The sequence below is a fragment of the Agelaius phoeniceus genome, chromosome Z, assembly GCF_051311805.1.
Source record: "Agelaius phoeniceus isolate bAgePho1 chromosome Z, bAgePho1.hap1, whole genome shotgun sequence".
In the NCBI taxonomy this organism is placed as follows: domain Eukaryota; kingdom Metazoa; phylum Chordata; class Aves; order Passeriformes; family Icteridae; genus Agelaius; species Agelaius phoeniceus.
Genome location: NC_135303.1, coordinates 72,008,453 through 72,152,631, shown reverse-complemented (window position 1 = coordinate 72,152,631; position 144,179 = coordinate 72,008,453). Strand labels below are relative to the sequence as shown.

Below are 144,179 nucleotides of genomic sequence, written 5' to 3'. Positions count from 1 at the left end.
AGAATCCAGCATGTGCCAGGGGAGTGGCCCTGCAGGGAAGATGGATAGCCCTTGCCACAGAACTTCCTTGCTACTAGGAATTTCAGGGCCTAGAGTCTCTTAACTTAGAGCCAAAATGTAGAAATTCAGGACTTCTAGTGTCAGCAGCTGTATGCCAGCTCAAATGTTTAGACTGCAGACATGTCCAACACTTCTCAAGTCTGTCATGTAGCCTATCCCACTTGTCAATGGAAGATCTCTTCAATCTTTCAAATTAAAATGCATTAAAATTACTTTTAAAACAAGAAAGAATAAAAGAGTCAGATCACCTGTACTAAACCTCACTTCCTGCATCCATAAAAAAGGCTTTTAGTGAAAAAACTTCCATCATTACTTCTTCTTGACTGATGGGCATTCTGCCCATATGTAGCACAGTTTCCATGCATGTTGTCATTCTTTCATCCTTTTTTGTGGATAGATTTCTAAACCTGAGAGGTCTATCATCTACTATACTTGTGATTCTAGATGTTTTTTGAAGTCTGAGTATTGAATATCCAATCATCACTGATCAAATCCTGATAACATGGAGATCTGATTCCTTCATGTATATTGTCTTAAAATCAGAATAAAGCAGAAAAAATGTATTTGCTGTTACAGAGGATACACAAAGTGTACTTAGAGGGAAACAGAATTAAAGTCTTGAAGAGCCAATAGAATAGAGATGTAAATCACTGCCTCTCAGTACAGCCAGGCAATGCACAAGTATGGCAGCTACTAAAGCCCTAAGGAAAGTGTTTTCCTTTCACACAAAAAATGCTTATGCCCAGTCAAGCTGAAGAATGAAATCTTGGGGAGGGGGAAGAAAAAAAGGAATTGAAAGTTTCAAGTAAAATAAATTTCAAGCCAGAGTGAGAAATTTTTTGTTTGATAATTTAGAATTTCCCACAAGAAACAGATTTCACTGAAAAAAATTCCACATCTGCTTCCATTTCCCTGTTTGGTCTTCATAGCAATTGACCTCCTAAGTGCTGAACCCCAGAGTTCTCTAACTGCATGCACAGTACTCTGCACCAGTTTAAGGTGATTTGCTCCTTTGTTCTGTTTGAAAAAACTCTGTAATTTAAAGCTATGCTTGGATTAATTAATTAAATTAAACTCTGTAATTAAAGCTATGCTCTGTAATTTAAAGGCTATGCTTGGATTTCTGCCTGCATAAATTGTTGTTATCTACAACTCTTCTTCCTCCTTGCTTTAGAAAATGAACATATTCCTTCATAGTTTGTGTTTTTACAATGTAAAGTGAACTAGACTACTCTAGTGTCTTTGCAACATATAATCACTTCTTTGTCCTCTGTTCCTCTCCCATTATAATCCAAACTTACCTTTCCTAAATACAACATCCAAGTTCAAATTAATTTGTACAAAAGATGTTTAATCATAGAATCATAAAAAGGTGTGGGCTGGAAGGGACAAAGACTACCTAGTTCCAGCCCTCCTGCCTGGGCAGGAACACCTATTATACCTGGATGCTTAAAGCTCCATCCAGCCTGCCCCAGGGATGGGGCATTTACAACTTCTCTTAACAACCTGTTCCAGTGCCTTGCCATTCTCACAATAAAGAATTTCTTCTCACCATTCTCACAATGAAGAATTTCTTTCTAGCATCTAATCTAAGCCTGCCTCCTTTCAGTTTAAAACCATTAACCCTTATCCTCTCACTACACTCCCTTTTAAAAAGTCCCTCTTCAGCTTTCTTGTAAGCCTCCTTTAGAAAGGGGGCTGAGAGGTGTCTCCAAAATCTTTTTTTTTTTTTTTCAATCTGAATAAGCCCAAATCCGTCAGTCTGTCTTCAGAAGAGAGGTGTCCATCCTTCTGATTATATTCATGCCCTTCTCTGGACCTGCTTCAAAGAGTCCTTTCCCTGTGTATGTTGAGGGTCCGTTGCATTAAGGTTAAGCAATTTGGCCAGGACATAAACCCCCTTGCATTCCACCTGGTCCTCAGAGATCAAAGAGGCTGGGTGTGACCAGGCTTAATCTCTGATTATAATCCATTGGCACTAGAAGTCTCATGTTCAATAAGAATTTGTGGTATCATAGATTCACGAATGGTGAGATTGACCAGTAAGAAACTTTGGATCCAGTCGCTTCAGTAAGAACTTTTCAATCACAGATTCACAAATACTGTGGTTTATTGAAGCAACAGACATACAGATTCAGCATTGTTGCTGCTGAATGCACTAGCTGCAATAGTGCTCTAATAGAGCTCTAATAATAATAATAATACTGTGCTAACCTGGGTAATAGTAAGAACCATCCTACTAAGAAGCTCAGGAAGAAGGTGTTTCTTCTTGGGAGGAGGGAGAGGAGGGTTGTCAGACAGCTGTTGGTAAGGTGATTTTGAGTTTTTCTCCTAACTTAGGTGAAATTCCTACCCATATATACAACCCAGTCTTATCCCCTCCTTCTCTGTTACATGCAGCATGATCTAAGGAGACAGTTTGAGTAATATGGTCATACACATGGAAGCATGTACTTCATTATACTTACTAGTATTTGCAGGACATGTGTCTTAATGCATAAATTCAGGGCAAGAGAAAGTGGCCTCAAGCTGCACCATGAAAAAGTTCAGGTTAGACATCAGGAAGAATTTCTTCACTAAACAGGTTGTCAAGCACTGGAACAAACTGGAAGTACTCAAGAAACAGCTGGACATGGCACTTAGTTGGCATGGTGATGATAGTCAAAGGCCTGGATGATCTTGGAGGTCTTTTCCAGCCTGAGTCATTCTATGACTTTATGATTCTAAAAGTTACGTTTTGGGTGATGGTGCCCTTCAAAGTTCCAATCACATGACTGTTGCATTCTGTGCAGTTCATCAGAGCCATTGCCCATCCCACCTGCACAGGACCTAGTCCTTCAGCCAACCCATGCTTTCTTGATGTGCATTATGCAGTCTCCACCCCCAAGGATAACATAGCAGGTACACAGTGTAGGCCATAGGCAGCAAGCCTTGGGCCCTGCTGGATCTTTCGCCATCATCCCATGAGCTGCAGTGCTCCAGGTGGGCTCTCACAAGTGACAAGTAGAGGGCTCTGACTGTAACAGCATTCCATTTCTGATGGAGGTACTTCTAATACACACCAGTAGTGTGTTTGCCTTTGTTTCTGACTGCATCACATTGCATGCCTATAGCGCCTTTTTACTCAACTTCATACTAAGCTGTTATTTCTCACAAGTAATTTTCAATGGATCTTTTTGTTATAGTCACTACAGGGTAAAATTCTTCATAATTCAAGTATAAAAAAATTATTTTTCTTTAAAAATGTGGAGTAGTTTTATCACAGTGTTTCTGATGGCATGAAGTGCTAAGAAATTTTAGTGTGGAGTGATTTCCGTGCTCTGAAAAGTACTCTGTGGCTTTTCCACATACAGAAAATCTTGAACAGTTGTGCCAAAAAAAAAGTCTATTGCAGATCACATAATTTCTATTACTAGCTTCATATCGTTCCTTTAGATCTTTTTACATCTGAGTCAGCACCAAAAATATGAAGGACATTCTGAAAAAATATCTAATTTAAACTAACAAGGAATTACAGGAATTTCAGGAGGATCTCTTGAAGCTTAACTTCCTAAATGCGAAAATCTTACAGTAAATTCACAAAATCTTTGCTTGCCCTTACCATTGATTCTTCATCTCATTCTGTTCTTTCTGGTGATTGACATGAGACTTGCTAAAAACTTCATGGGATTGCCTTGCTTAATGCAGAGAAAATTTGGGTGTATTTCTTCTTCCACATCAAGCAACACAACCTCTACAATTGCATCGTAAAACCACAGCACTGAGAGGTCACTTTGCCAAAGGAGAATGACTGAGGTATTTGTCTAGGTTTCAGAATTGCCCATAGTTAAACAATCTTTAATCAAAAAATACCATTCCAAGGAAAATGGTACTACCTAACATTAGGCATATAAGAATACAGAAAACATAGATATGTTTTGTGAACAGAAAATGAAATTTATGTATTGAGACTTTTTAAACTTTTTACATTCCTCTTTGAACTGAAAACTGTTCTTACTTTAAGTATGTATTTTATCTTCTGTTGCAGAAATGGTGTATATCTCTATACATTTACTTACCAAAATCCATCTGTACTTATCACCTTCTGTCTCTCCATCAGATATATAACAAAAGTAATGAATTTTATGCAGTAAAATGCAAAAGTTACAGAAACATGCTTATGTGCAAGTAATCTGGGCAGTTAAATTTTACTGGAAGACTGATGATGATTTTTTCACTTTTAAAACTAGAGAGCTAGAATGGATTTAGAATTTCTTCTCATGGAGCAGCATCAGGTGTTTGCACCGGTGAGGCCATACCTTGAGTATTGTGTCCAGCTCTGGGCCCTCACTACAAGGACATTGAGGTGGTGGAGATGTTGAAGAATCTGGAATACAAATCTTATGAGAAGGGCTTGAGGGAGAAGAAGGCACAGTAGTGACCTTATCACTGTCTACAACTGCTTGAAATTGTAGCTGGGAGGGTGAGTCTCTTCTCTTAAGCAACCAGGGACAGGGCAAGAGGACATCACCTCAAGCTGCACCAGGGGAGGTGCTGCTTGTCAAGCTGGACTTCAGTAATAATTTCTTCAAGGGAAGGGTGGTTAAGCATTGAAATGGACTGCCATCCAAACAGTGGAGTCACCATCCAAATGGTGGAGTCGCCACCCCTGGAGGTGATCAAGAAAGAGCCGACTGGATGTGGCACTTAATGCCATGGTCCAGTTAAGAGGGTGGTATTTTTAAAGGTGGGACTTGATAATCCCAGAGGTCTTTTACAGCATAAATGATTCTGTGGTTCTGTGATTGTGTTGCCAACCTTGAGTGATCAAAGAAGAGAAAGGAAAAAGGGGAGGAAAAAATCCTAATCGCAAAAATCTGAAGGTGTTTGTAAAAACAATGAGAATTAAATAAAAATGCATGTTGAGGGCTGTTTATTTACCTAAAGATGTTTGGATTTGCAGAGTTCCTCTTTCATGTTCTGTGCAATAGGCCAGTTTGTGGAGTGATATTATTTATGTACATATTTTTTTAGTGAAAGATGGGACTATGATGTAGTCATTAGCTCCTTAAGAGATATATTAAACTATGAGAAGTGTCAAAATGGTGTCTCATTATCATTGATGTGAGAACTTCTGACTTAGGGAGTAGATTTTGGAACATATATTGAGGAACTTCTGACATTTAGTGTAGATTTTTGAAAGTACAGCAGCAATTGCCTCTGAAACTTGTGGTGCCAGATTTAGAAAGACATGTACGCAAAAATACCCACTAAGTAGAACACTGAGACTGCTATGGAATGTGAAGTGGAACTAGAAATTATGTACCTAGTGGCTCAATATGATGCCATCCTTTTCCTCCTAATAGCAGTAAGGTTTTCATGCATATGGGCAACTGAATGGGTTTTAGAAAAATTACCTTAGCTGCTGACAGGAATAATTATTTATGGAGGTATAAAAGCATGGCATTGAAAAAGCAGAGTTTATAAAACAAGCAGAATAGTCCAACAAAATCCAAAGAGTCATACTATGATAGAGTCATAGTTTAGCTTTTGTCTTCTACATCTCCATGGTTTGGTTATTCCAAGATGTATTTCAAGTCATTCAGAAGCACACAAATAAATGAGAGCAACTGCCTTCCTGGGTAATTATTATTAATTCTGAAGTATAATTCATAAAATAATGGAAAATGGCAATTTTAAGCAAATTAGTTTCACACTCTTCTTCATAGAACTGGGCAACCTTAGATTTAAAAATCAGTTTTGTATCAAGAACTAACTAGAAATATAGCACAGTCTTCTCAGAGACAAGCTACTGATTAACACTGAGTCCAGGATATTTAAATTATACTGGGTACTGGCACTTTGCCAGTACAAAACTGTCAGTTGCAACACATATGTTTCATGTGTTGTATATAGCCATTGGACAGGTGGTTATATTAATCTCACCTGAAAAATACTTAGAAGTAAAGACAATTCATTGCATGTGTTTCCCTGAATTCTGCCTGAGGGACAGAACAAGGAGTGCTGCACTGGCAAGCCTTTTTCAGCCCTCACCCTCAAACTCATTGACACTAATCAAGGAAAGGCAGCAAGGAGACAGATGATGAAAGATCTTCCCAGGCTCCTTCAAACTGATTTGGTTTAGAAACCACTTCAAAGGATGTGGTCAGGAGCACAGCTCTTACATCTGTGGAGCTGCATCTGTGAGGTCTCTCCTCCTCATCTTCTCCACTCTGTCCTGGGCTGTCTGATGAATATTGAACTTGGCTGCATGGTTTTCTCTTTTAAAGAAAGAGTACAATTGCATTTTTTTTTCCCTAAGTACCATCACAAGAATATTCTACCTGGCATTAAATAAAACATTCAAAACACAGAGCCAGCCACTTACAACAAATAATTTAGAACTTGTAATACTAGAACTTCAAAGGGAATTCCCATCCATTACAACTAATGAATGAGAACCATACTCTTTTGATAACTCAGTGGGCCATATGTGGTTTTACTCTATAACCTTCCAATTGTATGTAGACTTCTTCATTTGGAATAAAAACCCAAGTATGAATCTTCAGGACATGTGAGACAGACTAAATCTCCTGTTGCAACTTCACTCTGCAGGGTCTGTTTTGCACACACTCTTTGGATTTTCGTAGTCTCTGAAAGACCTGAATGCTTAAGGGTTGCAACTATTTCAAATTCAGCTGGAGTCTGATATAGCTCTTCAGTTGAATGCTAAACATTTTTGTCGTCTGTGGGAAGGGTTGGTCTCAAAAAATCGACAGAGATGGAAAAGAATAAACTGAGATTCATTTATAGAGTTCTATTTTGGTAAAAGCTGACAAGGATTCTATATTTCACCTTGTTTAGACTAGTTAATTTACAGGCTATGGTGATCAAAAAGTAAGGCCTTGGATCACAGGATCATGCTCCACCTTCAGCTGCTGATAGTTTTGTCTGAGCAAGTACAGCATGGCATGGTGCACAGTAACAGCAGATATGTCTGAGAGAGCTGGTCACATTTCTGCATGCATAGACACTAACCAGAACTGTACACACTGAGTGTTTAATTGTCACTTTGCTGCCTAGTAACAGCTGATACTCCTCAGACCTTCCCCTCCTCTTTTTGGGAATTTCCCTAGAGTGCGCGGAGTCTAATGCAATGGCCAAATACAGCTCAACTGTGTCTAACTCTGGTGTGGGTTAGTGACAATAATATTCAGGATATAAATATCCTAATTCAGGCTTAACCTTGGGCCACCAGACTGCATGACAAGTATGCAGAAGACCAAATATGTGCTTGGAGGACTGTAACTTACAGCTGCCACAGTTGACAGGCATTCCCATTCGGAAAGCCCCTAGGGATTCACACATAACTATCGCACTGCCTTCTGAAATACTGCTGGCAAGGACTTACTCAATTTTATGACCCCTGGTCTTTCTCAGGACAGTTGCACATCTGTCTTGGGTTTGGTTTTTTTTTTTCCCCACCATTGCTTGCCCTTTTTACTGCATGGTACTTTAAACTGTTAGTATTAAAGTCCTTTAAAAGCCACCTATAATTTACAGCAAAACACAGGACCTTTTCACAGGATTAATGCCTTGAAAACTCTTAATGAGTCTCATTGATAATTAGCTGGAAAGCAATCCTGATATCATTGCCTGATTCCAGAAGAAAAAAGAAATCATGCTTTGCTTCTCAGTGAGGAAGCTAGGTGAGGGAAACTGGTGAGGGAATTCCTTGACTCCAAAAATACCTACTGTTCCATCTGACAAGGAGTATCAGAAGTATATAGATATTTATGAAGAAGCCTACAGAGTGTCATAACAGGACTTAGAAAATTGATCAATTCTTTTTCATCACTCATTTTAGGTACACTAATAGCTATCTCACTCTCAATAGAACTGCAGCTGAAAATTTGTAGCAAGAAGGAATACTCTGCAAACACTGGAGAGCAAGAACTGTTTTAGCTCTAGAAAAAGCAGCAGATGAAATGCACTGCATGAATATGGCCAACATATGCAAAGCAAACTTTACAAATCAAACTAAATATAAATAGTGCTTAAGGAATGGCACACACAGGGACTCTTCACAAGTACTTCTCTAATTCTGGAAATCCCATAAGGACTTCCACAAAAAATACACACTGAATGATTATTAGGAAAAACTCATCTGTCAATGGATTTATTTGAAAAGATCATGTTTCATTGTCTGTCTTACAAATCTACACATTACTTCATCCTGATAATACCACTATAAGGTTGTATGGTATTGGCCAAGGTTGAATAGCACTCACTTTATTTCAATGTACAAACTGAAGTCAATCAACATGCCTTGATATCACTCCTCCAAATTCTTGATAGAACTGAATAAAGAAGAGGTAAATCAAACCTAGCTACTTTAGCTCCAGCCAGTCTGTCTCCACTCAGAGCATCCATTCAGCTGGGAAGTACATCAAAATTTATAGCACAGACATTTACTGTGAAAGGCTTTAACACTATGAGGAATCCTATACTCGTGCCTTGAAAGCCAATGATATGACACAGAGCCTATATTTGCACTGTCCTAAGTAGTGCTCAATAGCTGACTACAGCAGCAAGCAAAAGTAATTTTTAGGCTGTGAACGTTATTTTGTCTGTGTACACTGATATGGATTTGTTTTCCTCAAAGCTGAAAACAACAAAACATCAGAAATGGTAACAGCTCTAGCCTTTTTTTCTCTCTCCAACTGCGAGTACAGAATCCCAGAATACTGATGTCGTTCTCCATCAAAAAGTTGGGCAACACATTCCTATTTTCAATATCATGAATGAGTGACACAGAGCAGAAAAATTCTTGCAGAGGGAATATAGAGAAAATCTATTTTCCTAGACAATGGAAGTTCATGAAAATAATTGAGATTGCAAACATTTATATTGCTGACAACTTCATTATTTAATTCTCAACATTATCAGTGATAATATGAAAGAGATGAGCATCTGAATTTCTCTCTTAAGGTGAAACAATCATCTTGTTTAGACAAACTCTCACAGCTTCTTAGAAAGACACTTTAGTGTATCAGAGAGAGCAGAAATAAACCTCTGTTTCCTCTTTCAACCATAAGTCTAATTACATTGCATTTTCCTTGTGAGAAATATATGTGGCTAAAGCCATGCGTAGGACATCTATATTCCACTGTGTTTTTCTTTATGTTTGGACAAGTGGAAATCAGGTGAATTAGTTCCACACTATTTTTTTCAGATTGGGGTCCATATGTAGAAGGTAATTGCACAGCTGTTGGAGTGCATACCTTTTGCAACATTTGTTTTGCTAACAATTTGTATGGCAGAGGCTGAATGTAAGTAAGAGGGGTATCTATCCAAGACTGTCGATCCTCAATGGACATGCAAGCAAGCAAACAACTTTACATTAATGCAGAAGAAATCTTCATGCATTCCTGAGTAATCAGTTGTCCTCATTGTTAAGCCACAACAACAGCACATAGCATGTTTGATATGTATTGTATGGCTTCACCACAAAGAAATACAATAGTTTTCTGCAATCCTAGTCAAAATATTATTATTATAAGGGTATTATTACTGATTATATGACATCTTTCAGTTAGGGAGTTCTAGTTGTATTTATGTTGACCTAGCATTTCAGTTGCTTTTCCTCACTATTTAAAGGTTTTCTATATAGAAACTCTTCTTGTTTTGTCGGGCTTTTTTTATAATTAATTGGGTGATAATATTTATCTCTTTACTCTTCCCATCCAGAACAGTCTAGCATTTCAAAATCTCCTTGCCTTTTTCTCTCTAAGTTTACTTCAGCAAATCTTGGAAAGAAAGTTATGCTTAGAACTTAACAGAGGTATCAGCTGTAATGGACAGAATGTTTCAGCTTGAGAGACTATCGTTTCAAAAGCAACTTCCCTTTCTGGCCTATATTTACTCTGATTAATTCACATTTTCCCTACCCTGGTGCCTTTGTCTTCTCTTGTGTTTGCTAATTGCTGGCCAATGGCTATGCATTCACTTTTCAGGGGGGCTTTTAATCTGACATGACCAACGCATATTAAGAAAAAACAAGTGAAAAGCTGAAACACAACACCATAAGGCAAGTTAGTGAAGTCAAGCATGGCCTGAGTTGCTAACACTGACAAGTTTATATTTTGATAAAACTCCTTTTCTTTGAGGAAGCAGGTGAGTGGGGGACTGTTTTTTTATTCTGTTATAAAGCTTCTAGAGATGAGAAAAGTAAGAATTTCTTCTCTATAAGGTATTACAAAATTGGAAGAAAATGATATTGGACATTGCCCCAGAATGTCTTCAGAAGTTTCAACATTTCTTTGGAAAGAGAAAATTCATATTGGATTTCATTGTGAAATGAGATTTCATTTCAGATATTTCAAATCAAACTCCCCAACAACAACAGAAGTAACCGCAGCTCTTAAGTGCTACTCTATGGGACTTGGCAAAGCTGAAAACACTCCTGGACTGCTGATTTCTAGGGCAACACACAGGATAGGAGCTCTCAGGGGTGCCAACCCATTGAATCTTAGGTCAAAAACCTGAGGATGCATTATAGGTATATGCCAAGCATACAGCTGAGCAAACTGGCAAACCCCTGATAGAAATTTGTCTGGCAGCCAATCTTGGCAGCTCTCCTTGCAGGAAGTGTTCTCAATCTGTCCCAAGATTCCCAGGTTAGTATTTTCTTGTGAGCGGATTTCATGCTATTTAGTTCACATTTTTTAACAGAAAAAGATGATCCATTTGGACATTTCTGAGCAGTTCCAGTAAAATTTGTTACTAGGGTTACCAGTAACAGCTGGTAATGGACAGAATGTATACATATAATCAAGCATCAGTAACAGCTGGCAATTGTCAGAATAGATATAATATATAATATATATATTATATTATATTATATATATTATATACATTATATACATTATATATGTAATCAGGCATTATTCCCATTATCTCAGATTCCCCTGGCTTTGTTTTTGGTGAACTCATTTTCATAAGACAACTTATTAAATCCTGTCACCCGTCACATCCTTTATCTCACGGTTCTTACTGAGCTTGAGTTCTGAGTCACATCCTTCACATTGCAGTCACTAGCTTGATCTTTTCCAGCCAAAGGTCTTTCTCCTCACTAACCTTCCAGACAAATTCTGCTGCTTCTCGAAAGTACTAACCTCCCTTCCTGTTGTGAAGTTTTTATATTTTCCAAGAAAGGAAGATTCACATGCAGTGAATTTTGTTTGCTAGAGCAGCTAGTTTTAAACACACATTTTTCAAGCAATTCTAAAATATATTAAGAGATGCATAATTAATTAAGATGTAACTGAAGCTACCTACTGTACACTGTGTTATGTAGAACCATGCTCTGAACAGACTAGCATTAATAAAAGGCTGAGGCCCCCTTGGGATTTTAATAAACTATTTTTGATTATCCACAGGCTGGCCTGTTTTTCAATCCACAGTGGCAAGTCCTGTTTTTCCACACAAATGCAGGTTTTCTAGAAATCCTCACCTTACATCAGCACCTTACCTCATTTTAATTAAATTTCCCAACACACCTCAACACATGTGAAATAGCAAACATGGATTGCTGTCATGTCTGCAGCTTTCTCATATTATGCATTTTCTGAGATGAAAATTTAACCTTATTCAAACTCCTTCCTACTCTGAAATATATTGAAGGCCTTCTGTGCATACCTATTATTTGTCACAGATGACCTCTGAAATGCAGTAAGATTTGCTCAAGCACATGCTTCATCAGAGGGTGGACCATATACATCACTTCTGTCTTCTGAAAATATTGAGATATTTTCAAGACTATGTGTTATTCTAGAGATTGTATTTTGAAGAAATGTGTGAGGAAATGTCTCTGTGAAGGAAGCTGGCTGGACATATGTATTCATAACATGTATACAAAGCTCAAACACCTGCAACTCAGATACTTAAGGTTTTTCAAAAATCCCTTAGTGAATCTGATTCCATGGGGCAAAGCTGAGCTACAATGAGTCCAACTTCCATATGCTGTTTGACAATACTGCTTCAAGAGAAACTCTTCTCACATGTCTTAAATCAACATAGAGAAGCAGCTCCACAGGAATCAGATCAGAAGAATAGTTTGGTGTCACCTTGAGTGCTGTCAAGCACAAAGGATGACCAAAATAGATACAGCTCTGTTCCAGTACATTATGGTTACCATATGTGACTTAGGAAGTATATCATAATATCTCATGACAATGTCTACCAAAGCACAAACAACAGGAACCTTTCCCACCAATATATTATTACAACTCATTCACTGATTTCTCAGCTGCAACTGTAACTGTCGCGTGTTCTTACTCTGTGAATAATCAAACTCTTGCCTGTTAAAATACAGATATTAATTAAAAGTCAATCTATAGCTAATTCGCTATTTGTGCTGGTTTTAATGCCATTATCTAATAATGGGATTTCAAATACGGGAGAGGGATGATGAGTTAACTACATGTGGCAAGGTCTATTGCCAGGTCATAGCCAGGGTGAAAGGTTCTGGGGCTACAGGCTGGAGAGACAAAGGTCAGCCAGCAAAGGGCATGGTCACACACAGCTCATTAGCCTCCTAGGAAGCAGCTTGCAGCAGCAGAGAAGGAGAAAAAGGGGAAGGGAGTTCCTAGTGAAATTCATAGGCTAAGGTTTGATCTTAAACTGTAACGAAGAGTTTCTACAGATTTTTTTATTGTTTCATGCTATTCCTAAATTAAAAATATGTTTAAACAGTTCTCTTATCTTGCTGTGGCTTTCTAAGAACTTAGTGGCAAAAATCACAGAGAACTATTTTTCCATATGGATAGGAAAATACACGGGATGTTACAGGTTTCAGATCATTACTCCAAAATTTCAGTCTTCCCAAACTGGATATTTACAGGTATGATTACAAAGAGAGGGGAGGTATTGTATGGTGATCATGTCTTCAAGACTTGTTTGTTACAGAGGAGACTCTGCAGGTCTTCAAAGAATCAGACTTAATTTTCACCAAAGACCAAAGATGTTAGTAGATTGCATCTAGATTTCTTTGGTAGACTGAGTTCTGGTGGTGGTTTCTTCAGAGGAGAATGGATTCAGACATTTCCTAAAAAGAGCAGATGAAGGAACTTGCAGAGATTGTAATTCCCTGAGAGAATCTGAATAATTAGCAGCAACTTGCTTTTAGTTGGTGTGTAGCACAGATCTGAAGCCAGTCACATCATGCTGTCATTGCAAGCAGGAGTCTGATAAATGCTGTAGCATGATGGTTATAAAGCATCCAGCATCTTGGGAGCCTGCTTGAGCCAACCCTGTACATGGCTGGAGTATAGGCATATCATGCTTGTTGTTCAACTATGCCAGCCACCAAGTAAAATACAAGGGAACACTTCAATAAATGCCAGAATTTGGCATCTACCTACCTACACAGCATGAAGTATGCTGTAAGAACTGGAAGAAAAGAGAAAAGGAGCTGTCTCCATAAAAGTCTATGTCTTGTCTTTGAATGGGATTAAAACAGGCAGACAGGAGTACTGAAAATTGTTCCCAGCCATGTTGGTATAGACACAGTTGTAGAAAATATCTGCAACCGTACCTGTAAAATAGATTATAATTTTATTAGGAGTATGATTTTATTGTAATTCTGCCTGAAACTAGTGTGAGAGCTTATGAAAGACAAAACACCTCATGTATATAGTCTGTACCCACTTCACGAATAGAGGCCTTCTTACTCACTCCCTGTGAAATTCCCTTTGAAACTCCCTGGTTTTCTGGCTTTGAGTTACCTGCTGCTGAGAAAAGACTTGAGCAAAAACTGCAGTGGTCATCTCAAGTCATTTACACATGCTTCTGTAGACACCTGAAACAAGATCAGAGCCTATTTACAAAACAAAGTGGGGGACATATATGAAAGATAAGAAGTAAGAACCAGAAGATTTTGTTATCTTGCTCACAGACAAAGGCTGTGAATCATCTGGGGCCTGGTTTAGAGCCTTCAGGCTATAGCCTGAGAAAATACAGTTTTCTATCTGCAAACTGTGAACCTGGACAGAAGAGTAGTACAGAAAGATTCACACAGTTTATGTGAAACCAAAAATGATTGACAAATTTTAGTCAGGCAAGAAAACCTGATCTCCATGCTTAACTTAAAGGCATTAAGGGCTTCTTATTTAAAGATCAGACTGCTCAGGAAAATAATTGTTCACCCTTTAATGACAAACTGAGATATATTCAATTCTACAGGAATCTTTCAAGGAACAAGAACAGCTGAAGAAAAAGAAATAACTCTGGTTAGTATGGAACAAGAGCAAAGGTAAGGGGAAGAAGGAGTCAGCATGAAGTAAAGAAAGCAGGATGGAGACGTGGTGATCTACAATGTTTGGAGGAAAAAATTACCTTGCCCTGTGGCACAGGAAAAAAGGAGCAGCATCTGCAGTGTCTGTCAGCCTTAACTGCCATATTTATGATATAATACCTGATCAGCAAACCATTTGATTGCAGCTGGATTGGGAAACCAGCTGCCGTTACTGCTGAGATAAGCAGCAGTATTCATGTGGTGGCATGTGGCTGAGAATTGGCGAGGTGTGCTCTGAGGCCAGTGGGTAACTGCTAGCTGTTGATAGGAAACCCACAAAATGAGAAGTGTTGCTGCAGACACCATCATAGCTGGCACACAGAGAGTTTCCTTCTTTGCTGAGCAGCAGTGCAGTGTGAACCCTGATCACAGTACAACAAAAAAACATCTTGGGGAATATTGCTTTAGGTTCTGAGTAGTATGCTGCCAAATAGAAAACAAAATTTTAGAGGGAATGATTCAATCTAGAATTGCCTTAGCTTTGGTGGATACACCTGAGGCTAGTTTCAGCTGCAGTTCTGGCTCTGTAGAGGTTTTCGTCTTATGCATCCAAGCCCCTGATGAAGGCACTTTTTGTAATTTGTATTCTTGAACTATGTGAAGACTGATTCCGGAGTTATTAAGTCCCATTTAAAACCGTTTGTTTAACTACACTGCATGCAGTTAACATTATCACCTCAACAGCAGTAGGGAAAACTCCAGGTCAGGTAGTTTTCAGAACTATCAACTGTCTTCCATGCTCAATTCAATGATGTGTTTAAGTCACACTTAAACACATCACTGAACTGAGCACGGAAGACAGTTGCTAGTTCAGCACAGAAGCACTGACAGTGCAATAGCAAATGGATTTTACACTCTGTTTTGCAAGTGCCGCTGGGTACACTGCCAGCTTGGAAACCCTTACCATACAAGAGGTATCTGCTCAGCTACATGGATCTGTCACTTGGAGAACAAGTAGCTGACATCCAGTACTAGGTTAACATTTGTCCACATAAGAGAATGTCAAGGGGTAATGATGGCCATGCTTATCACAAGTACTTATCACCAGTGCTTATCACAAGTGTCTGCTGATGATGGAGAAGTAGTAATACGTCTTCAGTTTGGTTTTGGTTGTTTTTTTTCAGGAGGTGGGCAGAAAGAGAAGGGAACAGGACAGTTCATCTATGATTTAGATGAAAGTTCACTATTAGGGCATGGTTTTTACTTCCTGAATTGCATCCTGAGTTGTTTACTGGAATCAACAATAGACAAGAGATTGGAGAATTTGGGCCATTCTTCAAATGAAGAAACTTTATTGTACTTGCAATTTTGCTGGCACAATTCCTCCATTTTGTCAGCTAAGTCTCTTACTGTGGACTGTATAAAAAAGAAAAGCTTTAGAAAAAAATGACTCTTCATGCACAACAGGAGGTGACTGAGGGGGAGAGAAATTTTTAGGAATGTTAATAATTTATATGTGACATGAAGTGAGGAAGAACATTTTGTATTCCATCCATTTCTGCCTGAACAAGCCTCAAGTTGTCATCCTGCTCCCTGATAAAATAAATGCTAAGCATTAGTAATGACCAATGAACTTCATTGCTCAGAGCATTTGTGAAATCCAGTTTTTGGATCCACTGAGAAGTGAAGCTGTATTTCTTTCCCAGAAAAAATTCCAAAGTTTTTCAGCAAAAGAAGACTCAAAGTCCTACTGTTACTACAATGAAAACAAAGCTAAGGAATTTAAGTAGTTGATTAATTGTATTAATAAGTAACCAAGAGATTATAACACTATGACTGGCTTATGTGATGCATCATTTATGCTGTTTCTGCAATTCTGCAGAAAAATATTACACAGCAGGCAAGGAGTGGTAAAAAGCTGACAGTACTGAGTTACTAAACATTTATTAACCTTTTCAACAGGAATAAAAATGAGTCAAATATTTGGAAGAAGGACTAGACATATCAGTGTTGGTATAGAAGTATGATAAGCAAATTGTACTTCGATGCTGTCCTTATTTTATCATTGAAGATCATGTTAAAATATTTTTTTCATAGCATGAAAAAAACCGCAAAGAATTTGGAAGTTTCAAGTATAATTTCTTATAGCTACCTTTCAAAAATTTCTTGTAGTTCTGTAAATTATAGTAGTGAAAATTGTGGATGACATGGGACAGAGAGAGAGAAAAACAGCAAGCGTTTCTCACAGCAGCTTCCGAGAAGTTTTAAAGAGCTAGAAAGAAGTGATAACATGTTGACTATAAACAACTTGCAAGTGGTGTTTTTCTACTTTATTTTTCTGTTCCTCTCAAAAACAATGCATAAGAAAGATGTTTCTGTTAGTTAGCCAATAGAATAGAATGTATCATACCACTCTATAAAAACCACACAGCTCTTTTGAATAAAGCCTTCTTTGCCTGTTCTATGATCCTGACTCTCGTCTGTTCCTGCCCTGACCCCGGCGCAAGAGTGACAAAAATACCTCTTTAATAAGAGATATTGAGAAAAGTAGATGAAAACAACATGAATAGAAAACTTTAAACTAGGTTCTCTCTTGGTGAATGTATCGCTGGGCTTGAAAACTTAAGACCTTCTTTTTTAGGCAATGAGCATCTTTGGTAGATGGTTCTATTGAAATATACAAAAGTGTTTCAAAGAACTTTTAATACTTTTTAATCTTTTTAATACTTTGAGTATTACAAAGATTAAAAATACTTCAGCTCAAGCCACTTTCAGTTACAGCTTAAAACACCCAAGAATGCTCACAGACTAAAGCCTGCACGAGGGTAAATGTGGTACTTACAAAGAAACTAGTTAAGGGCTCTATACCTGGACTTCACATCACTTAATTAGCATTGCCTCTGTCCAGGGACAGAGTAATTGATGTGGATTTGCCTTGTGTCAACAAAGCAATTCAGAGGTCATGCTGCAAGATGGATTCAATTATGTCATGCAATTTTAAAAAGGTGTTTCTTTTGATTTCAATCAGGAAAAAGTAGATGTGCAAATACTGAAGTCAGTACTAAGGGTGGAGGGGTAGTAACCTACCTAGTGTAGGCTCTCTGCCTTGGCTATATATGTAAAGTTTGCTGCAACTCCCAGTTTAGATAACTTAGACCCAGACACCCAGGCTGGAAGTACTTCGCACTTTAGAGGTGATGGGAACTTATATAAGTATCTGTAATCCATGTTTATTTTCAAGATGCATAGCCAGATTCATCCACTTAGCCGTGTAGGTCCTGCAGATTCAATCCCCAAGTTTTTCACTGGGACTAGATTTGATGTAGCTGTTCTTTAATTATTTATGGATATGCAGGAATATTAAGCTAATTTTGGACATTACCTCAAAACGGACTAAGCCAGGGACTCAAGCCATTCATTGTTACTCATTCATCTGGGGAAGTTAAATGCAATACAAAGTGTGCTAGATGGTGTCTTTTTGTATGCTCTCCAACAGCAATGGGTACATGCCAATGACTTTAGTGGACAGGGAATGCACCCCAAATCCCCATTTTCCAGTTCCAATTTCTTAATTTGAATTTGGGAGCTTTACCTAGAAATGAGAACTCACGTTCTTGTTGACAACTCTTTTTTCCATATAATGGAGATTAAACATTTTTAAACCACCATTCAGATTAATATACAAAGGGAGGGTAAATGTAGTTGAGAGTTGCCTTGCCTTTTACAAACAGGATTGCAGCTACAGGAAGCATCCATAACTACAGAGATATTTGCTGTAGAACACCTTAACTGTTCGAGGAGCAATTAATTTGTATAGGACAGCTCGCTGATACAAAAACCATTCCATTTGGGAGGCCAAGGTAACAACAAGACCAACAGGTTTAGTATTGCCAGAGGAACATGCTGCCTTCTGTACCGATTTGCTCTTCTGTTAGTGATATCAGTAAGAGCTCAATGATGGACATTTTAAAAGCCTAGAGAGATTGACTTTCAAAAGTTATTTCAGATAAAGTAGAAATGAATTTATTAAACTAAGTGAAATAATTTCTTGCAGAACTTGCTGTTCACTGATGCAAAGGCTTCCAAGTGGTCTGATCCAGAAAAAAAAGAGATATTTTAAATAGGAGGTCACATTTGTACCTTCTGGCTTTTAGGGTACTTAAGACAAAAATTATTCCTAGTACATTCATAGTGGCATAAGATGTGAAGCTTCCTCACTGACTTACGCTGTGTCAAAACAGGCTGATTCAACTAAAGCAAGATACTTTATTTGGACTTCACTGAGCTTCTGCAGTTTTCTACTGTAACAATTGGATTTAAACTAAGCCTTTAATATTTATATTAAATATTTTCTATTTTTTAAAGAAAAATCCAAATTATAATAAAGTATTGTGACAACACCAAAATTTACACAGTGATAGAAGCAATCATCTGGGGTTTACGACTTCATTCCACAAGAAATTTAATGTATTTTATCTTATTTCATTCTACAATCTGATTCCCACCTCTCTTGATGAGCTGTGCTTCTGGCCTCTGGCCATCATTTTTTCACTGAGGATGTTTCCAAACTCACTTCGAGTCAGCACTTTAAAAGCCATCTTCTAGTTGGTTGCTTAGTACATCTTGTTTTGTCATCTGTTTCTGTAGTGAATAGAACTCCGTGATCTTACAGTTACCCTGTTGCAGAAAGGAACAGGCAAAAGTCCATTTTGATTTGAAAATGTAAATCTCCATTAATTTAATTTTTTAGTGCCAGTAAATCATAGGCATTTTTCAAACAAACTTTTTAAATAAGAGCAGCTTATTTTATAAGTGATATTTATAGCATCTATCAAAACTATTGAAGTCACAATCTTCCATCTGACAAGCTCAACATTCAATGTGTTCTGAAAACTGAACATATTTTGTAGCAGCTTTCTTCTACAGACTGAAAATGGAAACTCCTGATGATGGAGCCAAATGAGAAAAAAAAAATCAAAACAGAGAAGTATCTGCTGAAGAAGCAGTAGTAAATCTGAGACAGAAGTACAGCCAGCAGTGGACTGAGATGTACAATGCTCTGCAGTGAGAGCTGAGATTTAGTGTCCTTCCATTGTATCTGAAAAACATCCTTACCTTTGAAGATGGGGTGTATTGAAGGTGTATTGAACAATCCAGGTTAGAGCCAACATCTACTCCTTAAAAAGATCTGGCTCTCTGTGGACAAATCCTGAGTGAACGTTCATGGGATTTACCTTCTTCTCTATGCCCTGAAACCTGCCTGGCCTACAACCTGCACAGTGAGGTACAAGTACAGTTCATCAGTCTCCCAGGTCCAGAGGTTTCATTCTGCCTTACCTATTGTCCTGCAACAGGACCACAAAGGTCTGATACAATAGAAACTATAAACATATTTAGAAAATAAAATCAAGTTGAGTATACTGATTATTTGACATTTCTGACTTAGAACAGGAAAAATGCAACCAAACAGATAACCTAGCCTTGGCACAAATTTGGTACCAGAAAAGAATCTTCTACAGGAGGAAGAGAGGCTCTCTCTTTGTCCAACATTGATACATTAAAGACATCTGTTTATCACTCTGTGATTACTGTATCTGCAATTTGGCCTTTTTTTTTTTTCCCAAAGCTGTAAAGTAGCTTATAAGACTGAAGTAGTTGTGGGATAGCAATAAGAAGATGAGATATATAGCACTCCTTAAATGACAGTTCTTTTTCCTTGGTTGAAAGATTTGCATAGATTTAATTGTACATGCTTGACTGGGATTAGATAAGTGTATTTCTTTTAGTTCTCTTTTAATGAAATACTCTTAAAACTGGACATAGGGCAGGGAAGTTGCATATGACTCCCTACCTGAAAGTTGTAATAGTCTTTGGAGAAGCTGAGGCATACTGTTGGAATTTTCTTTCTTATGTGGCTCTAGAAGCATCTGCCAGTGGGATTCTAAATGGTGTTTGCTAAAATGCTGAGCGATGCTTGCTGTGAAGAGAGAAAGTGTTTTACACATGTATCACATGTATACCAGCGGGTGGATGAACTATTTAAAGTCAACAAGAGATGAAGAGTGAGGGTATAGTTCTGTGCATGCATACAGTTAATGTTCACAAATACCCTTCTAAGTGTTTCAGATGAGAGCACTTTAATTTATTTATAAACCTCATGTACTCTGGAATTTTATTGGTCTGCATTCCACTCCCAGGAACAAGTTCCAAAGAGCTCCAGGAGTACAGAAAAACATGAAGGAGGCTGTTGTTTTGGATGACTATAGAGGCTATGAAGTCATGCCACCAAATGTGTGGTGCTACCCTCTGAAAGAGGATATGGTGACAAGTACTGGAGAGAACTGTTCACTTTACAGTTAGAGGCAAATGCAGAAAGACGTACATGAGAGAAAGAACCAAGCAGTTATTAAAACTAGGGTCTGAATAAGAGATACAAGTCACAAAATTTAGGTAGTAATAGTGGGTGCTAAAATCATTAAGTGGCATCTGTGACCACTGATATGGAGTGCGTGCAATCCCAGTTAACAAGCTAAACATTTTGGCTGTTGCCTCTCTCCTGCATATGCAGAAATCCACCTAACAATTCAAGGACAAAACATGTCATTTTTCTTGGACCTTCTAGACCTATTTGAAATATTAAAAAACAAAAACAAAGAAAAAACAAACAAACAAACAAACAAACAAAAAAAAAAAACCAAACCCCAAAAAGAACCAAACAAAAAAATTCCATCAAAATTAAAAAAAAACCCTCAAACCAACAATCTCCCTTCTGCCACATATCCATGCTTGAATTTTTCTGAGGCAATTGTAAAATTTCCATACCTGCATTTAATTCTCAGTGTACAGTCAAAAGAATACAATGGTAGAATTCCTTATCCAACAAAGAAAAAATAACTATTATTCTTTCTCCTTAGCTTTATATTCTTTATCATATTTGAAGAGCAGTGATGTTTAAATGAACAATCTATAGACCCATTCTTCTGGAGCTATTTATCTTAAAATATCATTCTTCCTTACCTAACCACAAGTGTTTTATTCAGAAACTCTCCTAAGCCATTTATAACCACCTGTTGTGATGGCCAACAGCTGGTCTGAAGGCCTCACAGTCAGAGGTAGCCCTAACTATTACTTGACCAGTCTATGCCATCAGGGAAAAGAAGTAAACATCCCTAGAAGGAAGGCACTGAGGAGCTGGGAGATTCAAATTCAAACAAAACCAGCCAATCCCAAGACCCAAGGCAGCTATTGGCCAGTGAGCTGAATGGTGGCCTCTTGGACTTCTTACTTCTCTTTATGTGGCTGCATTGCATGAAAATGACCTGTGGTTTTCAATAATCAAGAGAAATTTCAATCAGAACCAAGTGTGAACTTTATTATTCCTGCTATAAACAGATGATTCAGGCTGCTTCCATACAGCAAGGTTTACATGGTTTCATATATGGCAATAGAGCTGAATCTGAGGACAATTAACATACTTGAAAGAATGAATGTTTATCAGGAGGTATTTCTCAGCATTCTGTTTAGGATTCTTCCAATTCAGCAATACCTAGGGCCCTTTATTTTTATATCTACACTTTGTTTGGACTTCAAGCAGTTTAGGCCATTGTCCTGTATATAAAAAGCTGGCTTCTCAGTGGAAGATGGCTTTCAGGGTTGTTGGCAGCTTGCTGGTATATTACAGTTAGTGAAGCTGAAGTACATCATTTGAGATACAGAAACAATGGGTAACTTGCAGAACCTTCATAGTGATTTCTTTTCAGAGCCAGAGTGGATATTATAAGCAGCAGAATTCACCATCCCTTTAAGAGAGAATTGGGCGCTACCATTCCTTGCTGTTCAGGTAGCAGCCATCACACACCTACTCAGAACTCATTTACAGCCTGTTCAAGAAAGGCTCACACTCATGGCTGTACTCACAGCAATGTTTCTCTTTACCCTGACTTGGCAATTTAACCAGTTTATGTTGCTGATAGAAGCATTGGCATTACTCATGCTGGTTTGGACTGAAAATGTGTGAACACTTCCACTGGACTTGCTGTCCTTGGAATGTGTGCTGTGTTTAATAACCTCTTGATGGCATGCTTAAGTCTCAACAGTCACATATATCTCTATATATTATGGCTGAATTTACATGTATATATAATACTTACAGTTTAAATTAACTAGAATTCCGTATTCTCTAAATTCAGTATTCTCAAAATTATAACCTGGCCATTTCAACAGATCTTCTTTCTGTGGGAATTTGAAAAGCATTTCCTGAAAATTTATTACAGACCACAATTTAAAATATTTTTGTGCTCAAAGAATCTCAGGTGATGCCATTAAAACGGCATAAAATACCACAAAACACCACAAGAGCAAATGGACTAGCAATTATCTAATGCATTTGCCTGGTATCCAAATCTGCCTTTTGGTAGGGCTAACTCAATAAATAATTACCATACATGAACAAGTATGGCTATAACTCAAAAAACTTAGAATTTTCTTTAAAGTGTTTTGCTTTGTTTAAAGACATTATGTGTGGGGTAGAGAGTTTGTATCTTACAGACTGCCTTAAAAATAAGAGATACCACAACCCCACAAATCAGATCAACCAAGGCACTCCTAATCTATTAGTAATAAATAACAAACTCTGAAATTATATTTTCTATCTCAAGGCTTTGTACATATATCTATCCACATAAAACCACTGTAATTAACTACAACTGACATGAGTGCAAACTGCATGCGCCTGAAAGAGACACTCAGGTGCTCAGCCTGAAAGTGTATCCTACACAGTGCAATGTATAAAATTGTCAAGTATGATGACCAATTTACAAACACTAGCCAAAGGAAGAGACTAGTCATCCCTCCCTCCCTTTCATCTCCTCACTAAATATGCTACCTCTTTTAAATCTCTGTGCAAGTATTTGAAGGGCAGCAAGTCTGAGCCACTTGTGAGGGATTAATTTAATTTACAGGGGGATTGCACTGTGTGCAACATCTCAATTAACTTACTTGTAAAATAGGTAATGGCACTTGACTATTAAGTTGTGAAGGAATTTGTTAAATGGGTATTTGTACTTATTTAAAGGATATGGTCTATGGTCTGGCTAAATAATTAGGACTCCAAAGTGTGAAGGGACCTAAACAGTATAATAGGCAAGGCTAGATGACAAAATGAGCCCTGCCTCCTCATTCAGAAACTTTCATCTATTTCACAGTCCTTGAAATAGACACCGTTTTTTCTCAGATTTGAAACATTGTTGACCAAGGTTGTGCAGCTGTGTATACTCTGTGCTCAGGACTAGGATTCAAATGCCTGACCTGATGGGTTAGCTAGCCCTGCCTGGACAGCTCCATAACCAGATCATAAGCAGTACTGGAAAAACTACTTTCATCTTTGGACAAGCCAGCTGGCACATATCTATCACTATTATATCCATGGACCAACAGGAAATGAAGCTTATGCTGTAACAAAAGAAAAAAGCCCTTTCAACAACATTGACATTCAGATTTCAATGTTTGAAAAGTGAAAAGATTCATTATTTTCACCACTACCATTGAATAATGATGTTAAGTATACTATTGTAAAAAAAAAGAAGGGGGAGTGCAGGGATGGTATATACCCACCACAAAAGCCTTGGATATTCTTAAAATTCTCAATCACATTCAACATGACCTAACAAACCAATATCTACTGGATGTTGTCAACAACTAGAAGACAATTCACCTATTACTTCACTTAAACCTGAAGAGTGAAATAATTTAAGGACATTAATAGCAAAAGGACATGTAAATTTTAATTACACACCTGGACATGACCTGTAAGATAAAACTGAGACAAGATAGTGAAACGTTACCTCTTACAGTTTTTGAATGTTACCTTTGACAGTTTTTTTAGTTGACTTGTTTGTAACTTTAGTTTGAGCAGTTCAGCCATAGATGTGAACGGTGTGCAGCGTACCACCCTGTAAAACTGTGCTCATTTTTGATAGCTCCTGGACACAATAGTAAAAACTTTTGATAGTATGTGGGATAGATAAATGGCTGGTAAGGCTAGGCTTGTCGAGTTGGCTGAAGACCCTCCTTCATACTAGGCTTGCATTTGTGCCATCACAATTATTTCACATGTTGTGCCACGTTTGTCATCCTGCCTGCAAGGGCCCTGCAGAGAGTGACAGACACTGCATTTGTATTTAAAAACAAAAAGGGGGAGTTGTGAGGGCCAACAGCTGGCCTGGAGGCCTCACAGTCATGGGTAGCCCTAACTATAACTCAACTAGTCTATGCTGTTAAGGAAAAGAAGTAAACATCCCTAGGAGGAAGGCACTGAGAAGCTGGGATATTCAAATTCAAACAACAACAGCCAATCCCTGGCAAGCATGGATGCAGGCAGCTGTTGGCTAGTGAGCTGAATGATAACTAAAATTTAGTCAATTCTGATCAACTGTGAGATTATTCGAAAACCATATTAAAAGAGAGCTATAATCAATAAAAATTCACTGTTGCTGCATGAACCACGGAGTCATGTCATGTCCATCTCAACTGCAACAACCTGTGAGTCAAAGAACTTGAGTTCAAGAAATCTGGATGGTTAAGTATTGATCAAGGATACCTGTCATTTTAAGAACTCTGTCTAAGAAACCTGGCACTCAGTATGTGGAAAGGCTATTGAAATGCAACAGAGAGTTCAGTGGCCCAATTACCACTACATGGAGCAACAGCACTGGAAAGAAGAGGAGCAGACTGCTTTTTGAGATCATGCCTGCCCGCCGAATGCTTTCTGGTTTTTGTTTATCACACGTATAAAGCATCCAGAAAATTTGGCAGGATTTATGATAACTTCTCTTGGTGTTTGGTGACTTCAAAGTGAATTCGCATTAGTTGTTGTCCAATCTGAATAGCTGTCAGTTCTTGGATACAGTTCCATCTTTTGGAGATACTTGACAGGAGGATGCCTAGAATTCATAAGTAAAAGGTACACTAAATAAAGTGAAATGAGTCACCTATCTTGGAAATGTTCCGCCCAGCACAGAATCCAAATCTGTTCCACAGTTCCATATTATTAGTTAAGACTGGTCTTGAATTTACTTAGCTGAAAACATATCAAATATCAATTCATCAGACTCCTATTATTGGCAAGGCGGTACAAATCCTGAACTAGGATTTGCACTGAGGAAAGAAGGAAGTGCATTTCCACACCAATGAATTAACTTGTTGGCAATAGAGTGACATTGATCCAAGAAGAGACAGAGACCATTTCCTTTCCTACTTTTTACTTTCTGATTAATGAATTTCTGCCAGAAAATTAGATAGTACTTTAATTTTAATTAATTGTATTTTTGCTTTTGCATCAAAGAAAGCTGTAGAAACACAGGGAAGTTGCCTCCAACAATAGAATCAATGAAAAGGAAATAGGGAAGGATTCTCAGTAGATTATGTGGTCCAGTATTTTGCTTCAAACTAGGAGAAACATGATTTCATTGTTTATAACATGATGTTTGTCTTTCATGTTCAATAAAATGCATGGTGGGACTTTAAGGAGAATAGCAGAGAGAAATGCTCTTCTCAGATGCTGACTGAGAACTGAATTAGATGATGAACTCCACTGTAAATACCTGTCTTTGGAGATAACTATGTAATAAAACATTAAAATCATGTCAACACATGTCTTACTTCCTGTCATGCTTCTTTGGTCCATTCTATTCCCATTCAAAATTATTCATTACTGAAGATTTTTCAATTTCAGTTTCTTTGCACTTTTCTTAGCAGAGTTTATGTCATATTCACCCTACAGAGGCTACAGCAATTGACAGACAATAAAAACAATTTAAGTTCAAAGAGGAAGAAGTCACGGGGTCCTTTTATCTGAACCTATTTGTGGAGAGAAGAGGAAGGAAATATTAATTTTATGTAGTTGTTGCTACACCAAGCTTGACATCTTGCTTTGCTGTTGGTGTGTTACTACTTCTAGGAAAACTTCACCCACTGTCCACTATTTTGGGTCTTCTGGCCCTTTTCCCTGGACTCAGAAGATGTAGATTTCCTCCAGTACCTTCTTACATTGTTTAAGTGCTGTAAGTTCATTGTTAAGCAGAAAAAAAAAAAAAGCACCATGACTTCTGAAAGCCTTTTGAAGACTTCTTAAGTTAGCTACAGACATGCAAAGATCTAAAAGCTGTTAAAAACTGCGTTGTCTTCAGTCAGAAAGCTAACACTCATCTGAGCTGTACTCCCTACAGAAAACAAACAAAAATCGTACTAGATTCTTCTTCTTCTTCATGGGCGATTATATAAGGCCTTGATTTTTTTATACATCTGAAAGCCACAAACATGTTTATGGCTCACTATCCAAAATGTAGTACTCTAACAGTCAAATAGCTCACCACATACAAAAAGGTTTACCTCTAGTAATAAAACCAAGCATGTCCTGATAAGGCCCCCTTGTCATATGACCAGACCAACAGAGAATGTGCTAAGCGGTCTGTTTCTTAGAAATACAATATTTTCCATGAACTTTATTTCACCTGTGTTAACACTTTTGGCATCAAATAGCTGACAAAGTAGCTAATAAGGCATCTTTAACTGAGTTCCTTAAAAAATATCAAGAATACTGAAGCAAAGCTTCAGTAAATATCTACAAAAGCTTAAAATTATATGTTCTACCTCCCTTTCTTTCAGAAAGATACCATGGAAAGAATTGTGTTTAAACAGAAAAAGTTTTGTGATTTTTTCTTTGAAATATAAATACAATTTAAATCCTTCAGACAAAAGGTAATTTATTGCATGTTGCACATTTAAAATGGTACTGTTTGGAGAACTGCTCCTACTCTCAGTAAAACCTTACTTTCTTCTCTAGCATTGAAGCAGTAATAAAACTTTCAATGAGATGATATATGATGCATGTCCAGCTATCACATTTGTATTAGCACATCTATACATAGCATACTATTAGCAATTTAACACCATTCCAAATTACTCTGAGTCTCAATGAAGGTGTTTATTTCCAATCTATGACTAAATAATTGGTATAGAAACCAATGGAATCAGCTTAGATTTGACGAGATCAAAATTTCTTAGTCTTAGCTATTCTGGTAAAAAAATCTATTCTCACAAATAAATAGACTGGGAAAAAAAGCCTCTTTCACATGGCTAAATTTAATCAGAACTATAAATAATGTGCCTTAATGCCTCAGCCAACGATGCATCATTAATGACATGACAGATTAAAGACAACAATATCGCAAAATGTTTTTTAAAAATCCATTCTCCTAATATTGACCCAGCATATTTTCTTTCTGTCAACTTTTGTGCAGAGGTGTGTAATATTGACAGCCCAAGCCAATATTAATTTTAAAAACTCTCTTGTTTTCTGCACTGCACAGCCTTACAAAATGGCATCATACCTTTGGAAATAGGATTAATAAGAGCATATTCAGAGGATGATAAAATTCTTTTCACAAGATTGTGGAGGAGTAACTGCTTACCTCAGCAACTGTGTGTTGCTGGGAGTAGACAAACCAAGAGTCTGCCTTTCTAAAGGGATTTTAGCTTGCATTTCTTTGAATAAATGTGATTCACACTGTATCTGTCCATCTGTAGGATAATGCCCAAAGATGATCTGTGCTTGATGTGCAAATGCTAGGTCTATCATTTGCATGCACAAGTGATATGCTGGGACCCATTTGCACTTACATATGTAGAAGATGACATTTGAAAAACTGGCTTCTAGAATCATTCCTTCTGTGAATGTTATGCAGCCATCTGTACAAAAGTAACAACCAAATACTTTGCCATCAGCAGAGTATTGGCCTTTCAGATATTACTGGTTGAGAGTAGGTTTTTTGTGCAAACTTCATTTCAGCAGAAAATTGTTTTTTGAACTAATTTTTAAACACAATGTTGGTTTTCAGCTGAATCTTTCTACTATCAACATTGCCTAATCTGATTGATCTGATATATGCCAATGTTCATGTCCTGTGACTTCAATTTTCTCCACAGTGCTAAGATCAGGGATTCTTGTAATACATCCTAGCAGCTTACTGAGGGAAATGAGGGTCTGTAGCTTGTGACAGGACCTACAACCTCCATAGCATTTGGGGGAAAAAGGCTTCACCACGTTTCTTTTCTTACTCCACTTCAGAAAACATAAAAAATTCAACAAGGAAAAAATTTCTCTCTAGTCCATCCAGTGAATCTGAAAATCCAAACTTGTCACATAATGATACATCATTTTTCTAGGTGGGAATTGTCCCAGGACAAAAGTCCTATTCAGAGAAATTATTTGGGACAAATTGTCAAAAATATTTCTTTGTCTTAAGATCAATATTAAGCCACCTGCTCAAACCGGGTGCAAAGTTGTTAGCACTTTTTTCAATGAAGCCCATTGCCACTTGATCAATGGAGTGGATGGACAAAGTACACAACGAGGGAGGCATGAAGGGCAAGACCTCAGATGATGAGAAGCACATATGGAATCCACGGCTCATGCACTGTACAAAATGCTCAGTATGTTAAATCTATCAGAGGCCATGCTGTTGAGATACTACAGTATGTCCAGTTACACACATTAAAATACACATGCTGCATGTTAGATTACATTTGACTCAATAATCTAAAACCAGGTGATAGCCAATGGGAGAACCCATAAAAAAGTCATGAAAACAAGCATGTGGCAATATTCCACAATCTGCTGAAATAGCATACATGCCAGGACATGTGTTCTGCCTTCACACATTGTCCCAGAGAAGTTAATTAAAAAGTGGAAGTGACTTGTATTCATTATATTACTCTGTGTAAATACTCATTCCATGTTATCCTTCCTCACTGTTTTATATGAGACCAAGATCATGTGTGCGCATGCATACACAGATTGGAGACATGAATAGGATATTTTCAATGAAGTCTTTCAATCTTTTGCTGGGAAAAAGAAAAGGCTTTTAAGTTTTCCCTATATCTTTGGAAACAAGTTTGCTCTCAGCTGTAAATACTATCTATTGAACCAACCAGAATTTTACCCATGAATCAGAAAAAAACCTCAACACAACACTAACCTATTCAGCCTAAGGAAATACTCCTGCAGAGTGATAGCTTTCAGAGAGAAATGTTGCATCACACCTTACTTGCAAAACCTCTATGGAGAGCCAATGTTCCCTTGGGAGAACAATGTCCATGCTCCCTCTAAGAGCAGATATTTGAAATTTGCCCATTTTTCACCCTTCTTTCCTTCTCACCATGCCTGTTGTTTACAAAGAGCAATGAAGCAAATTTGTCCCATTTTGGTAATGCTTTATTCACCCATCCTACTTTCATAGCATTTGATATACTCTTTCTGATCTGGTGCATTATTGTACTTGATGCAAAAAATAACAAATCAAGATCAAGAAGCCAGTGAACCCAGGATTTTCTTCTGTATATACTTGAAAAATGTATTTTGGTAAATTTGGTCCTCAACTAGCATTACTAGAAACTATTTAGCAGTGCTTTTGTTTTGCTACCAGAAACCATTCTAAGTGAGATTTTAGAGATAAAGGACATCCAATAAGTAACAGCTTCTGTGAAGAATATGTTTAAAATCTTTCTTTGCTCTTCAGGCTGCCATCAATTTCCATAGAAACAGAGGTGGACATGGACCATTAGCATCAATGAGTCAAATTAAACTACTAGTGGTCAGATATTTTAACTGAAAAAAAAGGGTTGAATTAACAAAAACCAGAGTTTTAAGATCACCTCTAAAAAATGTCTTTTAATGTATTCTTCTGCTCTTGTCACACTGGATCTTTGTGGAATGCAGTCACAAATCATTCAGAGCCAGCAGGGAAGCAGAGAAGGAGGAGAACTCCAGATCACATGCAACAGCTGGAAGTAAATAGCAAAACAAAACACAGATGAAACTTTGGAGTTCTAAAGCCCCCAGAATTAAAATGCTAATTTAAAATTGCATTGTTTTTAAAGAGTGACTTTTTAGTACCTTTTAACAACTGCAAAAAGACTCTTCAGGAATTCACTTAGCTTGGAGAGAAGTAGTTATCTCTAGGTCACAGGGATATTTAGTTATTAATCATATATTCTGTAATATCTTGTTTTACCAGTGCAGACTACCCCCAAAGACATTAAATAAGGAAGTCCAAAGTATCTTTTACTATGTAATTGCAAAATGCTGAGCTAGACTTAAGGTCTTTTGAGATTAGTGTTTAACAGCATGGTACGGATACTAAATCTCACATTTCTTTTATTGTGGTGAAGCTCCTTTTCCATTAATGACATTCATCTAGCTTTCTAAGCATGAGAAGCTTCCTTTGTGGGAAAACAGGGCAATCAAAACCAGTTTTTCAGTGGCTGCTTTCAAGCCTAAGTGTGCATGTGCTGTGCTTTATTACATGAAAAACAATATTCAACTGTAATTTTTTGCTCTTTTGTCTTTATATGCAGTTGAAAATCTATTCTTTCTAGAGTTCATACCCACTGCACAAGGCTTTAAAGGCATCCCCTAGGAGTCTGTGCTGCAAAATCATCCTTCTATTTGAAGACAGAGCAGCAGCATTTCTTCGCAGCAGTGTGATGCCTAGGGCTCAGTAGCTTCTCCTTTCTTTGGATGAGTTTCACTCCCCTCACAGATGGTTAAAGGATGAAAATTACATGCTTAGTATTTTTTTTTCAGGAATTCTGCCTTATTTCTACAGTGCATTGATATAAAGGTCAAATTCCATCAGCTTCTGCCAGAGAATTTTCTGAATTTTCTTCTTCTCTTTCCAGAACACCCAATTAAGCAGTACACATGCCTTTAAAATGTTTCATCTTTTTGGGTTTTGTTAATTTATTTTCTTCCAAAATAAATGTTACCTTTGTAAGCCTTTTGTTGATTTCTTTATTTAGCTCCATTATTTCAGCATTTAGTCTTCAGCAATGGGTTGAGTCCTTTCTTTCATTTTCCAAAGCTCTCAGGAGTGAAAAAGAACATCATGTTCCTGTGGACTGCCCAGGACACATGCTGCACAGCTGTGCCAAATTTGCAGCTGACCAATTGGCCTATGCTGCAAGAAGAGTCATTTTCAAAATTTACAATCGTTTATTTTAATGCGTGCCAGATAGGCCGATTCACTGTGAGAATTCTTTGATTTTATTGACGCTTAGAGACTCATCCAGTTCCCAGTGAAGTCAATGGATGTCCTTCCAGTCCTTATAGCAAGACTTGGATGAATGTCTAAGCAGGCAGAACTGCTTCCTGTCACCTATTTTGCTCACTGAGACATACAAAAGCTCACCAATCCCCATTCTGTACCATCTTATAAGGGCATTTATCCTGGAATTTGAAGGAATTGCATGATCTTTTAAGGTACCTAGCAAATTCAAGGGGGCAAATTATTTAAACTAATAAAATCTTCAGTGATAAGCTTGTCTTGGAAAGAATAAAATTGGCATTAATTTATTTGGTTTTTATCCAAATATAACGTCTCTTTTTGAGTCCTAAGCCCAGCTCAACTGAATATGGTGGCTTGTCTGGGTAAAGGAAGTAAACAAACAAGGAAATGTTAGGCATCTAATCTAAAATACAATGCTGTGATTTCCCAAGCAGAATTTTTAAAAGAGTAAAAGCAGGCATAACTCAACCATAAAATGTTTTGATTAGCATTGTATGTCTGTAACTATTTCAGACGGAATATTTCAGTTTACAGTGCATATAAACAGACTTATGAAAACTAGAATTTACAGAGATGAAATCATAATCTGGAAGACTCCAAACCCAGATGACATTTGAGTCTGAAGCCAATAATAGCATCTCCTCTGCAGTGTAAAATCAAGAGGGCAGTAGCAATGCTCATATACTTACTTGTATGTTAGTTTACAAGCATAAACAGCATGTATACTCTACATGCTCTGATGCCATTTTCTGGAGCATGCAAAAAGAAATGTTCATGTTCAGGGCTTTTTTGCACCAATCTAGAAAGTTGTTGGAATAAGACTCCTTAAAACAAAAAGAGAGAAAGTTGCTATTGTAACCACAAACATAGGTGACTTCTCAGAAGTGTATCTGAATTATTGTGATATCTAAAGAAAGGTGTATAGTGGGGAAGTCTACAGGAATGTAAATGCTACCCTTCATAGAAGAATGGGAGAAGCACTTAAAATGTTATTACTCAAGGTTCTTGAGAATATCTATATGCAACAATTTTGGTATGGAGAGCATCAACTAGAATTATAAAAGGGGCATTTTCCATTCTCACTTTCACTGCAATCTAACATAATTGAAAGTGCATTGCTTGAAAACATACAAAACATTTTTCTACATTTCTGTAAAAGAAGCAAAACTCTATGAAATCAGTAAAGGGAAACACTAAATTTAAAGCCAAACAAATATAGAAGTAGTCATGTTAGACTGCAAGAAGAAAGGAAGAACAGACTTCCCCTCAAAAAACAAGAAAGGGAAGAATAAAAATCTATGCCACCGCAAATGTTAAAATTTTATAGTTTTCTTACTAAAATGGTTTTAATTTCCAGTTGTATTGTTTTCCAAAGAGAAAACAAAGTCAGTCATAGAGACCTGACAAGATTGTGTAGGACAGATTGACTGTAGCTGGATGACAGGTGCCACTCTATCACTCCTCTCCACAACTGGAAAGGGAAGAGAAAATATAACGAAAGGCTCATGGGGTAAGTACCAAGAAAGATCACAAGCAGACTATTTTCATAGGCAAAACAGGCTTGACTTGGAGAAATTAACTGAATTTATTACTATTCAAATTCACAGCAGAATAATGAGAAGTAAAACAAATCTTAAAAACACCTTTCCCCCCCCACCCCTTCCTGCATCCTGGGATCTACCTCCTCCTCTCCAGTGGTGCAGGAAGATGAAGAATGGGGGTTATGATCAATTCATCACAGATTGTTTCTGATGCTTCTCAGGAAGAGGAGCCCTTCCCTTGCTCCCGCATAGGGTCCCTCCACAGGAGACAGTTCTCCACAAGCCTCTCCAGTGTGAATCATTGCCATGGGCTGCAGGTCTTCATGAAGGTGCAGTCCTTCAAGAACTGCCTGCTCCAGTGTTCATGGCCAACAGGGTCACAGCTCCTACCAGCAAACCTGCTGCTGCGTGGCTCCTCTATCCACAGGTCCTGCCAGGAGCCTGTTACAGCACAGACTTCCCACAGGGTCACAGCCTTCTTTTGGGCATTCATCTGCTTCAGTGTAGGTCTCCTCCAGGGGCTGCAGGTGGATCTCTGCATCCTCAGGGACCTCCATGGCTGCAGGGCCACAGCTGCCTCACCATGGTCTCACCACAGCTGTAGGGAAACCTCAGCTCTGGCACCTGGAGCACCTCCTGTCCCTCCTTCACCCGCCTTGATGACTGCAGGGCTGCTCTTATTCTAACTATGCTCTTCTCTGATCCCAATTACATCTGCACTGTAACTTCTCTTTTGCTTCTTAAGTATGATATCACAAAGGCATTACCACCTCCTCTGGCTGGTTTGGCCTTGGCCAGCAGTGGGACCATCATACTTCTCTCTATTCCTGCTCTTGCCGATTCTCAAACAAAAGACAGCTGTAATGAGAAGGATCAAGAAATTACTTTTCATGAGTCACTATATATGGGGATTTACAAAGTCTAGTTGTCACTATAGGAGGGATGCAAAGATATGAAAAAAATAGAAATCTGCCTCAGCTCCTGGCATTAGTGCAGTGGCCAGCTAAGATAGCACTCACCGCTTACTCATACCACAACATCATTAAGAAGGTTTGAGTGGACAGAAGTTTCACAATCCTAGGTGTTATGTAAGCACAAAGAAAGGTATCCTCTTACTGGGGCAGGAATTGTAAGGTAAAATAAGTGCTTTGAAAATGTGATCAGTGAGGTGAAGAGAAGAACAGAGAGACAGCAGCTAGAGCACACCAAAGAAAGATGATGAGAAACAGGTCTCAAGTCAGTGTTTCTGCCTAAGAAAATAATGGGCACTTTTCTTAGACTGTCTATGGGCTTAGCTGCACATTTAGTCATTTCAGTTCTTCTCTGAAAAAAAGAGTGGCTTGTACAGGAGAAGATCATGAAAATAGCAGAGTGTGAAAATGATGTAGGTAGTATGGATGAGCGTGCAGGTGTATAAGGGGCAAGTCACATCACTGTTCTTGGGTTTTGCTAGGAAGATTTCTTTACTATTCCTTTATTGAGCACTATATCATCAACAGTAGTACCAAAAGACCTTGAGGGGGATTGCTTTATACTCATTATCCTCTGTATGCTGTGATTCACTGTGTGAGATAGGTAGTAGATCCAGTATCAATGACTTTTAGTTATTTCTTGGAAGTACACATCTGGAAGAATATTTCTGGACTACACATCTGCACCAACAGAGCTGAGACTGCTGGAGCTGACCAGGGCTTCATTCTTTATTCTGTCTACCAGCTACACTCCTTAAAAAGGAGGCTGCATAAAAAGATACTTAAGGTATTGCAGCAGGTAGTGCTGGTGATGAGGGCAGATGATTTGCCCCAGTAATCACCAGGTCTGATTTTCAATCACATTGGTGAACTTTCAATGGAAGCATGAACCTAAGAGTAAGGGACAGGGAAGGGGCCCCAGAATACAAAAGGACAACCACTCTTCTGAAATCCTAATTAAAGTAGCAATTACACTTATATTGGTCATTAAGTCACCTTTTTGAGAATGTTTATTAAAAATGAGCCAAATGGTTCTTTTATCTTGTTTGTAACAATGTGTCCTATTGCAGAAGCAACTAATGTTCAATTAATAAATGAATAAATGAATGGTTTATATCTGTTTAATATGGGCTAGCAATTTGCTTAGAGAGTTCTTGATAAGGATCTTAGAAACGGAAGAGGAAATTGTTACTAGATCCTTAGATTTTTACTTTCAAAATTGTCTCAATAATATTCACAGACTGCCCACTGAAGAATTCCAACTCTCTTTCTCAGAGATAAGCATACCAACACTCAAGATGTTCTCAAAAAAGATTAAAATTCCTTCCCATATCAACAACAAATTAGTCATTCATTTTCACATTCTTGCACACTGGAATCAGAAAAAAATAAATTATTAACTACTGTTACACTCCATTTACAAGAGCAACTATTTTAGTTAATTGCTATTTGATGATGGCTTATAAACAAATGAGAAAATGCACTGTGAATTTTAGCACTCAAGTATATAAAGTGGATTCTACCAGGAGCAATGTTAGCACTTAGTGGGGAAATTTGGGGAATAATTCTTCAAAGAAATAACTCTTAAAACAAAAAAGATTTGCTGAAGATTTCAGTTTCCTACATAGTAATATAAAAATGGATCAAAGTGTTTAGGATACTATTTCTGTGGTATTTAGTGCCTATAGGTATTTTCTTACCTTCTGTAGTGGAGAATTTGTAGACACGGGAATATGTTTATGTGCATTTGTGATTATTTAATAGGTCTGTGTGGTAATTTAATAATAAAATCCAATTAAATCTTGCCTATTGACTGGATGAATAATTATGCCAAGAATATTTAACACTTTAATTCATAACATTCCAGAAAGGGAATCCTTTAAACAGATTTGTCTGCATTGTTTTACTAGCAATAAACTCAAATACATAAATAAATGAATGGCTTCAACAAATATGTGCTGGTTCACCTCAGTTGAGAATCTACAAGTAGGCTTTAATGGGACTCAACACAAGGACACAGGACTATGTGGTTTGATTCCTTTGTGGGACAAGATATGACAATAATTTTCTAAGGATTAAAATAACTTTTCACACAGGTAAAGTAGGTCCTGAAATTATATGGAATATTCAGTGGAATGTACACCATCCAGATTTATCATGCAAGGTAGTGGACATATGTAAATAAAGGATCAGCTCACAATTTTCTGAAATGACAGAGGGCTGCACCTGCTTCTTAGGGGTTTAGATCTATGAATTAAAAATCGTATTGGAACATTAAAGTCAGAGAATGTTCTTTTTTCTTTATTATACATGAAACAAGATCCTAATGGACTGAATTAGTAATCCATCACAGTACCACACCAAGATCTTGTTCACCTCTTCTGCAGATGAGAAGACTGTACCACATAAGCTGTAGCCAGGTGAGCTGGACATAATGGACTGCAAGCACAGAACTTAAAGCTTTCTGCTCAGATTATAATAAAAATAAAAGCTGGGAAGACATTAGGACTGTTGAATTGGAAAAGCTGCAGACCTGCTAATTGAGGCCTGTGTTCTCATATGAGCACATACGAGAAGAAGGAATTTGCACACCTACTCTACTGCTATAGGATAAAGTTAATATGCAAAGTGTGAGCTCACTGGCCAAAGACGAGGCTCTGCAGAATCCTAGCAGGTTTCTCAGCATTGCACTGCTCTTCTCCATTGCATCTGTGTATTTCTTGATGCGTTATGGAACAGAAGTAACTGCCACTAGTTGGAATCTGACTGCAGGGAAAGCAGTGAGACTCAGGCTTTTCATTATGGAAGTCCCCAACTTGATTCTAAGCCTGACCGTCCAGTCCTAGCAACATCCCTGAGGGATACCATGCTTGCCTGCCCTGCCACACAGCAACCCTGAATCAAGGTCAAGGTGTGCAAGCCAACAGAGGTTTTCATGGAGAACAGAGCCACAAAGAGAAGCAGCACTCCAACAGTACTGACCACAGAGGGAGGAACTGGTTGGCCTAAGCCCTTTACCTGCCTCTCATCATACAGGTCTCCAGAGTAAGCCTCTTTTTGCAATGCCTGTTCAAATATAAGCATAGCAGGGGCTTGGATCCCACTTATACATCTAACTACAGGATACAATCCAGCAAAACTTACGAGCTATGGATCACATATATTTCTGTGAAGACACCCCTGCAACAAAGCTACTATAGAGATATCTTTCATCTCATTTAGTATTTGTGAACTAATTTTTTTTTCTTTTTCTGTAAGCACACTGGCCTCATCACCAGCATCAGCTGACAAGAGGAGATGTCCTTTGACAGAGACAGTCAGGGCAACAAACTGAATATCCTGCTGTGTTCATGGAAGAAGGGTGAAGTCTTCAAGAAATACTGAGGCTTCAGAATTAAAACTCCTATTTGAAGGGAAATCTATCTCAGCCTACCCCCAGAAACTGCCTCCCCTTCTTGCCAAGGCTCACTGAGATTCCATGGAGTGGCCATAAAAATGAAATTAGCACTGTGCAGAAAACAAGTTTACCAGGCTGAATAGAATTACTTCACTCCCCTTTAATTGTTACATTAATATATAGAACTCTGATACATAGATGATTCAGCCTGACCCTGTCCCTACTACAAGTAGTGGAAGCAAATTAAAGTTGCATTGTATGAAAGCAGAGAATTGAAATGTTCTTTAAAAAATTCAGTACATATGATACTGTCCAGTTTGAAATAAAAGAGGACTCCCAGCTCACAAAAAAGACTATAGCTCCTTGCAGATTAAAAGCTCCTTGACTTTTCTTTCGAATAAGGGTCCATCACAGAAATGCTATTCCAGCATTCTTTGCAACATTTTACCAACCATTAGCAGCAACACATGCACACACAGAGAGAAAAAATACATAGGGGAAGCTTTCAGTAAAACTGAGATATTTGATGGTGAATTCAACTGGCCCCATATTCCCCCAGCTCTCCTGATTTTAACACTGTAGAGCAGTACATGAAACACCGTGCACAGTGGTTCACTCAGACCTCCCTCTGTCTCTTTCTACTCAAAGAAGAAATGCTCTCCAAGGACAACTGCTTACCACTTTTTTTCAGAGGTCAATGTACCACACTTATCCCTGTACCTCAATTTTCCTGTGGACCTGTATGAGCCACAGTTTTGCTCTCCAGCTTCTTCCATTTTCTTTCCATTTTGAGAGACTGTTGTGGCCGCACTAAGGCACATAAATGAAATTTGAGCAAGGCACAAATCTGAGCAAGGCTCAGATTGGAGTTTTTCTGTGTGGCTCTTTAGTTATGAATCTATTAAGGCATCTGTGCTGAGTGAGCCATGTGAGAAGACAACCCTGCAGAGATGCTGGCCCTCCTTGGACCCTCATTTTCTACTTCCTGGCCCTCCAGAAAAAATGTAGACTGTAGTCCTCAGGTGCTGTGGCTCGATCTGAGACAGAAGATTATCTTCCCACAGTTCAGACCCTTGTCAGTAATTCAATTCAGACTCATACAAGAATAGCCACAGTTTCAGAACATGTCACACTGTTTTAATAGCACTTCCTCTCATCATCTTCCAAGAAAATATTTTGCTGTAGCAGCAATTCTTCTGTCCTGCATTTAACCATGATGTTTCCTACGGTTACCTCACCATATCCCTCTGTTCCCTCAGTTCCCACAGCCTATATATTTTGTATGGTTTTTCCTAAACTCAAGCCATCAGCATTTTCTGCTTCTTTTAAGAAAGTCTTAAAATGTCAGGTTTTTCCTTTATCACATTTCATGGTGAATACTGTCTCAATCCACTCCTGTACTGAGTTCAGCTAGTTCTCACATCTTCAAAGCTATCACAAGATCCCTCTGAGATCTGATTTACGATATGACACAGCTGATGAACTACAAGTTCCCAAAATTGCTTTACTTTAGAAAGCTATGTTTAAGAAACAGGCCAGAGAGCAGTAGTGTCTCTTAAGAGGCCGGTGACCCTACCATAAGCCCCAGTTGCATCATATCGAGGGAGTACTTTTCAGCAGAAAGTTGCATGAATACATTGCCCTTTGTAACATAGTTTCTGCTTCAGGCAGCTGGCACACTCAAACAAGGATGGTAAGAGCAACAGCATAACTCACTTTCATCACGATTTGCAGGAGATTATGGTATCTTTGCACCAGACACTGATTTTTATTTGCCATCTGAACCTATACTTGTTCAAAACGAACAAATCAAACAAACCCCATATACCAGTAACAAATACTGCTGGAGACTACATGGCTCTGTTCAAGGTTCATTTTCCTGTCTTATGAAAGTTATTAAGAGGTGCTTCTTTTCCCAAATACATTCTTTTTCCAAAGTCATAGAGAAGTTAAATACTTGTTCTCATATGAAACATGTAACAACAACGTACAAATTGGTGGGTAATGGGTAGACAACTACTATCCTTATCTTTGAATTTCCATTCTTTTTCTTAGACCTAAAACCTTGCTTTAAAACTGTGGTTTGCTCTCCCTCCCCCAAGGCTCCCCCTGCTTTTCTTTGTGGCTTAACAGATAAAGTCAGAACAGGAGGAGGTTTCACCACTTTCACTGCATGTAAAAAACATTAAATAATTCTGTTATTCTGAGGCTTGCTGATAGTATGAAAATGACAACTGAACACCAAGGATAGCATTTTCTTTTTCTGCTAGTAACTGAGGGCTTCTCTGGTTGGGTTTTTCAGTTTAGTAAATTCCCGATGCAATTGTCTTGATATGAGCCTTTCAAAAAAATGTTATTCTTTTCCCTATTTTTTTCAAAGAAAGTAGAATTTAAACATTTATTCAGTTTATATTGAAATATATTAGCTCCCATGCATTTGTAAAATCCTATTTTTATCTCATTAAAAAGATTTCCTAGTAGTACATACCAAATAAATACCCTTCTAGACATGTTACATATAATATATTCACTCTACTACATTCCAAGTCAAAATGAAAGAAATTAAAATTTCATAGAATCACTGACTCACAGAATAATTTAGGTTGGAAATGACCACTGGGGGCTATTCAGCCCATTCTTTGTAATTTGCTCCAAGCATGGCTAGCTTCAAATTTAGATCATATAAACAGAAAAAGGTTCCAAACACTAATTGTTCCTATAATTGCTTATTTTACAGTGACTTTCATTTAATAGCTTTGTGACATTTTTACAGTAAGACATATCTTTTTTTAGTACAGCAACTATGCTGTTGCCATAAAATGACACAAACACCCTACTCAGATGGCAGGCAGAAATAATGATCAGTTATATGTGCATATGTGTTGGTTGGTATGTATGTGCACTGCAGAGACCCATGATGAATCATCCTGTCCTATAGCTGAAAGGTGGGACTGAAAATCTTCTGTTTGCTGTTCCTTTGGAAGAGGAGTAGGTAGGAATAATAAAGGCAATTTGCTGCCATGCATTTTCCCTCAAAAAAAGTGAAAGGCAAATGTTCACAGCCTTCTCAACTAACTGAGATTTAAGGAAGCCTGACTTTCTAAGGTGCAGCTCACAGCTCCTGCATTATCATTTTGAGCTTGCTCAAATGACAACTGTCATGTTGTGTGACAATATTTGCAAAAAAAAGCTTGAAATTTTGGGGCTGCACCCTTAGTTAGCAGTAGAATGCATTGATACATCTAATTAATCACATTGTAACTTTCTCTCAGATTTTAAAAATACGATAGCTCTGACCCATCAGTTTAAACACCAATAAATCGTTTATTTATCACTGCAACAAAACAAACAACTAAACCAAACAACCAAACAAACACCCCTCCCCCCAAAAAAATCAAACAAAAACCCCAAACAAACAAACAAAAAACCCCACCTCCTTTCCTAGTCCAGGAAGCAAGGGGATACTAAATACACTTTCCTTTTGACCCCGAATTCCTACTAGCTTCACAGGATGAACCCTAATTTTGTATTTGCTTCCTAGTAGTGTAATTGCTGGATATGTCACTTTAGATGCATTTTATGTAGGAGCAACAGCACATGTTCCTGCCTGGCAGAATCTGGATTATTCATGCACATATTGCAGTGTGTTTCACAGGCTCTACAAAAACACATCTAAATTGGCAAGCTTTCTGACGCTGGGTCTTGCATCTTATCCACTCTGAAAGAGAAGGGAGTGTACCACCTATCAAATACCTATACTGAGATGTACTGTGATAAGTGACTCCTCTGAATAATTGATTTAAGGGTCCAGGATATCTCAGAAAATTGTAACAATATGTGACACCTTCCACCTTGATGTTATTGAAGAAAGGGCACAACTTTTACTCTGTAAAAACTGATACAAAATGACTAAATGGTCTCAACTTAAGTTGAACATCATCCTTTTCTGAGTTTATTTCTGCAGAATTAAAATTTTCCTGTGATCAGGTCAATATCAAAAACTACAAATCTTTAGGAAAACAGTCTCAATAGAAAATGTAGTTACAAATTGCCCTGGATATATAGGTACATTATTACACATGGAGGTCTTATTATTCCTAGCAGTCTTACTCAGACAGAGCTGAAATGTCGGTATAGATGTCAGTGCAAAAATGATGCAATGCCTGAGAAAACTCCTAAAATTTCTGTTCACTCTGCATCACTTGTCTACACTGAAGACATGAGTTTTACATGGCTGTCAAACCTGACTTTTCTATCATTTAGCATACAAGCACTGAAAGAGCAGAGGAGGAATTACTCATAGATTTCATAAAAAGCAGAATCTTTGTTTATGTAATTTTATATGGTTGAAAGATAAACACAGATGTTGCATTTGCAGATATTATATTTATAACATTATTTTATCAATTATGCTGTGCTTCAGACATGGAAAAACTTGGTATATTTACATTTCTTAATCCTTACATATTTTAAAAAGTTTCTTGACAAAATGCATATTTTCATACATTTAGTCAAAATTATGAGACTAAAGAAGAAAATTAAATAAAAATTCAACTTTCAGACAACTGAAAATAGTTTGGGGGTTTTTTTAAGCAAAATATATTGAAGACTTTTCACAAACACAAAGTATTTCCTAGATGTGATTAGCACACAAAAATCTTATTTCCCACTACTTTTGTGTTTTAAAAATGTGATCTAAAGCAGACTGGAGAAATTCCTTCCTAAAAGATCATATTGCAGAAGCAAGGCCCTATTTGTTTTATGATTGCAGTCATCATCTTTCAGATATCGGGTGGAAGCTGGGGGAGCAACTTTTGAGCTGCTTTGATTCTCATGGGAAAATTTATTTAAGAGAAAGTATAATTTCTCAAGGTTTGTGCCTGCTTCTGATAATTTCTATATATGTCCACTTATAGAATCGCAGAAGGCCTCCAGTGGCCACCTGTCTTTGGCTGAGTCAGGACAACCATTGTCTCAGCTGGACAGATATATGGCTACCTTCCTAAAAAACATTTAATGATGGAGATTCCATTGCCTCTTCAGGTGCATTGTATCTTGAAGAGTGGAAAACAGCCTTAGATGTCAACCATGACATGAATATAAAGTGGAAATATCTAAGGCAGATTTGTCTGATTAGCTGAGATATCCAAATTTATTGCTGATGTCAGAGTTTTGGCCAGAGAGAAACCATTCTATCCTTCCCACAGAACAGAAATAAATTCAAACCAAATCATGTTGTGATGCCCAGCATGATTAGCATGCTGCTAATCAGCTTCCTTCCAGTTTTAAAATGAAAGTTGTCAGGCTTACTTCTCTGATTCGTAACGAGATAGCAAGTTTTGCTTCTTTATTTCCTGAATTTCTCTGTCTTATTTTTAGCTCATTCTTTTCCCTTACATGCTAGAAAGCTTTTAAGCAGTGAAGGAATTTGCTTTTCATGGTGCTGTTTTGACTTCTGAAACACACTTAAAACTACATTTCTGAAGAGCAATGTTTCCTTGTCCTGGCTATGGCAGGAAAACATCACCATTCACAGTCTCTGATGCTTGTCCTTCTTGTGATCCATTGTACTTATTTTGCATTTAATTCATTTTTAAAATAACTATGGATAGTTTTTCGTGTTGTTTCCGTGACTCCCATTCCTTCGGGAATTTTACATGAGTCATTTAGCAATGTGTGCTAGTAGAACAGTATAACTACACTGTATGAAATAATTTTCATCTTTGGGAGTAAAATGGATGTATGCATTGATTCTCCTCCAATTCCTTCCCTGAAATCAGCTACCTGAAAACCCCACTGCTGCAGGATGGTATGATAATATGTAATAAGTTACAGGACCCTCTTCTGAACTTAGTAAATGGTATGTGCCATTAGCATTCATCACACCTAAGGTATATTGCAGTAAAACTCCTCTGCACAGTCTCTTCCACCTTTGTCTATCTGCCCCAGGAGACCAGATTCAGCACTGGTAAAATCATAGAGTTATTTAGATTAGAAAAGATTTTTAGGATCATTGAGTCCAACCACGAACTTAACACTGTCCATTAATCTAGGCATCTTACTCCACAAATGGATTTGCCTTGACATCCTATAAGAAGGAAATCTTCCTGTTTAAAATGTGTCAGTAAAGAAAAAAAAATTGAGTTTGTTAGTTGAAGTGGAAGAGATCCTAAACTCTGGAAATTCTGCTTTCCCCACAAATCCTCTGATGAGCACATTTTTTTTCCTCTCAGTTTCCATACTTTAAAATTTCCTTTGTAAGATCTAACTGAACTTTTTTCCTAGAGGAAAGGGAGCTTCCAGTGTAGATCCTCTCCAGTGCTGCATGACCTTTACCACAGAAAGCTTACACAGACATAAGATGCAAAGGCTCATATCATCCAGCTGCTACTAGTACTGAAAAAAGAAGCTGCTCACTTTTTTATTACTTTCTCCTAAGCAGCTTCTAGCAGAAATGCTCAAAAGGTCTCCTGAAAGATGGAGACTACAGTTGTCTTAGCAAAAACATGTATGTATGGCTTGTACCTTGATGATCCTGACCTCTCACCCATATTTTACCCTTTTGTCCTGCTTTTCACTGACCATTGCCTTGAAAATCCCTCCTGTTTACATGCTGCCTCAATAACTTAAGCTTTCAATTTCTCAAGAATATCCTTCTCAACAAACCTAGAACTAATCAAACACATCTACATGCATTAAAGTCCACTGTAAACTTAATATGCAAAAGCTTTATGGAGTCCTTAAGACCCTCTGAAAAGTACCTGATAGAAGGAACATGGTTTTCAATTTGTGCATTCTCCTTTCTGTCTCCTGGGGTACTGCTTTGCAACATTCCTAGGGCAAACCTTGTAGTATAAATTTCACCTACCAAGATTAAACATAGGAAATTATTCCTGGAAACACTGGGATACTGCTGGGATCTGTGGGGAAAGAGGTGAGAAAGAGCTGGAATGACCTTGAGACGGAAGTCACAACAGACAAGACAGCAAAGCCAGCAAGGGAAGCATCAAAGTTACATGCTGCTATTGCCTACCTCTTTTGGGCCCTTTTCTTTCTTTGATTGACAGAGAAAGCCCCAAGTTAGATGCTCAAGGTGAAATCAAAAGTCAGGTTCAGGGAAGAAAACTCATCAAAAAAGCAGACCCACACACCCTGGAGGGGTAGAGGGGAAGCGAGGAGGTGATCCTTGAACTTCCCGGAGAGACTTTTCCCTCCACTGAGGGATACCATACCAGGGAGGGAGCACAGACATGGACTCTAGCCCTGCATTTCACCTGTGGGACAAGTCTAGTCTCACTAGCTGGGAAATGCTACTTTGGAGATCTTTATTTCCCCTAAATACCCATTGTTAGACCAGTGCCCAGGACTGGCATTCCAACCAGCCAGTCTGCCTAATCCCCTCCAAAATCCATGCTGTTTTAGCCTTCAGCAATAGCAAATGCCAGAGACAGCAGTCTGGACAGAAGAAATGAAACATTATTTCTTAATTCTGCTTCTGCCTGCATTTTCAATCCCACAAACCCACCCCCCTCCTCCACCACCCCCCCCAAAAAAAAACCCTGTATGAGCTGACATTTTCCTCAAAAATTTTACTGTTCACTATTTAAATTATAGCAATGTTTTTACTTGTATACAAACAACAGTCTCTATTCCAAAAGAAGTACCAATTTAAAAAGCAATTCTGTGTCTCTAGGTTGCCAGGTAGACCACTGAAGGCATTTTAACCATCTTCCAGGGTCTGGGTCCTGGACCTTTAAGTACACAGCCTTGCAGGGCTCTTTCACACCCGTGTGGGGTCAAATCCACACCGCCACCAAGCAGTGTCGCGGCGGGAGTCCCGGACATTCTATCGAGGGAGGACAGCCGGCTGTACTGCACGGCCCTGCTCCACACACAGCCGGGCATCCGCGGCCCGCCGTGGCCGGATTTGTTCTGGACTTCACCAACTTCACACTTCGCCAGCGTGACACACACCACCTTAACACGGGGCGGGGGGCGGGAAAGAAAAGAGAGGAGGAAATTCCCCAACGAGGAACTAGCCAGAAGCACGTGCTCCTCTCGCTGCCGCCTCCCGGCCTGGACTGGCGTCCCCGGGCTGAGGCGGCGCCCGAGACTTGCAGGCATCTCTGAGCGCCGCGCCCGAAGCTCGCCGACGGCGACCCAAATGCCCCTGGCCACGGCGGGGGCGCTGCGGGACACCCAGCGGCGCCCGGGCCCCGCACCGGGCTGCGCCGAGGCCCCGCGGAGCGGGGGGCGGGCGGTGCCGCCGTCAGTCAGCGGCCGCGGAAGGCGGTGCCTGAGCGGGTTGGCGAAGGCGCCGGGGGCGGGGCGGGGGCAGAGCCGGCGGCGGGCACGGCACCGCCGAGGCACCGAGGCGGCGAGCGCGGTCGAGAGCGCGGTGGGACGGGCGCACGGCGGAGAGTGGGGCGTCGCGGCGGTAGCTGCTGCCTGCCCGCCCGTGGGAGGGAGGTGGTGACGGCCCCGCCGCTCCTGCCGCTCCTGCCGCTCCTGCTGCAGCTACTGCTGCAGCTATTGCTGCTGCCGCTGCTGCCACCACTACCACCGCTGCTACCGGTGCTGCCACTGCTGCCACCGCTGCTGCCGCTGAGGTAAAGCGAGTCCTGCTGCATCCGCTGCAGCTGGTGCTGCCCCTCGGGCGGCTGCCGGGGCACGGGAGCGGGGCGGGAGGGGGCGGCGTGGGGCACCGGCCGCCCCTGCGGGGTGACAGTCCGAGCGGCAGCGCCGCCCCGCGCAACTTTTTCCCCGTGCCGGGGCGGGCCGTCCGCTGCTGCCGAGGCCGAGCCCCGGGGATGGTGCAGCCTGTCCCCTCGCGGCCGGGGGCGGCTCGGCCCGGCGCTTCCTGGACGGGCAGGGCGAGCGGCCGCCGCGGGGCTGCCCGGGAGCCCCGGGCCCGGGTGGCGTGGGGAGCCGGGCTGGTGCCCGCGCCGGGATACAGCCCCCCGGGCGGCGGAAGGGGTGTCCGTAGGGAGCGCTGGGGCGGGAGCGGTCGGCACGGCGTCCTCCGTGTCCGGGGCTCCGCCATCCGCCCCGCGGCGCCGGGGAGAGCCGGCTCGGTGCAGCCCTGCCCCGGCGGTGGAGGGGCTGCAGCCCCTGAGCACCGGCCCCGGAGAGCGGCTGCTCTGCGGCGGGGACTGCGTGTCGGTGCGGGGCTCCGGAGTGGTTAACCTGCCCGCCTCTTCAACGGGACGGAAGTTCAGACTGTACTGCTTTCCTAAGTTTTTTAATTATCACCTCCCTTCGTCCATAGTTTGCAGCCTTTATAAGGTCTTTGAGATGTTTCAGAATGAGATGCGGTGTATAGTGCTTAGAGTACTAATTCAGTGTGTATATATTTGGACTCGTTCAAAGACTTGTGATAGAATCTCCACAGATTCAAAATAATTATTTCAGACTGTAAGTGGTATAAAGGTATTACTACGTGATACATCACGGACCTCACTTTCCTGCAGAAAATAGTGTTCTAATGTGGTACTTGGTCGTCTCCACTTGGAGAGCATATTTCAGAGAAAGCTGCAGTTTGAGTCACAGGTGTGTGGACACCTAGTGGGGAGAAGACTTGGTCTCCAAGCAAATTTCCCTGCTTACCCCACAATTCTCATTATTTCAGTGTCCCAATGAGTATGTTAATCAGCTCTTCTATCTACCAAGCTTATCCTGCAGTGGAAGGGAGCTTGCGTTAGGCACTATTTCTCTAGGGATTTTTGGAAATTGTTAGAGAGATTGCAGTGCAAGGAAATATGGTTATTAAATTTGTTAATATAAAGGTATGAAGAAAGTCTTTGCATCTTGTACTAGGCATGCTGTAGCAGTAACAGCCCACCCCTCTGGTATCACTGTGCATGTAAATGCAGTGTAGAAGTTTTTATTCTCCAGCTCCAAAGACATGATATCTTGTGTGGGAGGAAACCCTTGGGTACCAGTGAAGTGTGAGCCAGATGTCATTTTTAACAGGGGAAGAAAGGGAGGGTGAAGGGGAAGATTTCATGTCCCCTTCGTTTTTCACCTAAATTTGTAGGAATGTCTCGACTTTTTCTGTTGAATTTTAAATTTTTATCCCTACTGAAATGCTCAATATAAACCATTCTGCTGAGAGATCGGAATTCTGCCTGAACTCAGGAATCTTTTAGTGGCATCATGCTCTTAGACAGTAAATAAAACACAAATGAACATTGATTCTCCTCCAATACTTCTTCCTCCTTTTCCATTTGACCAGCCAAATGGAAATCCAGTAATAAAATCATCTCCAATATAGGAGTATTTCTCCTGAAGTGTTTGGTTTGTTTGTTTTAATCTATTTAAGATGGTGTCCAAGCTATATATTTAAGGACCAGTCAGCTTGAGTCAAAATGCCTCAATGTAGAGACTGTGTAATTTCAATTGGAGTAAAAGGAATTTTTTTTTATGCAGGATCTTAGCCAAGCACTCTAAGAGGCATTTTGCATACACTGTGGTGTTACTGAGCAGGTGTGGAAAACTGGTGTTTGTCCCTGTGTTAGATCTATATGCAAGGCTCTTGAACTCTGAGTCTTAGTTCATCCCTGAACCCGAGACACAGTAACAATAGAAAAAGGCATAAATCCAAGGAGTTCACTATGGCTGGCTCACGGGATTGTCTCCAGGTACATGCACCCCAGATCAGGAGGGCACATCCCGGGTACTCTGTACTGAGGGTGGTGCTGATAAGTGAGCATGAACAGGTACTGCAGCTCTGAGCCCCAAGGAAACTGGATCTGAGGAAACTTTGCTACCATAACTTCATTGAGTTTTTCTAACGGTTTGAGTTTTTAAAATATGCTTTAAAATTGTCATAAGAAGTTCTAGTACAACATTTCCAGTTCCAGTATGTTCAAGAGATTAATAAGAGACAGAAGTACTCATTTTAAATATATGGCCATAAAGTTGCTATCATACATTTGATAATAAAAGATCAGAGGAGTAGGTCAAGTCAGTTGAATTATGCAGTGTTTAGAAGACTTCGTTGGCTGCCAAAATGCCCACAGGCAGTAGGAGTTAAATAAGTAGTTGTAGCAGAGCACTTGTTGAATCTTCCTTAAAAAGAAAATAAATATTTCAGAGTATTTAAAGTAGTCACAGTGGTAATTTTCTAGCAGGCTTTGCTGTGTGCATAGTTGGTTTTGATTGGAAACATTTGTATTAATCATAATGCTTGGATCAAAACTGTTAAACTGCATTTTTTTTCTCTTGCTACATGAAAGAGGAGAAATCCATGCTTTTGTGAGGGCTTCTCTGCTATTTACTTGATGCACTGGTACTTGTACTTTTTCCACAGTTTTTGTCAGTAGACTTTTCTCTGGTAGAAGAGGCAAAATTAAATGTAAGTGAAACTATTCATGCTAATTACAAAGTCTGTGATATTTGGTAGCATCAGTCAGGTAGGCAACATAGTTTGGTTTTTCAGAAGTGGCTGCAGAAATCTCTAATTAAAACTTTGTTGGGAGCTGGGTGCCTAATACACATGGATAGATTTGCAAGTTGTTAAAATAAGTACTTATGTGCAAGCTTTTTGAAATAGGAAGTCTAATTCAGGCTCACATAATTCTTTCCTACAACAAAAACTGGTTGCAAGGGATGATAAGGAAGTTCTTCTAGAACTTAACAAGATTTTCTTCTGTGTTCTGTCACGAGAGATGTTGTGCAACATGCTGCAGGGACCTGATGGGCTGAAGAGGAGCCCAAATTAGGGATCAGGTTTATTCACTGGCACAGAAAGTCCATATGCGTTCCTATAAACACTTCTTAGCTTGTCAATCACATTTCAAAGGACTTGATGACTGAGGCACTAGAAAAAATGGTGTGGAAAAGAGCTGTCAGATGTTCCCTGTTCCAGCCCTGTCTACTGATGTCTCTTTATAGTGTAAAAAGGGAGTGTTTCACAAAAAAAAAAAAAAAAAAAAGGGCTTTCTATACATTGAATACATAGTACATAGTCAATATTTACCTGCTGGTTTTACACAGCTCTCTCAGGTCTTTTATTCAGATGTAGTTTAGGACTTTCAGTGCAGCTTTGTGTATTTAGTACTTTCTGGTTTCCAGTATAGCATTTCAAATTACGATTTGGCTTGTCTTTTTAAGTAGATGAAAATGAGTAACAGTTGAAATAATATTTAGAAAGCTTTCACTGTTCTATATGTCTTCAAGCAACTGTTCTCTAAATAGATTTGGGTTTTAGTCATATTTTTCTTTTACTTTATGGTTGGGCAACCTTGAGCTAAAAGTTCAGGCCTGTGTTCTCTTGCCTTTAATGTAATTTAAGCCTGTACCCTGATACTTCACTCCTGCTAGGGCTGCTTAGGTGGTCTGGGTGTGCCTGTTTCAGTTGCTGATTGTTTTTCTAGTATTATACCATAAACACATTAAAAAACATCTGGAAGATAGGGGAGTGGTAAAGCCCCTCTTTAAAAAAGAAAAAGGGGAAATATGATAGTCATCAAGTAAAAGTTCTTTTGAGTCTTTGGTTCTTCTACAGATTACAAGAAGACGCGTTCCTCCAAAAGGTTTTTGAAATACAGGCTTTAGGATGGGGATTGTTACCCATCCTCACCCTTGTCATAAAGAGGAGGAGACTGGATACCCCAGTGGTCAGTGCTAATTACAGTAAGCTCCTCCTCTGTCTTGACAGACCTTTTGTGGAGAAGGGGTGTGGCTGTCTGGCTCGGGGGAGATAGTATATAAAATCTTGCTGCCAGGTTAGATACTGCACTAGAGTGGAGAGGAACAGCTCCAGGGCTTAGCCCTCTCACCCTGAGGCTTTTCAGTAGCCGTAAGTCACAGGGAAGGAAGTGTGCCTCATACTGCAGTGGTACAAATTTGGTTCAAGTAATTTGACATATATCCTTTATAAAAATGCAAACATTAGCTGTAGATATTTTTTGTGCTCTTGCTTGATTTTATTGTCACATAGGATTCTTGTGTGGGACAGAGTCTTTTCCAGGGTTGCAGAAAGCTTAAGTCAGAGGTAGAATACGAAGTTCACAATCATCAAGTGAATGTGAAATGATTTCATGACATTTCTCTTCTCTTTCCAGGAAAAGCATGTGTGCAGAGTTTGGTGGCAGAATATTTAAGGTATGTGGGCAGTCTGTGGCAAATACACCTGATGAAAGTGTGACTGGCTGAAGAGTCGGCTGAACTTGTGTATGAAGACAAAGAAGTGCCAGGAAGCCCAGGAAAAGAATTAATTGGAAGAGTATTGCTAGACACAGAAGAATTGGAACTTTTAACTTCTGCAACAGACAGTGACTAAGAATAAATACATTGGTAAAAATATCAGCAGTGAAAAGGCAGACTGTGTTTTTTCATTATCTTTTGGATTTTATTACTTAAGAGACGTTTTCGTCATCCCTTTTAATTCATCTTGAATTTCTCTGTATATAGAACTATAACTGGACAATTGCATTTCAATACTGTTTAGTAACACTTTTGAATGTTAAATCATTTGCCAAGATGAGTGCTGAGGGATATCAGTACAGAGCTTTATACGACTACAAAAAAGAGCGAGAAGAAGATATTGACTTGCACTTAGGAGATATATTAACTGTGAATAAAGGTACCTTACTAGCACTTGGATTCAGTGAAGGGGAAGAAGCAAAGCCTGAGGAAATTGGTTGGTTGAATGGCTTTAATGAAACCACAGGGGAGAGGGGGGATTTCCCAGGAACTTATGTAGAGTACATTGGAAGAAAAAAAATATCTCCCCCCACTCCAAAGCCTCGTCCTCCTCGGCCTCTTCCAGTAGCACCAAGTCCTGCAAAAGCTGAATCAGAGAGTGAGCAACAAGGTCAGTATTCAGAATGTGCATGGTTTCAAGTATTTTTTTTCACGGTCTTGTCTCAGTGTACTTTCATGTATATAGCACCTGTTGGTCAGCTTTTTTTAGTGTACAGCTCATTTCAGTCAATTAAGAATTGTTTCTACATTGTAATGTTTAGCTCACACACTTGGTAGTTTTGTGTGGTTTGTCTCAGGCACAAGGACCAGTGACTTACTGTGAGGTACATCTCACAGGTTAGAAAGTCTGCTTCTAATTCTCCATTGTAAAACCTTAAGTGGAAAATGAGCCAGTTAACATTTATTTTAGGTTTCTAAGAAACGGATGGAAGTATTTCCATCCGTTTTGTGGTTCATCAAACTCACTATTGAGAAAGTTCTCAGTGAGTCCAATACTATGCATTCTAAATAAAAGTATGTTCTTACCACAAATCTCTTGCTACCTGCAGAAGATATATTCTCGTCATGGGGGGTTACCTGTGGCATTAAAGGTAGAAATGAATATTTTAAAATTAAAAATGAAATTATAATAAAGAGAAATTCAGATTTATAATTTTGGGGCTATGGCATACATAGAAAAAGATATCCTTATATGAAAAAAGGTTAAACAGAGGAAATAGCTTCCTAAGTTGCTTTTTAAGCTTTATTTGCAACAGGATATTAGGCACAACTCAGAATTTTATCAGAACTCTTCTGTTAAGAGAAGAAACAAGTCTTGTCTTGTAAAATTGGAAAAGCTTTGGCGTAAAAAACCAAAAGAAACAAAAAAACTCTTCCTCCAAGTAATTTTGTCTCTTTTACCTACTGACATTCAGATAGTTGGGTTTTACAGATCAATAAGCCAAGTACATTTTAGAATGGATTTTACAGCTTATTGGAGAAGTCTAGACTGGCTTTTATTTCCTCAACTTCTAATGCTTCATAAATTCTCTGGGTTTCTAACTGTAGGTAATAAGAGTTGTAGTATGTGGTCATGATTTTCACAGTGATGCCATTGTAATGAATAGTATCACTGCACTTCCTACACAGAAATGTTTGCAGCATCACTTGCAAATTTGTGGGATTGGTTTATCAACTTTCATCCCTTTGTGCATATTATAAGTTTATATTCAGCTGTGGCGATAACCAGCAAATATAAGTACAGAAATATACAAAAATGTATGTGGCAACCAAGTTAACCTGGCAGAAGCATTTCTAGGTTGGTGGGGACTTAATAAAGAGTGAATCTGCAGTGGTTTATATAGCAGTGTTCTGAAGCAGGTGTTCCTTACAAGTCTGCAGTGCCTAGATGTAAATCATTGTTAGAATGAAGTTGAGAGCAGATGAGGCTGTAGGGGATTTTAAGTTGTGCTGTCCCTACCTCTGAAGTCCTTGAACTCTTAAATGCTAGTCATTAGACCCTCACCCTTTTCTCTTTCGTTGGCATAGTTCTGAAAATGGAGTATTTCCTTTTAAAAGAAAAACTATTACATCTCTGATCATTCTTTTATTGGATATTAATTATGCTGCTCAGGTGACACTGGCTGTTTTCTTAACCCACCTGTGGAGATAATCATCACCATCCTATGTAACTGCAGAAGAAACATGTTTTTTTGGATAGACACCTCAAAGTTGACAGGTTATTTTGAGAAGCAGAGAATGGAAAGAAAATCCCATTCTTTACATGTGCATGCTGTGGCGAAGCAGCCAGCGTCCTGGCTTTGATCTTTATTGGTTTAAAAAGTAGCACTTTGTAACTTCTTTGGTTTCTGTACTCATGCTTGCTCTATGCTTCTGTTCACAGCACCATGCTGTGAGCTGGCCGCAGCGCTGCGCTGGGAAGTCCTGGTGTTAATCTTGCTGTTTCCAAGCCTGCCTCAGGACTGTGTTTGTAACAGACATTTATGGGAGTTTCAGCTGCTGGGAGTTACTTTGGGAAATTCTGCTGCAGATTTGGGGGGGCTCTGCTTATGTGTAACCTTCTATGTGAGATTTATTGCTATTGCTACAAAGTACTATTTACATGCAATGTGTTTATTTTTAATACCATGGGACTCTGGGAATTGGAAACAAGAAAATGTTCTGATTTGACTGAGAATCTTCATCTCAAAGCCTGCACACATAATCTTGCTGTGTTCTAAAATGCTTAAGAATCAGCTTGCAGTACAACCTTGTTTTCTTCTGATAAAGAAAAAAGGACTTCCCATAGCTGGTTTTGAATTAAAGATTTAAAGCTTCATATAAGAGGCTAGACACCTCCATAATGCCCTAAGACCAGGGATTAGACCCTTCTGAATAGAAATTTGAACTTCAGGCTTAATTACTGTTAAAATAAAGTATGCTTTCCTAAAAGAAATTAGGAAAAGTAATTATAAGTAGTCTCTTTACAGATCTTTTTTTCTGAAGAGATCTAAGGCAGAGAGTGCTTTGAATCTTAGAAGCAGAAATTTACTGAAAGAGTATTATAAAAATCAAAATGAAGGTAAGATTTTTAAGTTGGCAGAATGCTACAAAAGTTAGGGTAAAACCAGAGATGAGGGCAGAAATACAGTTCAGATAAAGAACAATTAAGCAATATATGTTTGATTTTCAGGTGGCTTCACTATTTTTGTATGTGTTATTTGGGGCAGGGAATAGCACAGTTAACATTGTCCAGCAGCCAATGTAATGGGCAGTAGACCAAAAGATTCTTCCCAAAATGATACTTCTCTCTGCACCCTTAGAGTATATTTCAAATAAATTAATGTGTAGTGTGAAGCTTGCCTCACCAAATGCAGTCAAGTTTACATTTTCACTACTTGATGAATTGAAAGTACAGTGGATTAAAATGACAAATTAATGAGGAACTTTAATTTAAAACTTCTTAAACGTACCTCATTTATTTGTAATCTGTATCCTTTTTCAATTCTGTAAAGAGGGAATTCTGTATGTACTCCTGTTGTGTATATGTTGAATAAGAGTATCAGAAACTTGCGATTTCAAAGAATATATATGCATAATCAAAGAAGTTCCATTAATTTGCCATATACCTAGGTTTATTTTTTGAAGAAAACTTTTTAATACTTTCAATAATTTTTAATACTTTCAATACTCTTTAATACTTAATTACTCACTCTGAATGGTTTTTCCCCTTGTGTATATTAAGCCTGATCACTTGCTCATCAATGTCCAGATTGCTTAATATTAGATATAATTTGCAGTATTTAAGCACAATGCTGCCAGTACTCACAATGCTGTATTACTCATAAACAAATAACCATAGACATCTGAACACACTTTGCAGTCAAGGAGGCTGTTGACATGGGCAGAGCTGCTCATCAGGCCTCTGTCTTATGCATTCAGTCTTAGAAACAGGAAACTTCCTAAATGTTAAAAACCAATCTGAAAACAAAACCCTCCTTGCTGGTGGTCTTATGTTCCATTAAAACACTTAACTCTTTCCCCATATTTTTATTTTATTCATCACTTATTTTAAGTTTCTTGAACCATTGGTTAAGACAGGAATTGGCATTCCTTGGCTGAAATGCTAGGACTATTATATTTTGCCTGTCTTCCCCTTGTCTTTGTCAATAAAGAACTAGATTTAGTCTGATTTTTTTGGAATTTTTTTAAAATTGCATCTGAAAAGACATGAAAAGAAAAGAGAAACAAAAGCCCCAAGAAGACTGTAGCACCTTGTAGTCTCAGGCCTGATGCAATGTCAGAGCTATGGCAAGGCAGATGTAATTCCTCTCACTGTTGAGAGATTCCAAGTGATCCAACATGCCACATTTTTTTCCCAGGCAAGGGTGCCTGGCTGCTGCTGGGAGGATTGAGGTACTTGCAACAGTGGAGGTACAGCATAGGGTCATCTTTATACCTCCCAGTAGATATCTGAAGTTCATGTGAAACAGTAAAGATTTTACAAGACTGGAGTTTTTTCTCTTGGAATGATTTTTTTTTTTTTTAATTGAAGCTACATTAGAGTGGTTCCTCTCGCTTATCCCAGTTTTCCTCAAGTCTTTGCAAATGGAAAGTGCACAAGCTGTACAAAGTCCAGATATGTTTTTCAAACATTGATTCAACTCATCTGATACAGCCATATACATTTAGAGTTGATTCATACAGTATCATTTCCCTACCTGTTTTGTGAAGGCTGATCTTAAGCAGACTTTGGAACATAAAGCTTTGATTGATGGACTGAAATACTTACAGATTTACCTTGGAATGCTAAATTCTCACTTTGAAATGAAGATCAGATTGCAGAAAGGCAGACCAAAACTTTATATGAATAATTTGTCTGGTTTGATGTTTTGGCGCTTCCTGTAACTTCCTGTATAACTAAAAAGGGTTGTTTGTGTTGACACTTTGTACTATTTCAGCTGATTTTGAGCCTAAAAATAATCTGAAGCTCTTCCTTCTTGTGGTGAAGCTATAAAACAGATTTTTTTTTTTAAGAATAAGTCCAAACTCTTTTTCACTCTTCTCCTAGAACAGATACAGATCAGCAAGTTACACAAAGATAATGACACATAACATTTGGAAACTCTTTCCTTTCACCAACCAGGTTATGCAATATCTGATAGAGTTCCAAACTGACAGAGGGCATAAAACCGTTTGTGCGTGGTTTAACTGAGTGTGTTGTAGGATTTGTTTCTTTAATTTTGCTATAAAGCCAGTGTAGCAATCCATTTGTGAAAATTACTTAGATTTGTGTATTGAGGGACATAAGAGTGAGTGAAATGCGGTGAACCTGGAGCCTCCATTGGCAAGAAAACAGTCATCTTGGATGATTTAGGCAAATGGAAAAAGGAAATTATGGGATGATGAGCCACTATCTCATGACAAATACAAATGGTAAATATATTTACCATTCAAGCCAGGGCCCTTGAATTCTTTCTTTTTAGAACCAGTTAGAGTATAAGCCTTTGCCCTGCTGCAGTTGTCAGAACTTCGTTGCAGTCATGAATTTTCACGTCAGTTGAATTTTACTTGCACTGAGAAATGGGGCAAGTTCCTGCTATAAAGCCTTGCCGGCTGCTTGTGATAACATTTCTAGGCAAATTTCTAGCTGCCAGATAAGTGCATGCATCTGAAAACAGAGTCCTTGCCAACTGCTTTATCACTGATGATGGCAAAGATTTTTGGAAGCTCCACTGAAGTGAGATAGAACATTTTTTTTTCGCAGCGATAATATCAGGGTTGATAATAACTAAAAAAGCCTTTGTAAGCACCACAGGAAGCCCAGGGATAGGCTTTGCAGGTCCGAGTACAAACTGCGCGCCCCGGAGAGAGGGCCTGGGATAGTTCATGGTTGATGCGTGGCCCCACCTGCTGGTGCAGGAGGAAGGAAGCAAGAGGGAGGAAGGACCTTTAAACATGCTGTCTCCATGTTGCATTTTAATCCTCACAGGATAAAAATTAAAGTGAGAGAGAGAGCTTTTTAAAAGAATTCTTGTCTTGAAAAAGAGATATTCGTGTGAAAAATGTATCGCTTGGAGTACACAGAACCCCCCTTTTAATCCTCAAGGCTGATCTTAGACTGAAAAGGCTTGTGTGACTGAAATGAATCTTTTTCCCCTGACTGTATCAATCTAATTAATCTAACACATTATTTTACACATTTTTGCATTAAGAAGCTGAAATAATAAGACACTCCTATTTAGCTGCTGTAACAAATATTTTTCTGGTTTGTGTCATACTGATTTTAATATGCCTTCCTGTGATTACAAAGGCAGAACTATGTTGAGTGACTTTGCTTACATTTTCTTAGCCTCCTGTTATACTGATTTAGTCTGCTAATACCTTGTGCTGACATGAAAGCTGGGGCAGATGTAAAGCATGGCAAAGGTGAATTACCCTACACTCTCATTGGAATCATCTTTGTCCTGTAGCTGTGATCCAGGAACATCTGAAAAAAACCTTCACTGGTTAGCAAATAGTTCTTACTTAGGCTTGCATATGATAACATCAGTTTGTGAGTTTTAGCAATACATGGCACTAAGTGTTTGCCAAGAATGGATCATTCAGCACCCTGAGCAAATAACCGTGCCCACTTAAATAGTTGTGTGATGCCATATATGCATCCAGATTTTCTTGTGTGAAAGAACACAAGTCTGTAACTGCAGCTGGCTATGCACTGTTTCACATCTGCGTCTTACCAAAGCCACTCTCCATGATGAACATCCATGAAATCAATCTGAAGTCTAGAATACAAAGAACTTCTTTATTTTCATAGCTAAGAATGACAAAGGGAATTACACAATATTAAAGACATGGTTATTTTAACTGGAGAAGGGTATTAAGTCCTGAGAATACTTTGGTAAGAATCTAAGTGCTTGAGAGAACTTAAAGAGAATTTCTGGCTTAAAAAAAATAGTTGGTTAATAGTTGCTAACTTATGTTCAAAATACATGTCTAAAATGCAATTCTATTTTATGGTTTCATTAAGAGAAGGTGCTTGTATGGATTTTTTTGTTAGGGTTTTGGTTTTTGTTTGTTTTCCTTTTTCTACTGTTTTGTAGAAATGCCTGCACCCTTGTACATTGCCTGAAATCTTTTCATAAAATGTTAGCAGGTGTAACCTTTTTTACTAATGGGACTGCTTTTTGTTCAGTCTTTAATAAATGCTGTATGCTGCAGTCCACAAGGGTAGCACCTAAATTTCGTTCCTTATTTTCAAGTGTTGACCCCCTTTATAAAATAGTTTGTATGTAAAATAGCATTAAAAATTATATTTAAGCTGATAGCTTTTCAGGTAACAAGATTCACAAGGCAGATTTTCAAAAACTCACTACTGCCCTGATCCAGGGAAAGATATGATTGCATATGGTTTCTACACTTCAAAAATATCTTTTGAGACTATCTTCTACTTCAAAACTACTATGTAAACTATGACATGAATGATGAAAAACATCTTTTACAATTTAGTTAGCTGTCAGACAATTTTCTCATTCAATCCACTAGGCCTGTTTGTATGTGCTCCTCATCATTTGCTATGCTAGAACATTTCCCAGAGGTCAGTATCTGAGATAATTTCTTCACTGGAGGTTGTGGATGTTGAGAGCAAGTAAGATCTGCCTTTGGTAGGTCTAAACATGCCAGTTTCCATCTCTGCTGGCAAATCACTTGGTGGCATCTGGGACAGGAAGATGCTCCTGCACAAGGGACCTCTTGCAAGAATGGCAGTTACTTTGAGTCCATTTAGGACTCAGCAATTGTATCTTTCCAGTAAGATAGATGGGGTTGATTTTTCTCTGTGGGTTTTTTTCTTTTTAGTGCCTGTGTTTTAAAAAAACAAAGTTAAGCTCTGCTTTCCTTGAACATTTTGATGCTTTCCTGTAAAACACATGCACACCTTAAGTTGTAAAGGTAGTGGCAAAAAGCCAAATTATTCCACTCTAGAACATTTAATTCAAGTGGTCTCTACCTTGCTCTTTTTCCTCTCTGGGGTAGTATTTGTTGGATGCAGCATGTTTGAACACTCCAGTTCCATAGCCTCCTGCTCGCCACCTGGGAAGGAAGGAAGCATAGCGCAACCTGAAATCTGTAGTCTGAGAGGGAGTGCACCTCTGAGCAGCTTTATGCTGGGATAGAGTCACTGCGACAACCTAGCAGAAGGCATGGCTGCACCAGGTTTGTATGTCTTGTTTACAGATATAACAGTGGAATTTATTTGTTGGGGTCAGGAGAGAAAACTTCAATGCTATCACCTATTTTTCCAAGATCTCTCCATCCTGCTTGGATAACATTGGTAGATAAGCAGACAACTTGGAGGACTATTCATGGCAAAGAAACTTTTGAATGGTACACTGCAAATCAATGTTTCAAAGCATGTTACAACTTCTCCAGCAGTCTCTCTCAAGGAGAAGCCTCTTAGTTTGTGAGGTTACTTTTTTATTTCCCAGTCCTCTTCCTCAGCTCTTTTTTTGCTGGAGGTAGATGAAGGCACTTAAATTAGGGAATTAATGAAAGAAACCACTAATTATGCATCATAGTAGATAAGGCTGCACAGCTGTATGTGGTTTCATTATCTCTCTATCCAGGAACATTCCAGAAATAAGCAGTTAAGGGGAAAATTTTTCAGTCTTTTTCATATTTGCACATGGTGTTCAACACTGTGAGCACAAATTCCAGTCCTCTAGTGCTTGCTATTTTTTCATGCAAATTTCACTGCAATTTTTCATGTGCTGCACTTGGATGCAGGGAGCAGGAAAATGTCTCTTGTGTTTTCAACCTTACCCTTGAATCTTTATCCTGTTTTCAACCTTATCCTTGCCAAGACTTGGCACAGCTGCTTGGCACAGGTGAGGAGCAACAGAGACCGTGGCAAAACCGCCCATCATTTCCTGCTTTGCTCTTAGTTGACTGGCACATGCATGAGAGACATCTGCCCTGATGTGATCTGCCAAGAGCTGTGAGGTGCCAGGACACCATGGGGTGCAGCGAGGTGTGATCTGGTACTTGGCCTTTCAGTCTCTGCTGGTATATGGGTATTCTGTGAAGGCTTGTTTTAGGTACTTTGGAGTAAAATCTGTACAGATGTTTAAGTACAATTTAGAATATATTCTGGCCAGTCCAAATCTACTCAATTGTTCTGAAGCCAGAGGAATATAGCTAGTCAGTAGCCTAAATAAGTAATTTTCTTAATAAGAAGAAGATTAAGGGAGGCTTTTTTGCTCCAGTGCAAGCCGATTCTAGCCATAAAAATTTTTCTAGTCATCCTCATAATCTGGCCTGGCCAAATGATAGAATTTTAAGGAACAAATTCTAAACAGCAAGTAGCAAAAATTTCTTCTGAAGTAACAGAAAATAGGACCTCTGTTCATTGAATGAGGGCTTCTTAAGGGCACAGAGTGATGAATGTTTGAATTCTCTTTGCTGTATTTATAATTAATTACTGTTGGTTGAAAGATTAGTGTGTGTTCCCTGCAACTTCCATGTTTTTCTGACTACTTCTTGGATCAAACTTAGTACTTAAAATTCTAAAAACTTTCTGGTAGCCTGTGTAAACTGCAGTGCCCTACATGAAATAAGAGATTTTCACAATCTCATTATTGTCAGGATTTGGCAATAATATTAAACCACTGGTTGAACAATGTTTTCTACAGAGCAACTAGCATAAAATCTTGCTTCTTAGCAAGTTGAAAGTCTCATCTATTTTTGATATTAAAACCTTCACTGAAAAAGCTAGTGGGCTGCTGCTGCCTTCCAGAGTGATTTAGGATGCAGGACTTTGAGTTGCATGAACAGTTTAGCAAAAAAGGGGAAGACAGTTACCAACTGTTATGCTTTTTCTCCAGATGTTTCCTCTAAGACAAATATGTAGAGTTTTATTATAACACAGTAAGAACATGCCAATTAGATGAATATGGTTGTTTTGTTGGGGGGGTTTTGTGTGTTTTTTGGTTTTTTTTAATTCTCAGTGTCTGTTTGAACTAAATAGCCAGTCAATCAAATACGGTGGTAAATAGTCTAGTAGTTTGGATGGAACATGCCCATGCTCGTTAATGTGAGCTGCTTTCTTCTAAATAGAGTACTAAAATCCTTTCTTCAAAATCCTTTTGGATGCAAGCTGAAAATAAAACTATTGTAAAATACTGATGTTCTTGAAAATACTATACATGATTGAGGGGTTTTTTCCTTTACTTCAAGAACTTGTTCATACACAAAGCCATAGGTTACTGTTCTACTTTCTCTTAAATTTGTGGCAAAACCCATCTCAACTTCAGAAGGAACAGGATCAGACCTATAGTCAAGATTTAGCAGCATTGGGAAAAATCCCATAGTTCTTAGTCCTAGTTCTTTTTGGCAAAATTCACAATATCTTTAGGGTTTGGAGCACAAATCTTATCTCTTTTTGGAAGAGATTCTGGAATACCAGAATCATAGAATATGAATGTGCGTGAAATACTACACCATAAACACTGGCGTAAAGAGCAGAGTCTGACTGTCCTTTCATAAATTTTGAATACAAGTAAGGGAAACTCTGTTGTGAATATCTCTTCTGAGGTTCTGGGCTAATGTAGGGCATGTCATTTCACCCTGTTGTTCCTGTTTGGAGCTCCTAACTTCTAGATGAATTTAAAGCCTGTTACTAATTAGTTGAAACTGCTTCCTTTGTATATATTTAGTGTAGATTACTTAACTTTTTATCCCTTTAATATCCAATACATGATAAGAATTGTGAATTTAGTAGTAAAATGTTTTCATTTAGGAAACTACATATATTTAATTGTATTTGGTGATGACAGTATAGAAACTACTTTGACCAGGTTACTTTATTTCAATATATTCAGAACTCCTCACTGATACATATTAAAAATTTGCTCTAGGGTGATAGATACTTTGGCAGGGCTGATGTTTTCCTTAGGGCTGCCTGTTTGGGTGATAATGTGATAGTAATAGGGGTTTCTTATAATTGAGGAAGTGATTTGATGACAGTTTTATTTGTATATTCTTTTACAGTAACAAATTATTATACTTAGAATAAATACAGAGTTTTATCACCTTGATGTATGTGTGTATAGACACAGAGCTGCACACTACAGTAGGAGAACATTAAGGTTTCAAAACTGCATCTAAATCTTGTGTTTATACATAAAAGTACAACTTCTTTCAGTGTGTACCATCTGATACAATTTTTTTTAGTGATACAGTTGTCGCACCCTTTCCCCCATTTATTCTTGCTTTCTTTTTTCCAAGGTCTTCACTGAATTAAAATTGCTTCATTCAGGTTGATCATAGTATTCATAGTATTAAGCCACCTGTTCTTCACAGCCTTCAACCTTCTCTCTGGAAACAGGTTTTTTCATTGATACTTGTGCTCTTTCCAATGACACGACTAATTAGTGTTTCATAGAACTTCATAATGACAAGTACTAAATCATCTTTAGGACACTTTTGTGAGCAAAGGTCTATCATGGTTCCTGTAAGGAATAAGGTAAACAAAACAGACAATTAAAAAACAACCAAACAAACAAACCTACTGCTTCAAGATAGTCTAAGGTGAATCTCTTCATGCCATGTACATTTCACTTCAAAAAAGTGAACCTAGGAAGTAACTCTTAAAAACTCTTAACATATGAGAACCTTAGCAGTTACATTTCATTGAGATAAATAAAACCAGGAACCAAAAATGGATTAGGTTTGATTCTGTAAATCTTTATTTGTCACAAGGAGTGAGTACCATATTCTCACTCCATGTCTGGCTTCAGTTACTAGGTACTGGATGTCCAAAACAACTTATTGCAGAACAAATCTTCCTGGCATGCCTCTTCCTGCACCAGCTGGAATCCAATATAAGCATCAAAATCAAAATAATTACTAGAACGTGAATGCACAGATTCAACATATATGGTAACATAATTTAGCGTTAGCTTACTTGTTTCATGATTTTGCAAATCCAGAGTTTCAAATTCTCAGTACTTTGTTGTACGTGTTAGACATGCCTTGCAATAGAACATTTCAGTGACACGTTTTAAGCACCTCTTACTTTAGGTTTTTATGGTGCATCTCTGTTAGTTTTGAGGGGCTTTTGTTGTATCATAGTTGTGATTCAGAATACAAGAATTTTTTGCGAATGGTGACATTACATAGTAAATTACCATTCTTGGAACTAGATCTTTGCTCTTCTAATACTAATCAATAACTTTCTTCCTTGAAAGACGCTTTTGCTTCCGTCTTTATCTTGCCATGTAGTAAACTGCAACCTTACTTAATCAAGAGGTGTGGCAGTGCAATTTTATCCTAGTATGACAAAGTTCAGAGCTTTTCCTGGGTTACTCTGTTGCTAGCATCATACATTAGATTCCTCTTTCAGGAAACACTAGTTTAGAAAGTGGAAGTCAAGACACCAAGTGTGGATGACAGATGAGTAATGGGGGAGGTATGAAAAATACTCTTGACACCTGGAATGGTTATTCATTAACTTTCCAAACGCATTAGAAACGTGGAAAGAGTGTTCTGCCATGGAGGAATCTGTGCTGTCTTGCAGGAGACTTCTGCCAAATTGGAGAAATTGAAGGATATACTTACTCCATATGAAGTTTTCTGCTCTTACTCCCTATGAAGTTTTCTGCACAAAGACCTTTTTGTTTTTAAGTTTTTCATTTTTCATATCATTAGATGTTAATATGGAAATTGCAGGGTCATTGGGTTTGAGTGCACAATCAAGAGAGAGAACTCTGGAGAGCCATGGCATTTGATCTTTGAAAACTATGTATGAATGCATGCTCCTCTGAAAACCCCAGATTGCAAAAATCATTTGTAGTGGGCTAGAGAGCTATTTGACAGATTATGTGCAAGTACATACATGTGTGTTTCATTATTTGATTGCCTTAGGAGACTGGTGTTTAAGTTGGCAGATCTACTTACTAAAAGCAAAGCTCTTTGGCTGGCAGGATTACAGAATGCCTGAAGGAGAAGGTCCAAATGCTGAGAGCAAAAGAGAGGGAACGTGTAATGTGCAGAAAGCGTGGGGAAGCTATAAAGCCAGCAGGAAAAAATAGACTTGAATATGGTTCCAATTTGTTCTGTTGGGCTCAAGTTGATAGCCATGCAGAAGTAAAAACATGAAATTCTCTTATTTCAGTATGAAGTTAATGTTCTGGAAAATACTGTGTTTTCTATCATGCTAAGTATTATTTGGTTACCTGTTTGCAGTTTGTCAGAAATCTTTATTCCATGCTTATTTTCTGACTCAAATTTTAAAAAAAATCACAGTTTGCTTAGGATATTTACAGAGCACTGTCAGACTGTGACATAAGTGGCCACTATAATAGGCTATGAAACTTTTTTCTTGTCTTTATTAGCATGACTCAAAACTCCACTGTTGACTCCCAGTAGATGTTAAATTTCTGCATTTAATTTTGTGATATGTAATTTGTAGCTATTCTGGGAAAAAAATAAAATAACCCCCCAAGCCAGTCTTTATGCATTCAAGTTTGGAACAAAACTATCCTGCAACATTTTGTAATCAGCAGACAAACAAGTTGAGTGTGTGTAGCTAGAGAAGTCTACACCTGTGGTCTTGCACTTTCTTGATGTCTTGCTCCTCAACCTCAGGCAATACAGAGTAGCATTTTGACTTGGTTTTTTGTATTGCTCACTCCTACCTGAATGACATTATAGAATAACCAGCCGCCTTGCTCTGTCTCCTAAGACTTACTTCTCAGTTTGAGAGCAAGGTTTGAAGTAAGGGAAGCTGACAGGTGAAAAGCAGACTGATGTACTGAAACAAGAAAAAGAGAAGCAGAAGGGCTGGCTCCCCTGAGAGATCAAGAAATATGCTATTTGAAAAAAACCCAAACCACCAAAAAAGCAAAAATAAAAGGGAATTTCCTTTAAATAAGGCCAGAGTTTAGATGATTGCTCATACTGATACATCTAAATTATTTTAGGGACTACAAGTGGCACATTTACCATGAAAGACTAAAATCCTTTGAGAGGTAATAGGTCCTGCAATAAATAGGTCCATGGTGGTAGCATAGCAGAGCTTAGAAGAGTTAGACCAGCTGTCTGCTGCCATTTTTGAGGAGCTTTATCTTGAAAATCCTCAGTAAAGTTCTCTGAAGTTGCCACATCTGAGCTGTTTAGGAGACGAGTTTTTCCAGCTTCATGCATGCAGTTCATGTGAACTGTGCTTAAAAACAAGGAGTCATATGCATTTTAGAAAAATCAGGTCCATTTAAAATTAATGTATTCCTCTTTTTCCTGTTATCAGCAGGGAACTGTTTCTTTTGGAATTATTTTCCTTCTGGAAGTCAAGTGAGATACCCTTTTTCCTTCTGGCATAGCCAATAGATAGATAGATTTGAAAAGGCAAAAAAAATGAGGAAAAGGTGTTCCCTTCTGCTAGGACCAAATAAAGGTAACTGGTTCTTTCTTCTGGCAAGATGACCAAGGGATTCCTCTGGAGCACAATAACAGAAGACCATAAACGTAAGACTTCCTTTCTTTCCTCTCTCTCTCTCTTTCCCCCAGCCCCCGCACCACCCCACACCCAGTAGGATAGCAGGAAAACAAGCAAGATATACCTGGCATTTTGACAGAATAGTCAATTCTCAGTCCTTGCTGGCCAGTGTGGAAGAAGGCTTATTCCAGTCAGCCAGCAACCTTTCAGCCTCTCAATCCCCCACCCATTTCTTAGTGAGTCATAGCTAGAAGGCCTTTTCACATGTTTGATCACATCTTGCTCAAGCCAGGAATGTATTTTTACTCCTTTATTGCACCCTATAAGCAACATTCCAAGTCAATTGAGTGATTTTTGCTTTAAGCTCTGTACATATGTGGAAATGGAGATAAATATATAGATAGATAATGCCACTATATTTTCAGATATGGATGGGTTAGAAGACCAGCTAACTTTCTTGGCAGGAGCAGGATGGTGGAAAAACTGATTTGTATGTTTTATGTGTGTAACCTCTAGAAGAGCTGTACATGAGCAGTACTTAAAAATTCAAGACATTAGTTTTTCTTGTAATTGTCATGTATACACTTAGTAGTCCTCTAAGCTCAGAGATAGCATTGATCCCGTTACCCATGAATTTTCTACAAGAAAGTTGGAGAATGTCTACAGCACATCCCAGATGTAGGGCATCTGCTGAGTAGCAGAAGTAAGAAATGGAAGCAATGGATCAGAATGCTTCTTGCTTATCTCTTGGGTCTTTGTAGAGGGCCTAAAAAGAGCTTCTGCCTCCTCATTCACTCCATGAAATAGCTGCTTTTATTTGATTCACCTGAGCTAAAGATCATAAGGAACATGTTGTCAGTTCTTAACCAGATTTGTTTTTCTATTTTTGCCCTTCTGTAGCTTACACCTTCCAAGATCACTTACAAAATATTTCTTTCAGTTATTTCATCCTATTCTGTTCAGTCTCACTCTTCTACCACTGGTTTTCAAGAGAGAGATTTTTTTTTTTTTGTTTTAGACCACAAGGCACTCTAACACTGTAAGGTTAGAAAAGGATTTCTTGGATTTGAATAGTTTGGGTTTTCTTAGAGAGGCTTTGTCTCTTGTTTTTGGTCTCTGCAAATGAATGCTCCCACTGCAGACTGAAATCCTGTTCCATACCTTCTTACCCTGACATCAGTTAATCCTTGGCTTGCAGATGGTGACGTAAAACAGCCAGTTTTTCATGAGCACCGTCTTTGTTGTCATTGTCAATTTTCTTATACACTTCCTATAAAGAGGTTTTACACTGTATGAATTTCATAACACAGTGTGATGGTCAGTACACAAATGAAGGTTTTTTGCCAGTTAGAGTAAGTTAACCAGTTGGAACCCTGACAGCTTTGTAAACGTTCATGAAATTCATTTGTCTCCCTAAGTGCTAAGGTCTGAATTAAAGCTACCTCAGAAGAGAAGTGTGAACAAGCAATGACTTATGAAAGAGAGATCTTTAGGTTCCTGCATTAAGTACATGTACTTGATATCGTATGACATCTTTTTTGTTTAGGATCTTGGTAGTATGAAATATATTGGAATAAGAAAATAACACTGATATTGCTATCCAGAGAAATCTCCACAGGAGTATGATATGGGTCAAAAAATATTATTACATATAGACTTGGAGTTTTCTTCTTCATCTGAAGGTAAAAAGGATGGTGGGATTACCTCTCTATAGATTCAGTCCAGGATTTTCCTAATAATGTTGTTTCTGTATCTATGTCAGATCACCTGATGGTTTAATGGCTGTAAGGATTAACCCAGTTTTACTTTCTTATAAGTCTGCCTTTCAGCATTGCTGTATTGCTGTATTCTGTTGCTACAGCTACGGCTCTAAGCTTTTAATTTTTTCTTTTTCTTTTTTTTTTTAGAGGAGGAAACGTGTTTGATTTGATTTGAAACACATTCAGTTTTTGAATAAAAGTCGTGGTGCTGGAGAGCTGTTGCCATTGTTTGCATTTTTTTTCTGGGTGACTGCTGTACACTCATTATTTTTAACTTTCTGTGTACTTACAAATGTTTCCCATAATTCCCAAAAGATGAAGGAGCAGTGTTGACTTTTATCTGTCAGCAGCTTCTGCCAGTTCTTTTATGTAAATCTTCCAGATCTAAACAACTTGACTTCTCAAGCATAGTAATATGCATTATCTTTTTCTTGCAGCTGTGAAGAGCCTATTCTTTTCTTCTAGATTTTTTGTCTGTGGATAGTTTGACAGGGATTTGTTGTCATTCTTCTCCCATTAGTTTCTCCACAGCAAAAAAGTAACAAAACAAAGCATTCTTTCAGAGCAAAACAACATACTGCCCTGAATTTTTATGTATTATGGTTATTGAATAAAAAGAGAATGCTTTAAATTCTGCTCTTTTCAAGCAGAGATGCTATCACAAACCAGTGTTTGCCCTGCATAAGAAACTTTATGCTACTGGAAAAAACACAGCAATAAGGAACAAGGATCCTTTAGAGCTAGGACAGGTCATTCTCAACAGTGTTGCAGTGACCATGGTATCTTACAGTGAAGGTTCATCCACCTTCATAACCTGTCTTGGCTGCAAAGAGCAGATGCTGGTGGAGCACTGTTTCTAACTGTCACTATTTATATGGAGAAAGGGAATTGAGGTTAGTAGTCTTTGTAGGATAGCACCAGACATGTTACTGCTTTTTAAAATACATGTTACTACTTTTTAAGTGAAAATGGTTTCAGCACATGAACTTGCTCTATCTATTAAGTTTTATCTGATAGAGGTCATTGAAATAGTCTCACTATGGCTTTCCACTGGTCGGCCAGAACCACAATTTTCAAGTGCCTCTTGAGATGGACCTCAGCATTCCTTCCCTTAAAAAGATAGGCAACTGCCTCTTTCCTATGTTTCAAATGTTTTCAGGAAAAAACAAATACATATTTCCTCTCCCACTTGCTAGGAAGAACTCAAGAACAAATTATGGACCAAAATGTTTTTACATGGGAAGCCATGCTGAGATGAGATGATAGAAAATTCAGGTTTGAAGACGAAAATAAACAGGAGAATATAAGCCTACTGCATGACCATGTGTCCTTGTACAGTCTAGACAATATTCCAGGTGCTAAAGTTCTCAGTTCTTCAGCTGAGTTTTATCCCTTGAGAGGTCTGGTCTTTGTGCATTGAGATGGGCAGTGTAATTTCATGAGGAAAATTCTATGTCATTATATGAAAAGAGACAAAAGCATGAACTGAAATTTAACATGCAGCCTTAGTTCTTTAATTCTTTCTTAGTTCTAAATGGTCCTAAGTTTTGAGTGCTTGACCTTGGTGGTGGTCTTGATGCTCTTACAATATAGTTTTGTTAATGTGTCTGTGTGGTATGGCAGGCATCAGAGGGAGCTTTGCTGCTCATCCCTTATGGAGTGACTATAGCAAAAGTACCATGTAAATTTTGCTAATACATACTAGATGTATTAGCATACATCTAGTCACTTTACACTAAATTGTATTTTTGGTGAATTTTCACTCTTGCTTAGGCAAAAAAAAAGCCTAGAGTGCAGAAGTTAATAGAAATCATGGCATAAATATCCTTGGGAATGATGAGGTAGTTTGTGGAAAGGCTGCTGGCAACAGTTCTAAGGGAATACTTAGTTAATCATAATGCCAGTGAGGGAGGTTTTGTTTTGAGAACTATCAAAATTTTTTCTAATAAGGACTTCTATGTACCATCACTAAAATCTGGATGTTTAATGGAATAATAACATTGAAGCACTGGGAACTTGATAAGTAAGTCACAAGATGCAGCTGCCAGTGGAATATGCTGTTTGTTCTCTCACCAGCACTATCTATACTACTCTTGACCATTCAGTGGTATATATTTCCCTTCTTGATAGTATGTATGGTTTCATGTCAAACCACTGCCAGAAGCTGAAATTGTCATTTAGTGTCTCTGAGGAGAGCTAAGCAGGCCAAGTTACTCAAGTTCTTGCAGATCTCAGTTCTTTTCTAGTGCTGGAACAGCCATCCTGAAGGAAGGGGAGGGAATATAACAAGCCTCACTTCATGAAAAAAGCAGTTCTGCACTTTATTAGTTCAGCTACTTGGTTGACCCTGTCCTGTTCCTTCCTTTCTGTCATCTCTGTCATCATCTCCTTGCATGTGGTGATGCAGTAAGTTGGTATCTACATCAGAGTTTACCTCTCATATGCTGGTATGTCTCTGACTGAAAACTGCTGGCAGGGATCCTGCAGATGTCAACAAGACAGGAAAAACAGGTGTTAGCTTATTAATTTTTTTTTTCTGTCATTGGAATCATGCACTGAAATCCATGCTGGCTTGTTCTATTTAGAGATGTTAACCTGTCCTTCCATTTAAAGTGATGCTCGTAGGGAACGTGAGCACACTACTACTGCTGTGCTCCTGCATGTCACACAGGGCTTAGGTTGATCCCTGAGAGTGAAGGGTAAGAAGGAATTATTCACCAGTCTGCCACGCCTGAGAAAAGCATGAGAAGCCTCAAGCTGTGCCAATGCTCCAAACCACTTGAAGGAGGTGAGATGTGCCTCTCCTGGCAGCCAGCAGTGTCAAAGTTCCAGTGCTAGCCTGTTTGGTTTTCAGCTCCAGCTAAGTATATCCTGACCCACACTCTATCCTCCTCAGCTTTTTGAGTGCCTCCTCCACTTAGAAGCAGAAAGACATCTTTTAGTACATTCTTGCTTATTTCTTATTTTTTTCTTTCTGTTTATCTCACAGATCCTTGAAAAAAGAGTTGAATAAGGAAGTGATTTTCCCACCTCTTGCTTGCTTTTTGGGGGAGGGAGTTTCTTTGGCAAAACTATGTATGCATTATGTATGGCATTATGCAGCGTACTTCATGCCAGCACTTTTTACTTATTAATGGTTTTTTTTCCCTCAGAATGGTACTGCTCATGTTTTCTAATCATGCTAATAATAGTTGTAAATAGTTGCAGCCATTAAATTCAATTCTCTTTGGAAAAAGAGTATTGCAAAAGCTCACCCATAGAGGGAAGCAGAACACTGTCTAACCTATAGGCTGCTTTTAAAAAATTATCCATGCTTCAGATGAAGCCAACAAAGAACATCTGTTGTCTTAATTATAGCTTCTATTTCTAAGAAGTATGTTCTGTAGCAGATGAGAAAAATGTCTGACAGCTCATAATTCATAAAGTTATTGAGGTTTAATCTGATAGAATATTATGTACGGAGTTTCTTCCCAGTACAGACATTATCACTTCCCTTTCAACTGATGATAGAAACAGGGCTTTATGAAATATTAAATTAATAAGTGTGAAACGTGATTATCAGCCACTATTGAAAGTATTAAATTGTTACAAAGGAATATAGTTCTCTATACTATGTTGCTTTGTGGTTTTGTTTTTCTGGTTATCTCTGCAACTAAACTTTCCTCAAGCCGGACACAATGTCTTTGTTCTTCCTTTCCCTACTTTCATTTTGCTTTGTCTTAGAGCAATTCTTAGTTGATTGATGCAGCAGCTCTAGGACAAGTATTCATTTTTGTGACAGAGAAGGGTAAAAAGATCCTGGATTTCTTTCAGAGAATTGGTGTCTTATTGAGTAAGACTTTCAATATCTAATCAGACCTTTTTTCTTCCTAGTCCTGCCATCTATTCTTTACAAATTATTTTCTTGTATTAATCTGTATTTACCAGGGCTTGTTTCACCCCTTTTCACATAGCTGCCCCTTGTCCTTTTTAGCCCGGAGAGTGCAGCTGGCACAGCTTCATAAACTGGGATGAAGAGAGGAATTAGTTCTCCTGGCCCCCAAAATTCCCTGCATAGCCACCATGCACATGATATTTTATCAACCAGAGCATTGCTTCCATGCGTGCTAATAACCCTGGGAAGCATCTAGGCAAAGTAGGTCTCAGTTACAACATTGATTTATGCAGGTAACTTTGTCTTTTTGACATACTATGTGTAATTAGGATAAAATGAAGTAACATTCAGGCTTTTTCTGACCCTTTTAGATTTAGTGGGTTGGACTATCAGTGACCCAGTCTTAATATACGTGTGTTTACCCTTCTGAAAAAATGACTGGCTTATTCTGTTAGGTGTCATAATATTATGACAAGTTTTGTACATTTTTCTATAAAAGTTGGTTTGAAGTCCCTTTTTCAACTGCATAGGTTATGTGTTAGTACCTGTCTTGCACAGAGGAATCTGGAGATGTTGGCTTTGTTTTGGGCAGTAAACTGGGACTGGCGAGTCAGTAGATCATGCTCGTGATAACTGCTGTTGTCATCCTTTTGCAATAAGCGCCTTGGATAAGTTGTTGTCACTCGATGTTACTGATGTAGGATCACAGCAGAATTATGAATGCTTTGCAAAGATATTTGAAATCTGAAAGTGTATTGCCAGAATACTGTTTTGCCATGAGGGTTGAATGTTTCCTTGAAAGGCTTTATTCATTTATGCTTTATTCAGATGTTCCATCATTGAAGACAGAAAAAAAAGAGGTATGACAGCAGATGTAATAAACTGTTTTCTCAGTACAGATCTGTATTTCCTGGCTAAAATTTTCAGTGTTCTCTTAACAGGAAACATGTAAATCAAGTTACCACTTTGTCCCCTAGTTCATACCCAACACCTGTTAGACAGTGGAAGAAGCAGACTGTCCTGGGTACATAATATTCAAGGATTATGAAGTGGTGGTATTTTCATTCTGCTTTGCAGTTGTACCCCAGTAATTTAAAGTCACCAGCAGGCATCATTTTCCATATTTCTTTTCATAGCTCTGGGGTCATTCATATCACAATAAATCCTGAGTCTCAGACATTTTTTGCCTCATAATAAATGGACTTCTTCTGAGCTCAAAGGCTCATAGTGTTGGTGGGCATGACCATTTATTTTTCTAGTGCTGCAATACTCTTCACCTGTCTTCAGTTCTCCTGAATCTAGTCTTCTCTACTGCCAAGGCTTCTGCATGAATGATGATATCTCACAAAAGTAAGAGACAATTAATAGTTGGCAGACTTATTAAGCCGCTTGTAATGATGTGTCAAATTCATGAGCTTAAGTCTCTTTCATATTTTTCCATGAATGGTGTTGTGTTTTAAAAATCTTTCTAATGAAACCGGTACTGGACAAACAGCTCTTCCTCCTGACACTTTAAATGATGATTTCAACCATTTAAAGTAGCATTTAACTATAGCCAAACAAAATCATCTCAGTAGGAACTAAGAAGTATTCTCTACCAAGAATTGCAGCTGAATTTGCTATCTGTTGCAGTCCTTGATTTATTTGAGACACACAGTAACACTGACTTTCTCTTCACTCTCCCCTTTTTCTTTGCCCAGTGAAAACCTTTTGCTAATGGCAGTTGGGCAGTTCTGAACATTGTTCTTTTGGTAAATACAATTAGGTTATCTGAAAATGCAAATGTCAAGGCAAGGTTGAGCTCTTCAAATCTCAGGGTGAGTTGCTCTTTGTTATTTAATTAATACCAGACTTATCTTTTGTGTTGGTCTGACACTGAACCCAAAGCACAGATATCTGTGGAAAATTTCTCCAGAGTTAAGAGTTGAGGGGTTTTTTTAGCCTTTCGTACTGTTGTACTGAAACTTTTTGCAAGAACTCACTACTTTTTTAGACTGTTAAGAAACATTTAGTAGATCACAGAATTCCCTTTCACTATGAATTAAGAGTTTTTTGTCAGTAAGGCTCCTTTCACTCAGACATTTTGTGAAGCTCATGTGGCCTTTTCTTCTCCAGCTGATTTCAGCAGGTGCTGAGAGGGCTGTGATGGCTGAGGCTCAGCATCTGTACCAGCTGACACCACAGGGCCAGGAAAAGCTTCAGGTTGTGCCATCATCTGTATGATGATGTACCTCCTAGGGCTTTCCACTTTTCCAGGGTCTGAATTTGTGTTTCTGCAGGCATGGCTTTTGGTGTGTTCCCTGCACAATCTCCTCAAGCTCTGCTGTATCTGATGTGGGAGTCACTAGCAGCCAGCACCCTGGAGGAGTACATGGGACAGCTTAATACATACCACTGCCTGAAAGGCCTGCAGAACTGCCAAACTGCCCTCATTTCCAATGCATCTTCACTGGAATTCAACATTTTATACTGATAAGCTGTTAAATTCAGACAGTATGAATCCTTATTGAAATCCAGATTCTGTTTCAAGGAAGATGGATGATAATAGTGGCACATGGTTTGAATTCCATTTCCCCACCTAGAGTAGAGTACATAACTGCTGAAATAATAGTATTTCAATCAAGAAAGTAAGCTCCTGTGTTTCCCAGAAATTCCAATAGCAAGCATGGGTGTTGAACTATGTAGGAAACCCCCATTGTCCACAGCTGGTAGTGCATTATACGAATGGTGCTGCTGGCAGAAGTATTTTAGGTGCTTGAGCAGACATAATTTCTTTACAGTTTGTTGGCTAATCTTGTTGGAGCATTATCACAACTTGCTTGACCATGATCCTTACCTTTGCATTTCTTCTTCTGCATTAATTAATATGCTAATGTTTAATATAGCTGATTTAAATACTGGTAAAACCTTTCATGTCTGGAGTTATTGTATGACTTCCAAACAAGAGACCTGTGTAAAGCTATAGAAAATCATTATGTTAGCGGATACAACTGTATCCACTAACATAAAGAGTATATCTGCATGCACCATAAGTATTGTGATCATCTTAACACCTGAGCTCTCAAATAGCAGACTTTTATATAGAGCTATGTTGTCATCAAAAGTGCAAAATGCGTGCACAAATTTTAATGCCATTTCTGGAAAAATAAGAACATTTGTGGAGTAGTCTTAATTAAAAATTAAATTCAAGTAGAGTTAGTATATAGTTCCTAAATAGTAATTATTTAGAAATTAAACTCCCTTTCATGGTACTGTACATTTTAAGGGGTTTTATTATATATGTTTTTAAATTTCATTCTTCTTCTAGCAGTAATGAAAGATATGTCTCAGAATAATCTGAAGCCAAATTGCAGCTTTAAATTTCCACTTGTCATTGCCAGGTACTAACTCTATATCTTTTTACTGAGAACCCTTCCAAAAGGTGCAGCTGTGTGCTGGTTTCATCTTGCACTTTGTAGCTGTGCTGGCAACCCTTGAATGTAAGGTATGCTCTCATCTCCCACACGTTGCCATTGCCTTAGAGCTGTTCAGTCCTGTCTGTAACAGGGAGAAGGAAGAGTTTACAGATTGGAGAGAACTCTTGATTTTTGGTTCATCTCATTGATTCTCACTATGGCAAGGTAAAAATAGAGCTAGTGGAAAACCCAGCTTTTATTAAGTGTCATCAGAAGCTTCCTTACGATCTGGAGACTCACTACTAGACCTAGGAAGAAGACAGTTTTGAGAACCATTATATTTTGGAGACCCTGGGATTAAGGGAAGGAAAAAAAAAAGAACAAAACAGAGGTATTTGGGGAAAAATATTGCTTTTAATGAAAAACTGATACAGGATTTTAGCAGAGGCATCTACAAATTTGCTCAAATCCTTTAGAGTGGATATGGTTCTTCAAACATCTCTGCTGCCCTACAGCATTCTTCAAAGAAAAAGACTACTTTGAAATCAGGTAGTAAGTACAGGTTGCATGTGAGGTTTTTTCAGTTGTCTTTTACTAAAACTGACCTATCTAAAAAGTCTTCCTTTCCCACTGGAAATCTTAACATGCATTCTGGGTTTTCTCCTGGTACACATAATCTAGGATCAGGACTTCTTTAATTATAACTTCTATCTACATGTGTCTTCTAAAGCCTTTTGCCTTTAAACAAACTTAATTTTCTATTTTGTGTGAAAGCTGGGAAATTTGAAGCAAAAGTCAGTATGATGTTGTGTGTTAATTATATTGAAGGTGACACAGTGAGTGGAAAATCCTAGAACAGGTGGGAGGTTAAATGATTTTAATTTGTTCATGCTGTCTTCAACATGCTGATGAAGTGAATGTTTTTCTTCTACATTGCTGAGCATTGTAACTATGTGACTTAGATGTTTTCTTCTGTAACTTTGAAGTTGCTGATAACTGCAGGTTTTGGACCTCTGTGTCTTTTTGCTGTAGAGCTTAAAAGAGAGATGAATATCCTGAGTTTTCATCAAATACACAAGTATTTTACATACTATGTATTTATGGAAGGCATTGTCATTCACTTGAAGTCTCATGTCATATCTAAAAGTTCAGCAATGTCTTTGGCTATATAAGTTTCCAGTTTTGGAAAGGAGTGGGATAAAGAGAGGAAGAGACATCAGAAATCCTCTGAACTCCTAAAATGCATATTTTATTCTAGCAGAAAACTTTTGGAAACTTTTCATTTAAAGTAATGTGGCATTTTGTTTGCATACACGTTTTGTAGGTACATTACAGGTTTTGTGTAAATATAAAGGGAAATACATAGCTTCCAAAAGGCTTTCAATAAGTAAGAATATTACTGATTGATGAATACTCTACAACAAAGATATTTGTAACAGATTATGATAAAAACCTGGTTTTAAGCTAAAGTTCTGCTTAAAGTTAAGATGAAAAGCATGGAGCACAAAAAGGCTGCAGGAAGAGGCCCTCTCTGCTTAGGTAATTTAGGTAAAGTCTACAGAGACAAACTGTTTTCTGTATTGTCCTGTCTTCACCTTGCAAGGGCCTTCTTCCCCTGTGGCTGGGCTCTCCTCTTTGCTTTCCTTGGACTCTGCCCCTTGTGTAGAAAGTCTACATCAGTGGAAATTAGAATTATTTTTCTAATAGGTATATTTCTAATATATTCTTGATAGGTATTTGTTGATGTCTTGCCATTATTTAAAGGCACAATTCGGTTAATGGAAGAAAGCACTGTGCTGCTCAATAGCCTAGACAGGCCATCCCTGAACCACTGAGCTGTCCCTTGATAAGGTCCAACTGTCTGTCAGTTTTGACTTCCATCCTCTGTCTCTGTTTATCCTTCTTTGTCTCTTTCCTCTGTTTCAGTTTAGGCTGCTGACTGTGGCTGCATGTTGCCTCCATCTGGAATTAGGAAATGAGCATCTTTGTTCAGAGATGATGCAATTTTGTTGATGTTATGAAAGAGGGAGGAATTAAATGTAACTAGCTCTGTCAGGGACCAGAAAGTTACTTTCATAGGTAAATTTTTGTAAGCTCTGTTCTTAAAACATATTCTTCCTCTGCTACCATGTAAGAGACCCATTTTAAACCCTTAACATTCACTTGAGTCTGCTAGTATCTCACAATCTGAGAATTTTCATAGCATACGTTTGAAACTACTCTAATCTTTCATTTATTATTTCAATAGATTTGTCCATATCATAAGATAGATACATAGTTTGGGGTTGAAAAGAACTATTTGATTTGAATATTACAAATCTGTTGGTCTGTATTTCAGTAGTTCTCAGCAGAGGCTACTTAGAGTGCAGCATTTTCCATTTGAGCCTATCTTGTGTTCATGAAGCAGATATAAAAGAGATGTTCCAAATGGAATCTGAATGTGATTTGAAGATGGAAAGAGTTGAAAAGTCCATTTGCTCCCTGAGTAGCTTGTTCTACCTTAATGTACCTGTATAACATGCTGCATTGAATTTAGCTTAATTGGAGTGTTATACTAAATCAACTATCTGGCAGAATTTTGGAGTTTATTGTGTCTACTCATTGGCCTTTTTCAGCTCACAAAGGTGCCGCTAAGGAAAGAACCTATCTTCTAAAAAACTGTGCAGATGATCCTTCATTACAGAGCTGTCTGCTGTCTTTTGTTGCATTATATGAGCCTAGTTTTAGGTTTTTCTTTATTTTGTCCAGGACCTATAATGACAATAGCATGTAGGCATGTTACTTGTCCTTGCAGAGTATGGTATCAGGTGTTAGAGCTCTTTGGATCTGTGGGAGTTGTTCTTATTTTCCTCAAGTCATTAAAAAGCGTCAGCAGGGCAGAGATCTGCATAGGCAACTCTTTCTAAACTCCTGAATGGTTATCTTCCAGGCCTCCTAAGTTAAACTGTTACAACTAACAGATGTTTTTCTAATACCCTCATTTATGAATGGGTTAGGAAAGTATTTCCATCATTATGGTACCATAATTTTCCTTCTTTTTGCCAGTATGCTTCACTTCTATTACTACTATTGTCTTTCATTTCACTCCTCATCTCTCTACACTTCCAAACTTCTGTCCCTTCCTTGCTGTCCTGCTGTTTTTTAAATTTGTGCTGGTTTTGACTGGGGTAGAAGTAATTTTCTTAATAGTAACTATCCTTGGGCTGCATTTCAGATTCACACTGGAAACAGTGCTAATAGCACAGGGATATTTTAATTATTGCTGAGTGGGGTTTATACGGTGTGAAGGCCTTTTCTGCTTCAGACCCCACCTCACAAGTGAGGAGGCAGGGAGTGCACAAGAAGTTGAGAAGGGACAGTGCCAGGACACCTGCCCACAACTGACACAGAGACATTCCATGCCACAGAGCACTGTGCTCAGCAGTAAATCTGAGGGAAGAATAAGAAAGTGGGAGATGCACAAAGTGATGGTGTTTGCCTTCCCAAGTAGCCATTACCCAGTGATGAAACCTTGCTCTCCTGGAGATGGCTGAACATCTGCATGCCAATGGGATGAATTAATACCTTGATTTGCTCGATTTGCTTTTGTATGTGGCTTTTGCTTTCTCTATTAAACTATCTAAACCTCAGTCTGCTAATTTTCTCACTTTTACCCTTCTGACTCTCACCCCTATCCCACCAGAGGAGAGTGCCTGAGAAGTTGTGTGGGACTTGGTTGCTGGCTGGGGTTAAACCACAGCAAAATTGTTTGCATTTTAATGAAGTTATGTAATTCAAAACAGGGTGAATTACCAGCCAAAACTGTCTGCTCTCTCTTTCTCAGTTGATCTATATTATTTCTCAGTTGATTTTTTTGTTGTTGTTATCTCGAAGTTTTTAGTTAAAAACTCTCTGTTCATAATTTTCTGTGGGTTTTTTTCTCCTTCTACTTAGTTATCATCATAATTTTGTTTCAGTCTTCTGAAAATAGGGATGGAGGGTGTGCATATATGTATTTATGCATATCCTTACAGGCACCTTTGTATATGTGTGTTCAAGAATTGCTCTCTGTCCATGGTGAGTTTAATTGAGTAGAGATCACCATTGCTTAGGCAAATGACAATTTTTGCTTCAATGATTAATTTTTTGCCTATCAATCATAATCCATCAAACTATGCCAGATGGTTCTGGCAGTAGTTTATGTAAACATTTTTGTTTCCAAGTGCTAAACAGGATCACTCTAAAACTTTTGAATTATTCTTTTGGGGAAAATGGTGTATTTAGAGATAGATCTTTCCTCACAGAGCCAGTACATACCTTTAAGAGTGTGTTCTCTCCATTAAGACACCAGATTGCGTGAAAGCTGACTTTGTATAAAACCTGTGTGCAGTTTTGTTTGAATCTGCAAAGTGTCCCTTTCCAATTATACTGCTAATTATTCCTAACCAGTCCATGTAAAAAAGAAAATTCATGCTTCAAGTAAACTTTACTGTTAATAGTATAATGCTTGAAAATTGAAATGCACAGAAGTTACTAAGCTCGTGTATGAGTGTGAAATACTTGTTTCTACTGCTGTTTCAGGCCTTTTAAAGTCTGTTTTACTGAGGGGATCAGGCACTCACAGCCAGTTATGTGTTTAATAGCTCCTTCACTTGGTGCACAGTGTTTTGGAATATCTCAGACAGAAAGACTTTTTCTTTCCTTACTTGCATTGTATTTCTGCACATCCATAGACTGCAAACTTCTATTGTGTTTTCTTTTCCTAGACAATATGGGGCGTGAATCTAGGACTGAGGTCCCTGAAAGAAAATGCTATAAAAAATGCAATTGTCATAATTTTTATTCAATTTTTTGATTAACTATGGAGTTTGTTTTCTCATACAGCACTGACAACCGAGATGTTTGTTCTGTGATTAAAAATTAACTAGTTGCATTACATGTCATGATTTTCATAAAATTGCATTCATCTGCAGCTTGGCTTATGTTTCTTTTTATTTTTACAGCTTTTTCACTTCCAGACCTTACAGAGCAGTTCACACCTCCTGATGTTGCTCCACCAATTCTTGTCAAGATAGTAGAGACAATTGAAAAGAAAGGTAGGCTGAAGAGTGATCTACCAAAGTGTTCTGTTGCTTATGTGAAGCAAGACTGCAGAACTGGATCCAGAGCTGGCATGTCCTCTTTCTAGAACTGATAATGTAAAGTAATCACATTACTTAACACCCAAAATAATCTCCTTAAGGTTTGTTAAGATTTTTGGTCATTAGAGGCTATTTGGACTGTTGGAGCAAAACCAAAGCTTACCTCAAATGGCATTTAATAATTAATATAAGTACTATTGGAAAGTAAGGGAGAAGGGTTTGGTATTGTTTGGGTTTCTTTTCTAACGAGTAAGCACCTTTAGTTGGTTATGTAAATGCCAGCATAACATTGAGTTGGTGGCACAGGGAAAAAAGTAATGTTTTGCCCCAAAGCAGGGGAAAAAAGAAAATAATAAAATATGAAAAGGTTTCAAGAACTGGTTTTATTCTTCAGGAGCCAATTCTTTATTGCTGCTCTGTAATGAACCAGACAGTGTTATTTTTATGGTTTCTTTTCCTCATCTGCTTTCCTGTGTTGATATCTCTTCATCCTTTTGAAGCTTTCCTCTTTCTTTTACAATGCCATACTTTTTTGCCCTATTTATATCTTTCTGGCACCTCCTCTGATGTGTCTTTCATAGTGCTGGTGAGGTAAGGAGCAGTTCTGTGAATCGTGCTCATTTAGGGGCCTTAACCTGGGGAACAAGAGCAGAAGTGGTATTCTGACGGGAATCAGGCTGCTGTCCTTGGGGTCATGGGTTCTAACATACTTCTCTGGCACTTTAAAAGAGTGTAAGCCTTTCCTGAAAGAGTAGAAGCTTGCTGATATCAGCGTGGAGGGCCAGTATTTAGCACAAGCGTGCATAAGGAGCTGCTGCTTTCAGGAGACACCACTGATAGTGTTAAATTGTCGGAGCTCTGCATCCCTGCATATGGTCTCTTTCCTTTTGTCTTCTCTATTTTCACTAATGTAGGAAAGTTGTAAACAATATCTTTCATGTGAGAACACTTTACTGATGTCTTCTCTAACAATTTAGGTGAATTATTGTATCACATTATGTGATATATACAGATACTTTCTCTGATACTGGTGTGAATCTGTTTCCTAGTCCTGGCCTTTTATAGTTGGCCAGTGGACAGTTCTACAGAATATGATGCCAGCATCTCTGATCTTCTTTGGCCATCTCTTTCTGCAGACACAGCAGCTTGAGTGCACAAAGAGGTGTCTTACAGCCTTAAAAAAGCAATCACATTCTGTAGTGTGGTAGGCAAAAAAATGTTGCTAGTTTATACTGTTAGTACTTACTGAACAAATCAGAAATATGTTGCATCAGGGCAACAGTCACCAAAATATTAATGCTATCCTGAATGTGTCCTATCAATTTTGTTTTGAAGGTCTGGAGTACTCAACTTTGTATGGAGCACAAGGCTCAAGCAGTGCAGTGGAATTAAGACAAATTTTTGAGTGTGGTAAGTACAGTTCTCTTCCTTAAAGCACTAGACAGATTTGTGGTCAGACCACTCTCACTCATATGTGCTGGTTCTCAATAACATACTATGAAAAAGACATATATAAATAAAAAAGTTTTCTAACTTCTACCCTTGATATGAAAAGTATTTTTCACTTTTACAAGTTGTCTTTTTTCATGGCTCAGCTGCACCTTTTTTTTCTAAGAGTATTTATTTTAATCTCTTGTTGTCTCATTTGTTCAAAGACTGACAGTTTGCTGTACTGAGAAAAACAAGATGTTTTGTTCAGAATCGAGGTAAAGATAGATTAGTCCTGAAAGGCTGCAAGTTATTATTTTGTAAACAAATGGCCAGTCGTTTACGTACAGTTCTGTGGTGCATTTTTTTTGTCCAGTAGGTGGGGTGTCGATAGCAGCCCATTATCTACCTGCTACAGAGGGACACTGAAGAAAGACAATTGAATTAATATTGTAGGCTGAGTTCTCAGACAGTAAAATGCAACTACACCACATACCCACTCAAGTTTCCTGAAATATATTTCCTCTTCTTTTTTTGGTATACTTAATTTCTTCTTCAGGACAGAATATACTGGCATGGCAGCACTGTTTCAGTATGAGAGTAGGAGGAGAGTTTGACCATGACTTGGCAAGCTGGAGTGCAATGTGTGGTGTGAGCTTTCATTTGCCTAAAAGAGTGCAAAAATACAAGGGGTAGAAAATAGAAATGGTTACATGCCTTGTTGCCAAAGGGACAAAAAAAGCAAATCACTCAGTGATTTAGTCTCCTCATTTTGAATAATTGTGAACATTACAAAGCGAATAAGAGATTATACTCTGAGTTGTCTGTTTTTTCAAAACAAAAAAGCATCATATCCTATGCTGGTTGTGGTAGGAATGAAGAATTGTATGTGTACAAGCAGGGAGAGAAGAATGGCATGTGGTGCTAGCAGCCTCATGATAGCAGCAACCTCTTCAGTGTTGTGTTTATATTTTTCAGTCTGCATAAATCCAGATTTTTGGTGGCACCAATATGATTACATTTCTTTATTTATCTGAATCCTTTCTTAAGTCTCTAAAATGAGCTATAATTTTTGAAAGGTTTATCTGCCCCTTGAGATTAAAAACTCATGGTTTACATGTATTCCTACTTAAAATGTTGTTTTGAGTAGCAGAAACAGAATTTTTCCCTTTAGTAAAAGTGTCTCTTTCTGACTTCTCTTTAAAATAGGATTAGGATCTTCAGCTCAGAGCTGGTGCAGTGAGTATCCAGGTACAGGGATAGAGGCAGATCTATTTCCTCTGCCTGCTGGCTTTGAATTAGCAGAAGGCTAATTCAGAGAGCAAAGTCAGCTTTGGTCTCAAAGTTGGGAACTTGCATTAATGTGCTGTTCTGCTAGTGGTTAAAATACTCTCCATTTTTTAATTGGATAACTGTCTGTTAGCATCAACACAATACTATCTAGCTCCAAAATCAAAGCTGATTTACATCTTGTCAGCTTAGCAGATGGAAGAGTCCAGGTCTGTTTATGATATTACACCCAGAGAGTTGTAGAATAAGTATATTCTTACTCATGTATTCATTATAGTAATTTGGGACATACTTCAGAGAAATGGTCAACACTGAAAATGCATGATTTAACTTGGCTCATGAAATAAAAAACAGTCCGTAAGCAGCAAAAGTAATGAAAGCTATTTCTTTAAAAATTTGTGGATTCTCTGACACATAATTGCTCTTGCAGAAATCATTCCCACACTGCAAGTTTTATATCATTTAAGACATTTATTATGCCATTTCTCTCATGCAATTCTTTGGTGTCTGAGAAGGTTTGAGCTCATACTGCAAGCTCTTTGTTGAGGAAAACAAAGGAGATGGAGGAGCACTAATTTTCTCACTACCCCCTCTTGGCTGCCTTATTTCACAGTATTGGTAGACACACCATTTATTTGAGTCCTTTACCTCCCTGTTCCCTTTGTTTAAAGCAGACAAACAGATTCAATAGTTATTTTACCAAGAATCTTGCTAGATAGAAGGCTGATCAGCATTAATGCCTCCAAATTCTTGTACAAAATAAGGATCTTTTTGTATACACTGAGGACTTTACTGTGCCAGAGTTTCATGTTATAGGATGAACCCTAACCTTGCTTTCACTAAATAAGGATTTTTGTATTTTCCCATTTTAATTTTTGCTGCTGATATTCTTCGCTCCAACACTAACAAGTAGTCCTTTATGTGACACTGCCAAACCTTATCCCAAGTCATTACTATCCTGGAAGGGTATCAGGTTTTACAAGATAAATCTCAACAGCTGCATAAAACACCAAGCACACTGTTCTGCACGTGTATATTTGTTTCGACTTACTTACATAAATATTTGCAGACTTGGATCCCCAAGATGTTAATCAAACTTTTAGTCATAATAGAAGTAGCTCCCTGTAGAGAAGCTGCACTTGGCCAAACCTTTGATTAGTACTTACTACTTACACAAAATATTTACACATAAAACAGAGACCTGTTAAAAATATTCTGATGTTCCATAACATTGCCAAGATGCAGCAAGTCACTACCATTGCTCTGAGTTCAGCCCTGAATTGTATGAGAAAGAAGGCCACACACAGTTATGGAAACCATTTGGTTCATCAGATGCCAAGGGACTGGGCATGGTGTTGAACTCTGTGTGTTGTTCTTCTCAAAGACATTTCTTGGTGCCTTACGTTCTTATGACTTGTTCCCCATGAACCAGATGTAAGTTAGCAATTTTGGCTTGTTATGAGCTTGTATATTTTTTCCACTTTCTGAAGTCTAAAAAGCATGTTGCTCTTTCCCTTTAGATGCCTCTTCATTAGATTTAGAGACATTTGATGTTCACGCTTTATCAGATGCTCTCAAGAGGTATATCCTGGACCTGCCAAATCCCATCATTCCAGCAGCTGTTTACAGTGACATGATTTCTGTATCTCAAGGTATGATTATGACATTATTTCAAATATCAAACAAAAAGGCTTTTATTAGAATTCTGGATAACTGGTGGTTCAGCTGTTACAGAACAGCAAAAATTCTACACAACCTGGCAGCATCTCAGAAGCTATAAATATACCTTTACCCTTTTCTATGAAAACTGTTTCAGTTTAGATCTAGACATTATTCTGCATTATTTGGTTACTTACTTAGGCAAACATAATGTAAAATATAAGGGATAACACAGTTCTCTTCATTTTAGTAAGTAGAAACACTATAGAAGAACTGGGGGAAAAAATCAAGGACTGTATACAGAAAGCTAATTTTTAACTTTTTATCAGTGCTGACAAAGTAAATGTATTAGAGGTCATGTAGTGCTGTGTTACATTGGGGTTGCAGATTATGAAGTGAGAAATACATGCATGTGAGATTCATCATCTACAGTGGTCATTTCAAACAAGTACAGCTTATAAGCTTTCAGCACATGGGCCAAGTATTCTGTTATATATCTCAGGAAAGGATATTGTTACTGGTAACCTTCAAAGTTAGAACAGCACCTGTGAGACTTATCTACTGCATCTCAAAATTACCCAATCATGTGTGACGCTAAACACAAGACAGACTTCTACCAGTACACTCTGAACACATTGTGGTTTTTACCAAAATGCGTATCTGTTTCCATTTGACTTTTAAATACTTGTTCTTTACTCTTCCCTGAGTGTTTCTCTTATTTTAAAAGAAGAAAGATATCTTTTGGTTCTAATGAAGGACAGATTTTTTTTTTTCTCTGTAAAATTGGTGTCTCTAAAGGAGCCACATATAGTTTCATTTTACTTGAATGTTTCTGTGCTGGTTTCAAGAACCATTTATCTGTTTGCTTGCAGAAGTGCAAAGCTCAGAGGAATATGCTCAGTTGCTGAAGAAACTGATCAGATCTCCAAATATACCTCCTCAGTATTGGCTCACACTCCAGTATTTGCTCAAACATTTCCTCAGAGTTTGTCAAGCCTCCAGCAAAAATCTCTTGAATGCAAGGTCTCTGGCTGAAATTTTCAGCCCTCTGCTCTTCAGATTCCAGATAGCAAGGTACGTGGATCATCTTTACCATATTTTGTACTGTAAATATGAATTAGTTATATACAAAATAAGATTAATTAAATAATTTTCTGACCTTATTTCTGGTGTGAGGGCATTGTAGTAATTTTTTTCTATTTTGTTTTAATAATTTAAAGTAAACTTTTCTATTTCTCCTAGTTCTTACTGCCTAATCCATCTCTTACAGCTCTGATAATACAGAACACCACATAAAAATCCTAGAGGTTTTAATCACAAGTGAATGGAACGAGAGACAGCCCATACCAGGTAAAAAATATTTTTAATTTTAAAAGTTATATGTTCTCTTAAATATTAAAATTCAACTTAATGACTGTAAATGCTTGCAGTTTCTTCTATTTAAATCAAACTTCATGCAAAACAGAAGTGCACAATTACAGAGCTAAGCAGAAGTTGTGTCTTTTATAGTGGTGTTCAATGTTTGTTTTATAAGAAATAAAACATTTTTCGTTAAAATCATTTTAGTGCCAATAGTTTGTACAGCCTTAGGACTTTTGTTCTCTTTCAGTAAACAGCAAATTGGATTTTGTGAGTTTTTTAAGACCTGTAAACAAGTACAATGCATGTCATACAGTGGTGGGGGGGCTAATTCTTGGGATTTTATTGAGCTCTCAATTTACTCCCAGGCAAATTTTCTTAAATTTGCTATACTCTATGGAGACATTATTTACATACATATTTACATACATATTTTTTAATCCAGAAAAACAAAATATTTATTTATTAATATCAATAAATAATGTAAAAATATTAAGAGCCCATCCAGGAAAGTTAGTTCCTACTTGTATTGCTTCTGTTAGTTAACATCTAATTCAGTCAACAAATAGTAAACACACCTGTAATTTATGCAAAATCCCTGGGTTTGAATCAAGTATTCAGTAGAAGCAAGGCAGAGTTACTAACTATGTGTAAAGGGAATTATTAGTGCAGACAACTTTACATATTGGCTGAAAGCAATTCCTTTCACATCTTATTAACAGAGAATAATCTAACAAAGGAAAGTGTGAATAGAACATTGGACAGCCTATACCTTTCCCACCTCTGTGGTCAAAGGACAAAATAAAGTTCATGGCAGTAGGATTTCTAGGGTTACTTAAGTTCTGAAGAGCTAGAACACAGCAGAAAAGTGCTTTATTTCCTGTATTTCAGGCAGGCACATTGTATAATCCTCTTCATCAGCTAATGAAGATTAATTTAAAATGGCTAAAATTTTTGTTCCTAATACTGTGTTTGAAAGGCTTTTCTAATCTTGCCAGTTCTGTTAGTTAGGAAACTTTCCCTAATATTTTGTGTACATCTGTTTTCAGCTTGCTCTTTGGTTTTGTTCAATTTTGGTGAAGTAGTTAACAGAGATTTCCAGAACCGCTGTGTATTTTTCTGCCTAATGCTTTGTAACAGCTAGGAGAGTCCAGACTTATAGTATTTGTGCTGTTTTACTAAGAATCAGCAAATAGCTGCTAATTGTTAAAGAATTATTGTCTTTGTCACATGATGCAAGACCTAAAAAGCAAAACAGATTCTAATAGTCTGATGCTAATGGCATTTTTTGTAGTTACATGTTTGCAAATGCTTTGGAGTATGTAAATATATATGTCTCGAAGCTGGTTGGGAGGTTATAAGTTTCATTTAAGAGATCACTTTGTTGCTTATCTGCTTCATGTGAGGAAAGTATAAAAGTGAAAGGTGTTGATGTTAGAACTACTAATGAGAACAAGGAATCTAGTCATTTTGAGAGTGTCATTAGAGTGCTTGAAGAAATGCCATTGTATCCACCAGATTTATATGATTTGACACTACATTAATAATTATAATGGAAGACCTGATTGTTCTTAATATTACTTCTTACTTACTAATATAGCATGATGCAATAGTTTACTTTTACAGTCCTAGGATTTTTCATGTGATCTGTTCAAAAATAGAACTCCTTCCCTGTGCATTTAAGTCCATTATGTCTAGTAGAATGCTTTTTAGTAGAACATTTAGTAGAACACATGCACAAATATGCTGGAAAAAAACCTCAGATAGAAATTTTCAGGCTTTGTAGTGTCTGGTTAGCTAGTCTCTGCCCTCAGGCATGTAATGAGTTTGACTAATTTCCCAAAGTTGAATCTTACTAATATGTTCTGTAAGTTTGCAGGATTAGGTCATGAGTCCATTTCCACACCAGTATCATTCAGTAACCTGAACATCTGGAGTGGTCTATTTTTATTGTTCTCATAGAACTATAAAAAGCACTCTAAGATCTGTTTTTCAGAATTGTCATCTTTAAGATTACTGCTTTTAGTGGCTTGATTTTCCATAAAGACTGTTTAGATAGACTCTAATAAAAAGAAAATCCCAATAAAATATACCTTTTTTATCATGTAAGTATCTTGAGAATTACAATCTTAAATAGAACTTTACAAGTGGAGAATTTGAGAGGTCTTAAGCAGAAAGAAGTTTACTTATTGAAAATAACATCATGACAACTAAGTGATAACAGGGAAGCTAGTGCTGCCAGGTTTCTTCTCTTCACAGGCTGGAGTGATGGCTTCCTTCCTTCTTAATTCTTTTTGTTAAGATGAGAACATTCTGTCTAAAACAAGCTGTGCATGAAGTTCTAGTGGTATCTTATGCAGTATATAAATACATTAAATGTGGTGTTAAGAGATAACCAATCTGAATAGCAGGCAGATCGTTGCACAGCTGTGTGTTTTTTCCTTACTACATCACCCACTAATTATACTTGTTACCTGAAAACTCTAGAAAGTAAGCAGCGGGATGTTACATCTTACTGTATTTTAAAATTTGTATCTTAAATTAGGCATCTTCAATTGGACATCTTTTAGCTAGAGGGGTGCTTCTTGGATGTCATAACATGAATAAAATTGTTACTCCTAGACCATTACTTGACTTACCGCAGAACATATGGATTGGGGTACTTTTTCTGTCATGGTGTTCATCAGCAAACTATAGATTCTAGTTTGCGGATTAAAATAGTGCTTAGTCCTACAAAAATAACTGAAGTTAACAATACTTATTAATGAATTGTAGATTTTTGTGTAGCAGATGAAGACAAAGTAATGTTGCAGGAGAAATGAGGCTGGAAAAAATTAGATCATTTTTCTGGTTCTTGTCTCATTCTTCAAGTTTGTTCGTAGGAAAGACAAAAGATGGTGTTGGTGGGCAAGGCAGGTGATTTTTGTAACCTATCTGAACATCCCAGCTTGATGTACAGCTGCACAGACTTTAAAGAGCACAGTGAGAAACAAAGTACAAGCTTCTAAGTGTGCTATCCAAAACAGTACTATTAGAAGAAAATATCTTAATTGTAACATATATTTTAGCAAATAGTGCTGCTCAGGTCTCACAGAATCTCACACATCATACAGACTTGTGAAGGTAAATAGTGGAAAATAGGCTATATTAGGTATATTTGTAGGTATGGAAGACTGGGGTAGTTTTTCAGTTAATTGTCAAGGATCTTAGAGGCTCCTGGTTTTTCTTCCTGGAGGTGGCTTGCCCTGGATGAAGATCCCAAAGCTGCCCATAGTAGGTGTAGTAAGTGCTCAGAGCAACAGGGTCTGTTTAACACTTGTAGCTGTGAAAGCAGGCCCCACAGAGAAAGTTGGAAGTAATTTTTGGTGGGGAGTTTAGGGAGATAGGAGTCCTTTCTGGAGCTGGAGTGTGTGAGAATAATGTCTGTTTAAGGAAGGCAAAGAGGAAGTGGGATGTGGCGAGAGAGCAAGGGGATGTGGGGAGCTTGTAGCACTGCTGGTGAAGAGCAGAAGAGGAGCTACAGCAAAGAGCTGCCTTGTATCAATGAATCAAAGCCTCCAACAGCTTGTGCACTGACTAGAGCTGAGCTGCTTTGTCTGGGCTGTCTATCCCAGTTTATTCCTGTTTCCCAGGCTTGTATGTTACATTGTAAATAACAGCTCAGACTGAAATACTGCAGCCTGAAGAAGCAGTTTTTATTACTCAGAGCATCATACGCAATAATGAGTGAGGTAATAAGGCTGCCTTACATGTAACTGCTCACTTGTTGGGGCTGAGGTGAAAGTCATGGTAGCATCACCAAGGTGCAGAAACTTTGCTTTCGGCTACAAAAAATATTCACAAGAGTGGTGGCATAATAGCTAGAGCAGGGCAAGGTAAAGGCTGATCCAGTGCCTCCTGGAATTTGATTCCTCCTCAAAGGTACAATGCCTGTTGATACAGGCATTAGCCTAAAACCACAGTCGTGCCAGTAATGTCCTGGGGACATAAACAAATGTGTAGGAATGCTATCAGTTGTCAGAACTTATCTGCATCATGTCAGAGTCTTGGCTGGACTGCCAGCAGCGCCGAGCAGGGTTTGGAGCGGGCAGAAGGCTGCGAGTGCCCGGGACAGCGGACGCGGTGCCCACGGCGGCCGGGGGGACCGTGTGCGTCCGTGTCCTACCCAGCAGAGGGCTCCCCTTCTAAGCTAATAAAAGCCAGGCTGTATCCCCGACCTAACGGAAACCACCGCGCTTGGCTAACCACCGTACTTTGGAATGCCGTATCCTTGCTTTAAGGTTTCACACAAGCCAGTGCTTTATGTTTCTCAATAACTAATTGCAAGAATTTTATAAAAGTGAAACAATACGTACAACATTATTAGCATTTTTACAGATTGTTATGTCCTTGTGCAGGTATGTGTGTGTAAAACATCTGGAAGCATGTCAAAACTGCTTAGTTCTTTTCCTGCTTCAGACATAACATTTTAGAAAAAAAATGTGCTGTGTTAATAAAAGAACACTATGAATATGACTGCAAGGAATAGTAGGCTGCAAATTAAATGGGCACCACTCAAGATTTTGAAATTTAGATAAAAAGAAAAGATTTGGCAATATATCAAGGAAAATACAGGTGTGGGCATGTTAGTATCTCTTTTTGACAAGACACTTGTATCTCTCCTGCAGGATCATGAGGAACTCATTATCTCTGTGTGGGTATCTGTGCTTTTTTAGTTGATAAAAAGTGAACCAAGTTTGCATTGTCTTTTCTCTTCTGACTATATACATCTGTATTGTGGTCCTAAAAACCAAGAAATGTTCTCAAATCCTTCTGTAATTTTAGCAGTAAAGAAGTATATCAAGTATAGTCTGAATCTAAATTAGTTCAGAAACACAGGTTTCCATCTCCACTTGAAGTAGGCTGTATCTTTATGACTCTGCAGATTTAAATTATATTTAGAACTGACAATTGTTTGAGTAGGCAGAGGCTAAAACTAGGGAAGCAAGGGATTGTTATAGGTGAAGCTAATCAATCAAGTGCAAAACATAAATGTACTGCAGGTATTTGGGATTTCATTATTAGGTACAAGTGGTGTTTCATAGTGTAGGAGGATTTTGGTATGTGTAGTATGAAGGCAAAACTTTTCGATACTATTTGACTGCCCTGAGGAGCAACAAGCAGATCTCAAAGAAATTCTCAGTGTTTTTATTAGAAGTTCTCACTGTTTGCAAGAAGTGACAGGAAAATATTAGTCCTCTCTTCCCCTTTTCTTAATGTGTCTGCTTCTCCTTTTACTTTGAATTTATTTCCTTTTGGAAGTTTAACTGGCAAAGAAGATAACCTCTGTGGGCTCTTCAGTTGCTGCTCTGTTCCTTTAGCAATTTTGATCTCCACCAAACACTAAGGCAAGGAAAACAGATTTAACCTAAGCTCCTCCCTTTTTGTACCATTCCTTTTCCCACCTGCCTGCCCAAGAAATGAACTATCCGGATGTACTGGAAACCACCAAGGATACAGACAGATTTTTTTTCTAATATTTTTATTTTATAGGAAATTGATAAACAGTCTCACAGCCTCAGACTAAGGGTCTTGAAGCAGCACCTATATTTGTGATCCAGCATGAGTATGTACAAGGTGATGCTGTGCTTGCAAGCAGGCTATTTTGCTTGCACAAGGCTGCTTCTACAGATGCACCTCTTTTCAAGGAAAATTTTTATTCTATTTTTTTCTGCAGTTAGCCACTTCCTGTATTTGGCTGTTCATGGTGCTTTTCTCATCTTCAATGCTGCATGCAGCAGCCAGTGATAGGGACTATTTTAAGGCTTCTTACAATGGTCTTCTCATTTACTTAGCTAAAATGAGAAAGTTAGCTCTCCATTGGCCACTTGTTAGTTGATGACAACTTTTACTTTGAATCTGGCTCCCATCCCCCAGCTGAAATTCCTGGCTCAGCAAATATTTGAACCTACCCAAGTTAATCATGAAACTGAGATCTTTATCTGAGAGGGACGTGCAAGCTACTGAGGGTGGTGGTTTCTTTTTTTTCTTTCACAGTACTGAAGTCAGGTTCACTTTTTAATGATGAACCAGAGTAAGTGGATACCTTCTGCACAGCACAGAGGTTTAAGCAGTTGAGAGAGAAGGCTTGGATTTTCTCAGTTCCAATTACAACTCTACTAGGGGGTTTTATGGAACGTTGGTTGGAAAGCAGAGCAATTGCTTTTTCTTCATTGCTTCAGAGAAGCTTCCTAGTAAATGGAGATTTTAGGGTTTATTTTTAAGCAAGATTTTTATAAGAGGAAACCAATATTGGATTGTATTTTCGACTGTTTTACAAGAGCGATCACTTGCGATGCATAATTTACAAAGTAAGTGATTTTGAATTTCTGTGGTTTTTTCATCATCTTGTGGAAGTATTATACTGCAACTGATTACCAGGTAGAGCTTTAAAAGTTTTAGAGATACATGAATTCAAGTCTAGTACTTCAGTACCTCTCCAGCTTATATATGAAATGGGTAAAGCCTATCTGCCTCCTCTGTCTTTTCTTGCCTGCAGGCTAGGCTAGTCTGAACTGAACACTAACCTGATTATACAAGTTTGTTCAGTCCTAGATTTGGCCACCAGTGAAACTCTAGGGAAGTAATTTTTCCTGAAAGTCTTTATTCAATGGAATAAAAAAATTACTGGTTCCATATGAGACCTAAAAACAACAATTCAGTTTTTGTAGGAAATCTTTCTAAGTTAATTTAAATAATTACCTTGGCAAGTTAATTGTTTGGGTAGCAGGTGGGTTAAACCCCAAAGTTTAGCATTTAGACTTATGTCTGGGGTGATTCTCATTTTGGAAATTGAAAGAATCTTTGGAGCTTATCTACCTCAACAGGAAGGGGAGAGTCTACTTCAAAATGAGGCTTCTTAATGTACAAAGCAAACTAGCTTGAATCTTTTTGTATATGTTTGTACTCCAGACATGCTCTTGTATGTTAATGCTTGTCTGAAAGGGGTAACCTGCTCACGGGCACAGACAGTGGGGGGGTGAGGGGGGGCAGGGGTGAAATATCTGGAAATTATATAAATTGTGCTAATTTTTTTTAAATGTGAGATAGAGCACAGTTCAGCTGTTCCACAATTTCTTAATGTGTAAGGCACAGATAGTTGCTACAGCTAGTTTTCGTTGTAGTTATTTTTGGTCTCTGGTTTTCTCCTCCTATAGATTATAGCGAGTATATTGCTTTACATAGCATAGTAATATGCTGAAGTTAATAGTCTGTTCTGTCCATGTTTCTTCCAAGTGGTCTGAGAGCGTTATGGTCAGGGATGAGGGGAGTTAAGATAGAATATTTCTAAATGGTTGGAGGATGCTGCTGACATAAAGTTAAGGGGCAAAGGAGACACTGACAAGAGACTCTTGCTTTTAAAAACAATTAACTTGATAAATATATCAATGAGAATAGGGCAGAGAAACTGTGTGAAAAGGCAGACTAAATCTTATTTTGTCCTCACAGCCTTTTTTATGTTCAGCAAAACCATTTTTGAAGATTTTGCTCAGTTACGACTTTCTTCCATTGTTTGAGTGAATCAGCTGAATGTAAGATTACAATATTTGGGGTTTAGATTTCAAAATTAATTAATATAGATTGATTTGAATAGTAAGAGAGGAAAACATCTCTGCCGTAAGCACATTTATATCATAATATAAACTCTATCAGACCTATGTGCCCATAAAAATAGTAGAAGTATGGAGAGTTTAAAAACATAATCCATATCTCATTATGTGGATATATACATCTCTCTGTGTGTTTGTGTAAAATGAGTGTGTAATGGATATACACACAGAGTTATGCTCTTCTCTAATGCATCTCTAACATGTGCAGTAGTTATAGAATCCTTTTAAATATTTTTGAATGGCAAGCTTCAGGCATTTAAGCAGGAGAATGCACCTGAGATGTGACCAACCTGCTTCTGAAGGGAGCTGCCCTGTGTGTGAGTGTTGTTGCGCCTGTGTCTAAGAGCTACGTGCTGCAGCATATCAGCCTTTTGTCATCCTGCCAAGATTGGACTGTACCATGCTGCAAAGTCAGGAAAATGAGCCAGGAATATGGGCAAGGAGAGTCCACTTGCTCCTTTTGCATGTAATACCAGCTTTATATTGCAATTCTGCTAAATAGAGATTCTTCCCAAAATTGAAATTGTTTTAAGATTAATGTAGAAAAAAATGAGAAAGCAGGAGTGGTTTGGTGACATTATTTTGACATGATTGGCTGAGGATTATGATGTAATAGGTTACAGTGCAGCCCCTTATAGGTTTTAAAATGAATTCCAAGACACCATTACAAAGACAGCCTGACTCTTTTCTTGTATCTGAGCTTACTCAGTGAAACTCATACAAATGTACAACACTGTTTGGAATATGGAAGAACTGGATATAGAATATCCTAAGACAGATATAAATTGTGGCACAGACTTGATGTTTTACATAGAAATGGATCCACCAGGTAAAACTGCAGTCTTATTATAGAAGACTTAATTAATTTTTGTCTTTAGAATAGCTGCTGAAAAATTCTTACTGGATATATAGGATTTCTTTACTTTGTTATGGATACAAATAGGTTTCCTTTTTTCATAAATTAGAATAAAATTGTGGATTAGTGCATGGTTGTAGTAATTAGAATCTTAACATATTAAAATACCTGCTTGCTTACTTAATTGAATTTTTACTGAATTGACCTGTTTCTGTTTTGATTTTATTATGTCAGATGTAGTTTTAGTCCTGCTATTTTAGAATGTAAAAATTGTATTTCTTTTATTACTGTTTTTGCTCTCTCTGCTCCACACTGTGCCTAAAAGCAGATGCTGTAGTAACACTCATATTTCCTGAAACAGTAATTCCAAATCATTGGCTTGGATTGTTTAAGGAAAAAACATTTTTAAAATCTAGCAATACTAATTGAATGCCTGTTGTAGCATCATTTTTTCATATCATATGAAAGTATTACGCTATCCTGATATTCCTTGCAACTTTAAAAACATTGTCTTTTCAGCCTGGTCATAATATACAGGACAGGAATGTTGTACTTATTGGAGAACTGAAAGAGCTGAGTTGATTTTTAATCCTGATTCCAGTGTAGTCCCCCTTGTTACTAAATCAGTGCTGCAGTATCTTCTCTGGCACCCACTGGTATACATATGCAGCTTTGACATTGAAAAAAAAAGGGGGGGGGGGTGTTTTTTTAATCAGTCCTGGCATTTGGAACACAATTTATTCTGTGGGATACTAAGATTAATACAACGGATATTGGGGTCACAGATGGGTTTCTTAAACTGTTGGGTTTGTTTTTTTGGTTTTCTTGAAAATCATTGCACAGAATGCTGAGGATTTCAAAACCCTGATTCTTCTTCAAATATATTGTATTGCCATGGGTTTGCATCTTTTATTACTCAGCTTCTAGATAAGAAAATAGCAACATTCCTCTAAGATCATTACATAGAAGGATAAAAAAAAAAAAGTGGCATGTTTTATTACTTGTGTTCACCCAAAGATGGTGAAAGAAGGTAAAAACAAACTTCAGATTTTTTTTTCTCAAATGCTTTCTTCACAGGGGCAGGAGTTGAGTATGGTGTTATATTTTCCTTAAAATATTATTGCAAGATAGCATCATTTTTTGAAACAGTAAAACTTTTTTTTTAATTATTTTGTCTCAAAATTTCTTGATTCCTGTAGTGTCTTTAAATTCTGTTAATGATGGACAGCTCTATTTGGTAACCAGTTGTTTTTTTTTTAATGCACTCATAGAATTTTAAAATTTATGTAATAATGTGTAATTTCAAGGAATATATGGTAATGTTTTCAGTGAGTTACAACTTTTCTTCCCCCCTTTCATTTGCAGCACTGCCTCCTAAGCCACCGAAACCTAATACCGTAACTAACAATAGCATGAATAACAACATGTCATTACAAGACGCTGAATGGTACTGGGGGGATATCTCAAGGTAAATCACCTCAAGACATGTATTTCTTATGTTTGGCTTTGTGCTATTCTTGCTGTGCTATTCTGTGTATATGTATTAGGCTTTGAGTAAAGAAAATTCACAGTTTTAAGAGCAATTTTATGATAGTTTCCACCATAAACATATTACAGTTGGTTTTATTCCAAATATGACTAAAAAGTTACTGGCAGTCACTAAGAATGTAGTATGCAAAATGATTGTTCTCTTACTTTAAGACTTACATGAAATGCTTAGCATGAAAAGATAGCACTAAGAATTTTGTTCCTGTCTTTCATTCAGAACCTCAGCTGTAGGCACTATAGTCAGCAAGTCAGACTAACAAGTGCCATATATTAGCAACATTTTTATCTGTACTATATATAGCTATATTAGACCAGCACTGGCTGCTCCACTTGCATAGGCTTGTATGAACAAGCAGAAAGAGCTTTGTATGAATAATAATTTTGTCCAGTAGTGAGAGCACAGAGTATGCCATTTTTTATCCCACTTGTTCTCTAACAATGTTAAATAAGGTAATATATTAATATGGAGACATAGAAGGCTTCTAAAACACACTTACTTCAAAACATTTGATTTTGAATTTAGAGCACTGTGAAAGAATAAGTGTGTGAGAACTGATTGAAATTATTGGTTACTTTTGCTTTCATTTTAGAGAAGAAGTAAATGAGAAGCTTAGAGACACAGCTGATGGTACCTTTTTGGTACGAGATGCTTCAACCAAAATGCATGGGGACTACACACTGACACTGAGGTAAGACTAGTTACACTGGGTCCGTAATACTTGATAGTAAAATGCAACAACTGCTCTTAATGAAGAGTATTCTTTAGGAAATAGTACTTGAAGCATGCCTAACTTTTCAATATACTTTATTTGCAGGAAAGGAGGAAATAACAAATTAATCAAAATTTTTCACCGAGATGGAAAATACGGCTTTTCTGACCCATTAACGTTCAACTCTGTGGTCGAGCTAATAAACCACTACCGGAATGAGTCTCTAGCCCAGTATAATCCTAAACTGGATGTAAAATTACTCTATCCAGTATCTAAGTACCAGCAGGTAATTTAGTTTATTTTATTTGCATTTCACTAAAAAACAGAGAAATTATTGCCAAACTTGCCATACATGAACTTCAGCTCTGTTACTGTTCGAAAAAATCATGTGGGTACAAAACCTGATATTTTTGTTTAAAATCAACTCCATGCTTTGCATGTAAATATTTAAAAGTTTAAATAACGCAGATACACTGTTAGGAAATAAACATCTTAATAATTATCCCACTCAGTGGTGAAAGATGTAATTTTCAGTATAAAGCTAAACACTTGCAATGCAAAATTCCTTTTTATAATAATATCTCATTTGCATATTATGCATTTAGTGTATCTCCATATTGGTGAAAGAGGAGTCACATTTCCATGTAATTATCTAAGCATTTTTAAGCAGTTTTATCCAGAAAAGCTGGGCAATATAATTGTTTCCTTACAGAATATCTTTATTTCTGCTCATCATTCCAGGATCAAGTTGTAAAAGAGGATAGCATTGAAGCAGTAGGAAAGAAATTACATGAATATAATACCCAGTTCCAAGAAAAAAGCAGAGAATATGACAGACTCTATGAAGACTACACAAGAACATCTCAGGTAAGCTAGATTTGAACCAAAGGGAGAATGGAAAACTTTGCAGATTTTGAAGAATATTATTGTGAATTTGTATTGTCATCTTCCTACTCCTCTCTTCCACCACCACGGCATTGCCCTGATGTGCTTGCTCAGAACAGTGCAATTGCTTACTCATGTTTGAACAGCCACCACCTGTAAACTAAGCCACCCTCTGCCCAAGTCTGACATCTCCATCCAAAGCAAGTACATAACTGTCTTTATTTACACCACTTCTGCATACTGACCTCATCAATCTGAGTTACAGTTTTCAAGGCACATTTCCAGGGAAGCATTGCATTTTATTTTGAGTTTTTGAAGGGTCTAGTTTACCTATACAGGATAAAGAGATGACATGTGTAGAAAAAATGCAGGAATGAAAAGCTGCCTCTTTCAGCTTAATCAATTATTAGCCATGCCTTGAAGTGCCACTGAAAGTCCAGTTTTAAAGTCCCAGAATCAAGACTGCTTCTTAAAAGTGTGCAGGAAATACACCTAAAGATAATTGAAGAAAATTGGAGAATTGCTGCCAACTTGAACTAATGACTTAAAACCTGGCTACCAACTAGGTATGTAGGGGCAGAAGGGTAAACTGGATAACCTCCTGAGACCTCTCAAGGCCACCTTTATTTCAGAAAGCCAGGTGTGCCTCTAACGACTTGAGTTCACACTAAGGGCAAAGTGCACTGCCATAAGGTTCTAAGCACCAATTTATTTATACAAAGCAAAGATTGTAAGTGATTCATTTTTTAGCAGTTCTATTTCTTGATAAACCTCATCATGGAAATCTTATCATGGTAACCTTTTGCACAGGCCTGTTGTCTCTATGCCATGAGGCTCAGCAGACAAAATACGTTTCGGTAAAGGGATATTGAAAGGAAATTCTTCTACAATATCCTGAAGTGTTTCTGTGATACAAGCCAATAACTCTTCCCCTTTATCTGATAACAACTGCAATAACAATTATTTTATTTTCAGGAAATTCAAATGAAAAGAACAGCCATCGAGGCATTTAATGAAACAATAAAAATATTTGAAGAGCAGTGCCAAACACAGGAAAGATACAGTAAGGAATACATTGAAAAATTTAAACGAGAAGGAAATGAAAAAGAAATACAAAGGTCAGTATTTGATTTTGAGTACCAAATTGTATGATTTTTGAAAAAACAATGCCAAGTATAGGTCTGCCTAAAATTGAAGCAAGATGGCAAGTTTTAAATTGTTCAGCTGTAAGCAAAGAAGCCTCGAATAGGGTAGACGTGAACTGGCAAAATATATAACTATATCTAGAGAAAGAATCTGTTCTCTTAGGTGTCTACACCTCTAAATAGCAGACTATAAAGTTATGAAATCAGAGTGTAACCTGCCACATTGTTCCATCTAGAATCATGCACAACTATGAAAAACTGAAGTCTCGGATAAGTGAAATTGTGGACAGCAGGCGTAGATTAGAAGAAGATTTAAAAAAGCAAGCAGCTGAATATAGAGAGATAGACAAGCGTATGAACAGCATTAAGCCAGACCTCATACAGCTGAGGAAGACAAGAGATCAGTACTTGATGTGAGTACCATGAATTAAAAAATTTTAAGTTGTTTGGTTTTCAATGGTTTCCAACTTTTATGACTAAAAATTAATTTCATTTGCAATTATTGTCCAGGTGGCTGACTCAAAAAGGCGTTCGGCAAAAGAAGCTAAATGAATGGCTTGGAAATGAAAATGCAGAAGAGTAAGTATTGAAAGATTTAGATATTTCTAGTTTTTTCAAATCACCTAAATACAGAAGTGAGATAAGGCATATTTAAGTCTTGGACCAGAAAGAGTAAATCTCAAGCCTAGGTCTTCAGTAACAATGCATAGTATTAAGACATGACAGCCTACATAATGCAAGAATTAGAAGGGATACTGTCTCACCCTGTACCCTCATCCTTTTTTCAGCAAAGCGCATATTCAACTTACTGTAGCAAAGCAATGAAATGTAACCTATGTCTTTTATCTTACCAGCAAAATTAAGTTCATAAGGTGTTAGCAGTTTAGAGAGATGTCATATGGATGGGTAAATTATTCAGACAGTCTCTTAGGCATAAGCAAGCTTTTTCCAAATCTCATCTGTGTGTCCCATGATGTTATCCAGTATAGGGGTACCCACATCATTGTGTCACATTGCTATTGGAGATGAAAAATTTGTGTGTGCTGAGGAATATCCTGTAGTTTTGTGGTCTGATTTGTTTTCCTAGAAAATGGCAGGGTAGTATTCTGTCATTTCAGTTTAGTTTACTGTAGGTTCTGACAGAAGCTAGGCTGATGAATACATTTCATTTTATTCCTGGGAAAAAAAGGCAGAAAGTGCATGGGTTGTGTAAACATTTAAACAGGCCAAATTTAAACAAAAGCAAGACACAAAATAATATCTGAAGCACAGTAACAGTGAAAAATGAACAAATAGAAAAATCAACATTGTCTCAGTAGTATTTGTATCAACATTTTCCGCCTATGTAGTTTCTTATGCATCCCTTTTATGTTGCCTGGTTGAATATAATATGAAAGCAGCAGACTGACAATGACTGTAGTGCATTCTGCCTCGCATTCTGGCCTTGTCCATATCTATTTTCATTTGGCTTGGTTTATTGTTAATAAATAAATTCTTACTGTTATCCTGGAAATTGTGCTTATCACTGTGGTAGTAGCAGGAGATAAAATGACATACACATTTTAAAGCCATGTTGGTTTCTCAGTCTTAGCAAAGATTAGATGTTGTAAAATAGGTAGGCACCTGTTCCCACTAGTGTTCCTATCACTTAAACAGTAGACAAAGAACACTCTGTGGGTTTAATGTAGCATCAAAATAGTAATCAAACTGTTTAAAGAAAATCTTAATTTTCTCTCACTCTAATACCCTTGCTGGCCAGTCTGGTAACTACTGAAAAATTAAACTTTTAGAATATGGCTTTTCTTCTGAAGTTGTATTGCAGAAAAAAAATCCCCAATAGAATAAGCAGGATGAAAACAAGAATTGCTTTCTCTAGATGCTGGTTGAAAACAAAGCTACTACTGAATGTATGTGAATGTCATGCAGGTCAAAAGAGTGATGGGATAAGGCACCTGGAAATAGTGTTATCTGAAACAAAAAGAACCTTTTCTCTTTAGGAAAAATAGAATTCTGTGATTACTGGTTTCTGTAGACTACTTTGAGAATCTTCAGAAAAACAGAACCGTGGATGAGTGAGAAGTTATCTTTTCTTAGACCAAGGAAAACTAATTAAAAGCCTATTACAGAGAGAATAAATGCATTAGCCTAACACAGACTTATTGCAAGCAGAACAGGAGAGGCAGGGCCAGCCACTGCAGACTGTTGTGGGATTGGGGAGCTTTGGAACTGCAGAATTCCAAGGTGATACCCACACAGCTGAACCAGATGCTTCTTTTTTCATGGTGGCTTTAGCTCAGAAGGTTCTCCTTAACTCTGAATCAGCTTTATAGTTGGTGGCTGATTTAGTAGAGAAGCATGTATTGAATGATATTTTCACAATCTCCTTATAAGGGGCAGGGGGGGCAGGGGAGAGAGAGAGAGAGAGAGAAAGCATTCTACTGCTTTCTTGCACCTTTTCACAAAGCCATTCCCCTATAAATAATTAATGCCTCCCTGTGCAACTGCTCAGAGGTTCTCTAGGCAGCAGCTGTAGTTGATATATTGCATGATTTTTCACTGCTGACCAAGTGTTCTGATCTTTGGAAATGAAGCTGACTCAGAGGGTACTGATTTTGTTGGGCTTGCTATTTACCAAAACAGTGAGCAATGGCAGAAGTACTAAAGTGCTCACAGCATATTCTGAAAAATAACACATCATCTTTTTATACTCTTCCTAAAATTTACGTTTCAAAGAAACAAGAAACAGAGCTCATATTTTACTTTTATCCAGTGGTTTAAATGGTGCAGTATTACTTAGTTTAAATCCCCAGTTTTACCTAGGAGGCATCCTGCTAACAACTGTAATATGGAATAAAGATTACTTAATTAGTGGATTTTGTTCTGTGTTTCACAAACAGATTTTTTCTTTCCAACAGCCAATACTCTATGGTAGAAGATGATGAGGACTTGCCCCATCATGACGAGAGAACATGGAATGTGGGAAATATCAATAGAAGCCAAGCTGAAAATCTGCTGCGGGGAAAACGAGATGGAACATTCCTTGTTCGAGAGAGCAGCAAACAAGGCTGCTATGCCTGCTCTGTTGTGTATGTACCCTAACTTGTGAATGATATAACCCACATGCAAGGGGCTACCTTCAGCTGGGGGCAGATAGTCACTTGCATATGCACAATTCCTCTTGGACTTTTTGGCTTAGTAGCAGCTCAAGGACTCCTGAGGCCATTCCTATTGCTGCTCCATTTCCTACACAGCTCCAACCTATGCCACTCCCACAGAGGAGCCTCACTCAGAGGGGGAACCAAAATATGTGTGCTCTCCTTTCTGTGCAGCCGCTAAGTCCTGCCTATCTCCTTCCTCCCTAAGCTAGGATGACATTCACAAATTTGGACTCAACATACGTTTTTACCATTATCCCACCACAAAACAGAGGAATTCTATGTACTGACTAGCATCTTAAGATGTATTGCTAATACCTTATTTTCTATCTTAATTTTACTGTACTCAAAAACTAAAAATTGTTTGGTTTTGTTTTGTTTTTTTTTTTAGGGTGGATGGTGAAGTAAAGCACTGTGTCATAAACAAAACACCTACTGGGTATGGATTTGCAGAGCCATATAACTTGTACAACTCGCTCAAAGAACTGGTGCTACATTACCAACACACATCACTTGTGCAGCACAATGACTCTCTCAATGTCACGCTAGCCTACCCAGTATATGCACAGCAGAGGCGATGAAGATCCTGATACTCTGGGTTGTTTGTTGGTTTTTTTAAAGAAATTATATGGCAACGTTGAGGCCTCTGGAGAGAAAAGGCTTCTTTCAGCTTTACTCAAGAATTTGTAGTATCAAAGCTATTTGTCTTCAGATGGAACTTAAGATTTCCTTCACAACTGCAGTGGGAGAGATCACAGTGTTATGCTGTAAATGTATGTTTGTAATCTGAAGTGCTTTTTTTTTTTTTTTGTAATTATAAAAGAAAAACACAAGAGAAAAATCCAAACCTGATCTCCCTGCAGGGACATAGAGGCCTTTAAGCATGGTGCTTGTTTACGACCACTTCTGAACCTTTACCAGCTAGAACATTGGATTATCCAGACACAAGGTATAAGAGGTTTGTGTCATTCAGTTATTGGAATTTCGTGGTCATAATCTGACTTGGAATGGTGTTGCTGCACTCAGTGGATCCAGACATACAGCATTGTGGTTCTATTTTGGTTTCTGGTGAATGATATGTAGCAGAGTGGCACTTTCATTTCTAAGGGACACTTTAAAAGGACTTCAGTTACAGTATGTTGCTCAGAGTAATTGTAATAGCAAAGTGCCAGGAAGTGTTTTGTTTAGATGATTAAAAATCCTGTTTTTAGAATATATTTAAGACTGAAGAAAACAGGATTTTCAATGGCATACAGTGTATAATAATGTACATAGTACTGGATGACTAACTGTCATTGATGGAAACTGTCAATACCAAACTGCTTCGTTTTTTCCTTTTCTCTTTGCTGAAAGCTGAATTTTTAGACTATGCTATGCAATACTGAATTTTCTTTAGGCTGTAGTCTTCTCTCAAGCATATCTACAGATTAAGCTTGTTTTTCTTGGTTTTTTGTCATCTTCCTTTTTTTAATTTCTTTTCCTTAAGGATATTCTTCCTGGTGATTACTTTTTGTTAATAATTTTCTTGTTTGTTTTGTTTTGTTTTGTCTTTTGCTTTGTTTTGTTTTGTTTTAATGTACAGGGAGCCAGCAAGAGTTGGCTTGAAAATTTAAACTATGAAATATTTGACAATTTTCATTGTATAGAATATTGAGCTACTAGCTCAAAGTTGAAAAACTTCATAAATTTTTTTTGACTAAATACTTTGTTGGGCAGTGCCTGATAAGCTTCAAAGCTGCTTAGTTCAATAAAATTATATGAACATTACAAAATATCACTGAGTCCAACAATACTGTTTCAGAGATATCTTTAGAATACGGTACCATGCTACATTTGCTTCTTGAAGCATTTTGGACTTCTATCATGATTGTCTTTGTATATGGAAGACAAGGAAAATAGTGTATCCTTCTTTGATAGTGACTGCAGAAATAAATGGGGATATTTTGCTACTGCAGTGTAGAGTGTAGATAGTTTGGATCTCAGAATGAATCCACCTTCACAGTAAATAAATGACTTCTTGACCTCCTGTGACAGAATTTTTGTCAGCCTGTAAAGGTATTTTCATTTCACATGAAGGAAGTTTCTCCAATCCGTTGCCTAGGTTTGTTTTTTGTATTAGTATTGTGGAAAAAAAACTTCCACCTCTACAGAGAACATTTGGATACAATATAGAACTAATTAAGACTGGAAAATATCTTTTTTTAAAATGATTAGGCTATGATATGTATTTTCAAAAGTCTGTAGGCTGAGGCAGTATCAAAGTGAACACTTCAATAATTTTAGGGCACCAGAGACTTACAAAATCATGGTTCAGTTAAGGGAAACAAATACATAAATCTCACTAAAACAGAGTTACCCACAATCCTGAGATAGTTCACTGTCAATGGTTTGCAATGGTTATTTATTGTCCTGACTACTGAGGAAATTTACACATTGCAAATCAATAAAGTAATGACATTCAGAGAAATCTTGGAGAAGATTTGACTAAGTGAACATATGAATTATTCTTCCCCCAAGATGCAAAAGATAAGATCTATTACTATTAAAGAGAGTTGCACACACAATCAAAAGAATGAGACCCATGGATTTCTCTCATAATAGCTCTGGTTAGAGATCCTTGTGTTTTATTTCAAAGTACGCAATGCTTTATAAGCTATTGGAAATAATAAGAAGAAATTCGCCAGTCTCCACTAATCTTTATATTATCCTTTCATTTTTACATTGTTACTTCAGTTCTGAGGCTGTAAGATTTTTAATTTTACTTTGACTTTGTAGTCTATTTTTTTGGTGGGTTGTCTTAGTTTTCCTATAGTTGTATTTTCTTATTTGTATCAGGAAACAAGACCCAACAAATATTGTTTCACGATAGTCATCACTTAGAAAATTATTCTGAATATTTTTCCTGAATAGAAGTTTAGTCTTCATGCCTTCTCTTTCTCATTCCACACTTTTTTCAGGCCTGTAGGACCATGTGAATCTGTTATACAAATAACTGGTTTATACTACAAAAAACACCAACAATTACTCTAGCATGCCAGTTATACTACTGGGCTTGAAGTTACAGATTAGTTCAATATACAGCAGTTTAACGCTTATAGCAATCCAAGATATTCTTTGGACGTATATTAATTTCTGAATGTTAAATATTTTAAGAGTAAAATTGTATTTTTTCTCTGTAGGCAAAATATATGTAATCTGAATTGATGTTTCACGTAGCATTTGTCAAGAAATTTTATCATAGTTAAAGCATTTGGATCTAATTTTCCTCATTTTAAGAAAACCCCTGCTATGTCAGTGGGCCATATCCTTAGCATGCCCAGCCCAGTATGGAATATAATTCATTCCTGTGTGCTGTGCAACTTCTCTTTGTGTGTGGCTGTAGCAGAAAAAAAATAGTGTGTGTGCAGATTTGACACTTGCTTTTCTTGCACAAGCAACAATGAGAAATAAGCCCTATGTTGTAATGATGAATGCTTAGGGCTTCTTAAGGGGATGTTCTGCCTACACAGGGTCTGTGCAATTTGCAGGGATCATTTACACCCTCAAATTGGCATGAGTGGGTTTTCTTTGGTACTTACATATTGTGTGGCCTCTGCATTTCTCTCCCTCCTTAATGCACAGAGCTAAGTCCTGCCAAAGGCCCTATTCACTGCAGAGTTGTTTGTCTTTAATGTACCATATTGTTCACTCCAGTTTTGATCTGATCTCAGACTGCTATATACAGAAAAAAAAAGCATGGGGATATAACTAAAGAAACACAGTGTTTTTCTGTATTTCTATTGATGCAAAGATTTTTTCATCGAATATAATCAATGGATGGGCTTAACTCTGTTACTTTTTTTTTCTTTTTTTGATTTGCATAACTTTTCGTTTTATTTTAAGTCCCTGAGTTATGCTGCACTGCAGCATCTCTTTCACAAGGCCTTTGAAAGGCATGAGACATTGCAAAGAGAACCAAAACTCACAGGCAAAATTAAGAGTTTCTGATTTAATTCAGCTGAAATATGAATTTGCAGGTTGGGGATGCATATCTGTGCATACTCATTACACACTTGCTGTGTTTATGTATGAACAGTTCCCAATATAGATGCATTTTCACAGAACATGATCATTTTGCTGAATTTAGTAAGCGATATCATTAACTTTGTTTAAAGACACACACATGCACACTAGACCTTTGTGGGTGCAGCATGTTTCCAGATACAGTTAGAAAACTGAGTTTCTGTGTTGTTGGATAGTTTCTTTTAAAAAAAAAAAAGAAAAAAAAAAGCTTGTCTGTATGGTTCCGTTATCTTGTCAAGCAATCTGTAAAACCAAATCTTCAGATTTTCTATTTGGTGTCAACTGTTCTGTAGTGAAAAAATGGCTTTGTCTTGTAATTGGCAATGAAATAATAATGCTTGGGAAAACATTCAGATGCTTCTAATGGGGAAAACTGCCGATTTTCACACAGTGCTTTTGCTATGCATGGTATTAAGTTGGGAAAGTGAATCCTGATACTGGTTTTTTTCAGGGTCACTTTAGAAATGGGCAGCTCAAAGCATAATGCCTCCCATGGGACAAGGTTACAAAGTGCAACATTTTATGTAGAGTCATGTTCTGTTCACTGCAGCTGAGACTAAACTGTAGGAGTTGGTAAGGTTACATTGCACTTGTCCTGATGAGATTGCATTAGCTGCCCAAGATGCTGCTATTTTTTTTTTTTATTCTTGTTTTTTGAAAATAAAGCTCTGTTCTGTTACATGTCTTTAAAACATTAAGATTGCTTTGTTTTAAAATTGTCGTTGAGGAGGTGGAGAGTAAAGCAGATTGTAAATTGCCTTTACAAGGCAACAGTGAAAACATGCCTCCTTAAAATTTTGTTCAAGCTGTAGAATTGATGGAGCTGTGTCTTGTTTTTGAGTTGCTTTAAAAATGTAATAAGTCTTCAAGCAGAATAAAGGTTGTTTTGAAACAGCAGTTCATTTGTTGGGGCTTCAATAACGACTGTGCTATCTATTTACCAGCTATCTATTTGCCTAACTCCTCCTGTCAATATGTGGCCTTCTTTGAAAATGATACCCAAATGCTCTTATTATTAGAGGAACTAGGGAACAAATCATTTCAGCTGACTCAGAGCCATTTTGTGTCTTGAACTGAATGAGGTAGTTGAGTAGCTCCAAAATAATCTCTTGTCAAACAGTGACAAAATGACACTTTTGCTCATCTCATACTATTGCAAAAACAGTACAATACTCATGATCTGTGATCTGCCTCTTGCAGTACAGATAAAGTTATGGTTCTTCTGAAAAGTGTGAGTTTTGTCACTGATTTCCATGAAGCCGGCCTGTCAGCATTTGTAATTGAAAGTCATTTACCAGCTTCCTGTCTGCATCTAATTGTGAAACCCAGCACAAGAGTGGAGAAGAGGGAGGAAGTATGGGGGGGAGGGGATTGGGTAAGGGCAATTGTGAATATTGTCTGCTTCCCCTCATTATTGGTATATGGTATCTGACTTCTTCGAGTTCATTCATATCTTGCCCCAAGAGAGGTCCTCCAGGGAAGTCAGCCAGCCATTCTGGAAGAAAAAAGAGATTCCTATTCCCATTCTGTCCAAGGTTTCCGTTCTAAACTTTGCTTACATATTGCTCACACTAATGTGGAAATACCCTTGACTGAGATATTCAGCCCCAACTTGAACAATTTTTAACAACCACAACATTGTCACTGGCCCTTAGAGATTCTTACAAGAAATTTAGACTAAGAGCTATTACTGTATTTTTAGCCTGCTTAATAGCAAGAGGGGCTAGACCTCTAGCACTTGCATCTGTTGCAGTTTTTCTCAGAAGACTGACACTTTTATACTGACACTGAGTTTATCTCTCTCCTGCCCCCTGAACCAATGTTGGGTTCTGCAGCCACAGAGTCATCACTGAAAAATAAGGTGAGGTAAGTGGTGAATCATGTGTTATCTATCATCATCTATTGGAGAGAAATTAAGACTGATGGATCATAATCCAGAAAAATCTATGGACTGGCAGATTTCGTGCCAGTATCATACATTGTATAGAAATCACTTGACAGACTAGAAAAGTAATTTGCAAAAATGCCATTCTATTTTTACTGTCTGCAGACAAATGCCCCCCTATTTTCCCTCTGCTTTCTTGCTAAACTTTGATGGTCACAGAATCATAAGAAAACTGCTTAAATCTATTTTTGTGCAGATACAAATGGGTGTGATATTTTTAAAGGCTTGGGAATGCTCATGGGCTGGGACTTTTTCTCCCAAAGTTGCTTGACTCGTGCAAAGTTGTGTGTGAGTAACTTCACACAAGTCTCTTTATTTGAGCCATGAAGCCAAAAAGGGGAGGGAGGTTTTGAAACTCGCTGTTGCTGTTTCTGTGGCTCTGCATGGACCAACAGGTACTCCCAGGGCTGCAGCTGGGCACAAAAGGGCAAGGGCAAGGAGAGCAGTTCCTCTGAAGGCCTGGGCCACCTATCGCTGCTCATCATGGCCCTCCCAGCTGTCACGGGGGAAGAGCTGCTCTTGTTCTTATGGACTCTCCTGAAGTGATTGCCATTAGGATACATCTAACATTTACCACAGGGGCCCCAGTCCCTCATTTAGAGGGTGCAAACTGAGGGAATAGCAAACAGCAGGGACTTGCCAGCATCCCTGACTGGAAAGAAAGCTAAAAATAAATGGTTTTGCTTTCCCTGCAGAACAGCTTGTGGGGGAAGGAGGTCAGACATGCTTCCAGACAGATGTGGGCTGTGCAAGAGGCATCAGGCTTCCCTACTGCCTCTGGTACATCAAAAGCAGGAACTCTGGGAACACCACGTGGTTCTGGTGTCTCTTTTAATCCCCTTGAGGACCTATGTCCTCAAATACATAGACCACCAAAAAGAAAAATTCTGTTGGGACCTTCTAGATAAACGGATATTAATTGATCAGCCACTATTTAAACTTTGGATAATCTTTGCAGGGACAAGCCTTTTGACCTCTGATCAAGCAATGAGATAACTGGAAATGCCCTTCTTCAAAAAAAAGGGCTTTTATCCATGGGTATTCCAGGGCTTGTTTTCTGCCAGAATGGCATTACAAGGACACCACTTGTGCCATTCTGTCCTCTATGAAGAAATTACCTTTGCATACTAAAAATGGAGGCATTTAGGGTTACTGATTTAAATGTGCAAATATTTACAGGACTAAAATTTAACAGGGAGCATATAAAAGGATCTAAAGCCTACCATTCTCAGGTCTGTGAACAAAAAATATTGACAAAACTGGACATGAATATAGTTAATTCAGATGATGATTTCACTGTCCTGTGTCTGGAATTCCTAACTCATTAGAAGTCCATAGCCTGAGAAGAAAGATAATGAATTCATACCTGAGAGCATTTAATCCTCTATAAATGTTTGTTTTCTACATGGTTTACTTTTTCCCCCCAAATCTTGTGCTTGGTATAAAACAAATATTGCTGGATTCATAATTTTCACAATTTTGTGAAATTATTTAATTTTCACATCATGTTCATGTTGTAATTGGTGGAAGTCCTCCAGCAGTCATCCATGGGGTGTTAGGCGAAAAAGACACACTGAGAGTCAATGTTTGGAGTCAATTCTGCAGGAATTGTGTGTCTTGTCTGTGTGACAGGGTCACCCATTACCCCTGCCTGCACAGTACCCATGGCAGTGGTTCATACAGGTGATGGCTTTCATGGGCCCTCGTGCCTGTCACTGCACTCACAGCAATGAGCAGTAAGCTTTACCTATCTAAGAGGTATAGCAACTCTTAATAGCTTGCTTGCTGTATGGCTGAATGGGAGTAGAGACCTCCTAGAGCATGATGTGGAAATACAAGATGAGTGCAAATCACGAGGTGTCAGAACTGGAGCCAGACCTGGGAGCAAAGGTGAGAGGAGCAGCTTTGCACCTCTCACTGCAGACTGAGCGAGCACCTCCCAGCCAGACTGCACCGTCCAGTTGCCTTCCACCCTGCCTGTGAAATAGATGAAGGATTGGCCTTGAGTGAAGGCTGTCACTTAAAAATATCAGCTGTTTGCATTCTCATGCAATTTGCAGCTCTTCATTGTTTCAGAAAGACAGTGAGTTTGAACATTTAGAGGCAGGATTCATCTTATCTAATTTTAAGCACATGAAGAAAGGCTCTTCATCAAAGCTGTCTGGCAAAACTCTCTTCAGAGAGAGCCAGGCAATTCCCCAGAGTGATTCACCCCTCCTACCTCAGGCACTATTCCTAGGATGCAGTGAATCACTCTATGGAATCGTTCCATTGACTGGAAGGAGAGGCCAGGCAAATGACTTATGCTAGATTGCACCTTTAATGTGGCTAAGGTTGGATGAACTCAGTCTCTTCCCTGCTGATAGGCAGTTCAGTTTTAGTCTTTCCAGTACAGCTGCAATGTCTTCTGCTCTTAGGCATAATGATAAAGGACAATTAATTTCGGTCTGGAATTTCAATTGGTTCATAGAACTTGGGGTTTTTCATAATAATTGCAAGGGTGACAGGTTCAAAGAGATGCTGGCCCATATCTTCCTTGGAGATGTAATGCTGGACTCCACACAGAGGAATGCAGATAAGCAGTAATGCCATGATACTACCACCTTCTCTGACTGCTTCAGAGAAAAACCTGGCACTGCCTCAGACCTGGCTTATCAGTGCCTCCCAACAGCCTGTCTTTGTGAGGGCTATAGACCTATCTTTTGAGGAATAATTTGGTCTTTTGCCAGCCATGTGGTCACTGAAAAGACATGGATGAAGAAGATGCTGCTTCTTTTTCCAAGATCAGTTTGTTAGTCACCACATCTATATTTCCTTTCTTATCTAGGGGAAATCTAGGGAACTTGACTTTCTTTCCTTCCAGTTGGTCCATAGCCAAGACCACAGGGTGGGGTATTGTGATAGTAAAACTAAGATAGGAAGGACTTTAGTCAAATTACCTCCCAGTCAGACTGAGTTCTACCTCAGGGCAAGAGAACTGTGTGAAATCCCCCAGGCATCTACTACATGAAAAATTCAAGAAGGTGGCAGGTCCTATGGTGATTTTTGGGTACATTATGTGTGCATACCTACTCCAGTTAAACCAAACCTTTCAGTGCAGAGTGTTCTACTGGGAAGAGCCTGGAGACAGCCTGAGGAGTTTCCCCATCCAGTGAAATGGAAGATCTGGCCTTGAATAGCTTCAGTGGCTAGAGCAGATCCAGTGTCAGGTCAAAGGCAGGAACATTTTGGGGAACTGAGATGAAGGAAGACAAGCTGCTATGCAAACAGTCTGTTGCTCTACTGATAAGAGGCAATGTAAACAAGAAAGCCAGGGATTGACAAACAACCCTTGAGCACCAGGATTTCTCAGGATATGTCAGTAAAATCCTCAGAGTGGGTTCACAGCATTGCACTGTAGATTTCTGGGCAAGAACATATTGCTTCTAGGTGAAAACAGACTGACCTAGCTCCTGAGTGAATTTGTACAGCCACTCTCCTGCAGAGCTGTATTTCAGACAGAATGAGAGGACAAACTGATTTAAAGGAACAAAAAAAAGGCCAACTGTGTGCAAATACACACAATTAAATGACATTTTAATTTCAAAATGTCTTGATCTTCATAACCAATAACAGTGTTACTAAAACTGAAATCTTGTCATGGCCTGTCAAATTTGCACTGTAATCTTGGCAGGCATGGATGAGCTAGGTCTTGTCCATAGCCCTCCAGTAGAAAAAATGCCTCTTATCTGGCTGGGCCACATGTACTTCCAGCAGGGTGTGGCCAGAGACCAGACACAATTTGCCTGTGTGCCTTTCTGACAGCTGTGTGAGGCAACTCCTGAGTAATCCTGACTCCAAATAGCCATTTCCAGAATATGGGAGCAGGCAGGAAAAGAAAGGGACTGTTATTAAAGTTTTGATAGGAAGAATTTTCCTTTTGGCGTCACATACCGAAGAACACATTCTCTATTAAGATGGTTGGAGAGAGCTCCTTTTACTGGGGAAAACAGTTAGCTGTGGCAATTACATGAACAAGTTCTCCCTTATTTTCACTATACCAGTGTACATGCACATGCTCCCTTCAGCATGTCTCTGTTGGAGACACAGTGACTGTAACATCCATGACCTAAGGCTCACCTAAGGTGACATTTCTTAGTGGAAAACACCCAATAACATGACCTCAGGTCTGAAGACAAGCTAACTTATGGAAAGTGCGTTCAGATTTTTAGCCAGGCCATGCCAATGAATAGTCTTCCTTTCAAAACGCCACTCTTCCCAAATTTCTGAAATTCAATCATCCTTTGAAATTAATATAAAATTGAGGAAAACCCTCTGGAGAAGCCAAAGAAATCCATGTCACTGCCTAAGTAAAGAAGTAACTACGTTGCCCAAGTGAAGCACATTGCTGTAGAGGTTTTCCAGAACAGACACTAGTGGAACTTGATAGATCCTGTCCCTATTGTACATATTTGTTAGAGGTTAGGATTTTTCCTTTTTTGTTTTATTTCTCTTAGGGCATTTTCTCCCATTTTATTGCTAAAAAGCAGTAATAATTGGTACTTAGGAGAAAGAAAAGAAATAACCATGGAGAAAGGGGTGGAGTGCAGCTGGCTTTACTATGGTAGCTGAGAGACATTCTCCTGGAAAGAGCAGAGATACCACAAGACTGGGGCTGAGGGAAAGGGCTGGGCGCATCTCCTAGCTCTGTCTTGCTTTCTCAGCATTCGGGGGTAAGAGAGGCCGGAGTCACTGTCAGAAGCATTCACCACCAACTGTGGGATTCTATCTTCTGCTGCCTCCTATCACGAGTGGAACTCTGCTCATAAGAAGCATTGGTAGAGTGTTAATAAAGTCCCAATGCTTCCTATGAGCAGAACTCTGCTCTTAAAAAGCACTGGGACTTTATTAATACGCTGCCTCACCAGACAGGGGACCCTTCCCCATCTGCTCAGCTCCCTCAGGGCATCCCGGGATCCCTGAGCCTCTTTCTCTGTTCAAGGGAACCTCTTCCTGCCATGTTCAGGAGCCAGGCTGCCACTGCCCAGCCCCACTGCTCCTCTGCCACTGCTCCGGGTTTTTTCCCCACTACACTGCAGCCCCACACCCAGTGCCTGCCAAGAACTCCTGCTACAGCCGCGGAGTTTCTGACCTATCTTGTCTACTACTCCAGGACTTTTCTGATCCCTGCCATTCCAGCTGCTGCTCCGAGGTCCCAGCTACAACTCATTACACTATCCAGAGGGGCACCTGGATTGGCTACCCCTGAGAATTTGTAAAGAAAACCCTTTTTCCATCCTTTCCCATCTGGGCCGAGCCGCCATCCCCGGGTGGTCCCTGAGCTCGCGTCACAGCGCCCCCTGCAGGCGCGGGGGAATCACAGCACTGCCCTGCTTGGCCCGGAGCCAGCAGTGCCCCTGCTGGCTGTGACCAGAACTGCACCAAGGGGAAATGGGATAAACTGCCAGGAGGCGACTTCATCGGGTGCTCTGGTTTGTTTGCTGTTATGGCTTGTTTGCCTTGTCATACACAGACATAGCAGTAAAGAACTGTTATTCCTTTTCCATATCTTTGCCTGAAAGCACCTTATTTTCAAATTTACAATAATTCAGACAGAAGCGGGCCATATTCTCTATTCCAAGGGAGGTCCCCACCTTCCTTGGAAGACACCTGTCTTTCAAACCATGACAATATTTATTATTTCTAGATCAGATCTGATACATTTATCTCCAGTCAAAACACAAGGGCTGTACTCTTTTTGACTGTTCTCAAATTTTAGTGTTCTGGCCACTGATTGGGAAACCAGCTGAAGCAGCCAAAGCTACTCCCACCCATGCACCTGGGTTGTTTTCTGTGGCAACGGGGCTGTGAGGGAAGGTGGTGGCTGACTTATACCCTAATATGAAATCAGGATGCATGTGAGAAACATGCCTGATCCAGAAACTCAAAAAATACTCTCCCAGCTGGTAATACATATGTAGCCCTTAACTGGCATGTGTTCATCCCCAATTCAACATGTATGTTTTCTTCTTTGAGCTGACATCTTCTGTGACTCTCAGCACATTATTCACATCTGAAGTTTATCTACATTTTCATCTCTCAGGCTTCTGATGAAAACCTAACTCTGGAGCTCTGAGAACTAGCTCCCACTGCAGGAGGAGGACCACAAGACATGAAAAACCAAGTTTTCTTCCATAATTTTCCTGAGCTACCCATTTGCAGTAGATTATATTCCCGGTGGATCTTCTTGAATGCAAGCAGAAGGGTCAAGGCACAAAAACATGTCCAGGTGTCCACACAGTCTTCTAAAACCTTGGATTTACTTATCTTTTTAATTTTGCTCTGCTGATAATTGAGGATAAGTCTCCCAGCCCAATATCCTTATCAATTCAAAGTTATTGGTGTATTTGTTAGTGCTGATGCATTTGACAATCCAAGGTTATATTCCTGTGTCATATAAATGACACACTTAGCAGCAAGATGTCATCATTCTCCGTCCTTTCCTAGAAACTAATTTAGTCATGAACCTTGAAAGACCCTAGGAAGGAAAGGCTCAGTATGCACAAATTAGAGTTGATAAAAAATCATTCTTCCATAGAAATTCTTATTTAAAAAAACTCATTTTATATTAAATCTTCACAAGGGTTATGAATTTAGTGTAACTCTTTTACAGATCACAGAATCACAGAATATTTTGAGTTGAAAGGGATCCACAAGGGTCATCAAGTCCAACTCGGAAGTGAATGGCCCATATGGAGGTTCAAAACTAAAAGCAGGACTTCATTTTCCACTTAATAAAGCCTCTTAGCCAACAGTGACCATCCTCGTAGTCACTTAGCCCATGTGAGATCTAGGAGAGTCTTCAGTGAGCAGAGACTGAAGTCAGAGAGAAGATGCTCCAGGTGAATGCTTTATGTAATTTCCACCAAACTACAGAAATAGTTTCTATTCATTGGTGGGTTTAGTCCACCAATAAAATAAAATAAAATAAATATTTCTTTGGATAAAGAAAACTGTTTATAATGCCTGATTTTATCACTCAGCAGATAAAAGGGAAGATTAAATTCACATCCCTGCTTCAATAATTACTGCATGTCCAGAGCAAGAAAACTAGGCAGGCCTTGGGTAGATATGGTAATTATATAGTTATAAAAATGGTGATGTTTTTCTACAGGCAGTTTGAGTTCTTTGGTTTTTACTGAATATTACAGATCAAGAAGTGATATCTAGATCAGAAGTATTTTTATATCAATATCCACATTTTAAGGCTTAATTTGTCTGCAATGTGAGTCTGGCTTTCGATGCCAAAGTATCAAATTCTGGGAGATTTTTCGACCATGAAAATCTCCCTCATGTAATCAGAGAAATAACAGACCTGCTGCTTTGGACATAAGTAACTTAAAAACAGAGCAGGAAACCAAACCTAGCCAGATCTGAGTATGAGACAGAAACCAGACTGGACTGGTATATTCATAACCATATCTTATCCATTCAGAAATCAAACGTTTGGCTCCATTGTGCTGAAAAACTCAATACTGCCTAGTCTTTTCGATCGGAAACACAAACATTTGACCACAGCAATAAAAAAAAGGCCAATGAATGCATTAGAATCTTTATGGCTGCATAAAAGACTATCATGAAGCATAACTAACTATTACACTGATTGGAAACTCCATTGTTTTAGACCTCTTCCCTCCAGACTATTCCAATCACAACAGAAATTGGTGTGAACTAGAAATAAACAAATATACATGATGGAGTTGCATGTGCCAAAACTCTCTTTAGGTTCACTGATCCCATCTAATCCCAGCACAAAATGTCTCCCCAAAATTACCTACCCTATAGGTGGATCTGGCTGCCATTCAGGTCACTATTCTTGGTGGTAAATTACAGTGATTAGCCCTGCCTACCTGCTACACTAGAATATTCTTAAATGGTTTCTGCTTTCTTTACTAACATTTTTAGATGTGGCTGAACTAAAATCACTGGTCAGGCCTCCCAGTCTTGAAAACATGCATCGTCTGTTAAGGAGAAACTCTTCTCCTATCACTTCCAAGAGAGCAGTATCAAAGTGCAAAAATTACAAGTGAGTGATAAAATTGCATTAGGAATATTCATTTCAAAAAGTTTAGCAGAAGGAAAGTCACATTAAAACTTCACTCAGACAATTCCTTTCACAAATTATTGGAGGGGCACTTGTTCAAATGCTGTTCAACCAGCCAAATGGTTATCATATCCATTAGGCTATTTATTTGACAACTTTTTCAATAATTTATCTAGATCTGATGATACTGCTTTTGTAAGTGTTTTTGTAAATTATCTGTCTCACCTAATTTTTCTGCCACAAGTTCCTGTGGACTGCTTTTGTACTAGTGTCATAGAAACCTTTTCCCCTTCTGTGCCTGACTGATTGCACCTACTGCGCCTGAATAATATTTGCAATTGAGAAGAGAACTTGTCTTTCCTAATTAGAGAGCCTGACTGTTTTTACAGATGATCAAGCTTTTAATCTCTTTGTCCTTTGAATCTGAACTATAAATTTTGTTTATACATTGTTCACACAAGGTAGATTTTGTCTTTTTAAGTTCTTCTGCATGTTCATCTCCCTGTCTGAAAAATAAACTGGTAGGAGTGAGGGAGAGACGGCAAATTGACAGTCTGATCAGATGCTTGTCTCACTGAGTCATCAGGAGCCCCACTCTTTCAGGATGGGGCAAGCAGTTGGTAGAAGAGCAATTTGTAGGGGGTGGTGAGAAAATTTTTCTTGGTGGTTACCTTATTTTGGAGAGTTCAGTATTTTCTGTCTCTTGTTTCTTTGTGTAGATAGCTGGGGTGGGGTGTGGAGAGGAAGTGGCTTTTTTCATTAGTCATAAAGGCAAAGGGAGGTGTACCTTTCCTCTTCTAAAATTGCAATGCTTCTAAAAGCTGCTTGGTTTCTGGCTGTATTTGTTTGTTTGTTTGGTTTGGTTTTTTTTGTGGGTTTTTGTAAGTGTTTCTTCGGGCATATAGGACAAGTGAATAAATAAGTGTCACAGCTAGAGCCTCCCCTGCACCATGACGACAATCAGCCCGAAGACCCGTACAGACACACCTATTTTTTCTTGGGCTGGTAGTGGAACTTCACACTTCAGTGTTGCCTTATCAAACCTGAACCTGTGAGAAAACCCTTATATAGAACCCATCCCAAAGAGGCTCAGTTCATAAGCTGGTAAACAACTCAGCTGTTTCAAAGATAGTGGGAGTCCTTGACTATGACTCTATGGTTGCTGTCTTCTTCATCATGAAAAAAGCAGATGAAAAGCAGATTAAAAAGCTAGAAAATGTAGAGATAACATGACAAATGTGGTCAAAGGTGTGGCATAGCTTCACTGAAAGAGGACATAGGGTGCTTTAGCTCAGCAAAGAAGCTGATGAGGAGGTGTGATAGGTACAACCACTTCTGAAAGACAGAGAGAATGCCAACAGAAAATTTAGTTACTGCTTCTTAGAATATAAGGTCTAAGGGCATCAAACAAACTTAACAGCTGGTTAACTTAAAACACATGAATACAAATAATATCTAGATCCACTGTGAAATTCTTTAGCTGGGAAACGATGAATACAGAGGGGTGATAAGACAAATTCATTGCAGTCAAATACAGCCAGACAACTGAATGAAAAACTGCTGCTACAATTACAGGCAGTAAAATCTGTAGGTAGAACTGCAGGTAGAACTGAAGGAATGATAAGCCACAGAAGCTATTATAAAGGGACTAATCAAGTGTATAATAAAAAGATATTGAAATCATTCAGACCTGGATGCCAAATTTTTGAAGGTTTTGGGGTTTTGGGAGTTAGGCCCTTTATAGCGTCACCTGTGATTATCAACTCCACATAGATCTACATTCAAAAATGTCAGGTCCTGTTACACTTTGCCATTTTTCCAGAATTTTGGTTCACATTTAGAATACTGCCATTTTTTTTTTTTCTTCCTAAGTCTCCTGGAGCTCATGACTAATTTAATAGAAGTTCTGGAAAAATCTATAGGAATGCCATCTCTTCAAGAGTCTGTGGGACTCACTTTCAGACTCTGGAGTGTGCAGTACCATAACTACACCACATATTTTTCAACATAAACAAATAAGGCAGTATTCTTATTTCATTCTTATGACCTTTTGCTTCAAGGGTAAATGCAATCTTAAATTCTAACACTTCTCAGCTTTTGCAGAGGCATTCTAAGAGGCTCAGTTTTAAACAAGATAGAACATGTTCACAGCTGAAATCTAAATGGGTTCTGCATCCCTGTTGAAATGTTCTGCTTAAATGTTTGATCCTTAATGCAGTCTATGCTCTGGCCACAGCAAATGTTCCTCCCAGCTGCTGTTCTTCCCATTAACAGGAAGGAGAAGAAGAATTAAGGTACTACTCTATCCGAACATGTTGAAGCCAAGAGTTCATTAGCTGCCATCCAATATGGATTGGACTATAAGACATTTAGTAGTTGCCTGCCCATATATTCAGAACTCATCCTGCATGCAAATAACATTTATTTGGTTAGAAACATTTTCCTGATAATTTAGTCCTTTAAATTTTCAGTCATTGAAACAGGGCTTCCTCATCCTTTCCATTCTGGAAAACACTCACCAAGTAGGATAAATATGAAGATTTTTTTTTTCATTCTTTCCCTACATTTAGCCGTAATGGGAAGTTTTGTCTCGAAGTGAAAGGAGAGAAAACAAAAGCCCTACAATCATGCTGAATTAAGCCTATTAATCCCTGAATTATCATAGATTAGTCACTGCATTTCCACCTGATGAATTTCTAAATTTTTATCCCCTCCTGCCCTTTGTCTCCTTTCTCATTCTTCATTACTCGAATAAGTGTGAGGAAAATAGAATCTCCTTCTATTTCCAGATACAGCAGCTACAAAAAAACAAAACAAACCCAAAACCCAAAATGAAAAAAAAAATAATAACAAAGAGAGGAAACTAAAAAACCCCTCATTTAGACAAAGCTAAAAAAAAGTAACAACTTTCAGATTAACACAGTGACAAATCAATTTTTCCCTCCAGCTGTTTAGATACTAGTACAAAGTTATATCATCCTGATTAATTTTCAAGGCAGATATTGCAATTTCTCCTGTTCGGTGGAATGCAGATACATCTGGAATTCATTCCAGGCACGAGATTAAGCCCTGTGAGAGGATCCACTGTGCTGCACAAGCCTGTCAAACTCTGTCTATCCCTCAATTCCTCAGTCTCACCCAGTAGCCTTAAAGCCACTGTACTTCATTTTTGGCCTTATGTTAATAGAAATTATTTGGAAGGACACTTTTCTGTCAGACCAGGCTGCTCGTGGAAAGCTCAATGACTCTCATCAGCCCGTCTCCTTTCATCTAGATGACTCTGGGAAGGAGACATAATTCACCTAAAATATTTGGGTGCCAAAAATTTACTCATCCCTCCCTTGGAGGGTTGGAGTATGGGCAGGTTCTTTCCTGTTCAGATTCTTTCTTTTTTCTTCTGTTATGTTTTTCTTGTGGCCATCTGACTACTGCACTAACTAACTCAGCATATTAGGAAAGCAGAATTCATGTGAGTGTATTAAATTACCCAGTGCAAGCTTGTTATTGCAATTGGTCACATTTTTTCTTTTCTCTGTTTTAGCAGAGCCTTATCTCTTAGCTTTCTACCACAAGCTTCTTTGAGGTGGGGAGGAAAGTCATGAGAGAACACTCAATACATAGAAAACGAAAAGTAGAAAATTAGACACACACATGAAAACCTCTTAAAAGAAGCATTTCGGTGAGGGTCTGTGACTGCAGAGCTTCCACTTTCCATGTCTGGGAGAAATGACCAAGGACACAGTACTTCTGGAAGAGTGCTGTGCTATTATAATCATAGAACATGTTTAGCAAAGTAATATCATTACCATACTCCACCAATACCAGCCTCTTTTGTGGCAGTTATTCTTCTCTGTGGAAATAATTAAACATTCACTGGCCCAGAGCAATGATAGGCAATTAGGAGGGATATGATGGCACAATGGCTAGATCTCTCACTGGGGGATATAGGAGACAAGGTACAGGATCCTTATCTAGCATCTATTTAATTATTTATAAGCCCTAGTAGACAGTATTTATCTATTTTAATAATACTAACAAGAGTTTTCATTTGGAAAAGTCATATTTCAAGTATGTGGCTGCATCATGGCGAGAGTACTCCACTACGTTGTAGACAAGTTGCTTTTTGATTTCTTAAACTGACTCAGGAACAGAAGCTCATTAGCGATTAGCCATTCTAGTGAGCAGAAGACTGTTCTCCTTTCCCTTGGGTTTTTCCCCCACCAAACAACAATGCCATTCCTGTGGCAAGAGAAAAAGCATCCCAGCTGGTAGGTTTCCTCATGTCATTTGACACCTTTTTTCTGGAACATATAAGGAAGCTGTTACAGATGAGTAATGCAATAGTTGGCTCTCACAATTAAGAGACAGATATTAGGTGGATGTTAAAATGTAGAGTGATGTTATGGCAATATGTCCTCCCCTATTCCCCTTTCCCCTTCCCCCTGGCCCTCAGCTGCCAGGACATTTGGAGAAGGTGGACTTGTTACCAGGAGGCACGGTGTAACAACACCTGACCTCCAATTAAGGTGTAAGAAAGTGATCTCCACCAGTGGATGGCAGAGAAGGAGTTGACTGACAAAACTTTGGGCATGGCTAAGGGTATAAAAGGCAGAGCATTCCTTTTGTAGATGAGCATGTGGCTGATAATCATAGGGGTGGGGCTCAGCTCGGCTCCATTCCCAGCACTGTAATTTTTTCCTTATTTAGTCCTTTTGTTGTATTTTTTGTTAAGGTGTAATAAACCTTTTAAAATTTAAAAAAAATTTTAAAAATTTTAACATTTTAAAAGTGAGCAGTTGTTTCTCACAAAGTCAAGAACTGTTAAAAATGAATTTTGAAGTCCTCTGAAATGGGCTTTGCTTGTGGGAGCAATTCAGCAGTGTGGCATCATCTTGACTCTTTCGGGGAAAACAAACCCAAGAGAAAACGTTCAAGCCATTACAAGCTCTGGGTCAGGGTGGAGGGGCCAAGAGCTCTGGCCCCAGTACTAAGGCCTGTGGAGTAGACTTTGTTACAAATCAGCTTAGCTGGAATACAGTTTTTTGAGGATTACTGAGAGAACAGCTAACAGCAGGATAATTTGATTAGAGACATGGAATTAGGTAGAGGAGTGGCTTAAAATAAACTGCTTAGATGTTTTAAAGCTATGACTAATAGGAGAGACTGAAAGAGTGTTCTGGATTATTTTTTGTGTTAGAGTTTTGAAGAAAGCACTCAAGATGTTTTGCTGGTGGCGAAGGCTGTGTTGAGAAGGAAGTAATGTGAGTATGAGCACACGGCACTGGGCACAGGTACAGAACCACAGAGGTCTGCTGCAGGAGTCTCTCTCGTGGGAAAGGGTGCTTGGTGGGGTATAATTTAGGAAATGCTCTGTACACATGGGTTGTTATTCCAGTTTGGACTAGGAAATATTTTTCTTAGTTTTAATAATATGTTATGGTTGCAGTTTTTCTCAAACAGAAACTGAAACACTGATACAGCAAGCCCTATCAGCAGTCAAAATACCACTGGGAGGCAAAATCAGTATCGTATTTTATGCTTGGAATTGGCTTGCAGAAGTACCAATACTCCAATCCATCCCTCATTAGGCAATCTGTCACCATTATTTTTAATTTAACTGCACAGATATTAAAAAAAAAAAATTTTTTAAAAGATCGCCAAAAAAAAAGGGCCAGCAAAAATGGCAGTCAAATTGTCCCAATAAGTGATCAGAAATCAGAGAATGATTACTATGGTTACTGTGCCCTGGGCCTCAGTAACCCCCTAAGAAGTATTTAAGTTTTAGTGTAATGAAGCAGGGAGTAAGTTAAATTTTGAGAAGAACTCATTTGAGCAGTGGAGAACCTTTTGCCAGAGTAGTCCTGCCACACCATGCAAGTCAGATGTCCAAAACTGCAGGGCCCTGCTAGGCCCTCAGTTTTCCAGCTCTGCTTCTCACTTTTACAGGGATGAAACTGAGACAATGCACAACGTGTTGAGATTCCAGCTTCTCCCTGCCCTGCTCCATGGGCCCCTGGCTCTCCACAGCCCTGTTTTGCTTTTCTGACAATGAAATTCTCTGTGGCAATTGTTCTCCTGATTTGTGCATGGAATTAATTCCTTCCGAGGACAAGAACAAGGTGTCCATGTGCACAGGAAGGGAACCATCACCATGCTCATTGTTGGACCACTGCCAGTTGGTGTTCAGCTGTTGGTCACACCACGCCACATTCAGGCTATGCTGCAGGTGGGGCTTAGGTTTGTAGCAATGCTCTCCTTTTGAAAAGAAAAGCATTAGCCATTCCAAAATTTTAAAACATGGTGGTGGTTGCAGCGGGCAGGGGAATCCAACTCAGAATATTCAGAAAGCTGACAGCACCAGGGAAAGGTAGGCCATGCTTTGCTTGATCTGAGCAGCCTGACCTCTGCAAGGCCTTATATTAAGCAGCCCTGACCATGAGCTACTTGCAGCACAAATGAGGGGTGATTAGAGCAGTAAAAAGTCCCCTCCTGTAGTTCTTTTAAACTCTGTTGGAGACTGGGTGGAGGGAGGGAGTGGAGAGAGAGGAAAGTTCACCAAGAACCCTGCAGTGCAAGGACTTAGAGAATAGAGGTTCATTTCATGTCTCTGTCAGGAAAAATGCACAGTAATAAGCACATTAAATTCTGCACATCAGACGCTTCATTTGCAATAGAGCATCTCTTCAAGGAAGACAAAAATTGACAATATGGCATAAGCCATGATGACCTCATGGGCCATTATAACTAAGGAATAGACCTAATTCCATTTTGTGATAAATCATGAATTGATCTTCCATTCACGTCCTCTTTTTCAAAACAGCGGTGTGGCTACAGCTTTGGGGCCATGAAATGGATGGTAATTGTGTTGCTGTTTCTGCAGATCATTTGGGAGCAGCCAAACTTCCCTTTCTATTTGTCCCTTCCCAGCCCCTGGGGCAGCCAGCACTGTGTCCTGCCCCATGGCTGCAGCCACCTGTGGTTTGGAGCAGCTCTTAATCATCAAGTACCTAAATTGAGCTGGGAGGACACACTGTGTGGGAAGGAGCTTGAGGATGTGGCAGCTTTCCACGCTTGAGAGTGTCCATTTGCTGCAGGGTTGGTGAGCAACGCCGTGTCCTCAGTGCAGCAGGAATCCTTCCCGTGGCTCCTCCAGGCTCCGACTGTGGTGGCACCCAGGCCACTCTGTGACCGAATTTGCAGTGAGCCCTCTGAGCTCAGGGGCACGCCAGCACTGCCGGCCAGCCTGCCTTGCCTGGCATTCCTTGCAGGCTCTGCCCTCACAGGGAGTGTTTGGAAACCATCCAGGCGAGTCCTGTTGCTGCAACCTGGGCCAGCGCTGACTGGGCCTGGCCTTGTGCAGCCCCGTTAGTGCTCCCGTGTCCATGAACCGAGGTGGCAGTCAGCTGCAACACAGACATGGCTTGATTGGCAAGCAAAACCTTCTCATCAGAGCGTGAGGGCTGTGTGCCCTTCCTCCTGAGCCCCCTTGCAGCAGGTAGGCCGAGGGAACACTCTGTGCCTGGGCACTCTCAGGGCTGGCCAGCTCCGAGCAAGGACAGCCCTGCCTTTCCTTTGGCTGTAGGACATTACGGGCACGGATGCTACGTGAGCACCCAGACAGAGGCACCGAACAGGATTGTGCTGCCCAACACTGTCCAAGTGCAGAGGAAGCCCCAGTTAAAGCAGACACAGAGCAGAGACCCAGAGAAGGATGCAGCTGGAGACACGACAGGGACCGGCGGGCGTGCGGGGCGGCACCGCCAGTCTGTGCAGTTGCAGGAGCTGCAGAGTGGGGCCAAAGAGCTCCCTTTTCTCTTTAGCATCACAAAGGAAAGCTTCAGTTTGAAGTGAACTTTATATTGCCTAATTCCCAAAAATGTTCAAAGCCAGTCTTAATGGGGCTTTGAGCAACCTGGTCTACTGAAAGTTGTCTCTGACTATGGCAGAGGAGCTGCAACAGGATATTTTTTAGGATCACTTCTAATTCCAACCATTCTATGACTTTATGATCCTAAACCCTTTGAAAAATGAGGCTTGATTCTTAGTATGTGTTTGAAATCAGAAAGCAGGAAGCAAATCCCTGTACAAATTTACTTCCATCAAGCTGTTACGTGCCTTAGGACCAGTAGGAAAATGTGTATCTTGTATAAATTTACTCAAGCAAAATGCAACTATCTGACTATTCAGTCAGGTTAATGTCATTAATCACAGTTCAGCAATATGGAAGAGGTATCTTTGATCATGTGTCTTTCATTCTTCTTTAGGAGTAGAAAAGGTATAGCTAGGTTAACCTAGGGTGATTGAAAGCCCAGTGCAGTACACAGATGAAACTTTCAAATATTTTATTAACTCTCTTATATCCTGTAGCTTTTTTTTTGGGCTCTCACTGTTTTGAATGTCACTGGAAAGTTGCTAAGTTAGATAGTGAACATGTATGTACATCTATCTGCATACATACATATCAGTGACACTTAGTCTCTTGGAATATGTTTATACCTAAATTCTTTCTTGGTTTTATTTATACTACATTAGGAGCAAAGCAAAGTTTGAAGGTGTACAATGAATTGTAGCCTACACTAAGTACCCCCCCAACCAAATATGAGCAGCTAACAAGTTTTTGAGCATATTAGCCTGCAGCTTAACATAACAGCCTTTGAACTGCAGGATTTGCATTGCTTAAGCTAATATGAATGCAAAATTTTACCTTTTAGAATGATGAAACCAGATCTCTGAGGAAGCAGGAACAGAGTTCAAAATTAAAGGATAAACTTATACTGGAGATTGATTTTTCTGCCCAACAAAATAATCAGGCCAGATCCTGGAGGTTTGTGAATGTTATCATAACTGTCATATAGGTGTGGTGCAAAAGCTACTTGCTCTTTGCTCTACACAGTGAGATTTCTAGTCCTGAACCTAAACGATATCCTTAGACAACCAGTGAAGTTTGGCACAGTTTGTAATGCTGCAGTGAAGAAGACTTTGGAAAACTTGTTTTGTAGCTGCCATGCATAGGATCACCATGGTTGGATGGGACTTGAATCACACACTCCTTGTCCAGCCAAGTCCTGCTCTCTATTACACAGAACCAAAGTGCTGCATTGTCTTGGGACTGCATCTGAGCCTAGAGGTGTTGATCACTGAGATTATAGCCATTTCAGCCTCTGCCCACCAGCAGGTTATCACTTCCCTACCAGCACTGCCCTGGGTTCTGATTTGCAGTGAGCCTGTTGACTCAGTTCTCTCAGAGAAGAGATGCTGAGCACCTACTGATCCTTTTAACTTGGAATTTAAAGACGTTGTCACCACTAGGAATTACACAACAGTTGACAAGGTCTAAAAGAGGAAACACTGAATGCACTATATTTCTCTGTTACACCTCTGCTAAGATCTGCACATAACATCAGGCCACATAGAGATTTAATGTACAATCGGTGATTCAAAACCATGGCTAGTTTTCAGAAACCCTTCACTTCATATTTGTCAGCTCTCTGCTCACTCACTGCACTCAGAAATTATCATCCTAAATACAGATGCTTCCACTTGACATTTCTTCTCAAAGAAGGAAAAACTTGTCTTTATTAGACACTTCAAAGCTGTAACATGTTGAGGTTGTTTCCCATTATGTTTAGAATAATGTGGATGAAAAAAGAGATAATGAAAGCTGCTTCTCTATTATGACCAATCTGTTCTACAGGCCTCATTAGGCCTTGGATGTACTGATCCTCACTAAACATCAAGCTGAAATGCTTAAAATAATTTCTAACTGTAGACCATTACTCCACAACTGTGCAGACAAGATTGTTTTGTATTCTTGGCTTTCTCTTACCTCATCCAGGCTCCACCTTGACCCCATGGGAATGACAGCACATAGCTACACAGAAATGAAAGACTCAGAGACATTTTTAACAACTTTTTAATGCAAGATCTTCATTATTTTTTTAATGTAAAAAAGCTAATGATCTTCACTATTTTTTTAATGTAAAAAATGTAATGTAATCCTACTGTTCATTTAATAATTTCCCTATCCCTTGGAAGTCTTAAACAATAGACAGACACCAGATAGCCTGCCTTACCTTCTGGAAATCTGGAGAGAACCAACACCTCCTCATGGACAGTTTGGAGATTATTAAATGCCTCTCTACAATATTTAGCAGAATAATAATTAAAATAATAATTCTTCCCTTCATCTTCAGCTTCAAAAATGGCCTCAAAAGCAATAAACAGTAAGCATTTATCCTTGAATTATCTTCTCAATGAATCCAGTAGTGTAAGTATTGCTCTCTCCTATATCACCACCCTGCTTCCACCTATTGCTTTTCCTCTCTGGTCCTCATCCACTGAGGAAATAATCTGAAGGACTGAGACAGGTACTGGGAGAACCAGCTCACTGAGGACATGATTTAGGCTTGAAGATAAGGAGCAGAAAAGCCTCCAGAAATGCTGAAGATTTTTTTAATGTACATTTGTACATTAAAATGTACATTACTGTACTTAGCTCTTTGCCCACCTTCCAATTTTCTCCTTAACACAACCTGGCAACTTGTAGGCTTGATTGCTTTATTTTGTAGCAAATCTGAAAGGCCTAGTTCCTGTAGGTAGGAACAACCCCAGGGTAGTTCAGAGCCATTTCTGATCTGTTCTCTTTATTTCAAGTTGCCCAAGACTTCATGCCTCTAACTGCTCCTGCAGAGGACACTTGATATTCCTAGGGAGCCTCTTACCCTGCACTAGACATGGGACTAGGCTGTTCGCTTGAAGAGAAGGGACGCCCTATGGCATAACTTCTGATTGGCACTGGGACCATCAGAACTCAGACTCAAAGGTCTTTGAAGCAACAGAACAATTTTTAGTCTTCTGGAGTGTAAAACTTGTAAATGGGAAAGCTGGAATCTGCTAAGATTAACCTAATGCAACGTCAGAAAGATCGTGTTTGATTTACTTAGAAAGACATATGTACTTTAGAGCTAGGTCTTTCTATACTAATTTGTCTTCATTAATCTTTAGGAGTATCCCACAACTGCAAGTTTTTCACTTTCTTGATGGTATAAATCTGAACATAGAATAGGATGAAATACATTCAACAATTAAAGTTCAGCTCTTAGAGACATTTTATGCATATGGTTAACTAAGTGCAAGGAACTCTCTTTTGAATACACTTACATATTTGTCAAAATCAGATGTAGACTTGTAAGATTATGATCTAAATTATCTACTGTAGTGTAAACACGGTCACTATGTCAGCAAATCTCCTTCATGTAGTTTCACCAGACTGCAATGTGACAGAATCTGGGCTGCTTCTTAAAAGAACCAAGAGGATTAGAAATCTCTGAGATGGAGTTAGTTGCCGGAAGAACCGTCCATGCCATATAGGGTAACCTGCATGCAGGTGAATCTGATCGTCTTTTCACCTTTGATGTGATGGTATCAATGTCTTAATTTGCAGTTTAGAGGAAAGATGAGAGTTCACAGATCAGACTTCCAGAATGAGACAGTCAGAATTGGAAGGTCAAACATTAAGTGAAACAGTAAACATTTGTAAGTACAGGGAGTCCACACACACCAGACATCCCAGTTCTGAAATACCCTCTTCCTGTTTAGATTGCATAGAAATACAACTCAGTGCAAATCAGCACTTCTTTTAGATAAGATAACCTTCCTCTGAGAGCAGAGATACTGTGTCAAGAGTTAGATGTTCAGAGTTCAAATGTTCATCCCAAAACTTACCACAGTTTTCAATCTTCCAAATTTGCTTGCACCATATATACAGGTTTCATTAGCCTTTGCTTGCTCTGCTGAAGATAAAATGCTACTAAGAAAGAAGCTAGTTTTACCCTCAGTTGATGTTTAGGTCATCACCTGGCACATCCTTGAGCTCTGTTACTACCCAGGTCCATGGGTTTCATCATTTTCAGGGTATCTGCTATGGCTCATTCCTACACCACACCACCACCTCAAATACTGATCTCACAACCATTAGTTAGAACTGAAGAACTGAAGAGCAGAGCCTGAAGAAGTGCTATACAGACTGATAGGTGTTACACACAGAGATGTAAAAGAGCAAGAACTCAGAGAAACATGCATTTGTCCTGTCATGTGGGTAGCAGCTGTGAGATATAATGTAAACTAGCCAAAAATTGTATACTGGGAAATACCTTGAACTCCAAGAAATCAAATTTCTCCTTCTCATGTACCTCTCCTTTTTAGCTGAATGTTTCCATTCAGTGCATTGAGAAAACTTGCCTCAGAAATAACCTAATAAAAACTTTGCTTCTTGTTCCACTACTCAATTAAAGTAGCGGCTATCCATCTCCAAATCTTGAACTTGAAGCTTTTTAGTCCCCACCTTTGCTGTCTAACTGAAATGCATGTAACAAAGTTTCAGATGCAGGATGGACTACGTTGTTCAGTTGAAATGGGCTCTTTGACGAAATTTCACCAAACAGCTTTTCCAGTAACTGGCTTCACTTGGATAGTAAAAGCTAAGATAAAAGGTAGCATTTATAGCTCATTGCATCACCAACCACAGCAACAGGCCCCATTAACAGCCACCCAGCTCAGGGAGAGCTGGAGTCCCAAATGTAAATCAGTTAAATGAGAAGGACTGGCATCTAATGGTAGATAAAATTATTTGACATTGACAAGGTCATAATTGCCTGTCTGTTTTTAAAAGATACTGCTATCAAATCTAAAAGATGTAAAAGGTCAAGTGTACCATTTCAGGAAATACAAGGTTAAGGGAAGAACCAGAGAAGAAGATTTAACTGCATGCTCCTTAGGTAATGATACTCATAGATTATTCTTCCATTAACTCCAAATCAGGTGAGAAAGGACAATACTTGTTTGGTTTTTCCTTACAACCCTCTTTCTACTGCATAGGCTCTGCAAGCTATAATCCAGATTCTAGTAGAGAAACTTGTCAGGCTTCTGATGGGGCCAGAATTTTATAGACCCAGTAACCTCCTGGTTACTGGGAGCAAAATTTATAGATTTCTCACTGGGGATGGGTCAGCTGTGGAAATCTTTTTGCCTTGACACCTTGAAGTTTGGTTTGAACCATTATTAGACAATAATACTTATGTTGTATTTCAAGTGCAAAACCCAGCTGGCCTCTTACCAGGGAATTAAAGCAGTTGCAAAAACAGTCAGACTGGAGGGGGGAACCAGAAAATTATTCCCTTACATATTCCACTTTTCAGTGTGAAATGGGAAGCTTAAAACCTGTCTATAGATATATTTCCTTTGAATTAGATAAAAATTGAAAGTGCTTTTTATTGAGTCTCACACAACATGGTTTCCAACAAAGGATTTTATTTGTGACCTTTTTTTTTTGTTGATATGAAGATTCAAAATTGTCCATGCAGTTTGTGTGTGCTCTGTTCTGCAGAAAGCTCAAATCATGAGCAAGGAAACAGTGTAGCTGTACCTGTGGATGAATTAGGCCATCAAGGGAAGAAAAGCTCTTTCCTTTTCAGATAGGTCTTGTGTTAGGGACAGTCTGATCACCTTATTAACAATCCCCTACTCTACAATATGACTTAAGCATTTTTTCCTTTAGCTTGCTAGCATGTTGTATAGCTATCTGGCTGGATCTCTGCTGAAAGGCTGATGGCTGAAGGTGGAGACTGCTGGACTGCCTCAGCACTGTCCATTAGGGTCAGGCTGCTGGGCAATCAGACAGCTTGTAACAAACCTGTGAGCCCAGCCTAGTCCTCAATGGTGCCTTGAATCCATTCCCACTGGTGATGGACATCAGGTCTTTATAAAATGATGGCTGTTCTCAGAACAATGCTGATCACAGAGCCTGCATTGATTTGCTTGAGATGCATTGTGTGCTCACAGTTGAGTGGGAACAAGCTGTCAGAGCACAATAAGCAAAAAAATCAGCAGGACACAGTTTAGACAATTTCAAAAGACTCTGTTCCAAAGCATATGGCCCTTCTTTTTAACTAGAATCCCTCAATCAAAACAGCTAAGTAAAAAATAATATTTAAAAAATCATGTTACAACAGGTAAAAGAAAACTATTTTTAAAAAATCTACACACAAAGTAGAAAGTAAACATTTTTTCCAATAAAAGAGAAATATACGTGAGTTCTACAGTGTTACACAATTGCCATTGATTTTACATTAAGGGTTTTCAGGTACTTTGCCCATGGTCATCCACAGAAAATCCTGAGACAAAGAGTTGTAGGTGTATCTCTCAGTGAAAAACATGCTTTGTCTCAAAGTTTTGCATTGCTTCTCTGCATAAAAAAACTTCAGAGTGTGAAATTACCAAACCTGTAGATATCTATAGTCTCATAAAGTGGGCACAGCTTCTCTTAGGAACACTGCCTTGAACTAGAAATGTCTCCATGAAGTACAGCAAGGGCTTGTGACAGCAGCTCTTTCCTTTTCCTTCAAAAAATCTTAAGACTCCTTTGTATAACAAACATGTTTCAAAAGCAAAGCAATCTGCTATGTATTGGCTTCTATTTTTCTGTAACAATAACCAAAAGAGCTGTACGAGGCAAAAGAAGGAATTGCTCTGGCTTTGTCTTGTTCTAAACAGATACAAAAAACATTGCCATGAAAATCATCCCTCAGTGGCTGATAAAAATAGAACTGCAATTTATGCTCCCAAATACTACCTTTATCTTAAGGCTCTTAAGGAGCATTTTCAGTAATAATGGCTGATTTAGATGGATTCCCAGGGTGCTGGATCATTGCCAATGACATTAATGGTCTAAGGCTCCCTGAATTTTGATTGATTGCTGTAATCTGCAGAAACTATTTCAGGACATAGATTTATTGTTATTAAGCCTATAAAATGGTGTCAGGGTCAAAGCAAGTTGATGATTTGTGTTGTGATGCAAACATAGCACAGGAGAAGATGAAATCTTTTAATGAACGTGAAATTTGTGAGAGAACAATGTTTCATCTTCTTTGAAGAATCTGGGGCCAGCCAATTCAGATTGCAGCAGCAGGGAGAGTGTTCTTAGGCTTACAAAGTTAAAATGTGCTCACCTCACCTTCCTCATTCTCTGTTTACATAATCTGATATGATATTCTTTATTTCACTAAATATTGTGGTCCTAAATCCATCTAATATCATGTAACATTTCAAAGATGGTTAAATTTTTCCCCCACAGGGCTCATAGCTAAATGAAAGGGAGACAACCTATACCCTAACACCCCCAGAACATAATGAAAAAGGCCATAACTGAATCTAGAGATCACTGGGGTTTTTTCCTATTTAAATGGGTTTTTTCCTATTTAATTTTATAAGCAGAATCAGAGCAGATGATTTCTTGTAAAAAGGGGAAACTGGACTATAACAAAGGAATTCACACCATTGCATGATGTAAAAATATCCTCATTTGCTTTTCCCCTTGGGAATGGATTGCAAAATGTTGTCAGATCGAGGACTAATAGTACAGCCAAGAAGGAGAGAAACACATACTCTCAAAAATGAGGTGGCACATGGTTGTTTTGCAGTAGTCCAGACTGCATGCTGATGGGTTAATAGTTCTTTATGTAACTGAATAACTTCAGGCAAAAGTTCATTTTCTGCAGTTCACAGGACAGCTGCTGAAACACTGAGAAGTCCACAAAATCTGATCATTCATTTATTCTGATCAACTAATGACTTGGGATCAGAGATTACCAGTAAGTTCCAAAAATCATGATGTTTATTTCATGCTGGCACTGTTTAACTTCATTTGGTCCTATTGTGTATAAACCATTGTCATCTCACTAGGAACTTACTATATTATTGTTTTGAACACAATCCACTATCATCAACAAGACGCAAAACCAGAATTAAAAAGTCATCTTTATCCCTGTAAGTTTACAGAAGTGACTTTAAAAGCAGAAAGACCTAAAGAAATAGGATTCAAGAAAAAACAAGCAAAGGGCTTGGGTTTTTTTTAATCTATAGTAGATGTGTGGTGTTGTAAATATTTGTAACTTCTATGTTTTCTGTCATTATACAGTGTTCACTGGAGTTGAGGCAGAATATTGGAGGAGAATGAGAGAAGAGGAATTGGCAGGGCAAAGTGCGCAAAGGCTGCTACAACAGGATTTAGATGTGACCAAAAGCCAGCACCTGCACAGCATATAAGCAACTACCTAAAACAGAAGGTATTTCTGGAGTTGTAGATTCTGAATAAGAAGCCCTGGAAGATTAAGCTGTATTTGATAATGAGGATCACAGATGAGGATTGGAGAGAGAAAAGGAAGGGTTCTCATGTGTGGATAGGACTAAGAGGAACCTTTTGCACTGGTTCTTGTGGTTGAGAGATAGCAAGAAATGTAAACCTGTTGAAGATAGCATAGGTACTCTCAATGCCTGTTCACTAAAATGTTATACAACACTGACAGTTTCATGAATACATAAAGTTTTTTTATTTGAAATTATAAAATTCATCCTAAACAAATTTTTCCCCAGTTTTCCTGGTTAGTCTAGTATCTATTGCAGTCTATTCAGAGTGTGTCTTTCATGCTCCAAAAAAAGACAATTTAAACTGTTACATCCAAAGGCAATGAAATACTTTATTTGTGCCAAACTGTATATACAAGGTGTGGAATTCCTTCAATATTCTGTAATATCACTGGAGTCAGGTTGGAGCCCCTGGCAAGGATAGTGCTCAGGAATACATGAAGATGACAAGCAGTCTGTCTATAACAGTTCAGTCCTGCATCTTTGGCTACTTTAGGGAGTTATGTCCATAAAAATTTAGTGGGATGGAGAAGTAATACTACTGGGTATCTCTTTAGTGAGAATGTCCCCAGAAAATGCAGTCAGTCCTATGACCACTGCTGAAAATGTGTGGACAGGATGTGCTAGCAGTCCAGGCTTGGAGAGCTGACGGAACAGCTCTGGATCCTTTCACAGAGAATCTGAGCAAGAATTTGGATAAGCTTCCTCAGTGACAGCAAGGAATATGTCCACATTTTTCTTCAGAATAAGAAAAAAATTAATTATCCTATGTAGATAATAATGCAAAATAGTTCTGTAATTAGGATTAATTAGAAGGAATAAATGCTCTGTGTCAAAACAAGACAATACAATCATTTAGTGGTTTTGCCCTTTTCCCATATTCTTAATTGTTTCTGACTATGTCTTTTTGTGTATTTATGTGCTCAACTTTCATGGTACTCTTTGGTGGATTTTTTGGGCAATGTCATGAAAGGCCTTAGTGTCTATTGTATGTGGATGATCTTAGCAGTCTTTTCCAAACTTTATAATTCTATGATTTTCTGTATTGGCTGACAGACAACTGAGAAGTTGTTAATTTAAAGTTGAGTCCTGTACCAGGCTGTCTTTCTGAAAGTGAGATGTCTTGTTTGAGGCCATACTGCAGACCAAGGAGTTGGATGCAGCAATGGCTCAGGCCATTGGACCAAGGACATTTGTATAGACAAAACAACGGCTGAGGGACTCAGACATCCATCAAAACATGTGGAAACACGTGAGATCTCTTTAGGAGCTGTACACAATCAGTTCACAGGATGGATACCGTCACTGATCAGCCAGGTGGACAAGCCTCATTTGCAAATTACTTAGTAGACCAAGATAAAGCTGCTAAGTAGGGAGGAGCTGATCCAATGTCTCACTAACCTGAGTCTGAGGCTATGCTGACTTCTAATGGATTCTTTCATAAGTTGTTTTAAACAGTGAAAAGTAAAGGGGCAGAGGTTTGGAGACAAGTGTGAAAGCACAGTTAATAATCTAGTGAAGTTAGAGTGTAGAAAGGTAAACAAATTGATAGAGCATCTTTTCTGTAAAATTGTTTTAAAATTATTAATTCTTCTTATTTAAATGGTAGAGTGTGAGGACTATAAAAGTCTTTAGAAGTCAAAGTTTGATTTTTGGCATGGTTTTCTAAATGAAGATTAGGTTGTTTGTCTGCTGTCTCTTCAGTATGTTTTGAGTAGATTGGTTTATTTCTACCACCTTTAGAAAGGCAGAGAGTTATACTAGAGGTTATTTTGTGTTTGTTTGTTTGTTTTCAGTTGAGACCTTTATTATACTAGACTATGTAGAATATTATCCTGGTCTTCACTCCTTTAAAACAGAAAGAAACAGATATACACATCTGAGAGAGTGTGCAATTCTCCAGTTATGCTTGTGTAGAGCTACATGCATGTACAAACTATTGAGGTTTAAACTATCTTAAAACTGCAACCTATGTTTATAATTACAGCCATATAACTATACAGCTTTTTCATAAATAAATTTAAATATTAGCATGATCTGATGAATGCTAAAATATTTCAACAGGCCCCAGGTAGCTGAAAGACTAGATGGAACTTCCTAGAAGGTTGTGTCTTCTTTTCCTGTGTTCCCTGGTGCTATGCTGAAGCTTTGCAGACCTTATCTGTGGTTTTCACTCTCTGTATTACTCCTTATCATGTTATGGGGGCATAATAATTACTGCATCTGAACAAGCAAAACATTAAATCCCCTCACTTTGCTGTTAGTTCACGTCACTGCATTACAGCCAAAAGGGATTTACTCACAGTTGCAGATGATCTTAGCAGCAGAGTGTGGGACAGGCACCAGATCTTTTGAGTCACAACCCAACTAAAACAATTTTGGCAATCTCGCTCACTGCAAAACTGTACAGCACTGCTGATAAGATTACTGATGAATGTTTGGAAGCAAAAGGTAATATTTGGAAAACTGAACAGCATTTCCAAGGTTACATTCCTGAGCTCATAAGCAGAAAAGTCAAAGTAATATGGCTGCAGTTACATCTCTTTAAGGAGATGGCCCCACACCCACATTCGCCATAGTCCGATAGCTGTGATTCCTGAGCATGGCATCGCTGGAGCCACCTCCCAGCAGGACCACCCCACACTGCACCACATCAGTGTGGAGACACTGCACCACAGAGGGATTAGAACTGAGCTGGTCTCAGGGACAAAGAGACAGCTCTGGAAACAGCTCCTAGGATCCTGAGATCCAGGGATGAGCAGGACTCTCTCTGTAAGTAGCCAACTCTCTCCTCAAAAGACCCAAAGGATTTCCTGAAAAAAAGCCACATGACTTCCAAAATAGAGTCAAGCAAAAGCACCCTCAGCTTTACCATACCTCACTCCTCTGTATGCCTTCTTTGAAGTTTTGGTGGATTAATTTCAGGTCATTGGAAGAAAGCCAGAACTTTTATCTGAGAATTTTCTGAGAAAGGGGCTGTCATAGGTTCCCAGAATCAAGTGCAAGGCACAATTGCAGAGTCACCTACTGGGCCACGAGCAGCCTCACTCTGCAGCACAAAACCCACTTCAGGATACCCTTTCCCACAGGAGTGGACCTGAACCATCCATGGTAAAGAGGTTCATGCTCCCCTACAACAGAGCAGAGACACCACCATCTAGGTCTGAAGGTAAGTACTGAAGCACCCGAATATTAACCAAGTGCAAGAAAAATAAAGCCCAAAAGGGTGAACATCAGCCTTCCTCCCTGCAGTACTGGACTCCCTGCACTTTCCTCCTTAGGCAGCTGGGAGACAAGTGACTGGGAAACCACTGTTGGCCCATGAAACAAGAAGGTATTTAACTGAAAAATGGGCATAGAGCAAAGAGTGGGAAAGCTGAGAAGCAAGGGAGCTAATATCAGTCACCCACTCTCACCTCTCATACATGAAGAATCTTTGTTACCACACCTAAAATATTCTGGTAAGCAATTAAAAAAAATTGTAGCAATGGCGGTGGTGGGAGCTACATATTCAATTCTGCAGTCATTGTGGGGTACAATAACAAAGGAGGCCAATGCACAGGAGAGTTGTGATAATGGGAGGAGGACTAACAAGAGCTATGCAGGCTGAAAGGCTGCCTGGAGAGCCTCGAGTACAAACTGGATCTGAAGGGGTGTTCTGGGGGGAGTTTTCCCTCACAGACATATAGGCAGGTCTAGCAGGGTAGAAGCAGATAGCCATGGCAATCAGGCCAAGAGCAAAGTTTTGTCTTCCCTTTTTCGGAAGCAGCAGACCCCTCTGGGTGGCCTGGCTTCCAGGAAAAAATCTGTTTGATTTGCTGTGATCTCACTTTATTGCACAGTTAGATGGGGCAGAAAGCAAAGCTTTCCTAAACAGTTTGAAGAGGAGATGTATTTTAATGTTGCACTTCTTTTTTTTTAAACCAACCTTGCTCTGACTGTTTCCTAGCACCAAAGGTAGGGGTCTCCCAGGACAGCAGTTCTTTTTCTGTGCAATATTAGGATAAATAAATTAGCCAGCAGTTCCTACTTTCCTTTGCTGGACTGAAAGGACACCATTACTTAACAGCTCTCTTCAGTTCAGATCAAACTTGCAAAAACATCTCAGCTTTGTCAGTAAAGATACATCTGCTTCACCTTTGTCTAAATTCAGAGTTTTCTGAGTAAAGTTCAAGGGGAGTTGAACTAGCTCTATTCAGGCCAAAGTGAGATACAGACTTTTAATTGTGCAGGTAAGCAACTGACAAGGTTTCTTATAAAGGGTCAGAGCTAGTCATGTGGTTGTTTCAGAGGCAAATCTGAATTATTTCTTTGTGTAATGTAATCTTTGTCAAATGCCCTTGGGCAGGAAGCCACTGCAATCAAGTTGACTAATTTACCTTGTCCCTTTATCAAAATGCCTTACCTAAGTAACCAGTTCTGAATTTACCTGTCAAGTCTGTGAAGAAATACAAAATGGGCTACAAAGATAAACAGAGTTTTTAATCATCCAGGTGGAACAAGCAATTCATGGTTAATAACTTATCCAGTTAAATCAGCCTGTTTGTCTGCTTCCAGAATATCCATAAGCAGACCACAGCTCCCCCTCACTTACTCTGTTTGCATTTTCCCAATGAGTATGTTGCAAGACTGTACTCAGTGACCTGCTCCCTTCCTCCTCCTGCCAGCAGACTCTTCTTTGTAAGAGCCTTAAATGGCTCTTCTTTCCCCAAGACTCTGCATCTCATGTCCCCTTTCCTCATTAAGTCCTCAGTCTCCTTTTCTGAGTAATACTGGGTATTTTAACAAGAGACTTGGAGGCTGCTACTGGCCTCAGGGCATTTTTTCCTGTATTTTCTGACCAAATGGTCCATAGCAAGGACAGAAGAGAGTACTGAAATGAAGAATTACAGCATCTTACAAAAGTTTTGTTTAAGGCGACCTGGTCTTTTTGCTCAAGGAGTCTTTCATGAGAGTGAGAGTCAGTTGGGTAAAGTCCTAACAGTCCATGTCCCCCTCTTCCTCTGTGTAAGATCATATGCTTGTCTGGAGAATATACCTAATTTAGGAAGGTTTCATTGGAAAACTCTTGACTGGTTTGACTTGCAAAAAGGACAAAGATTCCCACATGCAAACTTCTGAGCCCAAACAGACCTTCCCAACAGTCAGACCATGCAGATGTCAGATCTCATGCACCTGCAGGACCGCCTCCATGCCAGGATGACATAAAAAAGTTCTGGAAGGGTTTTCCTTCTTTTTTTTTCCTAATGTCAATTTGATCTATTTAAAATATTACATCTGTATATTAATGACTGCTCTGGAATTTTTTGTTGCTTCTGTAAGTGACACAAAATAAACAAGTGTGTGTGAACCCATGATCACCAGTTTCTCCTCATCTCTCTACCAAAAAAAAAGGAGGAAGCTGAGTGTCTTTTGCACCAGAAGCCAAAATCTAGAGCCTGCTGCCTCCCATGGATTGTTGTTGGACACACAGATTGTCATTTGTGCTTATTTCACCAAAAGGAAAAATGTTGCTGTGTTCCCATTAAGCTGCAGTACCATCCAGAATGATTAATATAATTCATTAAAGCATTTGTATCACTCCAGAAAGCAAAGATAATTATATGGAATTTGGCATTTGAAATCAGTGCTATATCAGTGCAGGCTATCAGTGCAGGCTTGACCCTGTGTGGAAACACAGAAGTGCACAGGTATTGCAAAAGTTCTTGGACCCACCAATAGATAGACAGGCTTATTTCCAGTGTGTCTGAGATGTGTTTTAAGGCTGTGGTCTTTATTTATGCCTGTTATAATACATTTGTCCCACAAGGCCAATTTTGGTGCAACCAAGAAGCAAGCTGAAGAGATTTATCAATCACTGAATGGATAAAGTTGAAAGGAGCCCTTGGAGGTCCTCTGGACCAACCTCCCTGGTCTAGACAGCCCCTAGACATCTAGAGTAGAGTAAAGTCCTCTAGACAACATTACATAGGACTGTACCCAGAAATTGTTTAATATCTCCAGGGAAGGAGACTCTACAACCTCTGTGGGCCTCATGTTCCACTGCTCAGTCACTCTCACATCAGTGCAATAAAGTTTATCATGATGTGAATGATAAAGAAAAAGAGATTTGACTAGCTGCAGAAAATTTATATTGGTGAATGATCCACCTTCAGATACCCATCAGATTTTAACTTTCCCCTTCCTTAAAATGCACCCCATCTGAAATTGCAGCGAGAACTATTACATGTATTTGGCATAATTGTCCTCTGTCCCATTCTATTGCATTTTTTCTGCTCTGTTTCCATGGAAATGGGAGAAGGAAGGTCAGGCATATGGTATAGGCAATTGTTTTAAAGGAGCTTGAAAGGCTTTATTATTCCCTGATCTAATTTTCGTCTGAGAATGGTTGTGGGAATAAAAGTCAGACACCCTACTTGTTATTTTTGGTGGTATTTAATTTCAATCTCTATTCCCACAAAGCCAGGAAAGGCCATTTTGCTTCCTTCTGCACCTAGGAAGAAGGTTGCTCTTGAGGGAAAGTGATGTGTTGAGATAGGCATCTCATATAGGAATCTATTCCTGATCATATTGATATAGTCCTGTCAAGTCACATACTGTATGACATTGCTATGTAATGTCTGAAAGGCCCAGTCTCAAACAGGGACATTCACACCTACATGGGAAAGGAGCCCAAAAACCTGTTTGTCCATTAGGAAAAGAGAGAACTATTTCCTCAAGGACATTTTGAGCCTAGCTGTAGTTACTCTTGGAAAGAATTTTGACATCCACCCCTGGAAATTACTCCAGATGGAACGTATTTGCCTTCTTGCTACTACAAAGTAGAACTAAGATAAAGGTATTCAACTGCTCTCTTTTGATGGTTTTCTCCTATTTTATTGTCATAGCTGTTAGCTTTCATTTCCATGGAAACAGAGAGGTAGTTTTTAGCGGTGTGAGAGTCTTAGTTGAGAACAACACATGTAGATTTCAGCTGCTGGATGTTGGCTGATAACTATAAAATGAAGGAACAATACAAGGGGAATGACAAGAAGGAAAGAATGGACAAAAGAAGGAGATCCAGACATTTCAGGGGCCATGACCACCCCTCCTTCCTAGAAAAGATTCTGGGTATCTTTTGTTTTTCTTCTCTACTACCTTCATTTTCCAGGCCTGTGCTTGGACCTGGCCTCTGTTCTGTTACTTCTGTTTCAGTGTGGTAATATTTCATTGCCATGGTGTCTGTAGGCCCCAGGAAACCTGAGGCTCTCCTGTGCTGGAACCATGTTCTGTGGCATAGGAATGGTACTTCCCTGTTCAGGGCTCCGTGGAGACTCTCCCAGCCATATGCTGCTCCTACTGGAGGCACAGAAGACAAAGGTCATGGGCTGAATGAGATAAGAACAAATTACCGGAAACATCAATGAGATAAGAAAACAAATAGTAACGGCAAAAATATTATTAACAAAGGCTATAAGAAAATAAAGTATTCACATGGACAAACACCCCCAATAACAGAGAAGACTGGACAGCTCCCTCCACCACGTTTTCTTCACTAGGAGCAAGCCCTTCTTTCTGGAAGTGAGTTTCTTTCCCCTGCTCCTGGCAATGACATGAGTTGGTATAGAATAACCTCTGTGTTCCACCTACACCACACTACAGTTACTGCAAAAATTAACAGTATACTGGCTGGAACCAGGACACATGCAAACCTGGAGCAAGAGACATTACCATAATATGATGGGGAAAAAAAAACACAGGAAAGATGAAATTATTTGGGTGTTATTACACACAGGATATTGGCAAAGCCAAACCTGGACTTTATTCAGAGCTCATTACATAGCTCTCTCCTCTTACTTACTGTTCACTATACCAATGCTGAGGAAGATATGCCTTTTCCACTTATTTCTTCAGTTTTTCTTGCCTCTTCTGAACCTGTGGTTTTCTTCCAGAAAATGTCTTTTCTACTTGCTTATTCATTTTGAGTTTCTCTTCCATGGCTGCAGCTGTCTAAGGACCACTTCTTCACTGTCTCTCCCACCTGGGGTAGAGCATTCCACCCCAGCCCTGCTCAGGCAGAGCACTGCCCCAACTAAACCTGGTGTGGAGGAGGCATCTTTTCTCTTCCCAGTGTATGCTAAAACCTCACCCATCTGCCCAAGCTGCCTGTAGTCCTTCAGAGAGAAGTTTTGCCCATGAATTAATTATGTCTTGAAAACCCCTGATTAAAATGTTCCTCATCTTAGAAGTAGTGAGAGGTTGCAATAGTAGGGCAAATCTCTAACTGCCAACTCCTTATCAGTTATGGATACTCCACCTTTCAATTTCTCAGCCTGATAACACAGGCTGTTCCACCTTTCTCCTGAGTTCTGTGATTAGTTACCCTCTTTGCTATTATGACCCTTGGTTAGGAGCCACAAGTCTCCTAAGGACACCACTATTTCTGAATGAAATTTCATGTTGGAATTACTCCATTTTAATTACTTCATTTTAAAAAAGGTCTTCTGACTAAAATACATGACACTGAATGAACAAATCTTTTATTGTTCACAAGGCAGCAGGAGCATCATCCTATTGTCAGCTTTACAGTTTTTCTATTGAAGAAGGTTTTTGCCACTAGCTACACTGGTTCACTGAGATACATAACCTTTAACTCACCAGCACTGCAGGAAGCAAAGTGCTGCAGGGAAAGAGGACACGGCCCTAAGACCAGATTCCTAAGGGAGGACTGAGCTAGTCTTTCTGATGATATGGGAAAGGACTGTATTTGGGCCAAGCAGAAGGGAAGAATTGTGTTTTGGAGGTTTTAGTCTCTGTGCTAAAGGCTTGATCAGACTCAAGGGACACAAGATATTAATTACTGCACTAGCACAGCTGACTAGTAATACTAATAAAGCACAGGAACAGTAGGATGAGCGACATTAATGTGAAATCCCTCTCTATTGAGAAGTGTATTAAAGACTGTGTTTATGAGAAACAAATTTACTGACTGAAATCAGTGTGCTTATTCAGCTTTTCTGCTTCTCTCAAGACTTTCATTCTTTTGGGTACTCCAAATTTAATTTACAACACAGGTCATCACCCCAACCTTTGTTTTTTCATTGAATTCTCAGGATCTGTGTATGACTCTCTTCTGTTAAGAATAGGAAGACTGAAATACCCTAAGTATCCAGCCAAACCAAAAAGCTTCTTGTGTAATTACTTGAACAAGAAGGTAACCAGCCTTCTTCTATGTACTCAGAAAGGATTGGTATTCATAATGTTAAGGCAGGCAGCATAAAATATCCTAACAATCCTAGTATGTTAGATTTTTACTTTTTTGGTTAGTTGGTTGGTTGGTTGGTTGGTTGGTTGGTTGGTTGGTTTGGGGTCTGGGTTTTTTTTGTTTTGTTTTGTTGGTTTTTTGTTGGTTTGGGTTTTTTGGTTTGGTTTGGTTTGGTTTGATTTTGGTGGGGATTCTTTAGTTTGGCTTGGTTTGGATTTTGGGGTGGTTTTTTTGTTTGTGTGTTTGTTTTGGTTTAGTTGTTGTTGGATTTTTGTTTTGATTTGGGACTTTTTGTTATTTATTTAGTGCACTAGGGCTGTTTTAATAATTTGCTGCTCTTCTTTTTATACTTCCCAAAAAGGAGAGAAGGAGTTAGGGCATTTTATACAACAGGAAGAGTGAATGAAGAGATGTATGATACAACTATTCCCTTTGCACCTTAGAACTCAACAGAGTAATACTTCCTCTGTGTGTGTTAACTACTTCTTCCACCTTCAGCCACAAAGTGTTTCATTGCTTCACACTCAAATCTACACTGTAGAAGAAGGGGACTGTTGCCCCCTTCTTTAAGCACCTAAAAACTGATTATAGCTAAATACCAACAGGGACTGCTATCACTGGAGTGCAAGCTGTCCCCAAACCACTCCTGCAGAAGAAATCAGTTTTAAACATGAAAATGCAGAATAAAACAAAAGGTTTGGAAAAGATTACCAGATTCAGACATGCTGCAAATGTTCCCCACATCCTCTAAAATGGATGTGTCAAAGGTAGGGTGATGTTTCAGTTCTGTTTGCAGCAGTCAAATTCTTTTCCACAATCCAGACTGTCCCAACATTTACATCCACTTTTCAGCCCTGAGTGCTCCCCATTCTCCCCAGAGATCAGCTCAGCACAATGTCAGGGACTTGGCACATTGTCAATGGCAGATACAAGTGACAGGCATCCTTGGCACTGCAGAAGACCTTTCTATGTAGGAGACCACACTGGAAACACACAATACTGTATGTTTCCCCTTCTTTCACATTTCAGCATGTTAACAGAGCCATGCATCAGAGAAGCACTGCAAGAAATCAGAGTGACCACATAAAAGTCAAACGTATTCCAGCCATTGCTAATGAAAAATATCTATTAACAGCATTACCAACAGAGTTTGTCTGCACTGCCATGAGGAAGGTGGTTCTCCTGAACCACAACGTGGAATCTCCTGGAAAAACTTCTTGTACCTGACTGATTCTATAAATTGTGCTTGTCACCAAAGCACTTCTCAGTAATGGGATTATGAAGCAACTAGAAAAATATTTTCTTTTAAATCTTTTGACCATGAGGTAAACCCCTGCATAGTTTTGCAACACATTAACATGCTAACATGTTAGCATCTACCTATAGTCTGTTAAAAAATATTTATTCTTGCTCATAAGATTTGATGGTCATGTCTCTTCAGAAATTGTTCAGAAAGGGTTGAAGGAGAAACTTTTGAAAAACATTAGTTCTGATCAGCACCAAAATAAGAGAAAGGGGGTGAACTTTGAGTGAAAACCAAATGGGAGTAATAAAAATACCTGAATACAAATACTGTAGGTGAGAAAACATCATGACATGCCTCTGCATCAAAGGAGTTTGCTCCTAGAGCATCAGAATAGATTATAATTCAGCAGGCTGTCTCATTCAGACTGTTCAGAGTGTTTGCCTGAGCCAAATGCTGTGTTAGATAAACACTGGATTCATATGAAGAGTGGTGAGTGCTGTGTTTAATGTGTAACAGCAGCCCCAAAATCTGTTTGTTTAATATCTTGCAACTGGAAGCAAACAAGCAAAAGCCATCCTGTTGTACCATACTTGTGAGTCTTGTTCTACTTGTGCCACCCACTCTTCACTGTCTCACCACACTGCAGACGTGCCGCAAGGTGGCAAAGCAAAAGGCTCAGGGAAATGTAGATGACCTAATCATTTTGGATCTTCCTAACAATTTCATTCCCTCAAAAAGCTGAACCCAGAAGAGAGTTTTAGAAAGCAAAGAAAGCTCCTGAATACAGTGATTACAAGACAAATGGCATTACATTTGACAGACATGCTATTTCTCATTTAACCAGATCTAATGGGTGCCACCCCTGCCCATGGTAGGGGATTTGGAATTAAATTGTCATAAAGATCCCTTCCAACCCAAGCCATTCTATGATTCAATGATTTCTTTTGTACTCCTTTGAAAGCCTTTTCTCTTATAGCTCCAAGACTAGAAGAGCCTACAGGAAATCACAAGAGGGAAAAAAACACTTCCTCTGGGGAAGTTATACTTTCGTGGGATGATCTTCCACCAAATGTTCCATTGTAAATAGATATATCACTGCACTTCTCTTATTAGCTTGGGGCCTCAACTATGTTTCTTTTTCTTGTATGTGTATATGAATAAAAAAAATTATTTACTATCAAGCCGTGTGCAAATATTTTCCTTCTTACCCCTCTCAATGAGACAGGAAAGCAAAGCACAAAGAGGAGAGCATATCTCAAACAAAAGAGCGAAATTCTGGCCAGCTCATCCAAGGAAAACAGTGTCCCTGCAGCATTCCCCCTGTCTCTTCTCTTCTGGAAAGTGTTCTGGTTCCCTGGTGCCATTTCATATGCAGATACCTTCCTGACAATCAGTCTGCCTCCGTCTCTTCCAGTCTGCCTCTGTCCCCTCAGCCAGCATGCTCACTCCTTTTGCTTGCAGGGCACCTGGAAACAGAATTGGAAAAAAAAAAGCTGGAAATTACAAGTGTTGGCCCAGAAAATAACAAGGAGTCTACTATGAATCCCTCATCACCCTGGGTCTGAATCATTCTAGCTTTCTTTCACACATATCTCTGGTAATATTTCTTTTCTACTGCAATGAATTATATTAAATATTTCCTACTCTAGGTTTCCTAGTTTAAATATTTTAAAATCAATTAACCCTCTTTCTACTTGAAGAACTGGATCTCTGCAATATTTAAAACTTTCCTTACCCTACTAATTTCTCTTTATTTCCTTATTTAGGCCATGGGTTTGGGAATTTTTTCTTTACTTCCCCTCGCTTTCTTTGTTTTAAATCAGACTCATATTGAGCACTTCAGGAAAGAAAGATAACACCTATTCTGCACCATGTCTCTCTAAGTTTATCAAAGAACTTGGTTAGTCAAATCTTGGTCTTTGTCAGGAGTTGGCACACTATTCTCCTGACTTGTGAAAGGCTCCGGAAGCACAACTACAGGCAGTTAGGACTGATCACTGGATTCATTATCTAAGAACTCTCACAAAAATATTAATCAAAATAGAAAATATATCCACAGAGCTTGTGGAATAAGTCCTTAGAGCATAAGAATAGATACCAAAATGGCATGGTTTCAGAATGGCACAGAAGATTACATTTTTAATGGCAGCACCAAGGACAGAGAACGGATCATTTCCTAATGATAGTTCACATTTTGTTAAACTCTTAAAATGGTATCCTTGATGTCTTCAAACATCAGGGAAAATGGCTTTACAATCTTCCCTGTGATAGAGCAATTACAACCTACTATTGAAAAAGCAACCTGTTTTCTTCATCCCAAGCAGATGTCATCTGAGGGTTCAGGACAGGAAGATGAGTCACCTGTCCCTGCAATCATTTTCTGACTTTGTGTGGCTGAGGAAAAATCATTAGACTTTTCTGTGATACAATTTCCTCATCTGTGGAAATAAGAGAATTCCTGTTCATGCTTGGAGATCATGTAAATGCTAGTTTTATGAAGTGAATTTTGAACAGCAGAAT

At 38.7% G+C, this 144,179-nt stretch overlaps 1 protein-coding gene and 2 long non-coding RNA genes across 12 annotated transcripts; 2 read left to right on the top strand and 1 right to left on the bottom strand.

Moving 5' to 3' along the window:
* Nucleotides 1-45,703: 45,703 nt before the first annotated feature.
* Nucleotides 45,704-105,838, top strand: PIK3R1 (phosphoinositide-3-kinase regulatory subunit 1). Of its 5 annotated transcripts, XR_013180126.1 has the most exons (17): nucleotides 45,704-45,976; nucleotides 50,435-51,186; nucleotides 79,058-79,150; nucleotides 80,531-80,605; nucleotides 83,434-83,565; nucleotides 84,445-84,646; nucleotides 84,843-84,922; nucleotides 94,802-94,904; nucleotides 95,575-95,673; nucleotides 95,800-95,980; nucleotides 96,436-96,561; nucleotides 97,555-97,697; nucleotides 97,961-98,137; nucleotides 98,235-98,303; nucleotides 100,640-100,810; nucleotides 101,271-101,652; nucleotides 101,743-105,838. XR_013180126.1 is itself a non-coding variant. In XM_077171953.1 (16 exons), the coding sequence occupies exons 2-16, from the start codon at nucleotides 50,853-50,855 to the stop codon at nucleotides 101,458-101,460; spliced, it is 2,175 nt and encodes a 724-aa protein (XP_077028068.1). In that variant the 5' UTR covers nucleotides 45,704-45,976; nucleotides 50,435-50,852; the 3' UTR covers nucleotides 101,461-105,838. The 5 variants fall into 5 exon arrangements, 4 of the variants coding, with proteins under 4 accessions (XP_077028068.1, XP_077028069.1, XP_077028071.1 ...); XM_077171953.1 differs by having other exon boundaries at nucleotides 101,271-105,838; XM_077171954.1 differs by lacking the exon at nucleotides 79,058-79,150 and having other exon boundaries at nucleotides 101,271-105,838.
* LOC129132916 (uncharacterized) lies at nucleotides 105,526-110,111 on the bottom strand. The gene is made up of 2 exons (XR_008535882.2): nucleotides 109,975-110,111; nucleotides 105,526-106,436 (listed from the first exon to the last, which is right to left on the bottom strand). It is a non-coding gene; the product is annotated as an uncharacterized LOC129132916 (long non-coding RNA).
* Nucleotides 110,112-134,100: 23,989 nt separating this feature from the next.
* On the top strand, nucleotides 134,101-142,840 carry LOC143692106 (uncharacterized). 6 transcript variants are annotated; one of them, XR_013179969.1, is made up of 4 exons: nucleotides 134,101-134,338; nucleotides 134,451-134,630; nucleotides 138,397-138,729; nucleotides 140,262-142,840. It is a non-coding gene; the product is annotated as an uncharacterized LOC143692106 (long non-coding RNA). The 6 variants fall into 6 exon arrangements; XR_013179971.1 differs by having other exon boundaries at nucleotides 134,422-134,630; XR_013179974.1 differs by lacking the exon at nucleotides 134,451-134,630.
* The last annotated feature ends 1,339 nt before the right edge of the window (nucleotides 142,841-144,179 follow it).

Excerpts from the sequence above, each read along its gene's own strand:
- PIK3R1 (XM_077171953.1), top strand. The coding sequence starts at position 50,853 with ATGAGTGCTGAGGGATATCAGTACAGAGCTTTATACGACTACAAAAAA. Across the intron at positions 84,923-94,801 it reads CGAGAGACAGCCCATACCAG|CACTGCCTCCTAAGCCACCG; the intron begins GTAAAAAATATT and ends TTTCATTTGCAG. Across the intron at positions 94,905-95,574 it reads TACTGGGGGGATATCTCAAG|AGAAGAAGTAAATGAGAAGC; the intron begins GTAAATCACCTC and ends CTTTCATTTTAG.